This window comes from Muscardinus avellanarius (genome assembly GCF_963383645.1).
Source record: "Muscardinus avellanarius genome assembly, chromosome: 20".
In the NCBI taxonomy this organism is placed as follows: Eukaryota; Metazoa; Chordata; class Mammalia; order Rodentia; family Gliridae; genus Muscardinus; species Muscardinus avellanarius.
This window is the reverse complement of record NC_137806.1, coordinates 32820342-32955039: the sequence shown is the minus strand read 5'-3', so window position 1 is coordinate 32955039 and position 134698 is coordinate 32820342. Positions and strand designations below refer to the sequence as shown.

The following is a 134698-nucleotide window of genomic DNA, read 5'->3' as shown; positions in this document are numbered from 1 at the left end:
GGCTGCGGTTCAATTCCTAGTACAAAACACAAAAGAATGTACTATTAAACCTTCATTTATTTTCTTTTATTTTGAGGGGTATTGGGAGTTGAACCCAGTGACATTTTGCCACTGAGCTACAATGCCAGCCCTCTTTTATTTTGAAACAGGGTCTTGCTTAGTCGTCCAGGCTGGCCTTGGCCCTGCCATCCTCCTGTCTCCGCCTCCCAGGTGCTGGGATGACAGGCGCGTGCCGCCACTCTAGCTTTGAGCTTTCATTTCATTTTAAATGACATTTGCATTTTCAGTGAAAATTAAACTGCTCATTTCATTTTAGTTATGAGATTAGGTCCCATGCTTTCCTGACAGTGTTAAGTTGAAGGACAATAAAGTTCTTTGTCAAAATAATCCTGCAGGAGGCAAACACTGTGAGCGCCCTGTGGGTGCAGCTCGGTGCCCGGGGAATTTCTGAACGGGGCTCAAGGACAAGTCTCTTCAACACCCCAACACTGGGGAGGAGGCTCATGGCTGTGCACCAGAAAGCTGTGAAGCTGAGAACGGGGCCTACATCCTGAGATACACACCCTGCTGGAGCCGCTGGGGTTGCTGACCGGCTGCCTTGGGTACCAGAGCCCAGCAGGGGTCAGCCCCCCTCTGAGTCACAGCACAGAAAGCACTGCAGGGTTCCAAGAGCATCCTGTGATGCCACAAGACCCTCACTCTGACGTTGGCCGAGCCTCTGCTCCGAGTTCCCACCAACTCTGCTAAAAGAATTCCCTTCTGAGATTCTGTGGCAGCCATCCCTCTGAGCCCTGAGCCCAGGAATTATTAGCCTTAGGGCCACGTGCTCATGAGAGGGAAGAGAAATTGAGTCAGAGATCTGAGAAGCTACTTTGCTGAAGGGTGAGGTGGTGGCTGCTGGCTGGAATGACAATAGACACCAAACTGCTGGCAAGGTGGTCCCAGGCCTGGGAAAATGGTCAAAAATAGTTATGCAGAGAGCTGGGTGGCTCTGCCTTGAGACTTCATGATTTCTGCAGCAATCATTGCTCTGGTTGGGATAGGTGGTCGGCTCTACCTGAGGTCTTTAACTGTCCAAAATGGACCGTCCAGGAGGGCTGCAAAGCTCAGCAGCAAAGGGGTGGTGAATCTGCAGCCCAGCAGAACTCAGGTTCTCCTCCAGGGACCCCCTATGCCCATCGAGCCACTGGTGGTCAGAACGCAGGGCTGAAAGAACCTGGCAAGGTTCTAAATCAGAGCAGAGGGTCTGAGCTGGAGGCAGCTGACGGGAGATGCTGGAGGCCCTCACCTGCCCTCAGCCTCAAGACATGGTGCTGGGACCTTGTCTTGGGACTGTCCGTCTCAGGCCCCTGCTGGTGAAAAGAAACGCTGGAGCCTCCGCCCCGTAGAGAGGCAGCGGTCACTAATGATACTCTGCTCTGTTTCCGTGACGCGATGGTCTTATGTCCTCGAGGCAATTCCCAGATCAAGCCCAACAGCATCTCCCTCTGCCTTTCTATTCTTCCTCTCCTCCCTCTGCCCTAACCTTCTGCCTTCTGTATCCTCTCTCTCTCTCTCTCTCTCTCTCTCTCTCTCTCTCTCTCTCTCTCTCTAGATGTGAAATTCTCTAACATACAATTAACCACTTTAAAGTGTACATTCAGCTGCATTGAATACAGCCACAGTGTTGGGCAACCACCACCCGTCGTGTTTCACAACTCCATTGCCCCAGAACACCCAGTACCATCAAGACCTTGCTCCCCTCCCCTCCCCTCCCCCAGCCCTTGGCAACCAGTAATCTGCTTCCTACCTCTGTGCCTTCTGGATATTTCTTAGAAAAGGAATCACTGGACCTGTGGTTCTTTTCGTCTGGCTTTTTTCACTTAGCATAAAGTTTTCAGGGTTCACCCAAATTGTAGCATGTATCAGTCCTTTAATCCTTTTACTGGCTGAATAATATTCTGTCTTGCAGAATAAAACAAATACAGTGTGTTTGTTTTATTTATCTACTTATAAACAAACACGATTTGTTTCTCCCTTCGCCTATGGATAGCAGTGAGGTTGCTTCCCCTCCTCACTATTGTGAATAAAGCTGCTGTAGGCATCGCTGCACAAGTCTCTCTGTGGATGTCTGATTTCAGTTCTCTCTGGTGTGTACTAAGAGGTGGAATTGCTGGGTCACATGGTGATTCTCTGTTTAGCATTTTGAGGGACAGCTGCCTGTCTTTCGTTCCAGCTGCACCGGTAATGCATCTTTTTTTCTTCATCCCAGGACACAAAACAAAATCAACAAAACAGCCTGCTCACCCTAAAACTCAGAGTCTGCCAAGGACATTGGCAGGACCAGTCACTGTTCCATAGCACTGACTCACCGAGTGGCAGTGTTGGAAGGCGAGCTGCTACACACCATGTCCACATCTCCAGGGACAGAGAGCACTGCAGCGCTCCCTTGTGCACACTCGGATCTCTTCCTGCGTCGATCTCTACAGCGGCTACAGTGCCTTCCCCACCTCCCCACACCGTGTCAAGTGCTGATTGTCAGCTCGGTATTTCCTGGCACACACATGCTACACATGCACTGCACATGCACCACACGTGCAAACACATGCTCTCTGCACACACACATGCTACACATGCACTGCACACACAACACAAAAGCGCACACACTATATACACCACACACGCAAACACATGCTCTCTGCACACACACAAGCATGTACTACATATGTACTGCACACATAGTCTATGCTACAAACACATACTGCACACACAGCAATACACTACACACATTGTACACACACTGCAGGTACACTGTACATTACAAACACACACTTCACACACTACGCATACACTATACACACACATAGTACACACACAGTACACGTCACACAAACCACACACAACACATGAACTATACTATGCATACTATGCACATGCCACATATACACTATACACGAACGTGAAACCCTGCACACATACCACGCACACAGTAAACCACACACTACATGTACACTACACACACGCTGCATGCACACTCACAATACACTATGCACAAACCACACACACACACACACACACACACACACACACGAGTGGAGACTTGCCCCACCTCTCTCAAACCCACTTTGTAGCAGCTAACCTCACTGGGCTCTGCCTTATCTAATCTGATAATAACTATTAAGGAAAAGGCCTGGGCAGTGGGTATTTTTTAATCCCTATTTCACGGCTGAAGAAATTGAGATTCTGTGTGGTTCACTTATTTGCTTGAGGTCACAAAACCAGCACTAAGATATGTTGGTGCCCTAATCCTCAGGAACTTAAAATGGGAGCTTACTTAGAAACGGGTCTGTGTGTGTGTGTGTGTGTGTGTGTGTGTGTGTGTGTGTGTGTGTGCAGTACTGGGCACTGAACCCAGGGGCATTCTACCTCTGAGCTACACTCCCAGTCCTATTTTTTTTTAATCTTTATTTTGAAACAGGGTCTCAATAAGTAGCTGAGGCTGGCTTTGAATCTGCGATCTCCTGTCTCAGCCTCCCAAGTACTGGGATTACAAGCATGTGCCACCAGGCCCAGCTTGGAGACGGGGCTCTTACAGAGGAAATAGAGCTCAGATGTGGTCATCAAGAGGGCCCTATCCCCACAAGTGATGTCCTTATAAAGAGGGGACCTGGACACAGAAACGTGAGAGGTGATGTTACTTAAGCGTTGGCAGGGATTGAGTGACACCAACAGCCAAGTGGCCCTAAAGACAGCCAGAGAGTCCAGGGCCCTGGGGACAGACCTGGGACCAGCCAGGTGTCCCTAAAGACAGTCAGGGAGTCCTGGGTGCCGGGGACAGACCTGGGGCCAGCCAAGTGGCCCTAAAGACAGTCAGGGAGTCCTGGGTGCCAGGGACAGACCTGGGGCCAGCCAGGTGGCCCTAAAGACAGTCAGAGAGTCCTGGGCCCCGGGGACAGACCTGGGGCCAGCCAGGTGGCCCTAAAGACAGTCAGAGAGTCCTGGGCCCCGGGAACAGAATTGAGACCAACTCTCCTCAGAAGGAGCCGCCTGCTGATGCCGTGGTCCCCAGACTGCGAGGTAGTCCCTTTCAGTTGTTTAAGCCACCCCACTAACTGATGCACCATCCAACCTGGGTCAAAAAAGCGTGCACAGCCTGGGACCATCTCAGGAAGCCCGAGCGTAGGGGGTGGTAACCACCTGACTATGACCACCCCAGGTCATCTCGTCTCTCTCTCTCTCTCTCTCTCTCTCTCTCTCTCTCTCTCCCTCTCTGTCTCCTCTCTCCTCTTTCCTCCTCCTCCTCTCTCTCCTCCTCCTCTCTCTCCTCCTCCTTCTCCTTCTCCTCTTCCTCCTCCTCCTCCCCTCCTCCTCCTCCTCCTCTTCCTCCTCCTGTGGGGCAGGGAGCATGGTGGGGCCAGGGAACTGTAGAGAAAGTTTTGGGTGGCCACCTATGTGCAGGTCAAACTCACGACCAGGAGGGCTCAAGATCTGGCCACACCCCCGATAACCCGATAAGCATCGGGCGGAGGTGTGCGGAGGCTCTGGGAGTCCTGGCCGCCTCCCATCTTCCCAACACGCCCCGCAGCCTCCCAGGGCCAGGGTCTCCGTTCCTTCTGCTCTGAATTGAGATGCGAGTGCCTTCCTACCTCGAAGCGGGGTGATACAGCAGGTGCTCCTGGGTGGCTAGGATCTCAGGCGTGCACGGCCCAGATTCAGCTGGAGACACTCGCCAGGGACACGAGGCTCAGCACGCTGGGTTCGCGCAACCGCAGCCGCTTGGGTACCAGATGCTGTAGGTTGAAGAAGAGAGGAAAGCACAGCGTTCCTCTAAGCACCAGGGGGTCTGACCTAGCAGGTAGAGGAAAGGCTGGCGCCCAGGCGGACCCCTGCTCCTCTCCAGCCAACGTGCTTCCTCCCTGCGGCCTGCAGTGGACACCAGAGACCTGGGTGGCTTTGCACTGTAAAGCAAGACCGAGACTGACCGACGGCAGCATCCTGCAGGAGCACAGTGCTAACCTGGCTGGGCTCTTCGTGGGAGTGATGACCAGGAAACGGTATCAGGAGCCAGTAAGTTGGCAGTAATGTGGTCAGATAGAAGAAGTTAAAAAAAAATTAGGTAGAGGAGACATAAAAGGAGACAAGGAAATATGATTTTAATTTTAAGTCCTGTATACTTTTACAGTCTGTCTCCGAAGCCAGTCATGCCCAAATTCCTGGGAAATATGTCAATCTTATAATTAACCAGAAATTCACTCACTTATGATAATTACCCTGTGCACTGTTAATTAGCCCCTCAAAAAAATAGTTTGAGGAAAGAGAGATATGTTATTTTGAGAAACCTATCATTTAGAGAACTTTCCAGGGCCATCTTTTTTTTTTTTTTTTTTAACAGTACCGGGGGTGTGGAATCCAGGGGCATTGTACCTCCAAGACACACCCCCAGCCCTATTTTTTTTTTTCATCACAAATAGGACTTTTTATTTGTCACTATTAAAAATCTGGACTTTTAAACAGATTCTTGGACTGGTGGTTCATATCCATCAGCTCGCTCAACTTTAGCGCCTGTCTCATCCCCAGTAGCTTTTCCAGAACTGCTACCTTCACCATGAAGCTCCATTAGTTTTCCCAATTCAAACTTGGGTTTCTTCAGCATTTTTACTTTTCTAACGAAGACGTCATGAAGAGGATAAATAGACTGGCAAGCCTTTTCTATGTCCTTCCCAATGCTATCTGGAATCAACTTATTGACTACTTCTTTTAAGTCATTTGTCTGCACCTCCCGGGTCATGATTTCCATCATCTTCTTCCGGATTTGGCGGACCTGTTGGTGCTGAGCATAAGAGGTCTTCCGTATCTGATTGTTGCGTTTTTTAGTAAAACCAACACAGAAGAGACGCAGCAAATAACCATCGGTAGTCTTGACATCAACATGAGCTTCAATCATAGTCTGCCATTTTTTGACCATGGAACACATCTTGTCCCGTGTAAGATCCATGCCATGGAAGTTAGTCAGGCAGTTTTTACCCTGAACGTCCTCAGTGATTAGCTTGAATTTCCTAAATGCGACTTCATCATTCTGCAGATCAGCAAGGCTCACTTCAAACACACGACCCTTGAGGCCATCAGATGCAATTTTAGTTCCTTGAGTCCTCGTGACTAGTGTTTTCCCAATATTTCTTATATTGAACATGGCCGGGGCTTTCACATCATACCAGTCTTTCTTAGAAAATGGATCAACCACTTTCTTCTTGGCTCCCTTCTTGCCGCCTTTAGTAAGGCGCTTGTTCTTGCCGACCGCCATGGTGCCGCTGGGAGAGCCAAAAGGGCTGTTTTTTTGTTTTAATTTTTGAAACAAGGTCTCACTGAGTTGCCAAGGGCCTCACTAAGTAGCTGAGGCTATCTGTGAACCATGATCCTCTGGCCTCAGCCTCCCGAATGCTAGGATTACAAGTGTGCACCACCATGCCTGGCCTCAGGGCCATCTTTTGATCAGATAATAGAGACCATGATCAGCCCAAAGATCCTAAGAATGGACAGACCACCATGAACTGTCTTGAGACCACCAGAGTGACGTCATCCCTATGGACCTTCCCTGCCTGCCACTCATCAAACTCCCCTCAAGAGGAGCCCGGGCTCCAAAAAGCATCTCCCCTCCCCTCCCTTCCCTTCCCTTTCCTTCCCCTCCTCTTCTGTCTCTCTCTCTCTTTTCTCTGCTGTCTCCTCCTCCTCCTCCTCCTCCTCCTCCTCCTCCTCCTCCTTCTTTTCCTCTCTCTCTCTCTCTCTCTCTCTCTCTCTCTCTCTCTGTATTGGGGGATTAACTCGGGGCATTCTATCTCCAAGCTACACCCACAACCCTATTTTATTTTTTATTTTGAAACAGGGTCTCTCTAAATTTCTGAGGCTGACTTCAAATCTGTGATCTTCCTGTCTCAGCCTTCCAAGTACTGGAACTACAGGCATATTCCACCACTCCAGGGCTCCTTCTTTACAAATACTTACTGAACAACTCTTTCGGGCCAGGTGCCGGGCCCGCTCCTGGGAGGACAGGAGGAACTGGGCATGGCCACCGACCACCAGGGGCTCACAGTGTGGCGTCCTGTGCAGAGCTCTAGGGCACAGCCAAGCTCCAGCCTTGTTCCTTGTGCTTTTGAGGGTGCAGAGCTGTGGGCCCCTCCTCCCAGAGTCCATTCTCCCCTCCATCCCCTCCACAGAGTGGGGAGCCCTTGGGGCGTCCCTGTAATCTCAAGCTCAGAGAGGGCGTGGCACCGCCCTGTGTCCCAGAAAAACCCTGGCTCGTCCGGTTGTCATCGCCACACTGCAACCCAGTGCCATCTGATAAGTACACATTTCAAAACCAGGCTGGTAATTCCTGCCAGAGTGGCCTGCCAACACCGGATGCAGATTGGGCCTGGGCTGATGGCTGGATAAAGGTGTCACGGAGGAAATTCAGAGCTGGGATCTGAGCAGCCACCTGGAATAAGATCACACACATGCGCACGCACACACACACATGCACACACACGCGTGCGCACACGCACACGCAGACACACGCACGCACACACGCGCGCGCGCGTTAACTCACAGGCCTTCTCTCTAGTTTGACGCAATCACTCTTCTGGGCCTTCCGACCAAATTTTTAGAAAGGCTGGCCGTGGGGTGCACACCTGCAACCCCAGTACGTAGGAGGCTGAGACACGAGGATTCCAGGTTTGAGTTCGGCCTCAGCAACTTAGTGAGACCCGGTTTCAAAATAAAAAAGAAAGCCGGGAGTGGTGGTGCACGCTTGTAATCCCCGTGCTTGGGAGGCGGAGACAGGAGGATCGCGCAGGTTCGAAGCCAGCTGCACTGGCTTACGAGACCCTGTTTCCAAATAAAAAAATATAAAAATAGGTCTGGGAGTGTAGCCTGGAGGTAGAAGGGCTTCCAGGAACCCCAGTACCACCAAATAAATAAATAAATAAATAATAAAAATAAATAAAACATAAAAGGACTGGGAGTGTTGATCAGAGGTAGAACGCCCCTGGGGTTTAATTCCCAGTACCACCAAAAAAACAAAACAAAACTAGAAAAGAAAGGAGCTGTCCTGAGTTTAGTGTGTTCAAAAATAAACACGGGCAATTCGAGGGCTTCCCAGAGGAGAGGAGCGGGCAGGGTCAATTCCCCTTCTCACACAGGCCTAAGCCCAGGTGGAATCTGCTAGCACGTCTCCAGCTCCATCTTGAGAGCTGACCAGGGATGGGCAGGTTTGTTGTGTTTAAAAAGTGAAAGCCGCTGGGCCCTTGGTGGTTTAACAAGACTCTGTTTTAAAATAAAAAGGGGGCAGCTGGACCTTGGAGGTAAAATAACTCTGGACTCAATCCCCAGTAAACACACACACACACACACACACACACACACACACACACACACACACACACACCCCACACACACACCCCACAACACACAGAGTGAAGCCACAGATATCATTCTGTCAAAGTTGTTGATAGCCAACTCTACTATCCTTAATACGCAGAACATGTTCTGGTTCTAAGCTGTGGCCATCTTTATAGGGTGGCAAAGAGGATGATGCCAGTTGGGCATGGTGGTGCACGCTTGTAATCCCAGGATTGAGAGACCAAGACTGGAGGATTGCAGGTTCAAGGCCAGCCTCAGCTACTTAGTGAGGTCCTCCGCAACTCAGTGAGACCCTGTTTCAAAATAAAAAATTAGCCGGGTGTGGTGGTGTACGTTTGTAATCTTTGTAATCCCCGTGCTTGGGAGGCGGAGACAGGAGGATCGCGCTGGTTCGAAGCCAGATGCGCTGGCTTAAGAGACCCTGTTTCCAAATAAAAAGTATAAAATAGGTCTGGGAGTGTAGCTCAGAGGTAGAAGGGTTTCCAGGAACCCCAATACCACCAAAAAAATAAATAAATAAATAAATAAATAGCTGGGGGTGGTGGCACACCCTTGTAATCTCAGCATTCGGGAAGCAGAGACTGGAGGATCGCAGTTTGCTGACAGCCTCATAGTGAGGCCCTTCGCAACTCAGTGAGACCCTGTTTCAAGATAAAGAATAAAAAATAGGACTAGGGGTATAGCTTGGAGGTAGAATGTCTCTGGGTTCCATTCCCAGTACCTCAAAATAAATAAATAAATAAATAAATAAATAAATAAATAAATAAGCAAAATAAAAAAATTAAAGATAGGGCTTGGGGGTGTAAGCTCAGAGGTAGAATGCCCCTGGGTTCAATTCTCAGTAGTGAAAAGAAAAAAAAAAAAAAGAGGAGGAGGATGCCAATAACTAAGGGTTCCCAAGGATGCCCCTGGTCCCAGCCTGTGACTCGAGCTTTGCAGGCATTGGCTCACAGAACCCTGATGACCACACTGTGCCGTGGGTGCTGCTAGCATTCCCATTTCACAGGTGGGAACCCTGAGCCTTGGCGAGGTATGGCAGCTCGCCCAAGGTCACGTGTCCCGTACCTGATGGGACTGGGACGTGAACCAGGCCCGCAGGGTGGAGAGCAGGTGGCCGTGGGCTGGAGGGGGTCCCGGTCCCCTCTTGCTACCAGGCTGGCCCCTACCACCCGTCCACAGTACCAGGTCCACAGCCTCTCTGCGCTGCCCAAGCCCACCACACGCGGCAGAGACGCACAGCCCGGACACCGGGAGCCCGGACACGTCCATGCATTTCCTCCTTCTTGGCAACAAAATGTCCTTCTCTCTGGACGTCAGCGGCATTCAGTAGAGACCGCCCCACAGCTCAGCGCCAGGTCCCCTGTCTGTCAGCCTTCCAGGCAAAGCTCTGCAGCCGTCCACTGCGTTTGTCCTTTACCCTGGCCTAACTTCCTGTCACACCCTGCTTGGGTTTGCACATGCTCACGCTGGATATACATGTCCTTAGGCATATGTATATGTACACACGCGTGCCCATGGGCAGCAGCCTTTCTTTCAAATGATTTTTTTTGTGTGTGTGTCGTACTGGGGATGGAACCCAGGGGCATCCTACATCTGAGCTACACCCCCAACCCTATTTTTATTCTTTATTTTGAAACAGGGTCTCACTGAGTTGCAAAGGGCCTCACTCACTAAGTAGCTGAGGCTGGCTTTGAACCAAGATCCTCCTGTTTCAGCCTCCCGAATGCTGGGATTACAAGCGTGCGCCCCCAGGCCCGGCTTCAGTTGACTATTTTAAAGGTCCACTCACATCCTGTTTGTAAATCTCATGTATTGCTTTTGACTGTGTGAAGTATTCTCTCCCTGCCTCTCCCCTGTGCCCCCAACACTCATTCCTCCCGTGTGTGTTTGTGCAAAACACTCGCAAGTGGGTGGTGTGGTCCACTGCCTGCTAACACTCATCAAAATTAGGTTCTTGAAAATGGGAACTTTCTTTCTTTTCTTTTTTGGGAGGAGGGGCATACTGGGAATTGAACCCAGGGTCACTCTACCTCTGAGCTACACCCTCAGCCCTATTTATTTTTATTTTGAAACAGGGTCTCACTAAGTTGAAGAGGGCCTCACTGAGTAGCTGAGGCTGGCTGCAAGCCTTTGATCCTCCCTTCTCAGCCTCCCAAGTACTGGGATTACAAGCATGCGCCCCCATGCCCAGCCTGCAATAGGTTCTTAACAAATACGGAATAGATAAATGTCTGTGCGCCCAGCACTTCGCTCTCCTCTCTAACGAGGAGCACCTTGGCGATTTTTTAACTCCCTGTTACCACAGACACCATCCTGGCCTATTGAATGCTACTCAAACGGGGTACCCGAGACTGGGTAACTTAAAAAGACAGAGATTGCGTTCTTATAGTTGTGGAGGTGGGACGTCTAAGGTTGAGGGGCCACCTCTAGCAAGGGCCATCTTGCTGGCAGAAGACAGAAGACAGAAAGACCTGCCGTCCAGGCTGGGGAAGGGGCCACGCTCACCCGTCCACTGGGACTCACCCCCTTGCTAAGTCACCACCCACTCGGGACCGCCACGCCTTGGCAGCCTCGGTACCTCGTCAAGGCCCCACCTCCAGGTGCTGCTGCCCAGGGTTAAGTGTCCACACCTGGGCTTGGAGGGCACAGCCAAACCCCAGCAAACGCCATGGGGAATGGAGCGGCTGCCAGGGAGTTGTATTAGGCTTGTTCTGCTTCCCTCTGGCCTCCTGCTCCCTTCCTTCCTCTCCCTTTTTCCCTCCCTCTCCTATCCTTTCTTCCATCCCCCCTTCATCTTCCCTTTCCTCCTTTCTACACACACACATATAAATATATACCTCTATTCAGCATTCCCTCAGTTGGAATGCCCCATAGGCGGTGAACAGCCCGTTGGTGTCTTGGAGGCTCCGCCCTCATGACCTAGAGGGAAATTTTCTTGAAAGGCGCCACTGTGGAGACCCCGATCCTTCCCGCAGGCCCTCAGACCATTTCCTTTCTGTTTACTTTGTGCTGACAAGCATGTGTGGAATCTCTGCTCCCTGCAGACCTCCGTGATCAGCAGGGAAGGAGCGTGAGGACCACGGGGGTCTGCAAGCAAGCGGGGAGGAGCAGGCGGAGGTGAAGGGAGAGACAAAGGCCTAGGGAAGCCGCTGGGCGCAGACGGGCACCGTGGCGCGTGCAGCCTGCCCAGAGGTTCGCCCATGTGCTGGGTGTGTGTTTGAAAGGCACAGGGTATTTATAGCCCCTGAGAATCTCCCCAGAATGAAAACTCACATCATGTGCCTCTGAGCGTGTTCTTTCGAGAAGACAGCTCATGCCACGCTTGTACCCAAAGGTCACAATCTGAGCCTGATCACGAGGGGCAAGTTAGACCAAAGCGTGTGCGGACACTCTACCAACGGCCTTCCTCAGAAGTGGAGCCACGTGGACGGCACAGCAAAACCCACCGCCATCCCGGGCCAAGGGGGGCACTGTGAGCAGGCCCCCGGAGCGGCCTGGAGCAAGGATTCCAACGTCTCTACCGTTAGACAGCCGGGTCTCCTAGTGAGATCTGAATTAGTGACATCTACTGAGAAGATAGCACTCAGGCAACAGTTGTTCCCAATGTTGCTTATTAGATTGTAGTATCACTATTAATTACTAATAATTAACCAATCACCCACCAATAATAAACATTCATAAACAAATTAATATCAATTAATATAATTAATTATTAATAATGTTGATGTTTTTATTGGTAGTGTCATGATTAATTAAGATGAATTAATTATGTGAGCTTTCCTGAATAGGGTCACTCCAAGTGGTTGTATTAGAGAAGGCCCTCTTTCTTGGAAGTAAAGTATCAGAAGGCCTGCGAATCAATTCTTAAATGCTTTAGCAAAAATAATAATGATGGTATCTATAGATTGAGACAAAGAAAGCAGATGGGACGCGTATGGACTGTTAGTGAACCGGGAACATCCAGAGTGGATGCAGCTATTTTTGCTTGTTTTTCACGAGGTTAAAGTTTTTTAAACTAAGCTTCAACGGATCTATTCTCACGTCAAAGTTAGAGGTATAGCATGGCGGCAGGCACGGTACAGTAAGAACAGTGCTGGGTATGGTGGTGCACCCTGTAATCCCAGTACTTGGGAGGTTGAGACAGGAGGATCTCGGGTTCAAGGCCAGCCTGGACAACTTAGCAAGACCCTGTTTCAAAAGGAAACGTGAAGAGGGCTGGGGTGTGACCCAGTGACTGAGTGGCTCTGGGTTTAATACCTGGTATTGCAAAAAATAAATAAACAAAAATGAATAAATTAATAAAAGCACACACAGGTGCAAATATGAGCCATCCCTCCCGAAGTCCCTGGTGGCATGTACTGTCACGGCAGGAGGGTTGAGGCGGGGCCTTGGGAGGCCTTGGCATCATGGGTGGGGTCGTGCCTGCTGCCTGGGGGGCTCACACTGCCATGGGGCTGCATTAGTTATGGAGAAAGCGGGTCGTTTCTTCTCTCCCCATGGCACTGGCTTGTTCTTCCGCTTTCTCCCTTGAGTGGAAGCAGCTCGTGGCTGTCACCAGGTATAGCTACCCATTCTTGGACTTTGTAGCCTCTGGAACCATGAGCCCAAATGAGCCCTTATTGTTTATAAATCACCCAGCCTTAGGTATTCTGTTACAGCGACAGAAAACAGACTAAGACAGCAGGTTAGGACTGTGTCTGCCTTCTAGCAGAGGGTTAGAACTACATGTACCTTCTAGAGTGTTCTGAAGCCAAATGAGGTGGATCACGTGAAGGCTTTGAAACAGTGCGTTGTGCAGAACCCACATACTATCACGCAGCATCGTTTGCAACCTGGAGCCCCAACATGTGGTCATTCTTAAACCCCACCCTCTGAGAACCATTGTGCAACAGCAACAACAAAAAAAAAACGAGTACAGAAGTCGAGTTGGGGTTGAAAAGGGGAGTCATTATGAGTGGAATGTACGGAATAGCAGCACGGATGTTTCACGAGGAGACTGGAAACCGCCACAATCTGTTCTGGAGTTCTTCCATTTCTGGGTCCTTTCCTGGATTGTGTAGAACAATTCCATCCCCCAAACATTCATGAACGCAGAAACCCAAAAGCAAAATAGCCCGTACCCGTGTACCGGCCAGAAGCTCCTTGGCAGTGGTACGCGCTTGCCCGCCTGTCTCTCGCTTCATACCATCCGGGGTTCTTCTGGTCCCAGTGCGCCAGAGCTATCACAGCACAGAACAGCGCTGCTCGGCTGGCTCTGATGACGCCCACCCCTCTTCCCGAGAAGCTGCTCTGCTGGGGCAGATCCAGTTCTCATAAGTTCCCGTGACAACCAGCTGGGAGAGGGAACAGGAGCCTGCTATTTAAAGGTGGATAGGCCCAGTGGGCTATCTTTGTTCCTTTAGGGGTAGAAAGGCTAGAGTTGGAGCCAGGCGTGGTGGCACACATCTGTAATCCTAGCACTTAGGAGGCTGAGATAGGAGGATCACAGTTTCGAAGCCAACCTCAGCAACGTAGCGAGGCTTTCAGCAACTTAGTGAGCTGTTTCCAAATAAAAAATAAAATGGAGCTGGGCGTGTAGCTCAGAGGCAAAATGTCCCTGGGTTCCATTCCAGCACCTAGAAGAGAGAGAGAGGGCAGGAGCGGAGAAAGAGAGAGGGAAAAGAGGAGAGAGAGAGAGAGAGAGAGAGAGAGAGAGAGAGAGAGAGAGAGGAAGAAGAAGAAGAAGAAGAAGAAGAAGAAGAAGAGGAAGAAGAAGAAGAGGAAGAAGAGAGGAGGAGGAGGAAGAGGAGGAGGAAGAGGAAGAGGCGGGAGCTGGAGGCCACTGTTGAAGTGATGGTCAACAGGCCAAAGGTGGGAGGTTTAGGTCCAAGAGTCCACGGCAGGAAGGGTGGGCACCCTGGTACAGCAGATACATCCTTGACCCTTGCCCTTGCTGCTCATGAACTGTGACCTCAGCCTTGGCAGATTTTTAAGATGATAAAGTGGACACTCAGCCCGTAAACCACCCCACCGGAGCACAGACCCTGCTGCCTCCCAAAGGCACATGTATGCATTTGGTCGCACACACGGTGACATCTCCCGTGTGCCACTGGACGCGGTGTTAAAGGAGCCTGTTTGGCTGACCGGGCTGAGGCCCCTGGAGGAAGTCACTCAGTTTCAGTGGAAACCAGGCCCTCGCTTTGGTTTCCTCGGGAAATGTCACAGCTACTGCTTCTCTGCCACTCGTGAGCCCGGGCTGTCTAGACCCACACACAGCCTACACCGGCAGCAGCGCCCTGGAGCCAGCCAACTGCATCTTACACCCACGGAGGGCGGAGTCTCCTTGGCCTTTGAAGGTCTCCCCTGGCCTGGGGCTGTCACAGCACTTTCTAAGTCCGCAGTGGTTTGGGGGAGGATGGCTGGGTTTCTAGAGGCTTTGCTGTATTCATTGCACTCATCCTGGGGCGGGACGTACACATTAGGAAACGCTGAGAATGAAGCCGAGGGGGCAGGAGGTGATCCTCTGCGTGGTACTGCTCTGCCAAGGATGGAAAAGAAAGGGGCTGGGGAGAGTCCGGAAGGACGGAAGTGAGTTCAGCCAGCCCCCGGAGCCTCGCGCAACTGCTGTCAGAGCCCTGTTTCCTTTTTGCTGTTTTGTGTCTGTACTTGTAATTATGTGTTTATTTTTTATTTTCGCAGAACATATAAGCAGGTGATAGAAATTCTGGAGAAGACGTCTTTAATCTGCCTTCCGGGGTCTTGCATCTGATGGGTGCTTGAGAAGTAATTTTAGGCAGACTGGCCTGTCTCCTGGGGAAAAGCTTTTCTCAAAGTGGCTGTGTGGCCACTTTAGTGAGCTCTTGGAAAGAGGCCAGTAGCAATGTCTCTCCATCACTTCTCCTGCCCCCTCCTTCCTGCAGCCTCTTTTTTTCCTTCCTTGCAGAGCTGGGGATTAAACTAGGGGCCTTGTGCGTGTAAGGCAAGTGCCCAACCACCCAGACACTCCCTATCCCCTCCGCCCGCCCTGACTTGACGTGCAAGGATGGCCATATGTGCACAGATTTCAAAGTTTATATTAAAAGGCTGCCATTCCTGGGCCCTTGCTACCCCAGGCCCTTCCCACTTTGCCCAGAGGCAAAGGGCCTCCAAGGCTCCCGTGCCGGTTCTTGGGGCTTGCCCACCCCAGCGCTGCCGAGGTCACAGAGCAGAGCGGAGACCCCTGCTCCAGAAGGTTCTCACTCAGAGCATCGTGGAAACCCCCAGAGACCTGGAGACCGGGTCACCAAAGACGGCTGGCAACAGCCTCCGGATTTGCCAAAGGGCTTGGGATACTTTATTCTTATTTTTCCTTTTTGCAGTTGTCTAATTGACATTATTATTGTACTTTTATTGGCTCAGTCTAATTGTACAGCATAGTGAGATTCAAAGCGGTGCACACCCCCTGCACACACTCACACATCACCTAGTACATTGCCCTCTGTGTTCCCGCCCCCCACCCCCAGGGGCTGTGAGCACTTTGGAATGAGACGGGTCTCCTTGCTGCCCAGTGGGACAGACCTTGAGCTGCTCAGACTGGACGACGCGGGTCGGAAATGAGGGTGCCACCGGATGGTCCCGCCACGCCTCTGGGCAGAGAGGGCCTTCCCGGTGCTGCTGAGCCGTTGGCTGCCCGGAGGCTTCCGGCCCCGGAGAGCAAAGGCCAAGAGGCCCCCCCGGGCTCCCCGCACTGCGTCAGCCACACACTTTGTCACCTTCACATGGTACCTTCACCCTCAAACAGGAACTGCTGCAAGACCCCCAACGGCCCCAGAGCACAGACTGCCGGCGATGTGCGAGGTGGCCGAGCTCCCGGGAAGGGGTACCCTTGCATGTAATCCCAGGGCCTCGAGGTCGGCTCGCGCAGGATGCTGGGGCGGGACAGGCGCTGCCCTGCTCTCTCTGGTGTGCTGCCTGTGCGGGTCTGTGAGCTCCTCCCTCCCCTACAAAGGCGGGCAGCCTCGGGAGGATGGCCACCCTCTCCAGCTGTGATGGGGAGCCGGCTACCCATTTTCGAGATTCTGCACTGAGCAGCATAGAGATCCTCCCCCACCTGCCTCAACTAGAAAAGCTTCTAATCCCTAGGGCAATGCATGTCGATCGTAGAACATTCCAGTGGCAGGTGAGGATAGTAGAAGGTGAAGAATCCTAGCCCTTCTCACCTGCTCCAACATTGCCACCCTCCCCCTCCCCAGAACGAACTCCTGTTAAGAATTTCCGGGGCCAGGCATGCCTGGTTGCGCATGCACCTGCAACCTGAGGCAGGAGGATGGCGGGCCGGCCTCCGCAACTTAGTGAAGTCCTCAGCAACTTAGCAAGACTCTGTTCCAAAATTAAAAATAGCAAGGGCATAGCTCAGAGGTAGAATACTCCAGATTCAACCTCTAGTACCAAGAAAAAAAACAAGTTTCTTTCTTGGGTCTCCTCCCAAGCCTTCCCTAAGTGCAAATACACATATGTCTTGGTTGCATAAAAATAGGTAATAGAATAGACACAGGCCTGTGACTTCTTTTTTATGTGTGTGTGGTGCTGGGGTCAAGTCCAGGGGCATTCTACCTCCGAGCTACACCCCCAGCCCTATTTTTCATTCTTTATTTTGAAACAGAGTCTCACTAAGTTGCAGAGGGCCTCACTAAGTAGCCGAGGCTGGCCACGAACCCAAAACCTCCTGCCTCGGCCTCCCAAGTACTGGGATGACAGACGTGCACCACCGAGCCTGGCTAGGTCTGTGACTTCCTACTGAACCCATCTCCAGATCTCAGACATAGCTCCATGACACTCTAGACGACTCAGTGTCCCTTCATTTTTACCGGGTCTCCCATCTCTTATTTGGCAAGTGACGGCGCCAGTGCAATGACCCCGTAGACTGACAGTAGACAACTAAGGCTCGGTGATGGTGCAAAGACAGAATGTGCAGGCCAGAAGCCAACATTCTCTTGGGTCATCTTTAGTCCCCACCCCTTTTTTGATACTGGGAATTGAACCCAGAGATATTCTACCTCTGACCCACACCTCCAGCCCTTTAAAAAATTTTTTTTGAAACAGGGTCTTGCTAAGTTGCTGAGGCTGACCTCAAACTTGCAATTCTCCTATCTCAGCCTCTCAAGTACTAGGATTACAGGTGTGTACCACCATACCCAGCTAAAGACAGCTTTTTCTTTTTTGGGGGGGTGGTACTAGGGGTGGAACCCAGAGGCTTTTTACCTACAAGCTATATTTCCAGACCTATTTTATATTTTATTTGGAAACAGGGTTTCACTAAGTTGCCAAGAGCCTCATTAAGTAGCTGAGGCTGGCTTCGAACCTGTGTGATCCTCCTGTCTCAGACTCCTAAGTACGGGGATTACAAGCGTGCGCCACCACGCCTGGCTCTTAAAGACAGCTATTTTAAAAAGCCCTGAGCCTTTTAAAGGTATCTGTTGGCACAGGCCTGTAATCTCCATATTTGGGAAGCTGAGGCAGAAGGATCATGGGTTCAAGGACAGCTCCAGCATCCTAGGGAGACTTTCAGCAACCTATCAAGACCCTGTTTCTAAATAATAAATAAATAAATAAATAAATAAATAAATAAATAAATAGGGCTGGAGTATAATTCAAAGGTAGAATACTCCTGGGTTCAATCCCCAGTACCATAAAAAGACCCTAAAAACATTTATTAACATTAAACAGGAGATTTGTGGGGAAACGTTGAAAAGCACAACTGTGAACCTGCCTTCCCCAGCATTGACACAGACAGAGGAGACGGAGGACCCAAAGGGAGGAAAAGAAAAACAAAACCCACAGTTATTATCTCCTGTTCGCCGTCCAAACACGTGCGGACTGTTCGGCCTCACCCGCAAGTGGTGCTGCTCACTGGCCGGTGGTGGTTGAAGCGGGGGAGCTTTTGAGTATTCCATTCTTAAGCCCCTATGCTTTCTTTAAAGTCGACATGTCTGGAGTCACTGCACACCGCCACTTGTAACATGTTTATTTCTACTGAGTAGTGACCAAGTTCCCCCTCATTTACTTCACCGTCCTTGTAGCACCCAGTGTTGGCTTTTTTCTATCGAACAAAGTATCAGCCCAAATCTCTTCTCTTAGGAATATGCTCATATTTTATTTATTTACTTGCTTATTTTGTGGAACTGGAGATTGAGCCCAGGAGCATTCTACCTCTGAGCTAAACCCCAAGCCCTTTATACTTACTTACTTACTTAATTAATTTATTTATTTATTGGAAACAGTGTCTCACTAAGTTGCTGAGCTAGTCATGAACCCAAGATCCTCCTGTCTCAGCCTCCCAAGAACCAAGCTCATAGGCATGCGCTGCCTTGCCTGGCTCCTGCTCACATCTAGATACTGCCAAAACATGTGTCAAGGGCCATTGTTTTCTGGGTGTCTCTGTCCCTGGTCTTTTCATTGGAGATGTAGTATCCAAATATCTTGGACTTAAAAGATCAATGTTGACCTTCGATTGAATGCTGGACGCTCCCCAGCACCACATCTATCTGAATTATATTTGAACACACCCTACGCTTTGAGCCAATTTACTCAGAACAATTAAGAGGCGATTATCTGTGCTTTCTACAACCCTGAGCAATCGAGGCCTCGCACGATTTCCCTGCGTGCCCTGGTGGGCCTCCAAGTCAACTGGTCTCCTCGACGCAGCTGGCGTCACCACGTCCCAGCAGCCTCTTTGCCTCTCTTGGCCACTTCTCAACAGCTGGGGTTTTCTTATAGCTTAAGAATTTAGAGTGTTCTGAGGGTTCCCTCGAGGGCGTGCAGGATGGCTCTTCTGTGGTCTCCTGAGATGAGTACCAGCTGGGGCGGGGAGGGGTGACCTGGGCAGCTGCAGAGCATCTCCCTTGAGGTCCGGCGTTATCTGACGGCACAAGCTCCCCAGAGATTCCTCTGCAGCTGCGTCTGTTGTGCACCTTGGTGGGTGTCACACAAAGAGCCAGGGAGCCAGCGTGGCCAGGGTGGCCAGCCCCAAGGCCACCGGGGCCACTGGTTTCTAATCAAGGCGGGGAAAGTTGAACAGTTGGAGGCTGCCTGATTGCCAACAAACTCTTTCCCCTTCAAATTCTTGTTCACCATTAATTGTGATCTTCCACAGTGGTGAAAACTTTGGGAAAACGCCCCAGCTGCCAATGGTTTGTCCTTTCCCAAACCGGTGTTGAAGTTTAATCCCCCTTATGAGGTATTAAGAGAGTAGAAACGTCATCCAATCTTGGTATCTAGAGATGGGCCCTTGGGAGGTCATTAGGATTAACTAGTCATCAGGTGAAGCCCCTATGGTTGAAGGGTGGAGCATTTATAAGAAGCCCTTCCCCCACAGCCTCCAAGAAGTTATTGAGCGGTCTCTGACTGCCCCCATGTGGTCTGTTCTGGAACTTCCCTGGGAAATACCTGGGTGAATTAAACTGAATTGAAGGTGGGGTTGAGCTCAGGCTGTCCTCAGAGCCTGATGGTGCCCACCTGAGCAGCAAGCAATCAGAAAGCCTCTCAGCTGGGCGTGGTGGTGCACGCTTGTAATCCCAGCATTTGGGAGCTGAGACCAGAGGGTCGTGGTTTGCGGACAGCCTCAGCTACTTAGGCCCTTTGCAACACAGTGAGAACCTGTTTCAAAGATAAAAGAATAAAAAATAGGACTTGGGGTGTTATTCGAGGATAGAATGCCCCTGGGTTCCATCCCCAGTACCACAAAAAAAGGAAAAAAGAAAGAAAGAAAGAAAGAAAGAAAGAAAGAAAGAAAGAAAGAAAGACAGTCTCTCAGAAGTGTCCATGTTTCAAGTTCTGTGTCATTGTGAGGAGCCCTGGAGAAGTCCTCTGTTGTAAGGACTTCTGAGGCCTTGGGGTTCAGCTTTCTGGTCCCGTATCCTGGCTAAAGAGGCCCCTCGACTCCTCTTTCCAACCCTCAGTCTGCAGATGTGCTCACTCCAGTAGACCCTAAAAGACTTTGCAAAATCACATTCTCCCGTACTTTTATTTTTGTCTTGGAAATACTTCTCATTATAGGTTTGTGTAGTTACAAAGAGGCCTAATATACGGTATATTGTAGATAACGGTATTTTAACAGCAAAACCATTACAACTCTCTTACAAAAGTTTTCAGCTGAATCCAAATCTGATACCCTTTGTATCTACCATCCTCTGTTTAAAAAAGGACCAGAGCCAGGCAAGGTGCTGCAAGCCTGTAATCCTAGTAATCGAAGGCTGAGACAGGAGGATCACAGGTTCGAGACCCCCTCACCCTAAGGCAATAACTTAGCTGAAACCTCATTTCAAAATAAAAAAGTTAAAAAAAAAAAAAGGCTGTATGTGTAGCTCAGTGGTGAAACGACCCAAGGTCGAATCTCTAGGACCACGAATAAAAGACGAAATAAAAAAACAAGGACGACACTAATGCGTTTCCTTTGTTCTTGCGATCCCATTCTCCATCAGATTTCACTACTACATGATGCATTTTTATCCTTGAAAAGTCTTATTGGTCTCCCCGGACTGACTAACCCAGATTTAAGGGAAAGGATCAGGCCGTGCAGTGAGCTAGGGACCGTGAGGAAGGGCACGGTGAAGGCCAGAGCAGGGCTGGGTACGCCGAGGGGACGCTCCTTACTGTTCTCAATTAATACCAAGGAGATGGAGTCATTCATTACCCTGACTGGGTCAATGCCTATTGCATACTCCTAATGAAATGATACCCCATAAATAGTCATTCTGTGCATCAAGCATTGCTTAAATGTTGAGATGGAAATGCTGTCCACGATTTGACTTACGCTTTTTTTACATGCAAATATAACCCCATACATTTGCATAATAATATATATGTTCTTTTTTTATTTTTATTTTTAATTTTTTTGGTAGTACTGGGGTCCCTGGAAGCCCTTCTACCTCCGGGCTACACTCCCAGACCTATTTTATATTTTTGAAACAGGGTCTCTTACGCCAGCGCGGCTGGCTTCGAACCTGCGCGATCCTCCTGTCTCCGCCTCCCAAGCGCGGGGATTACAAGCGTGCGCCACCACGCCCGGCTAATAATATATATGTTTTAAATTCTCTTGCTTGCTCTGTGAGCCTTCAGGAATGTCTGCTGCTCCCTAGGACGGTGAGGGAAGTGAGGGGTGATAAAGTTAAATGAAAATAAAGAGACGAATCGTCAACATGATCCATATTATTATTATTATTATTTTTTTTTTTTGCGGGTCTGGGGATGGAACCCAGGGGTATTTGACCTCTGAGCTACATCCCCTGCCCTATTTTTTATTCTTTATTTTGAAACCGGGTCTCATTGAGTTGCGGAGGGCCTCACTAAGTAGCTGAGGCTGTCCGCGAACCGTGATCCTTCAGGTCTCAGCCTCCCGAATGCTGGGATGACAAGCGTGCGCCACCGCGCCCGGCTAACATGATCCGTATTATGATGGTGGCTACAGTGCACCAATAAAAAATAAGTAGAGAAGAATCTCCAAGTACGAAACTTTTGTGTGGGAGTAATATGAGTGTTAGAATTGCAGTCTCTTGACGCTTGTGCTTTCCCTTTTCTTTTGGTGGTGCTGGGAATCGAATCCCCCGTGGCTTGTGTTTTAGATGTCATACCCAAGAAGCCACTCCCAAACCCGGTGCCAAGCAGATTTCCCGTGTGCCCACCCCCTGATGGCCAGCGGTGGCCATCGGGAACGAGAATACACACTCCTGATTTTGGGGGAACAGAAATACTTATTGCCTACGCTGGTTCCAGCAAGCCACACCAGTCCCATGGGTGCAGCACGGGACTGGGTGATAAAGCCAGGCACAGCTGGTCATGAACGAGCCTCCCAACAGGACATTTCTTCACTCAAAAAATAAAGAGGGAGATTTTCTTTTTAACAAAAAGAAATCTTTATTATTTTTTTTTGCGCTAATATTTGTACAGCTGTAAACTCAAGGAATCGTCCGATGCTTGTAGAACTCGGGGGATCGGTTAATAAGCACCTTCAATGTTTTCCACAGTTTAAGAATGAACCCTTGAGATCATTCTAGAATGAGCCGAGTAAGTGAATAAAAGTGATAGAAATTATACAGCATCATGATGAACACCTGCTATAGAGAGCTTTGTATGGAATGATAAATAGAAAAGGAAAGTGAGACTAATTTATGGAATTAGGCTACATAGAAGACCCACGTTTTCCCCAAATCTTGTGAATCTTGGGAATATAGTTGCTTCTCAAAACAAACCCCAATTTTTCAAGTCTCTCTCCCAACGAAGGTTCCCAGGTACTGCAGAAACAGGCGAGGACGGAGGACGGGCTGGGGTGGGGGCTGAGCGTACTGGGGCTTGAAGAAAAGAGGGGCTCTCTTCTCCAAGGAGAATATCAGGCCAGTGCTCCACGTCCTCGGGGATACATATTCTTTGGCAAAATGAGCCACTCTCTGGCATTATTTAAGATCGTTATTGCTGTTCCGAGGTCCCCTCCCCTCTCCTTCCTCTCACGTAGTCCCCTCCGCCTCTCCATCACTCTCTGTGCAGCATGCCACCTCGTCTGCTCCACTCCCTTCCCTGCACGTACTGACGCAAACTCCTTATGCCCAACATTCTATCAAAAAGTCCAATGTTTTCGGAATAGGGGAAGCAGTTGGAAAAAAAAGATAACACCAGCTATTCAAAGTGGCCAGGAATTGTTTCTCAAACAAACCGTAGAAATATACACACAAAATGCAGCAACAGCCCCTTGAATTAGACCAATGAGTGGCTAAGGGTCTGGACCATTGGTAGAAATACTCAATTCAGTCTTCTTGGATTGTGTCTTTAACTTGAGAAGACAGCCAGCAAGGGCCACAGAGAAAGGGAGAAACAAAGACATGAGTTCATGGTTGAGAGTAAACTGATTCTCGGAAGCGGAGGCTAGAGGCGAGGGTCTGGATGGGTCACCACCTGGTACCAGCTGGCCTGTGCTCAGATGGGTCTCCATGAGGCTGGACATTGGTGCCAGTGATGGGGCTGAAGACAAGCACAGGACCAGAGAGCGATGCTGAGAGTCAAGTTCTTTGGGCAAAAAGGAATACTTTGGTAGTCTTTGGTACAATTTAAGGCACATCAAAATAATCCCTGACACTCAAACATCTGATTCTACATCTTAAAATCCCTACCACAACCTACTGCTGAAATGTTAATATTTTATCTGGGAGGGGCTGCTCATTAGCCCTAGAACAGGGTGGTCAAATGAGTGTGCTCACCATAAATGGAGTCTTGGGGAGGATGAAGGTGGTAAAAAACAACAACTGGGGAACAGAAAGATGAAGATAGAAGAAGGAATTCAGAGCACCAAGAGGAGAATTATGGGAGGGCTAGCTCCTCCTTCACTGCAACCTTGCCTGGGTGGCAGGCCCTGGCCGGTGGGTCAAGGCGCGGACAGGATGGTGGGTAACTCAGAGTAGAGGCTGAGCTCGTAAGGCCACAGGGAGACACATACTGGGGAAACGTCCACAGGCTTTTCACCTGGGGCTCTATCTTCTTGTCTGATCAGGGTCAGAGTGGGTAGAGACTTCCCATTACAGAAACCCATGGCATGTTTTGGAGAAGAGTGGGGAGACAGTTGTTGGGCTCAGGCTGGGCTAGACCTGGCTAGTGGTCACTTAGTTGAAGGACTGGACCAAGTAGCTTCAAGTAGGGTGTTGCTGTGAGATACTCGGAGAGGGGCCAGGCAGCGCCCCGTCTTCATTTCCGCTCGATGCAGTCCACTCCCAGGGTGTTGTCAGGGCAACGGCAGGTCCTGCTGCCCGGGGTGGCCAAGCAGAGATGGGTGCAGCCGCCATTGTTCACCGAGCAGTAGTTGTGGCCTGGAAAAGGTAGAAATCAGAAATCAACTGAGTAAGAAAGGCAGATTAACCCTCATGGGCTTGCAAGATGCCAAGAAAGCAGAGGTCCCAGAGGTGCAGGGAGCCCTCTGCTGGGCACTCAGCTGAGCTGAGCAATTGCTTGTTTTTGCATCATTAAACCAGACAGCTCAAAACATTGGTTTGGAGGCTTCACTGATTCTCCATTGACCAAAAAATAGATTTGCGGAGTATTCTCCAACCCCAACACAGAGCTGGCGTTTCAGAGCACTCTCCAACTAGCTTACACTCCCAGCTTCACATTGAGGGAGGGAGGAGGGAAGTCAGGAAGGTGGGCTAGGAGACAGGATTTCAAGGGATGCACGGTGCACGCCGGGGGGCGAGGGACACGCCACCTGCACCCACTTGCAGCTCTGCTACTGTGAGTGCCTGATTTTGAGCAAGGTGCTTCTGTTTCTTTCTTTCTTATTTTTGCGTGACGCAAAAGATTGAATTCAAGGACACTCTACCCCTGAGCTACATCTCTCTCCTGACTTTTATTTCCAACACACAGTGTTGCACTGATCTGCCGAGGCTGTCCTCAAACCTGCAACCTTCCTGACTCCGCCTGCCAAGTACTAGGATCATAGGAATGTGCCACCATGCCTAGTTTTGTTATTGTTGGTGTGTGTGTGTGTGTGGGGGGGTACTAGGAATGGAACCCAGTAGCATCCAACCTCTGAGTTATACCCCCAGCCCTATTTTTATTCTTTATTTTGAAACAGGGTCTCACTGAGTTGCAGAGGGCCTCACTAAGTAGCTGAGGCTGGCCGGGAACCTGTAATCCTCCTGTCTCAGCCTCCCACGTACTGGAATTATAGGTATACACCACCATGTCCAGCCAGTCTTGTTTTCTTATTTATAAAATGGGCACAATAATGATATCTACTTTCTAGGGTGGCTATGAGAGTTAAATGTTATTTGGAGTCGATGTATGTCAAGTGCTAAGCTCACAGTGAGCACCACATATGTTTACAATTCTTCTCCTTCTTCTCCTTCTCCCCCCCCTCTTCCTTCATTATTATTATTATTATTATTATTATTATTATTAATTATTATTATTATTATTATTAATTATTGCTGTTGCTTGCTTTTAGGCCAAATGAGTGAACATTCAAAGTAGCAGAGCTGCTAACGTTAAGGTTCCCATTAGGAACCTGAAGACCAAGCACTTTTATACCCAGCCCAAGAATCCGGACATTTTTCTTCATGCCTTCATGTTTTCTGTTTATGTATCTGTCCCACCACTCAATAATAAAGACCCCTGCTGGTGGGGACCCCAGCTCTCCTGCAGTACAATCAAGGTTCTAGCATTTGTACAGGTGGCAGCCAGTGTGCGGGCTGAGCCTCAGGATGCCCCAGCCCCGAGAGTTTTCACACCAGTGGTTACCTTGGGGGCACTGTGACAAGGCGGTGGTGATGCCGTACAGCCGGGTCTGCTTGTGCGGGTGGAAGGTATCTGTCTCTCTGGAGATAGTCACATCCACAGCGACCACAGAGTGCCTAGAGAGCGCCAAGGACAGGAGGTCAGAACCCCGAGGCAACCTGAGCTTCCTGCCACAGGCGGCTTCTTTTGGTTGTTTGTTTTTGTGGGACTGGGGATTGAACCCAGGGGAATTCTACCTCTAAGCTATCCCCTCGGCTCTTTTTATTTTTTTGTTCTGAAATGGTCTCACTAGGTTTCTGAGAGTCTCTCTACATTGCCGAGGCTGTCCTCAAGGCAGGGCAGCCTCTTTTGCAAGTCGGAGGATAAATTAGAAGCCATGAACAGACATGGGGACCTTGCTTCCTGGATCCCTCCCTGTCCTAGGGGGAGGGGTCAAGCCTGCATTTCTTTGGCTTCTTAAAGAAAGGCAAAAATCAGTTAGCTCGCCCGCTCTCTAAATTCCAGGTAGAAAACGGCACCCTCTACAGATGCCCCTGGACAGCTGTCTCTGCGGTTTAGCCCTCCCTTTATAGGAAGGGGCGGCCAAGAGGAGACAGTAGCAATACTGCAGTGTACGAACTCTAACGAGGCTGGGGGGTGAGGTCGGCATGGAGTCCCCCAGCCGAGTGACCCTGGGCCAGCTCCCGAGGAAAGAACAGCCCTGTTCAGGAAGCCCAAGTTTACAGACTTGAAATTGCCTGGGCAGGACGGTCCGATGGTAAATGGCGCCTCGTGCTCTTCTCAGAACCCCGCTCTCCTCCTTCTCCACCCTTCTTCCCATCTCTCAGCCTCCCATTGACAAAGGGGGTGGGGGTGGGGGAAGCTGGTCTCCCCAGCCCCAGGCAGGAGCCGACTCACGTCCTCCAGTCTGTGTAGTAGAGATTCTTCCCGTAGCTCGTCACAGCGAAAGGATACTGGAGCCCCTCGAGAACCCTGCGTCTGCTGGGCTGACCCGGGTTCAGGCATTCCGCCCGATGGGTGCCTGGATGTAGCCAAGACAAGCCGTTCATTGTCCATGCAAGAAGTGGCCCTTTGTGCCCCAAACAAGAGCAAGGGTGGGAGGAACTCAACGTCACAGCGAGAGTCTCGGGAGCACACGGGGCTCGCTCGAATGTGGGCATCGGCTCTCCCTCTGGTCATACTTTTATTACAGTGCCCACTGGTGCTCCTGCGCCCACACCTGGTGCTGCTGGGGACACCTGTCTCCAAGCCCTTCTCGAGGAGGGGTCATGTTGTTTTCCAGGTCCTGCTGCAATCCCTCTTTCCTAAGCCTCTCCACACCTTCCTCCCTAGGCTTGAAGCTGAAGACTGGCTCCCGGCTGGCAGGGGAGCCGGTGCTACCCTGCCTGTGTTCATGGAGGAACACACGCTTCTCTCCCTTACAACTGACCGGGGACTAGTCTCTGGGTCTTTGCACCCCTGCGCAGTGTCTCGAACACAGAAAGACTTTGGGGGACCTTTACACAGACGGATGATGAACATCCCTCCCTGGTCGGCATTCCACACACATCCCAGCCTGAGGGACCCCCAATCTGCCAAGCAGGGTACACGTCAGGGACTGTTTGGGGGCTGCTCATGTTGAATTTTCATGGGCTCAAAGTCCTAAGTCCATGGGACAAAAGAGAGATATGGGACTGTAAGCTGCCCATGCTAAATGAGTGTGGGCTCGTGGGTGCCATTTAACAGGAGTCCAGGGGCCAGCCATCTCTCTCCTAAAGGACCAGATAACAATTATTTTAGCTTCTGTGGGCCAAGAGGCCAAACCAAGTGTGGTACCCAAGTATTCATATAACTACTTAAAATGTAGTTTTTTACCAGGTCAAAACAACCCAGAGCTTCTGGGTTCTACAAACACAGGTAGCAGGTTATGGTGGCAATGAGCCAACTTGTGCCTGAGAAGATGGAGAATTTCTCCCCACCCACCCACGCGGTTCAGCTTCCTGTCACCTGCATCCACCCAGCAGAGCTGGGAAGAGAAGGCGTCGAAAGTCAGGCCATTGGGCAGACCCAGGTCCTCCTGCACAAGAATCCTGCGGTTTGTGCCGTCCATGTAGGAAGTTTCAATTCTGGGGAGATCTCTGTCCCAGTCTGTCCAATAGAGGTTCCTGTTGGAAGAAAAGGAGAGGAAAAAAGAGAAATACTGAAGATGCACGGGGACAGAGCTGATGGAAAACACTTTCAAATAGCCCATGACGCCGGGCGTGGTGGCGCACGCTTGTAATCCCCGCGCTTGGAAGGCTGAGACAGGAGGATCGCGCAGGTTCGAAGCCAGCCGCGCGCGCTGGCTTAGGAGACCCTGTTTCCAAATAAAAAATGTAAAAATAGGTCTGGGAGTGTAGCCCAGAAGTAGAAGGGTTTCCAGGAACCCCAGTACCACCAAAAAAACAAAAACAAAAAACAAACAAAACAAAACAAAACAAAAAACAAATAGCCCATGACCTAGAGACCAGTAGATGAGAAAACAGAATCCAGAGTTGGTAAGAAGCATTTTTTTTTGGGGGGGGCGGCAAGCACATTTAAGTTTGGTTCCTCATTCCAATTTGGTTATTCAGCTACTAATAAAATTTGGTTCCCTTGCACATAACTGACATATCTCAAGAAAGTTATTGATGAAACAGAATACAGCTGGGCGTGGTGGCGCACGCTTGTCATCCTGCTGAGACAGAAGGATCGCAGGTTCATGGACAACCTCAGCTACTTAGTGAGGTCCTCTGCAACTTAGTGAGATCCTGTTTCCAAATTAAAAAATAAAACAGGTTGAGGGTGCAGCTCAGAGGTAGAATGCGCTTGGGTTCATTCTCCAGTATTGCAAAAAAAAAAAAAAAGAGAGAGAGACAGAATGTGGTAACTGGTATAAACACCAGGTTAATACCCTCAGCTACCACCAGCAAAGGCACAGCTGACTCCGGGGACTGGACTGCAGCAAGAAGAGATGCTGGCAGAGGTGGTGGTCAAGGACCCTGCTGTCTGGGAGGCCACAGCACACGGGAGGTGGTATCAAAGGGAAGGATGAAAGGGTGTAGGAGTTGGGGCCCAGTGTAGACTGAAAGACTGTGATCAGATGAGGGAAAGCAGTAAGGGTTGAAGAAGTCCAGGACGGCGTCTCCAGGCCGGGTCTGCCCCAGGAAGGAGCCCCAGGTAGCTTTTACGGGGCTCATGCAACTTGAGCTGACGTTGCATCCACACTTAACCCACAGGGAAGGTCCCGATTTCTGAGCTGCCACCTCGCACAGTCTCTTGGTAAAAGATCTGAAAGCGGAGCACAGCATGGAGCCCACGCCGTAGGCAGCGTGCCGCCGTTCACCATGGGGACCGCAGGTCCCCCACCTCATCTCTTTTGCCCCGTGTTCACGTCAGGAGAGCAACACTATCCTGAGGACCTCACATCTGGGCACACCCAGAGCAGTAGATGTGAACAGAGGCACACACACGTATTGACACAAAAATACCCTCTCACGGAATCCGTCACGATGCCTCGGGGATTCACCAAGCCAGTCTCAATCAGCACCCTGCGCTGCGAGCCGTCCAGTTTCGCGACTTCTATGCGATCCAGGTGGGAATCCGTCCAGAAGATGTTGCGGCCAAGATGGTCAACGGCGATGCCTTCTGGGCTTCCAATATCTAGAACCCAACACAGAGCTCTTCTGATTTTTTTTTTCCCCTAAGCAGGTGAGATTAGATGTTTTCTTTTACAGCACTGGGGATCAAATCCAGAGTCTCAGCCACTGAGCTCTGTCTGCAGCCCGAGATCTGACTACTGACTGCTCTGCGATATTTCACCTGGCATTTAATCCTTGCACTTTGAGAAATCAAATGCTTGTTGCTTATAAGTAACTCTCAAACGGACACATTTAAAGTGACACTCACTAAGTTCTTAGCCACGCACTGTGCCCGCACTGGGACCCGGGACAGTAACAGTGACTAGACTGAGACCTTGCGGGACACATGGAGGGAGGAAGCCTAAACACGTGCCACTTTTAAAGTTGCCCCCTCTCCATGCAGACTGAGTTCTGGTTCTACGGGAACCGGAACCAGTTCCATAGACACTGGACCCTGCCCGCCCAGCCCAGGGAAGGATTCCTACCTACGTGATATGGTTTGGAGATAGAATGGCCCCGGGAAGCGCTCAGGTTTCGATGTGCAAAGGTGATATAATTAAATCCTGAGGGCTCTAATCTCATTAGTGGCTAAACCCATTGACGGACTGATGGGTTTATTGGGTGGTAACTGAGGCAGAGAGGATGTGTCTAGAGGAGATAGACCTCTGGGGCTTGGCCTTGGCGCTAAATATATGTCCACGGGCCTTCTTTGGGCTCTCTCTCAGTTTACCACCACCACGCGTTAAGCTCCACAGACAAGACCCGGCATAACATGGGTTGAAACCTGCAGAACTGCAAGCAAATAAATCTTTCCTGCTCTAAGTTGAGGTCGTCAGGTATTTTGGGTCGCCGTAGTGCAGATGCTGATTGAAATGCTGGGGAGGGGACGTCTCTCAGAGCTGGCCCCTGAAGGACCAGTAGGAGTCTGTCAGGCAAAGATACTGGATAGGGTTTTGGGGTAACAGGGCCAGCACATGGGTATGAAGAAATATCCAACATGGCTTAACATGACCTGATGTAACTGTACAGCTGGAGGCCATGCGAGTGGGTCGACACCAGAGATGAAGACGTTCTGCCCAAGAGCCCAGAGCTCATCTCCCAGGCAAGGGAGAAGCCTGGGAAGGTCTCAGGGTGGCAATGAGACAATAGATCTTCTCCATTAATTACGGTGGAGGGGGTTGTCGGGGGTAACAACAGTATTTCAGGGAAATAATATTTTCAAGGAAGTAGAACTGTTATTACTTTTGTACAAGTAGGAGGGGCACCAGTGATTACAAATAATACCCCCTGCACCCCCCGGGCCACAGCAATGGCATCGAAGCCAGGGGCTGTCCCCGGGCAACAGAACCCAGAACCTTGAATGCTGCCCTTTGCGCTCTCAGCCTCCACCAAACTCTATCTGAAGGTCAAGCTCCTGATGACTCTCTGAGTCATCAGGAGCTTGACCTTTTAAATTTTTTAAAAATTAAATTTTAAAATTTAATTTAAATTTAAAATTAATATTTAAAATTTAAATTTAAAATTTAAAATTTAATTTTATAATTTAAATTTAAAATTTAATTTAAATTTAAAACTAAATTTAAAAATTTTAAAAATCAGGAGCTTGACCATTTTAATTTTTTAAAAATTAAAAATGACTGTAGTTTTTCATCTAGGTAAAACATACCCATGTAAAATGGTCTTGATCTGTTAAACAGAGGCCTTAAAATAATGCACAGAGCCCGTGTCCTAAGTGGGCAACCTTAGTAAAGGGATGGAGTCGAAATCCTGAAGGGGTAGGCTGTGCCAAAGGGGCACATGTTTTATATCAGGAACACGCCAAAAACTGAGGCTGCTTTGTACACGCTCACCCTGGCTCACTGCCCTTCTCTGGTGCAGGCAATCCAAGCAAGTGCCAGGGGCCTGAGGCAGAGAAGAGAACCCGCCCCACCCTCAGCAGGAGCAGGTCCATAAAGGGATGGCATCTCCTGCTCACTTTGTCTAACGATGGTGGTTGGCTCTCCGCCATGCAGGCTGGCTCTCCCAATGGAAGGCTCGCTGATGTCCGTCCAGTAAACCACCTTGTCCACACAGTCGAAGGCCAGTCCAACGATGACTTTGGCCTGGAAGTGAAGACCAACATGAGAAGGGTCCACCCACAAGCATCAGAGTAACAGATGACAGACCTTTGATGTGTCTTCAAGTCTCTTGTCCGTTAAAAAATTATTCTTATTAAACTGCAGGTGTTCTTTTTATATATTTCAGTCAAAACTCCTTCCCCATATGTATATGAATGCATGTATATGTACAAATCCTCCCCTTCCTTCTTTCCTTCCTTCCTCCCATCTCTCTCTCTCTCTCTCTCTCTCTCTCTCTCTCTCTCTCTCTCTGTCTCTCTCTCTGTCTCTCTCTGTCTCTTTATTTTTTTCTTTCTTTTGTGTGATACTGGGGATTGAACCCAGGAGCATTCTACCTCTGAGATATACCCCTATTCCTATTTTTATTTTTTTTTTATTTTAAAATTTTTTTAATTTTTTTTTTTAAATTAAGGATGAGCATGTCACTAAGTTGCTGAGGCTGATCTCAAGCCTGTGATCTTTCTGTCTCAGCTTCCCAAGTAGTAGGATCACAGACGTGCACCATGCCTGGCTACTTTTTCATTTCTTAATGTCTCTCTGTATTGAAGATTGAACCCACTCTACCACTGAGCTACAGCCACAGCATTGGGGGGCGGGGTCCTCATAAGTTGCCCAGGCTGGCTTCAAACTTGAGATTCTTCTGCCTCTCCCTCCAAGTTGCTAGTATTACAAGCACGAGCCATCATGCCCCATAATAGTGTTGTTTTTGAAGAAAAAAATTTTTTTTTAATTTTTATTGTCTGACGTATTATTTTTTTTTCCTCTGTGACTAATGCTTTTTGTACACTTTCTGAGAAATCTGCCTACCTGAAGATCATAAAGAGAAGGAAACAAGAGGTATAAATATTGGAAAGGAAAAAGTAAAATCATCCTACTTTAAGGTAGTGATTGTTTATGTAGAAAGTCCTGGAGGAACTCTTAAAACTATTAAAATGAATAGTTGAACTTTGCAAGCTTATGGGATACAAGGTCAATATAAAATAGTACTCCCATAGCAAAAAATAGAAAATAAACTTTAAAAGCATTATTTATAGAGCCTCAAAAACACCAGCTATTTAAGAATAAAGATTTTTAAATGTGCAAAATTCCATACTGAATACTACAAAAGTTTTATTATGAGACCAGAGAAAATCTTGAAAATCTCGTGACTTTCTCTACAGGAGTCTCTGCAGACCATGGAAATGAAAGACAGTCAAGGTCCTCTGGACATTCTTCCCCTCAGGAGGTCAGATCAAAGGGAGCATGACCCCTACCTCACACCACATACAAAAATTAACAAAAAATGGATCAAAGACATAAACATAAGAGCTAGAAATATAAAATGCTTAGAAGAAAACATAAGGGAAAATCCTCATCACGCTGGACTTGGCAAGGATTTCTTGGATAAAACACCTAAAGCACTGGTAACACACACAAAAAAATGGGCGAACTGGACCACAACAGAATTTCAAATTTCTGTGCATTGTAGGACCCAATGAACAGAGATGAAAAGGCAGTTCACAGAATGGGAGAAAATACTTGCAAACAGTATGTCTTACAAGGGGTTAAAGTCAAGATATAAAGAACTCCTACAACCTGGCAACAAAAAGCTGATTTCAATAATGAAGCTGAGTGTGGTGGCGCATGCCTGTAATCCCAGCCCTTGGAAAGCTGATACAGGAGGGTGGTAAATTCAAGGCCAGCCTCAGACATTTATCGAGGCCCTCATCAACTTAGTGAGACGCTGTTTCAAAATGAAAAAATAAAATCGCACAGGGCTATGGGTATAGCAAATGTTTAAGTGTTTGGTTGACGTATTTAGTTTATATACATAAAATAATGTCAATGTACGCTGAGACTTTGATGAAAGAAAGAACAGGATTCACAGGGAGAGGGAAGTGTAGGCTGATGTCCAGACCTGGGCAGGGGCCATAGCAGCTGCAAAGGTCCAGAGGTGGGAGTGTTCCTGTGTGCGCGCCAGCCGGAGGGCAGAAGGCGCTGTGTGCGGAGGGAGTGGTAGGGAGCATGCAGGAGAAGACATCAGGGCAGACCACCCCTAATGGAGCCAAGTCTGCAACTCACACCCTGCACGCTGAGGCTCTGAGCAGCCTCTACGCCAGGCTCCTTCCTGCCTCAGGCAGACCTGAGGACTCGGTGGAGTGGCTACTGAAAGATGAGTGGCCAGGGACTTCGCAGGAACGCTGAGGCCAAACACAGCAGCCGGGTGTGGACAGGACGCCCCCGCCCCAGGGGTCTCTGCGCGGCTTTTCTGTGTCTGCTCCCTCTCGCCCAAGCCTCACGGGATGCTCGGGAACGTGGTAGCCCCACTGACAGATGGAGGCTCAGGCCCACGTGAAGGGAGCGTCTGGTCCCAGGGCTCGAGCCTGGGGTCCTGGTCTGACTGCACCGCCCGCTTCCCGGGCTCACGGGAAGAGCTGCCACATGTCCGGCAGCTGCACTTACGGGGACGTGGAGCAGCGCCTTGGCTCTGGTCTTCTTCATGGTGTTTCCCTCCAGAGGAAGGTGCTCTATCTTGCCAGTCTGGGCAAAGAGTAAGTGGGTGCCGGGAGGCAGGGGGATCACGGCGGTGGGCAACGAGGGTCCATGGTGAACTGGGGGGGCCACAGTACTCAGACCTAGAGGACAGGAGAGGTCAGTGAGCAAGGCTATCGATAGCACGAGTGCACAGGGGCACACGTGCATATGTGATGAGCAGATGCGCCTACACGCCTGCAGGTGCCCCTGTACACACACCTGGGAGGCACGCACATCCCAGGGCACATCACCTGCCGGCACCAAAAGTCACACAGCCACGCAGTACCCATTTTTCACCCGGAAGCTGCAGAAGCAGCCACCTTGCAGCCAGCCAGAGCGTGTCGGCCAAGAAGGTAAGGCATGCGTTTAGCATCAGGGTCCAGAGGAAGCTGGGTGCGGTGGTACACACCTGTCATCCCAGTACTTGGGAGGCTGAGACTGGAGGATGGCGGGTTTGAGGTCAACCCCCGCAACTTAGTGAAGCCCTCAGCAACCTAGTGAGACCTTGCTTTAAAGTAAAAAAAAGTAAGACAGGGCTGGGTGTGTAGCTCAGAGGTAGAATGCCCCTGGGGTCAAGGCCCGGTGGAAAGGTGGTTTAGCCTCCCTCTAGCACAGGACTGGATTATGGAACTAGGGAGATGAGCCAGACTGAAGAGCAAGGGCTGCGTGTTCTCTCTACTACGTGGGAGCCAGAGAGTAAAACAGAAAGAAGGGAGGGAGGGAGGGAGGGAGAAAGGAAGGAAGGAAGGAAGGACCGACCTTATGAAATTAGGAGAGAGACCAGAAGAGCGGCGTAAGGGGACAGGAGAGAGGAGAAGAGGAGAGAGAAAGGGAGGTTCTGGAAGAACAGATCCCATCATGTGCAGACATAATCACGTCACCGTGAGTCTCACTATCATGGACAGTCACAGTGCACTATAAAAAAAAATTTTTTAATGACTCTCCTGCTCCTGCTGTGGCTGGACACGGGGATTAGAGCAGTGTTCACAGCAGTAGCAGCCTAAAATTGCCCGAGCCCCGTGTGGAGCGTTTAACGCCGCAGGAGCCTACCTGAAGTAGCCTGGCCTGGGATGGGGCAGCCTCAGACCCGGCCCCTCCAGGGCTCTCGGGCCTTTCCCCTTGCCTCCCCCAAGACTGGTAAGGAACAGAAATCCCGCCTCCAATCCGGCCCTGCCTCCTGACTGCCGGCCTCCACCCAGGCTCTCTTGCGGGGACAAGCAGGCTGTGCTGCGGGGCGGGAGCGCTGGCTGGGTGACAAGCCTGAGCCCAGACGCCGTGGCCACCTGCCCCTCCGCTGTGTGCACAGGGCGAGCGTCTTCCTGGCCTCATCTCTGGCTCTCTACGGTGGGAGCTGGACCAGGTTGTTTCTGCAGTTGTTTCTCTTGCCTGTCTTAGTATACCCAATCTGCCAACTCCCTTCATGTGCCCAGAAACTCACCTGTGTATCGACTGAATTACCCCTAAATTCCCCAGCAGCCTCCGCCTGCCCCTGCCAGGAGCTCCTGTGCCCCCCTCCCCACTTCTACCAAGCAGCCAGAGACCGGCTTCACTCAGGGACCTGCTACTCAGGCTCCAGAACCTTGTGGGCTCCTTGGTGCCCCATAACCAATGGGCTCCAGCCTAGTGCCATCCTTCTTTCCTTCCTTTCCTGCTTCCCAGAGCACTGGCCTTGCACCCCAGCTCCCCACGCCGCCCACTCCTGGTCCTGCTCAAACTCACGCTTCACATGGGGTTGCTTCTAGAAGCCCACCCTCCATCAGCCCACCACCCCGCGTGCATCCAGCCTCTTTCCCAGAGGAAAGCGTATAGCCTGCTTTCCTCTGAGGCTCCTCTCCCTGTACTGCTCCTGTCTCTTCCCCGTCCTCTTGGTCCTTGGGGGGCCCTGGCACCAGGACTTTCCTCTGGACATGCTTAGCACCTGCGCCCCATCATGCTGACTGCGTGAGTGAATGAAGCCCATCAAATGAGGAGTCACTCTGGTGTTTCATAGCCACTTTGAGGAAATATCTGGTCTTTGTGAGCGCAGCTGAGGATGGAGAGTCAAACGTCAGCCATATTGGCCTTTGGGAACTTGTGACAGTGATCGGTTTCTCCACTGGTGACAAAGCAGAATCTCAGAGCTGGGGAACAGCCCCAGGATTATTTTGCTAGTCCCTCGTGCTAAGACCGAGGAAGCTGAGGCCAGGAAAGTCATCTGTCCAGAGTCCCTCAGTCCTGCCGCACCTCAGACAGGATCCTGCCCCAGCACGGGGCTTTCCCACTCCTTGGATTCACCATCTGATGGGGCATCTGAAGGCCCACGGGCAAGACTATCAAGAGGAAAGTGTTCAAAGCCGAGGACGGGTCTGTCACGCAAGAAACCAGGTTCTGAGGAAGGGCAGGGCGGGTCCCAGCATCCTCTCTGCAGCTAGTCCAGCCCCAGAGCCGTGGACCCCCTCGGCGTTCACACAGACACACATGTGCACAGAGAAGGGGGCAAGCAAGAGGGCAGAGAAGGCGGCGGGGAGAGGGCGCAGCGAGGGCGCGTGAGCAGGCCCACCAGGCAGGGCTCACAGGCGTCCACTTACATGGGGGTCGCATCCCAGGCCTGGTCCTGGTGCCCTCCAGCTCGCGGCCATCCCGGTCCACGCACCAGCAGTAGCCAGTGCTGCCGTGGCACTGGGCAGGCGCGTAGTGCCCGTGCTCATCACACTCCGGGACAAACAGCCCGGGTGGCCTGGGCCGCTGCGCGCCCGCCACTCCTGCCGCTCCGAGAATGTGCTCTCGCTCCTGCTGGCAGCGCGTCTTTTCCGCCTCTGTCAGAGACAAGCGAAAGGGGAAGGTGGGTGGAGTCTCCGTGATAAATTACCAAGGGGGAGGCTCCTGGTCAAAGAACAAGTCCAGCCCCATTCCCTCTCTCCCTTTGGCCATGCTACGCCTTCCGTCCTATTTGACGTAGCAGCCAGATCTCTTCCCGGCCCCTAGAAACATAAACCCAATACGTTTCTGTTCCCTAAAAATCACCCAGTCTCGTATTCTGCTACCGGAGCAGAAAATGAAGGACAACACACAGACGGGATTTTCAGCTCTGCCCCCAAATGTTCGCTGCGGCTGGACCTGCACAAGGCAGGCGCGGTGACATTCCGCGGCGTGCTGCGGCAGATCCTCCAAGTCTTCCGTCTGTGCTGCCAGCGCGTGCTGGTCGGCTTAACGCGACCGCCCCGGTGATCAGAAGCGGCTAGCGTGCCAGAGAAGTGTTTGTTGAGCCTGGCAGGAAAAACTGTATGCTTTTCTTTTGTCCCAGAGGACAATACAATAAACAAAATAAAGCGTTTGATGTGGCAAGAGCCCAAGAAAAGAAACGAGCCATCTGGTAAGGATAAGAATGTTGGTTTTAGTGCCCTTGGACGTAAAACTTATTCCCTCAAACCTGACAATTCTACAGGGTTTTGTTGGGGGGGCGGGGTCTCCTAAGTTGCCCAGGCTGGCCTCAAACTTGCCATCCTCCTGCCCCAGCCTCCCAAGGAGCTGACATTACAGGTGTGCACCACACACCTGGGGCAACTGTAGTTTTTATACCTCATGAGAATCCTGATGCCCTAAGAGGTGAAGGGAACCCCGGTTCCCCGAGGCTGCAGCACTGGTTTGTGGCTCGATACAGAACCTGGATCTCTGGCTTCTGGTTCAGACCCCCTATTCCTTCTAGCCTTGAATTTCTGCCTCTGTGTCCCTAATGCCCAGGACGCTCACGCACATTAAACCACGATGTCCACGACCACCTACAGAAACGTTCCTGTAATGTACCCGCCAAAACGACCCCAAGACCCACACGTAGATGTTTCTTCTCAACACCTCTCTACGGAACTGCTTTCCCGGCTAGAAGGTAAGACTGCTGTTCTGTGTCCTGTGAACCAAGAGAAGCCTGTAAGAGAGGCAGGGCTATCCCATTTTATGTGGCCATCAAGAGTCTTGTGTTAACGTGGTGCTTGACATACAAAATCTGCAGGGATCAGGAAGTGGCACTTTTGAGGGCTGTGCCTGAAGCCTACAAGGAGGGGGACCTCCATTCTGACTCAGGAAATGGAATTCCTAGCGTTTATGGAAAGCTTCCAACTCACTGGCTTTGCTGGGCGCCTCTCAGCCTGGCCAGCAGACGGTGGAAAGGACCCAAGGGTCCAGCCAGAGTCCCCTTCCCAGCCCCAGCACCCACCCCAGGGGGAGTTTCCCTTCCAGGGCCCGGTGGATGGGGTCGGGACTGCCATGGTCAGGGGGACGCATTTCCTGGTTGGGAAAATGATAACTCAGGCAGGCCTCGCCTTGCCCACCTGGTTTGCTCTGCAGTGGGACCATTATTCAAGTCCTCATGCTTATCTGAGACAGGGCAGGGAGTCTAGGGCAACTTTTCTTGAGATGAGGACAGAGAGAGAGGCAGATAGAGGAGGAAGGCAGGAGAAAGAGCTTCCCGGTGTTGGCGCAAGCATTCCATCCCCTGCCTGACTAAATCGGCTTCTCATGAATGGCGGTTGCAGCCTGACACGCTCAATGGAGTCCGGGGGGTGGGGGGGTGTTGCAGGAAACGTCACGTCTCCCTGGGGAGAGAAGCCAGGGCGTGATAGGGGAGCCACCAGCTCTTAGCATGAACTCGCTGGCTAAGCCGCTATTTATTGGGTCTCTTCCTACACTGAGTCTGAGACCTCTTCTGGGCATCAGCGTTCCCAGAGAACACGCGGGCTCCAAGCACCCATCTGACACACCTCTGGACAGAACAACACAGGTGCAGCGCCTGATGCCCGGGCTCTTTGGGCTTGGAGATTGTGGCTCACGGTTCATCTCACGTCTGCTGAGCCCAGGAGTGCCACATTCCCAAGAACAGGAACTCACAAGGAATGAAGACAAGGCAGAAGGTCTTTATCTTGGTGTCTCCAGGGACTTCCTGTCAACACCGATAATCCTACAACTAGAAGTCTGTGCCTGCAGACTCTTCAAGTCCCAACACAAACCCCGGCCCTTACGAGGCTGGAGGGAAGGACAGTGCCCAGCCAGCGACAACGAACGGGCAGTCAGAGAATGGAAATGACCAGGAGGAAGCAGAAAGGTCAGAGCTGGGAGGAGCAAAGGCTCCTGGTGCGTACGCTGTCTCTCTTGCCACCGCGTGAAATGGCCAAAGGGCACACGGGTGCCTCCCGCCCCCACCCTCCCCTGGAACTCACTACCGTGGGCTGTTCCAATCACTGCGTTCACCGGACTTATCTATTTCATTTGTGTCAGAAGCGCGTCTGGAAGCTGTCACCTGCAGGCTCCTTGTGTACAGCAGCGCCACAGCAAGCCGGAGCCTCTGAGCCCATGGCTGGAGGGGAAGACCCCAGCCTGGTGGGGAGAGCGACTGCCATGGGCTGAGAAGGGAAGAGGAGGAGCTGCCTGGGCTCGGCTGACGGAGCTGCGGCGTCTCCCGTCTGGGTGCGCCACGGGGTTCACACTACAGCAGAGAAAGAGCCGCCCAGGTGATGCTCCCTGGGGAGCCAGGGGATGGGATGCTCTCTTTTTAAGCTTAGAGGAACTTCAAGGAGATGAGGGACTGGAGGAGCCCCACGCTCAGGGGCGATGCGGCCCCCTTAGAAAGGAGGCTCTGAGGGAGGAGGAGGTGGTCAGATGGACCTTGAGAACCGATCCTGAGAAGTGCTCAGGGTTTCTGAGAGGCTGGTTGGGATCTTCTACAGCTCGACCTCACACCCCTGCCTAGCTGCACCACCCCCTTGCTGAGGGCCTAAACTTGCAGGCATATTGAAATACACTGTTGCTGGAAACGGACCTTTCTCAGCTGGGTACGGTGGTGCACACTTGCAATCTAAGTACCTGGGAGGCTGAGACAGGAGGGTCATAGGTTCCAGGACAGCCTCAGCAACTTATCCAGACCCTTAGCAGCTTAGCAGGACCCTGTTTCAAAATTAAAAAAAAAAAAAAAGAGCCAGGTGTGTTGGCGTATACTTGTAATCCCAGCATTTGAGAGGCTGAGACTGGAGGATTGTGGTTTGAAGATAGCCTTAGCTACTTAGTGAGGCCCTTTGCAACTCAGTGAGACCCTGTTTCAAATTAAAGAATAAAAAATAGGGCCAGGCGTGGTTACGCACACTTGTAATCCCCGCGCTTGGGAGGCGGAGACAGGAGGATAGTGCAGGTTTGAAGCCAGCCTCACTGGCTTAAGAGACCCTGTTTCCAAATAAAAATATAAAATAGGTCTGGGAATATAGCCCGGAGGTAGAAGGGTTTCCAGGAACCCCAGTACCACCACCAAAAAAAAAAAAAAAAAAAAAAAAAAAAAATATATATATATATATATATATATATATATATATATATATATATATATATATATATATATATGGCAGGGGCTGTAGCTCGGAGGTTAAATGCCCCTGGGTTCCATCCCCAGACCCACCAAAAATAAATAAATAAATAAATAATGAAAAGGGCTGGGAGTATAGCTCAGAGGTAGAACAGCTCTGGGTTCAATCCTCAGTACCACAAAAAAGAAAAGAAATCATTCAAGTCTCATGGTCCTTAAAAGAAAGAGGATGAATTATGGAATTTCTAGAGCCCCTTCCATCTCTGACTAGGGAATCCCAGTTTTCTCACATCGGTTTGCTTGCAACAGTGAAAACTACAACTCAGGCCGCAGAAGCCGGGCAGACAGAAAAGGAGGGTTGTTCCTTGGTCCTCCTTCCTTTGGGCTGGGCTGTCTACCTACAGCTTTCACCTCTGCCGATGGCCCTGCTCCCTCGCCCTTTCACCCCTCTCTGCAGACACGCGACAGATCGCGGGCAGTGTTTTCTAGGAGCTGGAACATCTGCAGCATGGCTATTTGTCCTGAAAGACCAGGCTTTCGGTCTCTCCCTCAGGGCTTTTAGTTTGTTTGTTCTGGAGATTCAAACCAGGGCCTTGTACCTCCGAACTACACCTCCAGCCCTTCCTATTTTCAAACACGGTCTCGCTAAATTGCTGTAAGTTGTTTGAAGCTGGCCTCAAACCTGTGATCCTCCTGTCTCATCCTCCCAAGTACCGGGGTACTGGGATTACAGGCAGACACCATCACACCTGACCTCGCTCTGGATTTTTCCTGCCCCTTTTGACCCCTACATTACTAATATTGAGCCAGTGATATTCCCTGGGATGCCGCCCAGGCTAAGTTAGAGGCTGGGGTAGCCACCTGCAGGATGGTCCCTCTCCCACCTGGGTAGTCCTCACAGTGTCAGAGAGCTGCTCTGAGTCTACAGCATTGATCGAAGTGGCCGCAGGCCCCTCCGGGTAGATCTGGCGCTCTCCTTGCCCTGGGAGCCATACCACTCCCTCGGTCAGTGCTATACCTCCTTCCTGCTTAAGCAAGAAGCCCCAGAGAAAGTCCTATCCCTGGTGTCATTGTGCCTGAGTCCTCAAGTGGAGAACTCAGGAACTCACAGGGCCAGCATCAGACCAGGTACCAGATAAGTGTTGACTCTTTGGTCCCTGTCCGTCCTTATGCCTGGCATCGGGCATCATAAAGGAGACTGCACAGTATTACCTCGTGATTATGTTTTTTAGTCATGCACCATTTAGAATGATCTGATGAAAGTCTCTGTATTCAGATACCAGCTAAAGAATAACATGTTGGAAACCAAAAGGCTGCCCTGTGCTTGGTCTCATGCTTACGCCCCCAGATTCAAATGCTGAAACCCCAGGTGCTGTGCCAAGAGGCGGCGCCTTGGGAAGTGATTAGCTCGGGAGGGAGCAGCCTCCCTGAATGAGAGCCGTGTCTTGTAAAGGACCCCCAGAGAGACCCCCAGTCAGTCCACCATATGTGGCCATGATGACAAGACACCTGGCTGTCTATGGACCAGAACATCGGCCCTCACCAGACATCGAATTTTCCAGCACATTGCTCTTGGGCTTTTCAACCTTCAGAACTGTCATAAATACCTTTCTGTGGCTTATAAGGCACCCTGTCGGTGGTATTGCTATAGCCAAACAAAGGCAGCCCGTGTACCCATCTTAGATTGCAGTCCCCTCTCTCCACCACAGAGGATGAAGCTGTGCCAGTCCAGTGCATGTGGATGCATCTTAGCTGCTGTCTCCTCCTCCCCCTCCTCCTCCTCCTCCTCTTCCTCCTCCTCCTTCCCCTCCTCCTCCTCTTCCTCCTCCTCCTCTTCCTCTTCCTCTTCCTCTTCCTCCTCCTCTTCCTCCTCCTCCCCCCTCCTCCTCCTCTCCCTCTTTCTTCTTGTGATACTCGGGCTTGAACTCTGGGGGACATTCTACCTCTGAGCTCCACCCTCAACCCCGTTTTATTTCTATTTGGAAATGGGGTCTCGCTAAGTTGATGAGTGTCTCGTCCTTGATGAGACTGTCCTCGGGCCTGCGACGATCCTATCTTGGGGTCACAGGTGTGCCATCACACTCAGTTCCATCTGTCTTCTTAATGTGAAGTTTTCATAGCAGGCTTGTCTTCACAGAGGTTTGTATTTTATACACATGCCATCATACTGTATATATCCTTTAGTGACTTTTTTGGCCAATATTAAGTTTTTGAGATTTACCCAATAACTCTGCTTCATTCATTTTTTACTTTGATGTTATTGCAAAATTACATGAACTGGCCAGGCTTGGTGGCACACACCCTACATGTGGAGGGCTGAAATAGAAGGGTCTGGATTCATGGCCAGCCTCAGCTATTTAGCAAGGCCCTCTGCAACTTAGACCCTGTTTCAAAATAAAGAATAAAAAAATGGGCTGGGGGTGTAGCTTGGAGGTAGAATGCCCCTAGATTCAATCCTCAGCACCACAAAACAAAACAAAGAAATCGCATGAACTGGTCCCAAAGCCATCTGTCCACTCCTCCCGCCGAGAGCCATTTAGATACTTCCTGAGACAAACCACGCTGCAGACCTTCCTATGCGTGCCTGGGGCACATTCTCTCTTGGGCGCTCAACTAGATGTTGAATGTCTTCAGGGAACAGGATTAAATACATACACAACCCTGGCAAGTGGCTCTTATTAATATTATCATGGTCTCACTTCCTATCCCAGCCTGCAGGTCTGGATTCATTTCTGTTTAGCAAACAGAGCTCTAAAGAGAGGTCAAGGAGTCAGGCAAAAAAACAAACCCTAAAAACCTAAAACATCTGCTTCTCTTTGAAGTGCAGATGTGAAGGAAGCTGATGGAAATAGTGGACATCAGTCTGTTTTAATAGCTGCTGGAGCCCTCTGACTCAGATTACCATGAGCACCTCTCCAAGTACCCTACCTCCCCCGACCTGTGGACAGTGCTAGTGTCCTGGCCTGTACGTTCAGGTACCAAATGTCGGCCCTGCCTGGCTCCGTCTAGGCCAGGAGTGGCCAACGTTTTCTGCCATGGGCCAGGGATGGAGCTATTCAGGCTTATTTTTGGCTTGCGGATCTTAGAGCTTCTGTTGTAACTGCTGAATGTCTTCATAAAGCGGTCATACATGATGCCTATGCTCACAGGCATGGCTGTGCTCCAATAAAACTTTATCTATAAAGACAAACAGTGGGCCTCCTTTGGCTCATGGGCCACTTGTCTTCTACGCAAAAGAAAACAATTTAGCCCAGTCATGCATAGTACTTCATGTCAAAATTTAAACTCTACTTTGTTTTTTTTTTGTTTTTGTTTTGTTTTTTTTTTTTTTTTTTTTTGGTGGTACTGGGGTTCCTGAAAGCCCTTCTACCTCCGGGATACACTCCCAGACCTATTTTTATATTTTTATTTAGAAACAGGGTCTCCTAAGCCAGCGCGCGCGGCTGGCTTCGAACCTGCGCGATCCTCCTGTCTCCGCCTTCCAAGCACGGGGATTACAAGCGTGCGCCACCACGCCCGGCTAAACTCTACTTTGGATCAATACCATCCTAAGAAACTAGCCCTGGGAAGGCTGTGGGTAAGCAAAACCCGCTGGTGGGAATGGAAACTGGCGCATTCATTTCTTTCCTCAAGAGCTCTAAAGAATTGTGAGTTTCTCCAGGAGCCATAAACCCCGCCAGGTACTAGAAACAAAAATAAAGAATATAGGCCTCCTGTCTGCCACACATCACAGGCCGTGAAGGTACAGGCATCAGACAGTTATTAACCACCTGAAAAAGTGGCGAGAGGAAACGCCCATGTGTCTCTTATTGAAAACACGTACAGCCTCAGGAATATCTATGACCACCAAGAGCAGCAGTCATTAAAAATAAACAACATGGCAGGAGTCAAATAGATTCTTAACTCCACGTCGGAACCCCACAGGTTAGAAGACTGAATCAAATGTAGATTCCACCTGACTGATCTCTGTTGGAGTCTTAGTTCTAATATTTATTCCCTGTGTGGCCTTGAAAAAGGCCTTCTCTTCCTTGATTTCAGCATCCTCTGTGCAAGTGGAGATAAAGTACCTGAAGAAGACGACCAGGAACACCATGAAATAGTGTAAGTACAGCACTACTTTACTGAGGGGGATAAGATTACTATTTAAATTAATAAATTGGGTAAAGTAGTTTGTTCTTTGCTATATGGGTTTAGGTTCAATCAGTTGAGGCCTGAACACCACCAAAAGGCCAACCCTGCCCCGGAAAAGAGAGCAGTCTTCCTACGTAAAGGCCTCCAAACCGGAACACCAGTGCCCCTGTTTGCAGAGCTGAACTAAAATATCGGCTGCCTCTTCCTGAGAAACAAGCCCGTTGGTCTTAGGCCTGGTGCTAAGCCCTTGCTGCTGGGGTCTCCTACTTACTGAACTGCAGAACTTGGGATCTGTCAGCCTCCGTCATTATGTGAGTCAATTTCTAATAATAAATCTCATGCACACACAAGCATCCACTTAATTCTGTCTCTGGAGAACCCTGCTGCCTATAGCCCAGTTCTTACCTGTACCACTGGCTCAAGTTTCAAGGGTGATCAGCGCTCAGCTGCCAGCGCAGCTCCGGTCCCTATATGGCGCCCCCTGGAGTCGTGCTGTGCAACTGCCTGGCTCTCCACAGAAGCCTGGGCTCCAACCGCCCACCTGCAGGCCTGTCGGGACTCTGCGTGGTACCTCCCCCTTCTCCCCCTGCCTCCACCCCAGGCAGCAGGTCAGCACACACAGAATGACAATGGGCTAAGACCCCAAACGCCCCTCTGCCTCACCTCTAAAGCTGCATCGGAAGCCGTCTCCATGGTAACCCGGTTTGCACTGGCACGCGAAGGAGCCTGGTGTGTTATAGCAAAAGGCGTCAGGATGACATCTGCTGGGCTGGCATTCATCCACATCTGCAAAACAACCCCGGGCCGGGGACCATGAGATTGCTTCTGAAATTTGCGGTTTACACAGTTTAGGCCCCTTGCTCAAATCCAAAGGAACCTCCTTCCGATCTGGGAACCGCAATTTTAAAAACTGCTGAACAGTAATTTCTTCAAGACACTAGCTGCCCAGTTTCTATCTAGTACATTTACGAGGGGGTTTCGCTCGGGAAATAATGTTCTCATGAAATAATCAAGTTTGCAGAAGGGAAAAAGGGAGGATTCACTGATCTCAAAAGAGGATCCTTAGCCAGGCGTGGTGGCGCACACTTGTAATCCCCGCGCTTGGGAGGCTGAGACAGGGGGATCCGGATTCACAGCCAGCCTCAGCTACTTAGTGAGGCCCTTTGCAACTTAATGAGACCCTGTTTCAAAATAAAGAATTAAAAAAAAAAAAACGGGGCTTGGGGTGTAGCTCAGAGGTAGATGCCCCTGGGTTTCATCCCCAGTACTGCAAAAATAAATGAATGAATGAATGAATAAATAAATAAATAAATAAATATGATCAATGTCTGGGACTTTGGAGGCACATCATTAACTGCTAGATAGAGAAGTCTAGAGAAGAGAGAAAAATTCACATGTCCAGTGATAAAGAGACAGTGTTTCAGAAATCACCATTGATCTTAGAAAGTACAAGCTTTATAGAAATACCCTGCAGTATAATGTTAAGCAATTTGGCAAATCAAGAGGCCCAGTGGTATGATTTGGAGATTAAATGTCCCCCAGAGAAGCTCGTGTGGTAGGCAATGCGGCCAGGTTTGGAGGTGGAACATGGCTGAAGGAGGTAGACCCTGGGCATTTGGCCTCGGGGACAGTATCCATCCCTGGCCCCTCCGGCCCACCCCCTCTCTCTTTGCTTCTGGGTCACCATAAAGGGAGAGCTGCTCACCAGTTTCTGCCTTAGAGCTGGCCAATCATGGACTAACCTCTAAAACCAGGAGCCCTCAGTAAACCTTGACTTCTCTTAAGTTTTGCTTATCAGGTATTTTGGTCACAGCAATGAAAAAGCTAACTAAAAAGATTCAGGTATCCTGTCTATGGGTTCTCCTACCTAAAATCACCCTGAAGAGCACCCTGGCTGCCAACAATGGGCTGATTCAAGTGTGAAAGGATTCTGTAGCATCATTTATCCTACCTCTGCAGACTTCATTCAATAAGGGAGCTCTGCTTTTTGCAGAGGTCAGAGCAAGACAATTGAAGAATTATATGTATCTTATTCAATAAAAGGAAGCTGGGCGTGTGGCACATGCTTGTACTCCCAGTACTTGGGAGGCTGAGACAGAAGGATCGCTGGTTCTCAGCCAGTCTCAGCTACTTAGTGAGGCCCTCTCCAATTAGTGAGAAGTTGTTTCAAAGTAAAGAATAAAAAAATAGGGCTGGAGGTATAGCTCCTGAGTTCAATCCCCAGTACAGACAAACAAACAAACAAACAAACAAACAAACAAACAAAGAATAAAAGGATCAAGCTGGGCGTGGTGGTGTACACCTGTAACCCTAGTTTTTGGGAGACTGAGAAAGGAAGATCACAGGTTCAAAGCCAGCCTCAGCAACTTGGCAAGACCCTGTTTCAGAATAGAAAATAAAAAGGGGGGGGGGGTAGCTCAGAGGTAGAATGCCCCTGAGTTCTATTCCCAGTACCAACATAAATAGATGAATAAATTTAAAAACGGATTCACTTTAAGCTCTATGCAAACAAAGCTTGTTTGTCCTTTGGTGAAAGATAAATGGGACCACCAGTTCCCGACAGGTGTCTGAGTGTTGCCTGAATGAACAAGTCGCATAGAAGTAAACAGTCAAGGGAGGCCGTGTGCCTCCTCCACTGAGAATAGCTCTCAAATGAAAATGCACAGGTCCAGCTACCAGAGAGAAATAAGAAGCAGACGGTTTACCCAGCAGAGCTGGGAGAATAATCCTGTCTCCCAGTCCTGGGCGAGGTGGTAATGAGCACTGAGGCACTGAGGTCCAAAAGCACCACGTAGGGAGCCTTGTCAGGTTCCATCGAGGGAAACGTCGCAGGGCCACGCACCTTGGCAGGCTCGGCCGTCCCCAGAGAAGCCAGGCAGGCAGGAGCAGGTGTAGGAGGAGCCTCCTGTGTAGACACACTGGGCGCGCTGGGGGATGTCACAGTCATGAAGGCCAGTCTCGCAGTAGTTGATGGGACGCTGGTCCACAATAGCTTGGGAACAAAAAGTTAACACAGCTGTTAGAAGAAGCCCCCGAGCAGGTGGCCACCCTCCCCAGGCCCCTCCACACTGAGAGCTTGGTCCAGGGGGCTCAGAAAGAGTGGCCAGGACTGGACCCCAGACCTCAGGGACTCTCTTCCAGCTTCACCCCCTCCTGACTCCTGGCTTGCGGCTCGTGGAGAAACCTTCCTAGCCCACGCTTCCGGCCTAGGATGCTGTCAGAGCAGAATTCCAAGGGATGAAATACATACTCGACTATCTATAGGCAAGCCAGTTACTCATTTGAATGTGTGCGGGCAGACCTGCTTCACACAGCAAGCCAGCTCTGCGCAGCGACTGTTAGTGGAGCCCACTAAAGGGGGAGGAGCCAAGCAGGGTGGAATTGCCCACGGTGAGGCTAGGGAAACCTCCTGCGCTGACCCAGCGGATGTGGGGGTCACAGGTGGCTTGCCCTTGTTTTGGCCAATGGCATTTGCTGTTCCATCTTACTCAGAATTAAACATATAGAAAAATGGAGCCCGGTACCTTTATAGGAGGAACCCGCCTGTAATCCCAATACCTGGGAGGCTGAGATGGAAGGCTCAGAGGTTCAAGGCCAGCCTCAGCAACTTAGTGAGGCCCTCTGCAACCTAGTGAGACCCTGTTTCTTATTAAAAAAAAAAAAAAAAAAGAACCTGGCGTGGTGGTGCACACTATAATCCCAGTATTTAGGAGGCTGAGACAAGAGGATCGTAAGTTTGTAGCTAGCCTCAGCTACTTAGTGAGGCCCTCTGTAGCTTAGTGAGACCCTATTTCAAAATAAAGAATAAAAGCCGGGCGTGGTGGCGCACGCTTGTAAACCCCGCGCTTGGGAGGCGGAGACAGGAGGATCGCGCAGGTTCAAAGTCAGCCGCGCTGGTGTAAGAGACCCTGTTTCAAAAATATAAAATAGGTCTGGGAGTGTAGCCCGGAGGTAGAAGGGCTTCCAGGAACCCCAGTACCACCAAAAAGAAAGAAAGAAAGAAAGAAAGAAAGAAAGAAAGAAAGAAAGAAAGAAAGAAAGAAAGAAAGAAAGAAAATAAAAAATAGGGGAGGGGGTGTAGCTTGGAGAATGTACCTGGGTTCAATCCCTAGTACAACAAATAAATAAATAAATAAATAAATAAATAAATAAATAAATAAATAATAGGGCAGAGGGTATAGCTTGGGAGATAGAATGCCCTTGGGTTCAATCTCTAGTACCAAGAAAAAAAAAAAAAAAGAAAGAAAGTAAAGGAAGACTGGAAGTCAGGGGAGAGGTTCAAGACCTGCCCGTGGCGTTCCCAAGTTCTCCTAGGCAGCTCTGGAAGCACCTCCGAGGTCTCCCGGGCCACAGGAAACCAGTGATGGAGTCTAATTACCTCTGATCTTACAAACTAAGCACTAAGGCCCGGGGAAGGCAGCATCTTCCTCAAGCAACAGGCTAAGAGCAGATGTGTGCTCAGCACCTGCTTGCACCCGCTCTGCCCTGGAGTGCGCGTGGACATCAGTAATGGCCAGGTCCAGTCCTCCCTGCCTCCTGCAGGCGTGTCCCAGGGCCTGGGTCTCAGTTCACCCCACCCCTACCCCTGAAGGGTAAGGACTCTACCACCCAATATGGGATGTGATTCTAAAGCCAACTTTAGAATCTCCTTCGCCACAGAAAGCAGAGGAAAGCCAGGTGCACTGGTGCATGCCTGCAGTCCCGGCACTTGGGAGGCCGAGACAGAAAGGTCACAGGTTCGAGTCCAGCTGGTGCAACATAGCAAGCTCGTCAGTGACTTAGTGATATCCTGTTCGAAATTTTCAAATAAAATAGGTCTTGGAGGTGTAGCCCAGGGATAGAAGGCCCTTGGGTTCCATCCCTGGTATCTCAAAAGATAAAAATAAAATAGGGCTGGGGATGTAGCTCAGAGGTAGAATACCCCTAGGTTGAATCCCCAGTACCACAAAAATAGAAAGGAAGAAAAAGAAAAGAAAACAAGCGGAAGAGGGACTCAGGCCAAACACGGAGAAAGTGATGTTCTCTACAGAACAGGGGGAAAAAGTAATTCTGGCAGAATGAGCTGAAATCTCAGTGCGCAGAGGGGCCGGCCTCCCAGCTCACAGATGTTTGGGTCTCACTCAAGACATGAGAACTGCCTGTTCCTTCCGCCTTGCCCCACGACCCTGGCCACTCAGAGCTTGGAGGCAAAGCAAAAGGAAAGTTCTCTGGGCTCAGCAAACGGCCAGCAAGGACAAGGGGCAGCTGGCTGATCCCGCGCAGGAGGGGGCTGCTTTGAGCCCAGCAGACATGTCGAGTTCAGCTGGCCTGTTTAGCACGCTGCCCCGCAGACCTAGAAATCACAAAGTGCTGGGAACCAGCAATTCTATGCACAGCAGTAGGGAAGGGAAAAAAAAAAAGGAAAATTAAAACAGTCCGGCCCTTTGTGATCATCAGTACCAAAATCATCAATCAAGAAGATAATCAGGAGCCGGGCGTGGTGGTGCACGCTTGTAATCCCAGCATTCAGGAGGCTAAGACAGGAGGATTGTGGTTCGTAGCCCACCTCAGCTACTTAGTGATGCCCTTTGCAACTCAGTGAGACCCTGTTTAAAAATAATGAATAAAGAGCCAGGCATGGTGGCGCACGCTTGTAATCCCAGAGCTTGGGAGGCTGAGACAGGAGGATCGCACAGGTTCGAAGCCAGCCTCAGCTACTGAGTGAGGCTCTCAGCAACTTAGTGCGACCCTGTTTCCAAATAAAATATAAGATAGGTCTGGGAGGATAGCCCAGAAGTAGAAAAGCCCCTGGGTTCCACCCCCAGTACCACACACACACACACACACACACACACAAAAAAAAAAAAAAAAAAAAAACCTAAAACATAAAGGTTCATGTAGCTTGGAAGCAGAATGCTACTAAGTTCAGTCCTCAGTACCAAAAAAGAGAAATAATACCATTTTTAGAAGTCTACTGGAAATGACTTAAAGAAGCTGAGCAGGAGCAATTGTAATGCCTGCTTGCAGCCGGCTGGATAATAATATCACTAGTGTAGACAGTGCCAGCCCACTCTGTGCAGTATGGTAGTGTAGACAGTGCCAGCCCACTCTGTGCAATATGGTAGTGTAGACAGTGCCAGCCCACTCTGTGCAAGTAGGCAGAGGGCGGGTCACAGGCTCATTCACCTTTGCAAATTGCCCTTCCGGGCAGGAGAGGGCACATTTCTCGGCCTGGGTTGTCACACGGCACAATTCCTTCCCCACAGGAGTCAGCGTGCACCATGAGCTCGCATTCCAAACCACGAAGCCGGGGGACTTACCCACACACGTGCCCCCGTCTGCGAAGCGGTAGCCCTCCGCGCACTCGCAGCGGAAGGTCCCCGGGAGGTTGTTGCAGACCGCGTGGCTCCCGCACACCGAGGGCTGCTCTCCGCATTCGTTGATATCTGCAGCAAATTGTTTAAAGGCAGACTCTCGTTAACCACTCCAGACTTCACCGAACACGGTAAAACAGAAGGTGTGCTACCCTCAGAGAGGACTGATTCTTTTTCCTATGCCCCAGAAGTAGTGTGAAATGGTGTGCTTCCCACACATAGCTTCAGAGAGCAATTCCCACGTGCTTATCTTGAAAAAGTACACACTTCCTTTGTCCTGGAAGGAGACGCTGAAGCTACCGCTCGTGGAAAGCAGCGTGGCCCATAGAAGAGGCCGAGGCATCTCTGGTTGCCCTGGCTACCCGCGCACTGGTGGCTACGGTGAAGCACAGGGTCCTTCTCGTGCCAACCTCGTGCTCAGAGTGTGCACAGGCCCTCCTGAGTGTGAGCGGGGCTCCCCACTGGCCCAGACCTTAACATGAATCTTCCAGGATCAGGAGACCAAGCTCTCTCCTGTGTCTACCCCCAATGGCCAGTCCAGCCAGGCCCTTTCACCAGGACAAGTGACCTGCTGGCTTCTCGGACAACACTGCTCAAAACAAGCGTGCGTGTGTGTGTGTGTGTGTGTGTGTGTGTGTGTGTGTGTAGGTACTGAGGATTGAGACCAGGGACATTTTACTTCTGAGCTACACCCCCAGTCCTATTTTATTTTATTTTTTATTTTGAGACAGGGTGTCACTAAGTTGCAGAGGGCCTCGCTAAGTAGCTAGGGCTGGAAGTGAACCTGTGATCCTCCTGTCTCAACCTCCCAAACACTGGGATTACAATTGTGCACCACCATGCCTGGCCAGGTCAAGCATTTTACCCTCATCAGCCCCATAGTTTGTCCTGCACCCAGGGAAAATCCCTATTATTATTATTATCGTGTGTGTGTGTGTGTGTGTGTGTGTGTGTGTGAGAGAGAGAGAGAGAGAGAGAGAGAGAGAGAGAGAGAGAGAGAGAGAGAGAGAGAGGTGGATTTATGGCACAGCTGGAAGGTTTTGGGCAGGCAGCTGGAGCTGGGGCAGGGATGGGGCCACAGCAGGGGAGAACCACCTCAGGGCAGCACCTACTGGCTGCTGCTCCAGCAACAGAAGAAAGCAGCAGCCTGCGCCCGCGCCTCTGCTTGGCACCATCTCTTGCAGGATTCTCTCACACAGGGGCTGGATGCCCGTATGGGGTGCAGGGCTCGGCAGTGCAGACCTACTGCCAAACCACACTGCACAGAGCAGAGTTTCCAGCCAAGGAGACAGAGCAAAGTCACCAGGAACACTCCCAAGCCCACTCTTCCCCGAGACTATCCACAGAGAGGGAGTTTTGTGTTTTGAAGAGCTCCTTGGGCAATTGGTCTCTTCCCACGCACTTGACCCACACAACCACAGGCAAACAGGGTCTTGGGGTGGAGGGGCAAGGGCGGGCACCGATGCCCTAGCACAGATGAGACCGTCCAGCTGACATCCTTTCTTTAAAGACAAGACCTTAGCAATTTCCCCACTAATATTTCGTGGCCCTTGAAGTTTGGAAATGTTTCCTAATGTGTGATTTAAATCTTCTCTTCTGTGAATGGGGGGCAGGACCTTAGCCTTTTCTTTAATGGAAACTGACCTGGGAACTATCACCACCACCGTCTCTCCAGGGCAACACAGTACCTGCCTCTAGATGCATATTCTTGTTACTCAACATCTGGCTAACCTCTTCTCTGGAGAGATTTCCCTTCAAATAATTACTCTCTAGCCCAACAGCAAAATCCTGGATTGTTCCTCTTAATTTTTCTCCAAGTGGGTCTGTCTGTCTGTCTGTCTGTCTCTCTCTCTCTCTCTCTCTCTCTCTCTCTCTCTCTCTCTCTGTACTTGAGATTAAATCCAGGGGCATTCTATTTCTGAACTATACAGCCCAGCCTATCTATCTGTCTGTCTATCTATCTATCTATCTATCATCTATCCATCTATCTATGCAATACTGCGAATTGAACCCAGGGGAATTCTACCTTCAAGCTACACTCCCAGCCCTATTTTATTTTGAAAAAGGGTCTCACTAAGTTGCAGAGGGCCTCACTAAATAGCTAATGCTGGCTGTGAACCTGTGCTCCTGTCTCAGCCTCCCAAGTACTGGGATTACAAGCATGTACCACAGCGCCTGACATTTTATATATATATATATACTCTGCTTCTCCAATGTGTCCCTTTTATAAAGGCCAAGCTCCCTAAGGGGAAGAAAAGAACCTTATTATCGATTTACTAAATGCCTTCTGTATCCTCAAAAATCACTGAGTGACAGATTAAGCCAGACAGTTACCACTGACCCCAAACTTTGAGACACCTGGGCACCATTGCGCCCGGCACCACCAGGGAACCAGAACGCCCTGGTTCACCTGGAAATCTCCAAATCACCAGGGAAATGTTGGATCCAAAGTAACCTTGTTTTGAAAGTCACACGAACCCTCTCTATACGGCATCACTAAGGCACGTCCCACCCCCACCCCAGGCACCTCCCAGTTCCAAATGACACAGAAAGCCAATGATCTACTGAATGTAAACTCCTGTCGGAAGCACCGCGTCCCGACGCACTGGCGCTCTCAGGCATGTCCCAGTGGCCCAAGACAATAAGCAGCCTGACGAGGAATGTCCGCACATTCCACTGAGCAAATGTTCTGAAAGAAAGGCTGACAGCCAAAGCAAGCACACAGGCGACGGCCGGTCTTCTGGGTGCTGTGGTTAGGTGCAGAATGTCCGCTGGAGAGCTCATGCTTTAACGTTCAGAGTGGATGTATTTAAGCCATGAGGACTGTCATCTCATCAGGGATACATCCCCTGTAATGGACTTACTGGGTGCTGACCTAGCAGGTGGGATGTGGCTGGAGAGGCTGGGTCCCCGGGGGCGTGGCCTTAGAGACTGCCTTTTTCTCTGGATCCCCTTGCTGGCTGGCTCTCTTGCTTTCGGCCTCCATGATGCGAGAGCAGAGCTGTGCTCTCTTCCTCTCTCTGCTCCCCGCTACAACATCCTGACCTCTGCAGACCTGGCCTCACATGGACTGGACCCTGAAATCTCCAAAACTGTGAGCAAGTAAATCCCCCCTCCTCTGCATTGCGTGGTCAGTTGTTTTGGGTTATAGAGCTGAGAATGTTGACAGGGATGCCAGGCGAGGATGCCTGAGGGCTTCTTAGAATGTCTTCAGCCTGCGGGAAGTATGACTGGCTGTGTCTTCTCAGATGCCGTCCCGCCTCTGGGACAAGCTCAGGTGCTCAGAGGGGAACGGGCCAAAGTGAGACGGCGGCAGCAGCTGGCTGGGGGCTCTCCACACTTATCCATATTCGGGAGGCTTATGAAGTTGAAGGGGGCTGCGCAAAGGCTGAGGAGGGATGGGTAAGTGAGGGAGGCCCAACGTGTGGTGTCCACCTCCATCTTCATGGCCTGGGAGGACTCTGCTCATGCACACGGCATGGTGCTGCTTGGAGCTGTCCTGAGCCAGCTCAGCCATTCAGGTCTACCCTGCTCTTAGCTGAGCATCTCAGCAAACACTTGCCATCCCAGGACTTGGGAGGCAGAGACAAGAGCATTGCGGGTTTGAGGCCAGCCTCAGCAACTTAGCAAGACCCTGCTTCAAAATAAAAAAAATAAATAAAGCCAGGTGTGATGGTGCACACCTGTCATGCCAGTACTTGGGAGGCTGAGACAGGAGAATCATGGGTCCGAGGGCCAGCTTCAGCAACTTAGTGAAACTCTCAGCAACCCAGTGAGAACCTTGTTTCCAAACAAAAGTTAGAAGGGGCTGGAGGAGTAGCTTGGAGGTACAATGCCCCTGAGTTCAATCCTGTGTTTACCACACACTAAGTAAATGGCTGAAGTATAGCTCAGAGGCAGAACAACCCTGGGTTCAATCCTCAGTTAAAAAAAATAAATAAACATGCAGATGAATGGGCACTCTGTCCCCTCTGTGGCAGTGTGTTACCAAAAAGGAGAGTCTGAGAGGCAGTTCTGTCATATAGAAAGTGACCAGCAGGCCGCCAAACAGCCACATGGCCTGCCTCTGTAAGCACAGGTCTCTGCTCTCTGGTATTCCCAGCCATCAGTGAGCACCTTGCAGGGAAGGGTCACTGGAAAGCCACAGCACACACACACCTGCAGCCAGATCTGCTGACCGTGGCCCTAAAGCATCACTCCAAACCCACCCTTTGTCGGTGGAGCTGAATTCCAGAGCTAAGGTGCTGGTCCCAAACCCCAAGGCTGCTGGGCTTGACAGGTTCCTGTTCCCTAGACAAGCAAGGGTGGAGGGAGGTGGAGACGCTCCTCGTCCCATCAGGGAAACCTACTCATAGCAATTCTCATCCTCTGTAAGGAGGGGGTCCTTCACTGCAGATTTCCAAAACACGGGTCCAAGTGCCTGACATTTTGCCCTTGGGGGATGAACTAGAATTTTTTTTTTTTTTTTTTTTTTGGTACTGGGGATTGAACCCAGGGCCATTCTATCTCTGAGCTACATTCATTCCCAGCCCTATTTATTTATTTATTTATTTATTTATCTACCTATCTATCTATCATCTATCTATCTGTATGTTTGTTTATTTATTTATTTATTTATTTATTTATTTATTTATTTAGGTACTGGGATTGAATCCAGGGGTGTTCTACCTCTGAGTCATACCCTCAGCCCTATTTCAAATTTTTAGTTTGGAACAGGTCTCAGTAGGTTGGTGAGAGTCTCACTACGTCGTCGAGGCTGTTCTCAAACCTGTGATCCTCCAGTCTCAGACTCTCAAATACTGAGATTACAAGTGTGTGCCACCATGCCCAACTTTTTAAATTTATTTTGAAACAGGGTCTCACCTAGTTGTGGAGGGCTTCACTAAGTTGTTGAAGCTGAACACAAACCTGCAATCCCCCTGTCTCAGACTCATAAGTACTGGGATTATAAATGCATGCTACCATGCCCAGCTGAATTATAATTTAATAACAAACATATATTAAGCTATCTACATGAACATCTTTGAAGTAAAGTTATAAGTAACAAAATAAATGCTACCAGAAGACAGAGCAATACAGATGTTTGAATGTAACACTTGAGTTCAAACACTCTTTGTTCCTGGCTTAATTTACTGGGCCTCAGATGGCTGAATATATATATATATATATATATATATATATATATATATATATACACACACACACACACATACACATACACATACATATACATATATATATAATGTGTGTATTATGTATGTAAAATATATAAAAATGCATCAGATATAAAATATATAGAAAAACTGGAACTTGTGTGCATAGTAGGTAAGAGTATAAAATGGTATAATCACTAAAGAAAACAGTAAGGTGGTTCCTCAAAAAATAAACAGAATTACAACATGATCCAACAAGCCCACTCTGGAGTCTACACCCCAAAATAAACCCAAAAGCCAGGACTTCAAGACATGTGAACACCAACTCAATGGCAACATTATTTATAGCAGCCAAAAAGGCAGAGGCGACCCATGTGTCCATCAACAAATGAGTGGAAAAAGTGTGGAGTGTAAGTGCAGTGGAATGTGACTCGGCCTTCAAAAGAAGAAATTCTGACACATTTGGTTCCATGGAGGAACCCTATACTATGTGAACTAAGCCTATCACAAAAGGACGAATACTGTATGGTCCCATTTATACAAGGCTCCTAGAATCATAGAATTGAGAGAGACAGAAGGTAGGACAGTGGCCGGGCGTGGTGGCGCACGCTTGTAATCCCCATGCTTGGGAGGCGGAGACAGGAGGATCGCACAGGTTCGAAGCCAGCCTCGCTGGCTTAGGAGACCCTGTTTCCAAATTTTAAAAAAATATAAAAAATAGGTCTGCAAGTATAGCCCGGAGGCAGAAGGGTTTCCAGAAACCCCAGTACCACCTAAAAAAAAGAAAAAATTTCTAAAAAGCCAGGCGTGATAGCACATGCTTATAATCCCAGTACTTGAAGGGCTGAGGCTGGAGGATCACAGGTTTGTGGCCAGCCTCAGCTACTTAGTGAGGCCCTCCACAACTTAGTGAGACCCTGTTTCAAAATAAAGAATAGCTGGGCCTGGTGGCACATGCTTGTAATCCCAGGAGGCTGAGACAGAAGGATCGCAGTTCAGAGACAGCCTCAGCTACTACTTAGTGAGGCTCTTTGCAAGTCAGTGAGACCCTGTTTCCAAATAAAGAATAAAAAATAGGGCTGGCGGCATAGCTCAAAGGCAGAATGCCCCTGGGTTCCATCTCCAGTACTACAAAATAGAAAGAAAGAAAGAAAGAAAGAAAGAAAGAAAGAAAGAAAGAAAGAAAGAAAGAAAGAAAGAAAGAATTAAAAAATAGGGCTGGGGGGTACAGCTCAGAGGTAGAAGGTCCCTCAGTTCAATCCCCAGTACCGCACAATAAGTAATACATCAAACAAGAATGGAAAGAGAATCTCATTTGCGAGCTGCAGTTACAGGAGACAGTGTAAAGCGCTTCCCGCAGGCCACGCGGCTCCATCACCTGCCGAGGCAGCAGCCACCCTGACACTCAGCCTGGACCAGCGTGGCCCCAGGAATCCTGCTCCACCGCGGGGCCTGCGCATCACACAGACGTGCTGCAGGACGTGGCGGTCCTCTGCCTCTCCAAGGAGCGGTGTGGCGTGGCACGGATTTCCACGCCTGAGTCCTACCCTGCTGCCTCGCCACCCTGGCTCTCTGGCCTGGAGAACCTGGGCGCTTCCCGCTGGCCCGACTTCCCAGCCCCCAACAGGACATGCCGAGGCCGTACCGTAGCAGGTGCGCCCGTCTCCACGGAAGCCGATGGAGCACTCGCAGGTGAACTGCGTGCCGGGTCCAGGGCGACAGACGGCGTTGGTGTCGCAGCCGTGGGTGCCGAGGTAACAGGGATTCTGGAGGGCATCGGGGGAACCCTCTGTGAAGACAGACCAGGGCACAGAGTGAGTATTTGCTAATGCCTGTGGGTTTCCTCCTTCCCCAGGCAGCAAGCCACAACTGGTGACAGAGAGGGTACTCCCACCACAGCAGGCAGCAGGTCACCTGGGGCAGGGCCAGCAAACCACGCCCTGCTGGCCCCCTCCCTGTTTGTGCAAATAAAGTTTTATTGGCACCAGACATATCCATTTGCTTGTACTGGGGATTGTGCTGGCCCCCTCCCTGAATGTGCAAATAAAGTTTTATTGGCACCAGACTTATCCATTTTCTTGTGCAAATGGATACCTCTGAGGCTGACCCCCCAGCCATTTTTTATTTACACTGAATACATAGGGTTTTGCAGAGATGCTGAAGCTAGCCTCCAATCCTCCTGTGTCAGCCTCCTAAATACTGACTTAATTGCATATTTCAAAAAATAGCTAGTAGAGAGAATTCTTAATGTCCTCAAAACAAAGAAATGATAAATGTTTAAGGGACAGATCAACTAACCTGAGCTAACCATCCTACACTGTATGGCAGTGTTGAAATTAATGACAGAGTACCCCATAAACACGCACCATTATTAATGTCTCCGCTGGAAATAAAAAATAATAGTTCACAGCAGTCCTGCAGAGCCCCCAGCAGGCTCTAGCTGTGGCTGGGTCAGGCAGCCCACCGGCTTATCATCTGCCTTCCACCCCCATAGATCCTGGCCAGGCCTTGGTTTAGAAGAGCAGAGGCCGATCTGTTTTCCGAGAACCATGCCTGACAAGAGACATTTCAGCCCATTTTCTTTTACAGACCAAGAGTAAGAGACCTAAAACACACGGAAGGGAGCAGGGCTTAGGACACGTGGCGCGCAGCCCGCGCAGGGCCGGCCAGCCCCGCTTACCCCTCACGGGCCCGATGGAGTTGCTGAGGGCGTAGCGCAGGATGCGCTCCTCCTGGTTGTACAGGACGAACACGCTGTCCACCGAGAGCTGCTGCGTTCTGGGCAGGGCCGGCCGCGCGGTGTCATGGACGCACTCCTGGAAGGTGATGGTCTGGCGCCATTGGTAAGTGTAGGTGTGCGAGGGCGCAGCGCCCTCCGAGCCCGGCGGGGTCACGGTGTACTCCCGGGTGGAGGAGGACGTGATCACTGGGGTACAGGAGCGGGCGGAGAGGCAGAGGAGAGATGGTTAGGGATGCAGCGATCCTCCCCAAGGCTCGGAAACCACCAGCGCAGTGCCAGCCCCTGCCCATCGTGGAGACAGCGGGTGGCCCGCGGCACCGGTCAGGAAGACAGTTTATTGGTGCTGAGACTCGGCTACTTCCTACATTTCCTGTCATATCATCGGTAATATCTGCCCTCTTACGATGAAGATGACTTGTGTGTGTGTGGTCCTGGGGAGTGAGCCCAGAGACTTCCTACCTCTGAGCTACACCCCGGCCCTTTTTATTTTTATTTTTTAATTTTTTTTTTTTTTTTTTTTTTTGCAGTAGCGGGGATGGAACCTAGGAGCATTCTACCTCCGAGCTATACCCCCAGCCCTATTTTTTATTCTTTATTTTTAAACAGAGTCTCACTGAATTGCAAAGGGCCTCGCTAAGTAGCTGAGGCTGTCTGCGAACCAACCACGATCCTCCAGTCTCTGCCTCCCGAAAGCTCGGATTACAGATGTGTGCCACCATGCTTATTTTTTTGTTTGTTTTTGAAACAGGGTTTCACTCTGTTGCTGAGAGACTCACTGCATTGCTGAGGCTGTCCTCAACCAGCGAGCCTCGTGTCTCAGCCTCCCGAGTACTAGGATTATAGGCATGTGCCACCACGCTTGGTATGCATTATTAATATTTGTTGGGTTTTGTACCAAGTGGTTTTCCTTAAGCTCCTAGGACTCTCAGAACTAGAGATCCAGGTCTGGGGGAAGGAGAACACACTTACAAGGGGGAACTTCTGCATTCCAGACCACCTGTGAGCTCTGTGCAAGGCCAGCAGCCCTAACCATAGTTTATTTTTCAAAATGGGCTGGGATGCCAGGATTGATGGTACACACTTGTAATCCTAGTACTTGGGAGGCTGAGACAGGAAGATTGTCGTTCGTGGCCAGCCTCAGCAACTTAGTGAGGCCCTCCACAACTTAGTGAGACCATTTCAGAATAAAGAATAAAAAATAAAAAAAAGGACTGGGGATGTAGCTCACAGGTAGACTGCCCCTGGGTTCAATATCCCCAGTACCACAAAAAGAGCCAGGGTGAGGTTTATATTTCTAGAAACAAGCAGACTAATACTATGACTAATAAAGAGCTGCTGATTGGACATTTACGACATGACTGACATGGACATGTGAACTGTTTCTAGAGATTTTCTCTTAGAATTCAGTAAGTAGCAGCTGCTCTGAGCCACCCTAAATCGAGCAGTTATATTCAAAAATGTGATATTAAAAAATGAAACATAAAATGGGTTTTAGCAGTCCACTTTAGACAATTACTCCAGCGCCATTAGCAAAGCTCTGCAGAGAGATAAGTCTTTGCCGCTCACTAGATCTGCTATTTTGCCTACCCATGCAAAAAGATAAATAAATACATACTTAAACCTTGACTTCCTTTTCTTTTAAGTACAAAAGATTCTTTATATTTCTGTGCTGTTTGCAGTTTGCCCCATAACAGAAGCAAGAAAGACAGAATAAATAAGAGTCAGCTGGAGCTGCCCCCCATCCAGTCCCCTTGTGCTGGCTTCCAGAAAGGCCACCTGGCTGAAGACGCCGTGCACCATGGTGGCCCTGGGGCCCCATGCAGAGGACACCGCCGTCAAGCCCAAAGCCCTGACCACTCGCGCAACCTTTCCAAACAGCGATTGAAGAAGAACCTTTTTTAAGAAGTCCCTATTGTTTGACTGAGGACCTCTTTTCTAGGAACTGAGTCTCTGGAAGAAATTTGGCCAAGATTTATGGTCATTTCAGCTCATCAAGACAGGAGAAAACTGAAAATAACCTAAGCTTTAGGCGACCAGGTTAAACCAAGAGCCATGCAGTAGAACCATCAGATTCCTTTACAGTGCCGTCAAGCCGCGCATGGCGGCACTTGGTTTTGTTATTGCGGTACTTGGGAGGCTGAGACAGGAGGCTCCACATGCTTGGCCAGCCTCAGCACTTAGTGAGGCTCTCTGCAACTTAATGAGACCCTGTTTCAAAAAATAAAAAGTAAAAAGTAGGGCTGGAGAGGTAACTTGGAGGTAGACTGCCCCTGGGTTCAATCCCCAGTACTGCAAACAAACAAACACCCAGTGCTTTTAAAGCCAACATAATAAAATGACCGAATATTCAGGACTTGATGATAACTAGAAAGTAAAGCTATAATACTGTAGTCTGACTGCAGTTTAATTTAAATAAAATGGATATGCCCAGCTATAAATTATATAATTTTATTGTATCAATGTTAGATTTCCTGACTTTGATAATTATCATGAGGTCATGTAAGAGACTGTCTTTGTTCTTAGAAAAAAAACATATGATGTACTTAAGGGATGAATTATCATGATATATACAGCTTTCTCTCAAATAACCAGCAAAAAAAAAAAAGCACATGTATACACACACAGCAAAATGTTAAGAATTGATAAAAGCTACGTGCAAACTCTTTGACCAAGTGGAAAATAAATGTCCATTTTTTAAAACTACAAATAGATGTATGTTATGATGACGTTGTGTCATTTTTAATGATGGAATATGCTGGGATATTTGATATAAATAAAGACCCAAAGAAAATACATTTGATAATTATGTCCAGGTGTTATTTTCCAAGTTAAGCTTATAATCTGCTTTGCACTGAATTCTCTACAAAGAGAGTCCCCTATGTCTACAACAGGGGGAGAAATGACTGTAACGAGGGCAGGCCCTGCGCATTCCCCCTCCAAGCGCCAGTCCCCTGCGGGCCCGAGACCACAGAGGCGGGCGGGCCGTCCCTGGGCCCTGGGCGGGGACTCACCGGAGCTGGAGTAGTGGTAGAGCTCCGAGTAGGGCTCGATGCGCACGGTGGAGCCGGACGGGATCTGCGGCAGGCGGCCCTCCAGCTCCGTGTCGATGGTCAGGTGGCCGTGCTCGTCGATCCCGCTGAAGCGCTGCTTGATGACCAGCTTGCCCGGGTGCCCCACGAAGGTCACCTCGGCCTGGCGGGTGAACTCGCCCCCTGGAATGCAAGATGGGCCCTGTCGCGCTGTCATCTGGCAAGTGTGCCCGTCCTAGCTCGGGCACGGTGCCCGGGGCGAGGGCACCTCTGCAGGTGGGCAAGGGGCCACCCGTGTGGCCCAGCCGAGCCATGCATGCAGGAGAGAAGCCGCTTCCCAGGCACAAACTGGCATCTAAGACTTGTTGGCACACGGGTTGGGCCAGAAAAAGTAGGGGACCTGGGGTTGTTGGCAGCAGTGCTCTGTTCTGCCTGGGTGAACTTGAGTAAGTAAGTTGCTTAACGCCTCTGAGCCCCCATTTCCCGGTGATTAAAAGAAATAATAATAAAGGATATGTAATTCCAGTACTTGGGAGGCTGAGACAGGAGGATTGGGGGCTTAGGACTAGCATGTGGTAACTTGGTGAGTGTCTGATTCAAAAATCAAAAATAAAAATAAATTAAAAATACATAAATATAAACTTAAAAAAGGCTGGGAGTGTAGTTTAGAGGCAGAATGGCTCTGGCTTCAATCCATAGTACTATACACATACACAGACAAAATGGGACACATCTATCTTATGGAGATTTATAGGAGAAAAGATACGTTTAAGGCAAAATTGCCAAGTGTTCCATGATGTCAGTTTTGGTGATGGTTTGAAATAGGGACTTCAAGCCGGGCATGGTGGTACACGCTTGTAATCCCAGCACTTGGGAGACTGAGACAGGAGGATCGCAGGTTTGAGGACAGCCTCAACAAAGTAGTGCGACTCTTAGCAACATAGTGACACCCTGCTTCAGACTAAAAAATAAAATAGGGCTGGAGGTATGGCTCAGAAGTAGAACTCCCCTGGGTTCAATCTCCAGTACCAAAAAAAAAAAAAAAGAAGAAGGAGGAGGAGGAGGAGGAGGAGGAGGAGGAGGAGGAGAAAAGAAAAGAAAGAAAAAAGGAAAATAAAATAAATAGGAACTTCTAACTCTCCACCAAGAATTCACTCCTAGATCCACACAGTGGAGGCAGTCCCATAAACAAACCTTTCGGCAGGGCGTGGTGGGAAGTACCAGTAATGTCAGCACTTGAGAGGCTCAGACAGGAGGATCTCGGGTTTGAGACCAGCCTCAGCAACTAAGCAAGACACCATTCCCAAATAAAAAATAAAATAGGGCTGTGGGTGCAGCTCAGAGGGAGAATGCGCCTGGGTTCAATCACTAGGACCACCAAAACAACAAACGCAGAAGAAACATCTCATCAGCTAACTTGACTTCTATGCCCTATTTTCAGGACAGAACTGAGACAGGAGGATCCAGGTTCATGGCCAGCCTTAGCTATTTAGTGATGTACTCTGAAATTTAGTGAGACTCTGTTTCAAAATAAAGAATAAGCCGGGCGTGATGGCACACACTTATAATGCTAGGATGTAATCCTAGCACTTGGGAGGCTGAGACAGGAGGATCGCACAGGTTCGAAGCCAGCCTCAGCTACTGAGTGAGGCTCTCAGCAACTTAGTGAGACCCTGTTTTCAAATAAAATATAAAATAGGTCTGGGAGTATAGCCCGGAGGTAGAAAAGCCCCTGGGTTTCACCCCCAGTACCATTAAAAAAATCTATATATAAAGAATAAAAAATGGGGCTGAGGGTGTAGCTCAGAGGTAGAATGCCCTGGGTTCAATCCCCAGCACCACACACAAAAAAAGAAAAATGCTTAGAAGAAAGTGTCTGGGCACATGAGTCCCCACTGCGCCCACACCAGGGCCTCCCCCAGGGACCCGGCGGTGACCCATTAGATTTAAGGCCGTGTATAAATTACCAGTGATGCTGAACCCATTCCTGAACCCATCCTGCTCCACTGCAAACATCCATCCGATGATGCCTCCGATAGGCGCCAGCGGCAGCAGAGAGTACCCGATGGCCTCGTGGATGGTGCTGATGGCCGTGTAGGAGCGGCCGTGGTTCATCACCACGTAGGAGTGCAGGTCAGTGTTCTCAAAGACCACAGGAACCTGGCTGCTGCCCACAAAGATCCGTCCTTTCACTTTGCCGTTGACGCGCTGCGGGGAGCCTGGGCCAAAAGCAAGGGGAAGGTGTAGAGGGCGGCCGGCAGCCCTCCCCACACCCACCGGGACCTGCACCTACTGGAAATGCAAGCGCAGAGGACACAGCGATGGGACATGGCTTTGGGGCCAGTGAAAGTAACTGTGCCCATGGCTGTGTGCCCGGAGCTGTAGGAATTCCAATGCGGCTGCCTCTCCTCCACGCACCTGCTGATGGGCAGAATTAAAGATGGAGCCACCCGGCATCACTGAGTTAATAAAGAACCTCAAGAGCAAATAATTCCAGGAGACCGATGGCATGTGGTCTGGACGGCAGGTCACCTTCGGACACATGATAGGGACTTTCAAGAGGAGACAAAACTCACCGTTCTCTGGGACAGCATTGAAACTAAGTTCAGTGGCTCAGGGATCTGGGCACTTGGCTGTCTGACCTATAACACACCTGAACATGCATCTTGGTTTAATAAGGTCTCACTCCCCAGGCTCAGGGTGGACAGTCAGATCCCAGGGCCTCCCCTGGCACAAGCCAGGAGAGGTGCAGGCAGAGAGGTCATCATCACAGGTCACACCTGTGACAGGTCCTCTGATCCGGGGCCAGCTTAGTGGACTGGGGCGGGAGATAGGGAATGGATTATTGATTGTTCCACTTAAACAACTGGAAATCATGTGACTAAGACCTGAGAGAGCAAATATGAATTGACCAATAAGGAATCAATACACAGTATACACAGGATGCCACTGGCTTAAAAAATAGTAAGTGTTAACCTACAACTGCGAGGAAAACTGTTAAATTAAGGTGCGATGGTGAATGTTCATTTTCTATCCTGTGTGTCTCTATCATGTTTGAATGCTCACAACTTAAAGATATTTATTGTTGTTTAATGAGGAAAAGAATAAGAACTAAATAAACCAAGTTGCTCTTATATTCAAATTAAGAAAAAAAAACCTGGTGGTCACCATATGACCCGGTCATTCCAATTCCTCCATGTATACATACCCAAGAGAATGGAACACATGTGTGTATCCCAGGTTTGTACACAGATGTACTCAGCATGTACTCAACATTATTCATGATAGTTACAAAGTGAAACAACCCCGATGTCCACAACTGAGGAATGGACGAGCAGAACGCAGCATTTCCACCCAGTGGGATGATTATTTGGCTAAAAAAGGGATGAAATGCAAATGAATGCTACAATATGGATGAATCTTAAAGATATCAGGTCAAGCTAGAGAAACCAGGCAGAAAAGGTCAGACTGTAGGATTCCATTCATACGAAATGTCCAGACTAGGACAAACCCATAAAACCAGAAAGTAGCTTAGTGGTTGACATGACTAGGGGCTCTGGGGACCCCAGAGTGACTGTCAGGGGGAGAGTGTTTCCTTCTGGAGTGATGGAAATGTTCTAGAACTAGACGAAGGGGACAGCTGCACAAGATTGTGAATCTACTAAAACCCACCAAATTGTAAATCCTAAAAAGGTATGTGAGTCGGGCATGGTGACACACACCTGTAATCCCAGCACTTGGGAGGCTGAGACAGGAGAGCCACAGGTTCGGGGGCAGCCTCAGCAAGAAGTGAAACTCTCATCAGCCTAGTGAGACCCCCGTTTCAAAATCAAAATACAATAGGACTGGGGGTGTAGCTTGGAAGCAGAATGTCCCTGGGTTCAATCCCCGACATCACACACACACACACACACACACACACACACACACACACACACTTTTTAGATAGAATTATCTAAAAAAAAAAGGAAAAAAAAAATAACAATAACAAAAATAAAACCCTGAAGGAAGAGGTACATAAAAGGTAAAAGAAAGGTCACTTTGGAAGGGTTTGATGTAGAATCACGTTTTTCTCAGCTACTCATCATGCATTTTATTGACTGTCCCAGATTAGAAATTACTGGAAATGTGCCGGTATTGGGAAATGGCTTCGAAATGTACTTGAAACTGAAAATAGCTTTGGTATTAATGTGTCAGTATTGGGAAATAGCTTCAAAATGTATTTGGAAATAGTTTTGGTATTAATTCCCAAAATACAGAAAGTAGTCAGAGCTTGGGTGTGGGGCAGGCACTCAAGCAGGGAAGGAACCCTGGAGAGTTCCCGGGAAGAACACAGAAGTAGCCCAGGGCCTTTGCATTTTAAAGACAAGTTTACATAGTAAGTAACTTCTAGCAGACAGGCTAGGATGTGGGAGGATGGCACAAGCCTTCAAGAGACCCCTGACTTGGATAGTCAAGTAACACATTTTGGGTCTTAAAGATCTGAGCTCACACCTACAGGAGGAAGACTTTTGGTCAGACAGGATGTAAGACAGTGAGTCCCCACATCAAAAGGCTTGCCCTGGAAAAGGGACAGACCTAGTCAGGCCAGAAAGACGATTGGTTAAGTAAAGATGGGAGATATAACTCTTTATAAAAACTGTTCTATAGCCGGGCGTGGTGGCGCACGCTTGTAATCCCAGCATTCGGGAGGCTGAGACCCGGAGGATCACAGTTCGCGGACAGCCTCAGCTACTTAGTGAGACCCTCTGCAACTCAGTGAGACCCTGTTTCAAAGTAAAGAAAGAAAAATAGGCCAGGGGGTGTAGCTCGGAGGTCGAATGCCCCTGGGTTCCATCCCCAGACCCGCAAAAAAAACCAAAAAATAAAAAACAAAAACTGCTCTATATCCAAAAACTTCAGTAACTTTTTTTCAAGTTACCTCACTGGATCCCTCTCATGCAGTGCTTTCATTTCTGTCCTTTCTGCCTTCGCAATAATAAAGTTGCTTAAGCTCACAGCAGAAGGGTCCGGGCTACTCTTTTCTAAAATAGTTAAGAACAAGAACCCGCAGCGACATCTCACACCGTTACAGTTTTTGGTGCTCAACAACGTGGGACACCGTAACAGGAAATAGAACTTCCCTTCCCCTCTTCCCTTGCTCGTTCTGATCTTCTTCTCTTGCACAAGCCGCGAGTAAATTGTGTTGAATAATCCCACGCAGCGGGGCTCAGACCTCGAGCTCATTTATGTCGCAATGACTTTTTGCTGTTCTTAGTCTGCCCAAGTTGCTACACCAGGCCGCAGGCGAGCCGGAGCATATTTGACACAGTAATCCTGCACACGCATTGCGTTACTGCCCTGGGAATTCTGTGAAGCTAGCAAGCTAATGGTGAAAAAATGCATCTCACGAACTATTGTGGAAACCGGGGGAATGCCAAGTAAAGAAAACCAAACAAACATTTTCCCGTCAAACTTTGAGCTAGTTAAAAAAAAAAAAAATTTTTTTTAAGTAGCAAGAATCCAACAAATATTTAAACCACAGAACTCTTATAGGACATGTATACAGTGTCAAAATGTGTGGCCGAACATTTTTGTGCATCTGAGCTCGCTGCCAAACTCCTCGGCATTCTGAGTTCTGCTACTTGGGGGTGGGGTCTGGGGGCTAAGGAGGTCGCTGCTTAAGAATACGCTTTCAGTGTGGATTTTGGAAGCGTCTCCAGGGTGGGGAGGTATAAAAGCCAAGCCTAAAACATACAATACCCGGGGGTGATGGGATTTGGAAGAGAATAGAAACCACTTTAAAGAAGTTTAAAAAAAATGTCCCCCCAAGTTCAGAATTTTCTCCCATAGCTGGAAGGTGGTATTTTTTTTTTTAACTTACTTTAATTAAGACCCCAAAGGAAACATTTTGCTTTGTTTTGTTTTGTTGTGTTTTGGGCAAATCAAAATAACTGGTTTAACAATCGCTACGGCAGGGAAATCTGAAAAACAGCACATTTCTCCAACTGGGTTTCATTTAGCCAAAGTTTGGAAAGCAAATAAAGCACCCAGGGACTTGATCCACGCATGCGAGGTAGTCTGGTGGACAGGAAGAGACAGGGGCTTGTGTGATGGCTATTTGGTGTTTTTCTTTGAAATTCTAGTTTATGGCCCCTGAGGCCTCTCTCTGAGTGAACTGTGGCTTGCAGGGGAAAGTTTCCTGACACCCGATGTGAGCCTCCAGACTGGTTTGGTCCTTTGGGGGGGCCGAATTCAGAGCCGACTTTAGCCACCACGGAATCCACCAGGGAGTCGGCCCCATGGGGGTGAGTATTTTACGATGTACTGGGCACACCCCAAGCTACTCCACACACTTCAGAGCACAAGGAAAGAGAAACCAGCGGAGGGGTGACTGGGATAAATTCAACCCGCAAACATTAAGCCACCTCCTGTGGCCCTGCTGGGTGGGCTTAATAACCATTAAAAGAGCCCCATCTGTGAGCAGCGCCGTGTGAATCTGGAGCTGAAAAGAGTGAAGGAAACTGGGGGGCAAGAAGCCCCCCTGGGCCAGTAGTTCAACACTGCCCCCTTGGTCACATGCCGGGGTCGGCTGCAAAGACAGGCTCCCAGGGGCAGTGACCCCTGAGATGGAGCAGCAGCCCAGGAAAGAAAGAGACGGCTGTATTAGAAAAATGGACATTCCCCAAGAAAGCCCTGTGAGAGGGTACGAGAGAGAATGGGTGGTAAGGATGAGCCCCTGCTAGAAACCGCACGATCTTAAGGCCCAACAGGCACCAAAACAAACCTCTACTCTCTCCTCCCCGGGAAGCTGAGCACGGAAGCCATTACCTTCAGCTACGCACTGCCGGCCGTTGCCCGTGTAGCCGGCCACGCAGCGGCAGCAGAAGCCGGTGGCGTGGTCTCGGCACTCCGCGTGCACGGAGCACTGGTGCCTGTTGTTGGCGCACGTCTGCCGCGAGTCCGTGTTGTAGCTGAACACTGTTTGGAGAGAACGACACGCCCATCAGTGCTGCACACAGCCCACCCCGGGCCGGCGTCTCGTTCAAGCCCTGCAGGACTTACCTCCGGCTCTAAAGGAACCAAGCTCGCGTAGAGGACTAAAACCCTTACGGGGGTACTTACGGGGGGCGTAGCTCAGGGACAAATGGGTCTAAAAGGAGCTGAAGAACTGCCAAGTGTCAACTAATAAACACCTATAGTCCAGAGAACTCAGCACCACCAAACCCTGCCCCCAGTACCCGTCAATCTTAGGATTAATCTAATCAATCCTGATATATTTTACTATTTGTTTGGGGTAAAATAGATATATCATGAGTTGGGGGTGGGGTGCACACCTATAATTCCAGTATTTGGGAGGTTGAGACAGAAGGATTACAGGTTCAAGGCCAGCCCAGCAACGTAGTGAGGCCCTCAGCAACTCAGCAAGACTCGGTTGCAAGATAAAAAATAAAAAAGAACTGGGGGGGGGTATAGCTCAATGATAGAGCCCCTCTGGATTCAATCCCCAGTACCAAATGTGTGTGTGTATGTGTTGTGTGTGTGTGTTTGTATAACATAGTATATGTTACATATATTACATATAACATATATATTTAACATAAAAATTACCATTTTAACAAGCATAATGTGTGTGTACATATATTTTTAACCTCTCCCCAGGGAATAATAAAGAAGCTCAGATACTCAAGATCTTGTCAGAAATAATCCCTCGGTTATAGCTGTTCTAGAACAGCCTTTGTTCCAAGAATCAAAAAAGAATCTCTTCCTCGTTTAAATTTCTACCTCCCAGCCAGGCGTGGTGGCGCATGCTTGGAATCCCAGCATTCGGGACGCTGAGACTGGAGGATCGCCGTTCGCCGACAGCCTCAGCTACTTAGTGAAGCCCTTTGCAACTCAGTGAAACCCTGTTTAAAAATAATGAATTTTTAAAAAGGGCCGGGGGTGTTACTCGGAGGTAGAATGCCACTGGGTTCCATCCCCAGTGCTGGAAAAAAAAAAATCTACCTCCCAAGTTCATTAGACTCATGAACTAGCCCATTAAATTTAATGGCCCAGAGCAAATTAATCTGGAATGTGTTCAAAAGCAAAAGAGTGGTGACTTTTCAGGGTGGATAACGACCCCACGTGTAACTGGAAGATGAAAGGGCCGCTACGCCAGGTCGCTTCCACGGGAAGGAAGTTTCCGGGGCGTGGAGGGAGCTCGGGGAGCAGAGAACACTTGGCCCTGAACTAAACACGCCAGACGCACGATTGCACAATCCCCGGCTGTGGGCCAGCCCTCGGTGGGTCCGCTTCGGCCTGCGTGCCTCAGGGTGACCGTTCAAGCAACATCAGGAATGTGCTGCTGGCTGGGAGGCTGCCCTTCTACTGCACAAAACGAGATAGAGGGACAGGGAAACAACGGTAACAGACAACAGTCTGAGTTCAAATCCAGGCTTCTCCCCTGACCAAGTAATGAATGGATGCACCCAGTTCTTAGGGCAAGATGGGGGTCTCATTTAAGTGTGATTGGCTTCACTAGGGAGAATCTCAGAGGCACCTAGAAAGGATGGAAACAGATTGTATTCCAACATTCAGCGGCTACAAGAAAATACCAAAACTTCTGGGGAGATTGCTCTGAAATTCACGGCACAGCGCTGCGTGCAGAGACAGGAGGGTGAACCCCAGGAATCCGGGGTGCAGTATGCATGGGCGACCCTGAGACAGGAACCCACATCCTCGTCCCGCCACCAAATGACAACTTCTCCCCCTCCGTGTGTCTCAGATTGGGGGACATAGAACTCAGGAAGCACCACGTGGATTGGGTACTTAATAAGAACAAACATTCCCACGGGGCACGGTCGCACACACCGGTAATACCAGGACTTAGGCGGCTGAGACAGGGGGATCGCAGGTTGGAGGTCAGAGCATGGTAACTGAGCGAGACTCTGCTTAAAAATAAAAAGCGTTAGGGGCATAACTCTGAGGTGGAGCGCCTCTGGGTTCAATCCCCAGCAAGGGGGAAAAAAATCTATCAACCTGAGATACATCAGAGTAAGAAAGGAAGAATTTTAAAAATGATTAAATAATGTGAAATGGAGTAGACTTTCCTGGGGGTTGTAAGCGCACTTCTTAGTAGAAGCAGTAGAGAGTCCTAGGAAATGGGAGCAGCTGGGAGCGTACCCTTCATTTTAACCTTGCTGGATTATGGGAACTTCAAGGAAAAACTTAATGAACACTGTTTACTTGGTACTTTTAAGCCAGGCTCCAATGATTTCTCTTCCAAATGTAGGAAAATCCAGCTAGAGTAGAGATGACTAGTAGATAATCTATAAAAACGAGTTGTTTCTGGGCATGGCACGCTTCTAATCCTAGTACTTGGGAGGCTGAGGTAGGAGGATCACAATTTGCAGCCAGTCTCAGCTACTTAGTGAGGCCCTCCTCAATTTAGTGAGACTCTATTTCAAAATAAAGAGTTAAAAAACAGGGCTGGGGTGTAGCTTGGAGGTAGAATGCCCCTGGGTTCCATCCCCGGTACCACAAAACAACAACAAAACCTAGTAGTTGTTGTTGTTTTTAAGGGGATCTGCTCATTTGATATTTTTTAGTCTTCGCAAGTCAACTCTGAAACTGATGGGACCCAAAAGGGAAAATAATCAGCCATTCTGACGCCAAAGCCGAGAGGAAACACATGTCAAAGATAAGCTGCAGAAGCAGCCAAAGGAACTTTTTAAATGTTTGTTCAGGCAGGCGAGGACATTTCTGATCTCAGAAGTCACAAGTAAGAAACTCTGGCTGTCAAAATAATTTCGAAGCATATTTTCTCTTTAAAATAGACAAAATGGAACCGAATTTATTTATTCATTTATTCATACATTCATTTATTTACTTTGGTGATACTGGAGGTTGAGCTTCCTTTGAGCTACACCCCCGGCCCTTTCTTAGTTTGAAACAGGGTCTCGCCAAGTTACTGAGAGCCTTGCTAAGTGATCCTCCTGTTTCAGCCTTCCAAGTACTGGGATTCTAGGTGCGCACCACCACATCAGGCAGCTAGTGGGATCCTAAGAGGACACACCCCAGTCTCGAATCATGAGGCTACCTCAAAGCCATCAGGGCTGCACGCCAACCCTCTCATCCCTCTGGACCACCACAGAATATACACAACCACCACCCATCCAGCAGTTCTCCCTAGAAACCCAGGTGTCCAAGTGCAACACAAATCTTTTTACCAACTCCTGTTTCTTCCACCTCATCCACATCGATGACCTGGGGGTGCTGCTGGGAAAACCTCTCTACCGGCAGCTGGAAAGACCTGGGCCTTCCTGTGAGGAGCACCGGGGGCCTCTCGGTAGCCTTGCGGCGCGGGGACAAGACGCTGGGCACGTCGTAGGAGTTAGTATTTCCTCTTCTTGACGTCCCGGAAGGGTAGGACGTGGTGCCCACATTCTCCGAGCCCAGATTAGTCGTGCCCAGGTCGTAATCCTCATCCTCCTCGGCATACTCTGACCCCTCGTTGGGTCCGAGGTCCACATCTGCGGGTATCACACCATGGGCTGTGGCAGAACTCCCGATCTCAAATACCCACACGCCTGGGTGCCCGGAATTGCTGCTCCTAGGGCAAGGAAAACATCTTGAAGACAAGCCAGCCACCCTAAGCAGCCCCCGCTAGTCAATGGGAAAGAGCCCCGGTGATTGCCGGGGATAAGGTTCCCATGGCCTGCATCTGCCCGCAGCAGGACCCGGATAGAGGGTGGGAGGGCGGCTGTCTGATCATCCCAGAGCCAGGACAGGGTGACGTGGTGAGACTGCGTGCTCGTGGGCACAGCGCCATTCCCCAGGTACACGGTGGAATGGAGGCGGGGCTGGACCTTCTGAGCTAGGGCGACGGCCTGCCTCCTTCCCTCTGCTCTTCTCTGTCCATGGCACGCTTAGACATAGCAGAATACAGATCACTGGTCTCTGTCCCTGGCTCCTGACACGGGAGCACCTAAACCCCTCCGAATTTCCAACTTGATAAAAGTGTCTTTTTCGTGCACTGCTAATGAGGGGGCCAGAGGCTGGGAGCTCCTAGTTTGCCTGGGATTGGGGACAGGAGGCTAAATAGATACAGTGGAGATGAGCTAGAGGGCTCCTCCCCATGCCCCCACCCCACCCCACCCTCAGGCTGGAAAGTGGTCGGTCACTAAGGTCACCCACTGGCTGAAGCCTTAACCAGCCTTGCCAATGCAAGAAGCCTGTACTAATGTCCCAGGTGACGGGTCTGGAGAGCTGCCAGGTGTGGATACATGGAGGTGCTGGCAGATGGCCAGACAGAGGTGCCCGGCACCCCCCTCCCCAGTCTGTGCTTCTCCACAAGCTAGTCCTGAGCGTGTCCTTTATAATAACCTGCCGATCACGAGTAAACTGCTTTCCTGAAATCCCTGGGCCATTCTACAAATTGCCAGCCTGAGAACAACATCCTACAAGCTGGGGCTTTATAGCAGGGTGGGAGATGCGGGCAGAGCCGCAGGACTTGGTGACTGGCACGTGAACTGGGATGGTTTTGTAGGGCCTGTACCTACGGGGTCTGCATTTACTACAGGAAGGTAGAGCCAGAGTTGAGCTGGAATTATCAGACACTCTATCCGTGTCCACAAAATTGGAGAACTGGTTGGTGTGAGGGAAAACACCATACCTATGGGTCAGAGGCACTGAGTGAAAACATCACAGACCAGTTTATTAAAAACCCCAACTCAGCCGGGCGTGGTGGTGCACGCTTGCAATCAGCTTGGGAGGCTGAGACAGGAGGATCACAGGTTAGCAGACAGCCTCAGCTACTTAGTAAGGCCCTCCACAATTTAGTGAGTCCTTTTTTCAAAATTAAAATAATAAAAAATAGGGCTGGGGGTATAGCCCAGAGGTAGAAGTCCTCTGGGTTCCATTTCCAGTATCACACACAAATAAAAAGCCATCTCTGAGTGAGGACCAGACGTGCATGCCTGTAATCCCAGTTCTTAGGTGGCTGAAACAAGAAGATTGTAGGTTTGAGGCCAGCCTTAGCAACTTAGATCCTATTTAAGAATAAAGAAAAAAGGGCAGGGGGTGTAGCTCAAAGGTAGAATGCCCCTAAGTTTAATCCCTAGTACCAAAGGTAAATCAATAAATAAGAGAAAAAGAAAAAAGAAAAGCTAACTGAAAAATTTAAATCTGTAAGAAACATTTTTAGAGAGTGATCTATAATACCTATTCCATTTTTCTTGGTAAAATAATAATAGTAGCTAGGCATAGTGGTACATGCCTATAATCCCCATACTTGGAAAGCTGAGACAGAAGGATCACAGGTTCTAAGCCAGACTTAGCTATTTAGCAAGACTCTCGGCAACTTAGTGAGACTCTTGTTTCCAAATAAAAATAAAATAGGACTAGGGGTGTTGCTGGGAGATAGAATGCCCCTAGGTTCAATCTCCAGCATCAATAATAATAACAATAGTGTTTGGGGGAGAATCAACCGAGGAACCGTGATAGCATACTCAGCCAAGTTTATGATCGACTCTCTGTCATTGGCAAATACATTATACGCTCCTTCGCTGGTCCACAGTAATCCTATGGAACCTTGACTGAACGCAACCACAGCAGGGACTTGGTTCTTGTCCTTCTTCGAGAATGTTGTATAAAACTGCAGGCCATCTTTGGGATAGAGGAAAATGGCGTAGGAGCTGGACTCCGAGGAGGCCAGGACAGCCTGGAATGTGTTTCTCTGTGGAGATGAATTAAAATTCAGTCACCCAGCAGCAACATCTCCACAGGCCACAAAAAGCACTATTCATCATAAGTTATGGTTACATACAGCATGTCCCCTGAAGAGCTCATGTACTAATGTTCAGAGCCCAGGTATTTAAGTCACGAGGGTTATAATCTCATCAGTGGAGAAAGCCATTGTAATGGACTTACTGGGCGGTCACCTGGGCTTGTCAAATGTGGCTGGAGAGGCTGGGTCCCTGGAGGCGTGGCCTCAAGGATGTGCTTTTGCCCTTGTTGGCTGGCTCTCTTCCTCTGGCCTCCATTATGTGAGAGCAGAACCTTGATCTCTCCCCTCACATAACAGCAAAGTGCATGCTTCCTGCGGTCATGCCCTGAGACCTGCAGACCCCAGCCGCACATGGACTGAACCTGAAATCTCCAAAACTGTGAACAAATCAATTTTCCTTTCTCTAAGTTGTGTGGTGAGTTGTTTTGGATGACGCAGTGAGACTGCTCACCAGACACTAAGCTCTGTATAAAAAGCCCTACAGAGAGATCACAGTATTCTCCCCTTAGTGTAAAGAGACCAGGTGTTCCAACGTGGCTCCACGGAAAATCTCTGAGTATGTCAACTTGAAGTTTCCTAATTAATGAATGTATCTATTCTATATAACTCTACCCTGAAGGGCAAGAACCAAGAACTATACAGATTGTACCTCCAAACGGTGGCCTAAATCACATCCGACTTAGGAAATTCCTACCCACAGACTTTGATCTTACGGTCACTAAGCATACATACATGTGGTCATTAACCACATTCATCATTTAGCAAATACTGGATGAACACAACCAGCAGGTGGTAATAAAAACATGAGTTTTGGAAAAAAACAGACTTTGGTCTGCATCTTTGTTTACTTATCATTGGTCGAGCGGCCACAGGCAGATGTCCGAGCTGAGCCTCAGTGTTTGCACTCAGAAAATGGAGATGCAACCAGCTACTTCATAGAAGTGTTGGAAGGTCACAAATGAGGCCACAGAAGAAAGGCCGGGCACAGAGGATGTGTTCCCTAAACATAAGTATCTTGCTCTCCTAAGACTTTCCTGAATTCTGTGGATATGAAGGGGAAAAGCTTGTGGTCCTCCTGCACTTGATGTAGTCTAGATGGGGCAACTGTCACAGGAACAAGGTAACAAGCCGGGTGCAGTGGTGCAGGCCTGTAATCCCAGAAATTGGGAGGCCGAGACAGGAAGACCGCAAGTTTGAGGCCAGCCTCGGCAACTTAGCAAGAGCTCTGTTTCAAAAAATAAATAGATAAATAAATGGACTGGGGTATAGAATGTTCCTGGATTCAAACCCCAATTTAAAAAAAAAATTGCAAAACCTGGGGACAAATTCTATAGTAGTGATGTATGCAAAGCACTGTAGGAGCCCAAGAAAGAAGTCTCTGGTGCTGAACACGGGAGGGCAGAATGAGTGGGCAGGAGCCTGCCACCTAGAACAGGGTCAGGGAAAGGATCCCCCGAGTAGAAAGGAATGTGCATGCAAGCTACTGTGGGTTTTTTGTTTTTGTTTTCTTTTTATTTGTTTGTTGTTTTTTAGAGGCATGATTAGAGAATTTCAAATAATCTGGCTGGAAGAAGGTATGGACGTATAACAGAGAAGCCCAGGAAACAGGCTCGGGCTCGGCACCAAGGGGTTGGGAGTTTCTCCAAGTATGCTACCCAGACAGAAACCAGATGGCAAAGCAAGACGGGCCATGCGGGCCCATGTCGGACTTTCCCAAAGTGTGGGGTGGGGGGTATCCTATTTGGGAAGTGGGAGATAAAACATGATCAAAAGGTTCGGGGATGCCCCACTAAACGCCCCTCAAACAGGTTTCTTTACAGTACAACTTTTCGGAATGAGACACCAAGGAGGAAATATAACTTTAGCATTTCTCAAACTAATTTAGCCAAGCCGAGACCTTTCCCCAAGGACTCTCTTGTAGGACTGGGGTTCCGGGGTACACACTTTGGGAACTACCAGTCTGGACCATCTCTCATTTGTGTAGAGTGCTTTGTGGCCACCCCATAATCCTACAAAAAAAATATATTTAAATAATGGTAGGGAAAATTTATTTTTCCAAGGAAAAGTTGAAGCCTGGTCCAAAAAGCCACAGTAGGTCTGGTGGCCGTTTCTCAACCTACATAAACACACTTCATCTTTAAGGCCACATCCGGGGTCTCCAGCCTGGCCCTCTGGGCCTTCCCTGATGACCTCATACACAGAGACGCCCACCGGGTACGCGGTCCTCATCCCTCAGTATAATCTCCGCCTTTCACGCTTCCCCCCCTCAGGGTACCTCATTATCAAAACCTCTCATTTCACATCAGTAACTCCTCTATTTACTCCCACTATCTGCCATCCAAGCTAAGAACACCCAAGGGCTGCCATTTTTCAGCCCTGGTTTTGCCAATGGGAATTGGCTGTCTTTATATCTGATCATCACTGGAACACACTTACAGCGCCTTGCAGAAGAGCTTCTAGAAGTTTCAGACCTGCAAGAGCCAGCCTGCCAGATCTTACTTTTGACTTCCCGTCTTCAAGAATAGCAAAGGTATTTCGAACATCAAGGTAGCACAACCAAAGACCAGGAGTATAGACTACTATAAAGTATTTGCGCCTGTACCTGGAGCGGGGCTTACCTGGCCCTCCTGGGCAGGGTTCCTGATGGGCCCGTGGTAGGGGGCCACAGATTCCCACGTGACGACCACCACGCTAATGGGCCGGAAAGAGGCCTCCGGGAACCCTCTCCGGACATACTCTCTCGCCAGCTGAGCGACGGAGGGCGACAGGTCTTCTCGATAATAAACCTTCCCGATGCCATCTGTGGTGTCCAAGTCCGCCAGGAACGGGGCGACGGCGCCAAAGGTAGGTGGGAAGACCCCAGGGCTGGATTCCTCGGCCGGGGGTTCGCTCACGGCAATGACGCCATTTGTGGTGATCTACAGGAAATCAGGTGGTTACAGGGATGCAGAGGAGACTTCCTCCTCAGTGGGAAGAGGCATCCGCCCTCAGGATGCTGCCACGGGGGCCCAGGCGCTGTGAGACGCGGGCGCCTGAGACAGAGGGGAGCCCGCGGGTCACTCCTCACCTACGACTATGCTAAGTGCTGTGCTATCCCTGCTCCCAGAAAGCAAAAGGAAGGGCAACCCCGACGTGCCACGGACAATAACGCACCAAAAGGTAAATCTGCACCGGGTGTGGTGGCCCATGTCTATCATCCCAGTAATTGGGAGGCTGAAACTGGAAGATTGTAGGTTTGAGGCCAGCCTCAGCAATTTAGCAAGGCCTTCAGCCACTTAGTGAGACCTTGCTTCCAAATAAAAATATAAAATAGAGCTGGAGGTGTAGCTTAGAAATAGAGTGCCCCTGGGTTCAATCCCCAGTGACACACATGCACGCACACACACACGCACACACACACACACACACACACACAGAACAAATCTGCATGGAGCACTACAGTATTGCTAATTCTTGTGTCTAGTTTCATGGGTTAGGATGCCAAGGTGGACTGACTAGTGACCACGTTCTGGGCATCTTACTAGCATCTAATCTTCCCAACAACCCCAAAGACCAAGCACTGCTAATATCCAAATTTCCCTGGTGAGGAAATTTAGGTAAACCAGTTAACTTGTCCCAAGTCACAGGTTCTGCGTGGCTCTTCTGAGCTCTCACACAGGGAGCCTGACTCCCTAACCACTGTACCATACAGCCCGCTTGACACCGCAGCCCTCTGCAGGGCGTGCCACTGTGTGACTCAACTACACGTCAAGCTCCTTGGAAAACTGGGGGAGGAGGGGTCAGTGGTGAACGGTCCCATAGTGGCCAGGGCACCAGGGCCTGCAACAGAACCTAGCTTTTGAGGTTGGGCGCCCATATTTCCTTCCTTCCTTTCCTTCCAATTGAACCCAGGATCATTCCAAACTACACTCCCCAGCCCTTTTTTATTTTGAAATAGGGTCTTAGTAGCTGAAGGTCTTGCCACATTGCTGAGGCTGTCCTTGAACCTGAGATCCTCCTGTCTCAGCCTCTCAAGTACTGGGATTATAGATGTGGGCCACAGTGATCGGCTGGACGTCCCCTTATTTCTTGTTGACACAAAATCCCACTCCACCTGCGTCTTTTCTTAAGAATCTACACATTAAGAAAAAAATCTTAGCCAGGCGTGGTGGCGCACGCTTGTAATCCCTGCGCTTGGGAGGCTGAGACAGGAGGATCGCACAGGTTCGAAGCCAGCCTCAGCTACTGAGTGAGGCTCTCAGCAAGTGAGACCTGTTTCCAAATAAAATATAAAATATAAAATAGGTCCGGAAGTATAGCCCAGAGGTAGAAAAGCCCCTGGGTTCCACCCCCAGTACCACCAATAAAAAAAAAAACCTTGACTCTGAAATGGCAGCCCTTGCTTGTTCTCCGTGGATTACAGGCCTTGGCAGCCTCACATCTTGCTTTCAGAGAGGGGGCGGGTGCAAAACCAGAGAAGAACCTAAAGTCAAATTCTTGCAACTGCCAAGAACCTGGGAACAAAGTCTGAGATGGTGGAGCCAATTTGGGGCCAGGTGGGGAAAGAAACCAGAGCTTTGGGCGCTAACTATGGACCCAACAAACCCTGCCCTTTTTTACAAAGAACCTGCCTATCACGTGATGTATCTCCATCACCATCAGGCATTGACAAGACTTTAGAACACACTGCGAGACTGCTGACACAGGAGTCAGGAAGGCCTCCCGCAGCCAATGTCTCCTGGACCCAAATACCCCCCCCCTCCCTCCCCGCACAAACTTCCCAGCTGGGCCAGGAGCGTGGGAAACGGCTCCGGGAGCTGGCTGCGGCCGCTGCTGGAGGAAGAGAACAGCCAGGAGCCACACGGGACAGCCGCTCTTCTGGGGCTGTTCTCCAGTGAAATTACAGTCTGCCCAACAATTGCAAAAACGCTCCTGGTGTCTTTTGTTATTTGGAATCTGTAGACAGGAACGTTACTATGAAAACAGAAAACAAGGAATCCCTAAGGCTGTATATATATATTTTTTCTTTTTGTGCGGTACTAGGGATTGAAGCCAGAGTCATTGTACCTCCAAGCTTCACCTCCAGCCCTTTTTATTGTTTGTTTGTTTGTTTCTGGATGCTGAGAATTGAACCCAGGAATATTTTGCCTCTGAGCTATACCTCCAGCCCTAATTTATTTATTTATTTGTTTGTTTTTTTTTTTTAATTTGGAAGCAGGGTCTCACTAAATTGCTTAGAGCCTCACTAAATTGCTGAGGCTGTCCTTGAACCTGTGATCCTCCTGCTTCAGCCTCTTAGTGAGGCTCTCAGCAACTTAGTGAGACCCTGTTTCCAAATAAAGTATAAAACAGGTCTGGGAGTATAGCCCGGAGGTAGAAAAGCCCCTGGGTTCTACCCCCAGTACCACACACACACACACACACACACACACACAAACAGAAAAGAAAAGAAAAAAGAAACATAAGGAAAAAATCTCCTTTGCAGTGACCTTGGCAATGATAGGGGGGCTTAATGCGAAAACCACAAGAAACAGCCAAAATAAGGAAGCAGGGCCCTCACAGCCTTGAATTCCTTCCTTCTCAGGATTTCCCAGCGTCTCCCTCTGCCCCAGCCTCCCTTGCAGGGATGCTGGAGAGCTCCTTGCATGGGGCAGCTGCCTAATGAGCAGAAGGTTCTGGCAAAAGCAGATTTAGCAATTAAAGTTAATCACATGTTGCAGGGACTTAAGGTGCTTAGCAGCACCCTGGGTCCAGAAAGAAACAATTACTGCACAAAGGGGTGCCCAGCCCGTTGCGGGATTCTCTCCACCACGTCTGTGCTGGCTCCAGCCACTGCGGAGTGACGGGACCAGACTTTGGCTTTGGCGTTAATGTGGGTAAGTAGAGAGCTGGAGTCGATGTATGTGTGTTTGGGAGAGGTTTTAGGTTGCTTAGAGTTTCCCAGGCTCTCGGTGGTGTTGGCCTGCTGAATGGTACCTATGTCCACAGTCCCTTCCCCCGGAAACTCCCCTTTCACAACTTGCGTCTTAGCAAAGGGTCCTTTCTCCCTGTGGGGCCTTCCTGACCTCCCACGCAGCCTCACCCCTGCTCTCTCCGGTCAGACTCCTCTTAGCTTTGCAGTTAGCATCTTGGGTCCCAGGCGCCCAGGCTCCCCAAGGCGCCCAGGCTCCCCCAGGCACCTGCAAGTTCTCCACTAAGGATCACAGGGCAGAACCCTCTGGGGTGAGCACATTCCTGCGTTACGGAGAGGGCTAAACATAGCCACAATCACGTCCCTTTCTTGTCTGCAGCTCAAACTAACCAAATAAGCCCAGGTGAGATTCTTGGCGACTCAGCAGGAAGGAGCGAAAGCTTGTTTCTTGAAAAACGCCTACTTCCGCCATGTCGACCAATGTAAACGTGGCCCTGAAGCCTTGCTCACCATTTCCCGCTGGGAGAAGGTCCCGTTTGCAGAGCTCCAACTTGGGCTCTGTTAGTAGCAGTCTGTCAATGCCCCGTTGGCCTACCCACACACAACGCACAATGGAGCTTTTTACCAGTTGCCCTAGGGCAGAACATGTCAATTATATCACAAAACCCCAGGGTGAAAATGTCGCGCACCACATGCTTAGCAGCTGGAACCACTTAGCCCAATTGTTTAAACCCCACTGACAAGGACCGGCCAGCAGACCAAACCACTTAGAACAGAGGGCGGCTCCCAGGCGCGGGCGCTTCCGGTCATTCCATCTTTGAGACAGCTGGAGTCTCTGGAGTGAGTGGAAGTGCAGATACTCAGTAAACGGACACAAGGTTAGAGTTTTGAAGCCAAATGGCACCCGGGAGAAGAGAAACCTCCATCTCTTTTGGCTTAACTGAGCCCCACGGCAGTGCGCTGGGCAGAGAGAGCGTGCAGGGAGTTTGTGATGGGGAGAAGCCTTCTCCAAAACTTTCGTGGTTGGAGAATACTTGAGGCAGGCAGAAATAAGAAACAATAGGGGTGGTTTGGGAATGCAAATAACTGCCCTGAGAAGACAATGAAACTTGTGGAAAGCTGACTCCCTGGGTGGCAGAAAGAGGGAATATAAGGTACAATGATTTAGAATAAAGAATGGAAAAAGCGGGCGTGGTGGCCCGCGCTTGTAATCTCAGAACTTTGGGAGACTGAGACAGGAGGATCGTAGGAATGAGTCGTGCCTCAGTAACTTAGTGGGATACTCAATGAGTTAATAAGACCCTGTTTCAAAATTTAAAAATAGCCGGGCGTGGTGGCGCACGCTTGGGAGGCAGAGACAGGAGGATCGCGCAGGTCCAAAGCCAGCCGCGCGCTGGCTTAGGAGACCTTGTTTCCAAATAAAAATGTAAAAATAGGTCTGGGAGTGTACAGCCCGGAGGTAGAAGGACTTCCAGGAACCCCAGTACTACACACACACAAAAAATTTAAAAATAATAAAATAGGGCTAGGGGTATAGTTCAGAGGCAGAATTCCCAGTAGCACCAAAAAGAACCAAAAATCAATATACGTTTAGAGGGTATATACTGAGTTAGTGATCCTTTACCATGATATTTTGCAATTTTATTTTTATTTATTTTTGGGGTGTGGTACTGGGGATTGAACTCAGGGATTCTGAGCTAGGCTTCTGGCCCTTTTTACTTTGAAACAGGGTCTCCCTAAGTCGCTAAGGGCTTCACCAAGTTGCTGAGGTTGTCCTCAAACCTGTCATCCTCGTGTCTGAGCCTCCAAAGTACTAGGATTACAGGCAAGCACCACCATGCCCGGCTGCCATTTGCAGTCTTAAAAGTTTAATATAAAAGGCGCTTAACACTACCATTCCTCTTTTCATATATGTGAAACACACTAGGAAATACAAGGCCACATTTATTTCAAGGTTCACACAGCTACCAAGTGTTTTATTAAAACTAAGCTTTGAACGCATGTCTGCGGAATCTGTAAGGAGCGTTCTTTGGGTCTGACGTGGCTGCTTCCTTCAGAAAAAGGAAGGCAAGTCCTGGAGCTTGCACGAGGTGGCTTTGTGACTGTGCAGCTAGGCACAGCTGGAATGCTGGAAAGGCCTAAGAAAAGAAAGTTAAGTCCAGGAAATTGACACAAGCCGGTTGGAGAGTAACTTCAGCCCAGAGCCCAGAGGCAGGCCTGGGGCCTGGTCCATTCAACACACTCTGCGTCTACAGTGCATTTTCACTTATCTCATCTCTTGCTAGGAAAGTAGGTGTGAATAGCTTCTTCAGTCTGCCTTTGAGATAAAAATGAGTTTGACTTAAATCACTTGCCTAAGACCATCTACCAAAAGCAACAACAAAATTCTAAGTCCAGCCCGTGCAGTGGCGCATGCACCTGTAAACCCTGGAGACAGAGGCAGGAGGAGCGCAGGTTTTCAGGCCAGCCTGGGCAACTTAGCAAGACCCTGTCTCAAAATAGACAATCAAAAAGGCGACGGGGACATGGTTTTGCGGTAGAGTGCTCGCCTAGTGTGTGCAAGGCCCTGGATTCAATCTCTGGCACAGGGGGAAAAAAACCAAACACTCAAATTAGCCATGGTTTTCATTTACTCCACAGAGCCACAGAAACAGCTCTGGCTTGAATTAGAAATAGACACAAAAGGATTTCTAAATTAAGCCATGGGGCAACCTACGGGTCATAGAGTAAGCCATCACTTTTAACTGAATCCAGCTGATGAGAGTGTTCGGATCGGTACCCATGTCTTCTGAGGGCAATGTCTACCTGAGATGACCTTCCCACATTTCAAAGTGGTCCTTAAACACAGTGGTACTTGCCTGTAACTCTGGCACATGGGAGGCTGAGATAGGAGGATCCCAAGTACAAGACTAGCCTGAGCCATTTAGCAAGACTCTGTCTCAAAGAAAAAGAAAAAAATAATAATAATAATAAGGGCTAGAGGTGTAGCTCAGCAGTAGAGCACCTCTGGGTCTAATCTCCAGTACGTGTGTATATGTGTGTGTGTGTGTGTGTGTGTGTGTGTGTGTGTGTGTGTGTGTGTGTTTATGTGTGTGTATTGAACCCAGGCGCATTCAATCTTCAAGTTACACCCCCAACTCTATTTTTTGTTAAATTTTTACTTTGAAACAGGGTCTTGCTACACTGATGAGCGTCTACTCCTTGCATTGAGGCTGTCCTTAAACCTGCGATCCTCTTGTCTCAGCCTCCCAAGTCCTGGGATTACAAGCGTGCGCCACCATGCTTGGCAACACACAAACATTTAACTATTACGCCGTAGGAGGGAGCTCAGGGGGAAGGAAAGCTTGCCCAAGCCCCCATCTCTGGAGAGAGGTGGGCTTCTCCTCAGCAACTTGGAAACCAGGACTTTCCTGGGAGCCTAGCATTGCACTAACATTGGAAGTTGTCTGGAAAGAGTTAAGCATTAATGCTTTTCTGTTTCTGTTCTTCCAGAAGAAATCACGTTGTAGTATAACCCAAAAGCCATACATGATGGAAAAAGATCCTCTTTACAGACTGTGCCAGCTAATAAACGCAGAAAGAAAGGAACAGACATACAAATACCAAAAGAAAAGAAACTCTCATTTTGCAACTCTTAATAACCGATCGAGGCAGAGAGCATCAGTAGGAACTGGAACCATGAGGTAAATGTTGGGGTGCAAGAAGAGCTGAGAAGGTCGAGGTACCGCCCGCAGCTTGGTGTTGGGAACAAGGTGTTGCTCAGCATCCGGCTGCCTCTCCAGAGCCCCTCATTCATCTTTTTTTTTTTTTTTTTTTTTTTCGGTCCTGGCTAGAGAAGCAATCAGCAATCACCAGACATCAGCTGCCTCCTGATGCTACACAACCAGAAATACATAGCTTTGTTTATGAAGTACTTGTGTTTAAAAAAAAAATGTATAACCCAGCCAGGCTTGGGTGGCACACATCTGTAATCTCAGTATTTGGGAGACAGGAACAGGAAGATTGCAGGTTCCAGGCCAGTTAGAGACGTAGTAACTCAGCAACTTAGGGAGACCCTTGTTTGAAAATAAAAAGGAGCAATATAGAAGCAAAATGCCCCTGGGTTCAATCTCCTACGAACCCCTCACATTTTTTTAATGTACAACCTACTCAACAATAAAACGGCAAACAACCCAATTGAAAACCAGAGGATTTCAGCAAAGCGTGGTGGTGCACATCTGTAATCCCAGTACTGAGGAGGCTGAGACGGGAGGATCGCAGGTTCAAGGGCAGCCTCAGCAAGTAGGGAGATCTGCATCGACTAGCAAGATGCTGTTTCAAAATAAAAATAGGTCTGGGGATGGAGCTCAGAGGTAGAATGCTTCTTGGTTCAATTTCCAGTACCACAAAAGAAGGAGGAGGGGAGGTAAGAGGAGGAGGAGAAGGGAGAAGAAAAAGAAGAAGGAGGAGGAGGAGGAGGAGGAGGAGGAGGAGGAGGAGGAGGAGGAGGAGGAGGAGGAAGAAAAGAAAAAAAGAAAGAAAAGGATTTGAATAGACATTTCTCCAAAGACAATATACAAATTGCACATGAAAAGATGTTCAACATCATTGGCCATTAGGAAACTACAAATCAAATTAAAACCATGAGATACAATTTCACACTTGCTAGGATGGCTGTGAATCAAAACTAACACACGATGTAGCTGAGGGTGTGGAGACGCTTGTATCCCAGTACTTGGGAGGCTAAGACAGGAGGCTCATGGGCTCACAGCCAGCCTCAGCAACTTAGTGAGGCCCTTGGCAACTTGGTGAGACCCTGCTTCAAAACAGAAAACAAAATAGGGCTGGAGGTGTGGCCCAGAGATATTGCTCCAGGGTTTAATCCTCAGTCCCCCAGGCCCCCTGCACACACATAACTTGTACACGAATGTTCTAGGTAGCATTATTTTAAAAAGTCAAAAAGTAGAAGCAAACTAATTGTCCATTACATTAGAAACGGACAAAGAAAATATGAAATCCATAAGTAGATTATTATTTGGTCATAGAAGAATGGAGATTGAGGCAGGAGGACCACAGGTTCAAGGCCTGCCTGGACACTTAGATCCTGTCTCAAAGTAAAAAATAATAGTGGCGGGGGATGTGGCTCAGTGGTAGAGCACCCCTAGGTTTAATCCCCAGCACTGCAATAAAATAAGACAAGAAAGGGCCTGGTGGTGCACACTTGTAATCCCAGCATTTGGGAGGCAGAGAATGGAGGATCATGGTTCATGGTTCGCGGGCAGTCTCAGCTATTTAGTGAGGCCCTTCAAATTCATTGAGACCCTGTTTCAAAAAATAAAAAGACTAAAAAAAGGGGGGGGGGCTGGGGGTGTAATTCAGAGGTACAATGCCCCTGGGTTCCATTCCCAGTACTGCAACAAAAAAAAAAGGAAAGAAAGAAAAAAAGGAGTTCTGGTATATGCTATGCCATGCATAAATCTTGAAAATAATATGCTAAGTGGAAGAAGCCAACCACTAAAGATTACACAGTCCATTCATACAAAATGTCCAGAACAGGCAAATCCGTAGAGACCGGAGGACTAGAGGCTGCCACGAGCTGGGGAGGGGGAATGGAAAACGCCCGCTAGATAAGGGATTTGCTTTCGGGCTAATAAAAATATTTCAGAATTAGATAGTGGTGATTATTGCACAATTCTCTGAAAACAGTAAAATCACCAATTCGTACACTAAAATGTGAGTTTTACTGTAGGAGACATGTCTCGATAAGGCTGTTATTAAAAAAATATATACCTCGGCCGAGCGTGGTGGCGCACACTTGTAATCCCAGCATTTGGGAGCCTGAGACAGGAGGACTGCGGTTCGTGGACAGCCTCCGCTACTACTTAGTGAGGCCCTCTGCAACCCAGTGAGACCCTGTTTCAAAATAAAGACTAAAAAACAGGGCTGGGAGTGTAGCTCAGAGGTAGAATACCCTGGGTTCCATCCCCAGTACTACAAAAATAAAATAATTAATTTTAAAAAACTCAAGGAGTGAAAATGAGGGGAAGAAAGATGTAAACATATGTATGTCTGAATGCTCGGCTCTAGAGGGAGGATTGTTTTTTAATTTTTTATTGGTACATTATATTCATACATCATATTGGGGTAAAAAACTTGTGTGTACAGACATGTACACATCACTGATTTAGCCCCTACCCGATCCCGCCCCATTCCCTCCCCATCCCTCCTTCTCTTGCTTGGCTTAGTGGTTGACTTCGATATGTTTAAGTACATTGTGTGTTTTAGAGATTTTCCTTCTTCCCCCTTCCTTTCTCCTCCTTTAGGTTGTCTTGTTTGCTCCCCTATAGGATTTCCTTTTTCATCTAGAGTTCCTCCTATGACCCGTTTCTCCCTAGCTCTCACATATTAGGGAAAGCATCTGCTTTCTTATTTTTTTGTGACTGATTAATCTCACTTAGCATAATGTCCTCCAGTTCCATCCATTTCCCTGAAAAGGATGTAATTGAGTTTTTTTTAATGGCTGAATAAAATTCCATGGTGTACATATCCCACGGTTTCGTAATCCATTCATCTGTTGATGGACATCTTGGCTGGTTCCATAGTTTGGCTATGGTGAATTGTGCAGCTATGAACATAGATACACATGCATTAGTTTGGTAGTTTGGTTTCCTATCTTTTGGGTAGATACCCAGCAGTGGTATTGCTGGATCGAATGGTAGGTTTGTTCTAGAGGGAGGATTTTTAAAGCCATGAACAATGATTCATCTCTGGTGCAGGAATTATGGGGGGACGAGATGGCAAGCACATTGCATTTCTCACTATTTTTACAAGGACTTTTAAAACCCATTCCCAAAACTGATTTTCAAATAAGATTATGCCTTTTAAAATAAAATTATTCGGCCGGGCGCGGTGGTGCATGCTTGTAATCCCCGCGCTTGGGAGGCGGAGACAGGAGGATCAGGCTGGTTCGGAGTCAGCCTCGCTGGCTTAAGAGACTCTGTTTCCACATAAAAACATTAAAAAATAGGTCTGGGTGTGTAGCCCATGGGAGTGTATCCCGGAGGTAGAAGGGCTTCCAGGAACTCCGGTACCACCAAAAAAATAAAAAATAAAATAAATAAAATAAAATAAAATTATTCCGTTTAACCTGAATATTTTTGAGGTGTGATTCAGTTATCTGATTATGAGTTAATGCAGGGGTGGACTAATGCCCTAAACTACAGGACAAAGAAACAGTCGAATACAACAGGTGGGACGTTCTCCAGGACCAGAGGCAGCGATTCTTAAATAAGTATAAATATACCAAATATGAAACACAGTCCTTTTCCAAATCGCTAGCTGAATGAGGTTTTAGATATAAGGCAGCTTTGGGAATAGTAGAAAACATTGTACAGTCTGAGCATCCTTTGGTAATAGGGAATCACTACCAATTGTGTGTGATAACAGGACAGTGGTTACACAGAGAAATGTTCTTATTTTTTAGGGACGTGAAGCTGAGCACTAAGGCCAGAGCTCTGGGTCCCTCGGCATTCCCAGCGCCGCACTGCATCTGGCCTGACCCTTTTCTTTCTTCCTTGAGCATTGTGTAATAACTCAGACACGCCAAGTAAGCAAACTAATTAGCACCAAGCATAGCCCAAGGATATCATAATCTTGGACCAAAATAACCAGCTTCTCTTGAGGGTTGCAGAAGTCCAAAACATCTGTGATTGGGCAATGGAGATCTGATGTGCACCTCCTGGTCACAAACTCCCACCTGCGAGAAGATGTCCACTAGTCTGCAACCACCCATCTCCCGTATAAACCAGTCCTCCATCAGCTTCCTCACGGGGTCTGGCAGGATGCTGAACCGCACGCTGAGATCTCCTAGTCCACCACTTCGCAAAGGTCTTTCTCTACCACAACCTTCTTCTAGACAGACTGGATTCTGCCCTGCTACCAGCCGACCGAGCCCTGGCACGGTAACAAAGGGATATAAAATATTTGATGAAAAAAACAGTTTTGATTATAGTTTACTTTGGATACTTCAGTAAAGGGAAATTAATAAAACAAATATGGAAAATCTCCAGGCCTCCCTCCACATTGGAAATTAACATGGAAAATGTTAACAACTGTTAACACAGTAATGGAGAGTGGGTTTGTGGGCGTCCTGATACTACTTTTCTCCCCTCTTTGTGTGTCTTTGAAAACATTTACAAAAAAAAAAAAGAAAATTAGCACGGCGTGGCAGCATACACCTGTAATCCCAATACTTGGGAGGTTGGGACAGGAGAATACCAGGTTTAGTGAAACTCTCGTCAACCTGCCAAGAACCTGTTTCAGAAATAAAAAATAATAGGGCTGCAGGTGCCGCTCAGAGGTAGAATGCTCCAGGGTTCAATCCCAAGTGTTACACACACACAAACAATTTTTTTTTTTTTTTGCCTAAGGGCAAAACAGTTAAGAAATCTGCTAACTGATTAGGGCTGGGGACAAAGGTCCCCCCCCCCAAGTATTGGGGCAGTGGGCAGTGTCTTGAAATAGCACCAAAAAGGCAGAAGTCCTGTCCAATGTCATATTTCACTGTGGCCCCAACACACAGGCCTAGAGGTCTGCACAGGTAAGGAAGGAAAGGAGGGAGGGAGGAAGGAAGGGAGAGAGGGAGGGAGAGGGAAGGGAAGGGAGTACTCAGCGCAGGATGGCACAAAGAGCACTGAACCAGGAGTCAGAGCTGAGTTCACGTTCCAATTGGGACCGGCCATGTGAAGGTTGCCAAGCCCCTCCATCTCCTAATCTAGAGCCGTCACGGCTCCTGCCTGGGCAAGCGAGATGCCATAGCATCAAGGCTTCCTGCTTCCTCTGTCCACATCTCCGTCACCACCTCTCACCTAGAGACTGAGACTGGAGGGTTGCAGGTTCAAGGCCAGTCTCAGTGATTTAGAGAGACTCCCGGCCACCTAGCAACACCCTGGTTCAAAAATAAAAAGATCAAAAGGCCCAGGGAGCCCAGAGGTAGAATGCCCCCAAGTTCGCAGCACCACGAAATAAACAAAAATATAAATAAAATAAAAAATAAAGATGGCTGGGAGTACAATTTAGAGGTAGAATGTCCCCGAGTTCAATCCCCAATACCAATCAATAAATAAAATAATGAAGAGGCCGAGGGTGTAGCTCAGAAGTAGAATGCCCCTGGGTTCAATGACCAGAACCAAAACAAAGAAATAAGGCTCTTATCATCTGACTGCATCTCACACAACACAAAAATAATACCAGCCGGACGTGGTGGTCACACTTGGAACCCCAGCACGTGGGAGGCCGAGACAGAGGATCTCAGGTTCAAGGCCAGCCTCAGCAACTTAGTGAGATCCTGTTTAAAACTAAATAAAATAGGGTTGGGGGTGTAGCTCAGAGGTAGAGTGCCTCTGGGCTCAATCTCCAGTACCACACAATCGTAATCACGATGTGTGTAATTTATGTCACTGTCAACATGATTTACATTATGAGACTATATTGCACCAATAAAAGCATAAAAAATAAAATGATCATCTAAAATTAATAATAATATCAACTAGTGTCCTGGAAAAGTGCGTTTACTAAGCTATGGATCATTCAATCAAAAAATATTAATGATCTAAGATGAAACTGGCCTTGAAAATAACCTTGTCAAACCTCTTCATTTGGTAAACAAAACACTAAATTTACAACGGGCGGAGAGACCAGATGACCGTGACTTCAGCTGTAAGTTGGCCGACATGATAACAAGTTACATTTTAGCCCCTTGGAAATGAAAACTGGATTTGGGATTCTGTGATTCGATGAGGGTCACTTCTAGACAGCTGAGCAACTGTAGGCAAGTTATAAGCAGATGCCTTTTCCTCTGAGTGAGCCCAGCCCCTGGTGAGCAGGGTGCGTAGATTGGGCTTCAGCACCCCTTTCCCTCTGGGCCGGCATCCCTGGACTTGCCGGCCTGCAGAGTCACAGGTGGGGGCCCTGGGCTTGGCCAGTAAATCCACAAACCTCCTGTGTGCCAGTAAGTGTGGCTGTGCTACGGAGGAACAGCTAGCGGCGCGTGTACGTGTGTGTACGTGTGTGAGGGAGCCAGGTGGAAGGAGAGACAGAGAGATGAGTCAGGAGAGAGGTATACAATCATCTTACTCCCGAGGATAACCTCTTATTATTTTCCCAGGACATGAAGGATGTATTTATCTCCACAAACAAACTGAATGTATTAAGTAATAACAATGAAGGCCGGGCGTGGTGGCGCACGCCTGTAATCCCCGCGCTTGGGAGGCGGGGACAGGAGGATCGGGCAGGTTCGAAGCCAGCCTTGCTTGCTTGAGAGACCCTGTTTCCAAATAAAAAGTATAAAATAGGTCTGGGAGTATAGCCCGGAGGTAGATGGGTTTCCAGGAACCCCAGTACCACCAAAAATAAATAAATAAATAAATAAATAAATAAATACAATGAATTCGTGTCTCCATTTGCATAAGTCAAAGACAAATGATGTACTAAAACCATGTTCTTCTGTTGATCTGTACACTCAAAGAGGGCTTGAGATCAGTATGAGATAGTAAACTGAGATGATAAAACTCTAATCAAAGGAAGAAATGAGCAGGGCGTGGTGGTCCCCACCTGTAACCCCAGTACTCGGGAGGCTGAGACTGGAGGATGGCAGGTTTGAGGGCAGCCTCAGCGAGTAGCGAGACTCTTAGCAAACAAGCAAGACCTTGTTTCAAAACAAAAAAGGAAAAAATTTTAAATGGCTGAGGGTGCCAGGCGTGGTGGTGCACGCTTGTAATCCCAGCATTTGGTAGGCTAAGACGGGAGGATCTGGGTTCGTGGACAGCCTCAACCACTTAGTGAGACCCTTTGCAACTCAGTGAGACCCTGTTTCAAAATAAAGAACAAAAAATAGGGCTGGGGGTGTTGCTCAGAGGTAGAATGCCCCGGGTTCCATCCCCAGTACTGAAAAAAAAAAAAAAAAAAAGGCTGAAGGAGTAGCTTGAAGACAGGATGCTCCTAGTTCAATCCCCAGTACCACACATACACACACCAAAAAAATGCTTTTATGTTTGTTTTTTATTAAAAAAAAAAACACCTTATTTTGAAAAATTCTCAATTGGGGAATTCCAGGTTCATTGGCCAAGGAAGTGGACTTCCTTTCCAGGGGGTGGGGGTGGGGGCAAAGAAGAGCTGGTTTTATTGTCACCACGGTGCTGATTTATCATGCAAAACTAGAAGCTCATTCCATAGGGTGGGTCAGACCTTGTCACACAGGACGCCAGCCCTGGCCCTCAGGAGGAAGTCCACCCAAGATGGCACCTGCCCTCCAGCGGGAGGCTTCCCAGAGATGCCCTCGTCCCTCCTCTGAACTTCTACACACTGAGGCTGAGGTGTGCAGTTCCCGTCACAGTAGCAGGTCTTCAGTGTTTGTTCTCAGGACCCTTGACTTCCTTTGGAAGATTCCCCAAGGCTCGTGTTTATATAGATTATTGCAATTAACACTGGAGAAATCAGAGCTAACATCTAGACGTTCACATATAAATCAGGAACTGGTGACAGGTTAAATAACATGATTCCTACTAAAAATAATTACATTTCCAAACCACCGGTTTACATTTCTGCACATCAGATCTGAGGTCTGCCCCCAGGGAAGCCCGCCGGACCCTCACACTGGCTTCCGTGACCATGCAAATACCCTGTGGCCTCTGGGGAGCTCCGCGGCGTGACGGCAGGAGGATATAAAAAGCAAATGTCATCTTAGTATAACTAGGAAAAAGGAGATTCAACCTTGTGAGTTCTTTGCAAAACTCTCCAGGGCACCCAGGGGTCCCAGGACCACACTTTGAGAACTGCTTCCTCAGAGCATCATTGACGCAGGTATCATTTGCCAGGGCTGAAGACACACTCCGCGATTGTCTGCCCACCCCCTCTCCCCTGTGAAGCAGGGTCCCCAGGCTCCCACCGTTTTTCCCTGGTCCAGCTGCTTGCTAGACATCTGCTGGGTACAGGCATCCCCACTCCTGGTCCACAGTCAAACCTGGACTAATGCCTTTTCGTGGGTTGCCCTCCACCCTCTGCCTTCTTCATGCCCCCTACGTGACCTCACGGAAATTCTATTGTAGGTCACCTCCTCAGACCCTCTTTTCTTCTCTTTTCCCTCGTGATGGGACTCATCTCCATGCGCTGGGATAAACCAGAACCTTAAGGCACTGGTCCTGATTTCAAGCTCTCCCTTGTCTGTCTGTCCCCACCATCCTGCAGGCCGCTGCCAGCTTGCCTCGCTAAGGATGGGTGTGCCTGGTGACCAGCTCTGGATTGTTGAAACCCACCAATCACCCACCTCTGGCCCTTTCCTTCCCCTCCACGTAGCATGGAACCCTTTGGCACTTGCTCCTCCCCTCTCCTGTTACCCTACCTGTTACCGTGGATGGGGAAACCTGCCTCTCCGCTCACTCTGGGCTTAGCCCCGTGCCCTGCTTTATACTAGCAGACATGACCCAAACCTTCAGTCTTGCAATACACTCTCCCTCCCGTGCCTCGGACATCCCCACGAGAAGGAAAAGCCCAAGCTGGCCCTTGGATGCAGCACCGTCAGAGTTCTTAGCGGTGCTGGCAGAGTCCAACACAGTAGTCCAGCCAGTAGCCACAGGAGGGTGCTGGGCACTTGGAATGTGGCTAGTCTAATTGAAAGGCTGAAACGTTCATATCGCTTAGTGGCCCTGTGTTCAGAGAGCTCCCTAGGGCTGGTGGCTACCGTATTAGGAAGATCGGCCATGGGGGATGAAAGGCGTGGAGCAGAACCGGATCACCCAATGGCCCAGCCAGCCAAGGCCAGCCTGGAGCAGCCACCACCAGCCGGTCCCAGCTGCTCTGCTATTAGATGAGAAAATTGCATTTGAGTGTGTGGTGGAGCTGCTGGGGATTGAACCCAGAAGCATTCTACCTCTGAGCTACACCCTCAGCCCTACTTTATTTATTTATTTATTTATTTATTTATTTATTTATTTATTTATTTATTTTGGTGGTATTGGACGTGGGACCCAGAGGCTTTCTACCCCCGGGCTATACTCCCAGACCTATTTTATAACTTTATTTGGAAACAGGGTCTCGCTAAGTTGCAGAGAGCCTCACTCAGTAGCTGAGGCTGGCTTCAAACCTGTGCGATCCTCCAGTCTCAGCCTCCCAAGTGCTATTTCTTGTTTTAAAACAAGAACCCCACCGGGCGTGGTGGCGCACGCTTGTAATCCCTGCGCTTGGGAGGCAGAGACAGGAGGATCGCGCAGGTTCGAAGCCAGCCGCGCGCGCTGGCTTAGGAGACCCTGTTTCCAAAATGAAAATGTAAAAATAGGTCTGGGAGTGTAGCCCGGAGGTAGAAGGGCTTCCAGGAACCCCAGTACCAGCAAAAAACAAACAAACAAACAAATAAATAAATAAATATAAAACAAGAACCCCTGTAAATTGTTGAAGTTGACCTGGAACCTACGATTGTCCTGTGTCTCAGCCTCTCAACTAACTACTGGGATTACAGGAATGTGCTACCATGCTGGGCTATACCTTTCAATTTAATGTGGTTAAAAGCAAGCACCATAGTACTCCACAAAAAGTGTTTTTTAAAATATATTTGAGCCAGGCGTGGTGGTGCACGCTTGTAATCCCCGCACTTGGGAGGCAGAGACAGGAGGATCGCGCAGGTTTGAAGCCAGCTGCGCATGCTGGCTTAGGAGACCCTGTTTCCAAATAAAAAAATTTTAAAAAGTAAAAATAGGTCTGGGAGTGTAGCCTGGAGGTAGAAGGGCTTCCAGGAACCCCAGTACCACCAATATATTATATATTATATATTCTCATTTCAACACTTGCAGTTTCTTTTGGTGATCCTGTGGACTTTATTTTATGCATTTTAAAACATTTCAGCAAACCGGATGTGTTGACGCCGTGCCTGTTATCCCAGTACTTGGGAGGCTGAGATAGGAGGACTGCAGGCTCAACACCAGCCTCTGGCAACTTAGCTAAGACCCTCAGCAACTTAGTGAGACCCTGTTTCAAAATAAATTAAATAAAATAGGGCTGGGGGTGTAGGGCTGGGGGTGTAGCTCCGAGGTAGAGATGGCCCTGGGTTCAATGCCCAGTACTACCAAAAAATACAAATAAAATCATTACAGCAAGGGCGAGGGCCCTTAGCGGGTCAGGACAGAGGACCCTTCTCTGAGGACACAGACAAGGTTCAGGACCAGATGGCCCCGGCGGGACAGCGCGCTGCCATTCCGGCTGAACAGGCCGCAGCCGGCGTCCGGAATGCGCACAGCTCTATATGAAACCCACATGGTGCGGGGGCTGGGAGGACCGGCGGGAGGAGGCCAGGCCAAGTGGACAGCGCCCCCAGGGCCCGCGGGGCGCGGAGGGAGGGCCGGGGAGGGAAAGGTCGCCGGCCGCTCCCTTTGGGGCCCCGGGGCCGTGCTAAGGACATCGGATCGCCGGGCGCCCTGGGTCCCAGCGCTGGACTCTGGACTCTGGACCAGGCCCAGCCCGAGCAGAACCGCTGCCAAGACAAACCCGGGTGCGCACGCACGGAGACCGGGGGCTGACCGCGAGCCGCCGGCACCCTCGGGGGCGCCCCAGCTCCGGCCCTCCCCCTGCGGTTCTGTCCCCAAAGCACGGGACAAAGAGAGATGGAGCGACCTCTGGCCGCCCGGGGTTCGCGTCCCGGGTCCGGACAGGGCCATCATGGAGCGGGGCAGACCTGGCCATCCAAACCCTCCTGCTCCTCGGTGGCCAGCGACGGGCGGTGGAGACCCGGGGCGGCCGGGACACGCCGAGCGCGCAGACCCCGCGCCCCCGCGGCCCGGGGTTCGAGTCCCGCCCGCGACGCCCAGTCGGTCCAGCTCGGCGGGCGCCCCGGGCCTTTGGGGGACCCCGACCCGACCCTGCCCGCGCCCACCTCCCCGCCCCAAGACTCACGTAGAGCGAGGTGATGCCCGACCGGTCGTAGAAGTGCAGCGCCTCGTTCAGCTCCAGGGCGGGGGACACGAGGTCGTCGCCGGCCTCCAGCTCCAGGTCGCCCTGCTCGGGGCCGAAGGGGAAGAGCCCATGGCGGCTCAGGCAGCCCCCCAGCCCCGCCAGCAGCAGCTGCAGCAGCAGCGCCCGCGTCCAGGTCCACGCCGCCGACATGGTCCCGAGCTGCGGTCCTGCAAACCCGGAGGCTCGGCCACCCGAGGCTGGAGAAGGAGCAGGAGGAGGTGGCGATGTAACCGGACCCCCTCGGCCGGCCCTCCGCGCCCCCGCCTCCCGGCGCTCCCACCCCGGGGAAGAGGGGAGGGCTGGATGGGGAGGGCCGCCCGGTCCACCCAATGGCCGCGAGGGGGAGGGCGATGGGCCCCGGCGGCCGGTGCTGATACTGGAGGTTCCGAAGCACCACTCCAGGGTCCTCCCGAAACGCCGTCCAGCAGGACCCAGCAAAGCGCACACTGCCCAAGTAGTGGACAGCAGGGCCTTAGGAACGCTCTGGACTCCGGACCGTGCCGCTCGGTGGAGTCCGGAGGTGGGAATGGGAAGGCTGGGTAGGAGCTGGAAATTAGCAAAGAAAAATGAAAAAGGACTGGGTCGGCAGCGTCTGTTTTTCTAACTTTTTTTTTTTTTTTTTTTTTTTTTTTTTTTTTTTTTTTAGTGCATGATCCTGGGCTCCCTAATGTGGAGTTTCCGCCAGAAATAGGGTCCCAGCTCTCCAAGACAACATCTCCAGAATGTAACACGCTTCAGAGTGAGGCTGGCTGCCTCCTGAGTGATAAAAGCCTTAAGGGCTGGAATACTTGGCCGGGGAAAGGAGATGGAGGGCGTCGCTGGGACCATCCCCTGGCAGAGAATTTGGGAGGGGCTGTTCCAAGTCTTGAATAACAAATCTAGGAATTTGAACTCGCCTTGAGACTCTGAAAACTACTGAAAGTTCTGGACCGGGCCAAGATAAGCAATTTCAGCTGGTGTCCCGAATAAGGGTTGATCATTAATTTGGCACTAGGTTGAAAGTAGAGACCGGAAGGTCGCATAGGGCTGTGGGAGGCTCGGGGAGGGCTGAGGAAGGAAGAGCTGGAAGTGATTGTGGGGGCTTGACAATGGAAAAGGACGGGCTGCTGACAAGTCCGAGGTCAGGCGGAGGAGAAAAGAGGTTAGGGTGGGATTTAAGGTTTGCACCTGGAAGACTGGGTAGCCGGCTTTGACGCCAGGGAAAGGGACCCTGGGGTCGCTGGAGTTGGACAGGTGTTTGATATCAGAGGGCTCAACAGGACATCCTGACATTTCCTGCCAGCAGCTAAAATCAAGGGCTTGGAAGTCGGTTAGGACCCCTTCCTCCGGTAAACAGCAAATTCGATATGCTATTTAGAGGGCCGGAGTCCTGACCTAGCCAAAAACACAAAGAAAAAGGCAGAGGAGCCTGTGCCTATGAGCATGAAGGTTGGGACCTATCCGCGACACCTTTTCTTTTAAAGCCTCAGCCATCAGAGAAAACACTTATCACGTGCTGGCCAGGCGCCCTGGAGGGCACAGGAGGGACTGAGAGACCCAGGGAGGTCAAATCATTCTCATGAGGTCATAGAGCTGGGGTCTACAGGTGACCCAAGGTAGCTACAGGAACCTCAAGTTCCTTATTTATGTATGTATTTATTTACAGTGCTGGGGATTGAACCCAGGGCCTCACATATGCTGAGCGCTTTACCAGGGTGCTACATCCCCAGACCCTTGGGAACCCACTTTTTTTTTTCTTTTTTTGCTACTGAGGATTGAACCTAAGGGCATTCGACCTCTGAGCTACACCCCCAGGCCTTATTATTTATTTGGAAACAGGGTGTTGCAAAGTCGCAGAGGTCTTCTATAAGTTGCCGAGGCCCTCGATAAGTTGCTGAGGCTGGCTGCAAACCTGTGATTCTCCTGTCGCAGCCTCCCAAATACTGGGATGATGACACCACCACGCTGGGCTGGGACCCACCTTCAACCGCCACATGAGTGGCCCCCGTGTGGCCCAATCTTCTCCCTCGGTAGTGACCACTGTCCCCGTCTATTTCAGTCCTGCCTTGCTGACCCCTCAGCCCTCCCAGAAGTGCTTCCTGATTATACTTCAAGCCATCTCTGGGGAGAACCCAAGATCAGCCTCTTTTTCCTGCCTTTACACAGACGGTTCTTGTTCACCCCCACCGCACGCTCCTCACATCAGAACTGTCCCTGGGCTGGCATGGTGGGGGCACGCCTGTAACCTCAGTACTTGGAAGGCCGAGACAGGAGGGTCATAGATCCGAGGACAGCCTCAGCCAGTATCAAGACCCTCGGCCGGGCGTGGGGGCGCACGCTTGTAATCCCCGTGCTTGGGAGGCAGAGACAGGAGGATCGCGCAGGTTTGGAGCCGGCCGTGCTGGCTTAAGAGACCCTGTTTCCAAAAATAAAAAAGTATAAAATAGGTCTGGGAGTGTAGCCCAAGGTACAAGGGCTTCCAGGAACCCCAGTATCACCAAAAAAAAAAAAAAAAAAAAATCTCAGCCACCCAGCAAGACCCTGTTTCAAAACAAAACTAAATAAATAAAAATAAAAAGAGGATAGGGGGATAGCTCAGAGGTAGAATGCTCCTGTGTTAGAAAGAAAGAAAGAAAGAAAGAAGGAAAGAAAAGAAAGAAAAGCTTTCTTCTGTGCTTGAACGCTCTCACTCATGAATTCTCTCCCTTTTTGATACTCAGACACGTACTCAAATTTCTACTGGTCCATGAGATTCTCCTCGCAGATGCAGAAGAGACCTGGGCACTTGGGGCTCAGCCCAGCCCCTTTATGAGCTGCAGGAGCCAGGGCAGGTTTCAGGGCCTCCGTGCCCCACCATTTGTGTGGACATTCACACTTACAAATGACGGATTGTGCAGATAAGATAGTGCAACCCCTGGAAGGCTCCCAGCAAGGCACAGAGCACAGATTCAGCCACCCTCCTTATCTCAATGTACTGACTTCAGGATCCTGATTATCTCAACCTCTACTGAGTCTGAACCTTAGGTCAGACCCTGCTCTAGGAATTTAAAAGCCATGACCACTACAGCCAATCCCCTTGCAGTGTACTAGGCGAGCAGAGAAGATAGTAACAACCTATATGCTCTAAAAGATACACAGAGAGCCAGTGCTGTGACTCAGGCTTGTGATCCCAGGACTTGGGAGGCTGAGACAGGAGGATTGCAGGTTCAAGGATAGCCTCAGCAAGGTAGCAGGTCTCTCAGCTATGTGTAGCTTGGAGGTAGAATGCTCCTGGGTTTAATCCCTAGTAACACACACACACACACACACACACACACACACACACACACACACAAATGCAGCCAAGCATAGTATTCTAGTACTCAAGAAGTTGAAACAGGAGGATTGCAGATTTGAGGCCAGCCTCAGCTATTTAGTGAAGCCCTCTGCAATTTAGTGAGACCCTGTTTCAAAATAAAGAATAAAAAAAAAATAGGTCTGGGGGTGTAGGTTGGTGGTAGAATGCCCCTAGGTTCAATATTCAGTACTGAAAAAGAATGAAAGAAACTTTTCCTGCAGCTCCCCTCTGCGCTTGGAATACTCTTAATCATTAATTCTCCCCTTTTTAAAAACAGATCCTGTTTTATTTATTTATTTATTTATTTATTATTTGTGTGTGTGTGTGTGTGTGTGTGTGTGTGTGTGTGTGTGTGGTACTGGAGTTCCTGGAAGCCCTTCTACCTCCGGGCTACACTCCCAGACCTATTTTATATTTTTTATTTGGAAACTGGGTCTCTTAAGCCAGTGCGGCTGGCTTCTAACCTCCGCGATCCTCCTGTCTCCGCCTCCCAAGCGCAGGGATTACAAGCGTGCGCCACCACGCCCGGCACAGACCCTGTTTTAAAACAAAATTTAAAAAAAAGTTTGGGAGCTGGGCGTGGTGGCGTACCTTGTAACCCAGCATTTGGGAGGCTGAGACAGGAGGAGGATCACAGGTTCAAGGCCAGCCTCAGCTACTTAGTGAGGCCCTCTGCAACTTAATGAGACCCTGTTTCAAAATAAAGAATGAAAATAGGACTGGGGGTGTAGCTTGGAGGCAGAATGCCTCTATCTGGGTTTCATCCCTAGAACCGCCAAAAAAAAAAAAAAAGTTTGGGGATGTAGCTGAGAGATAGACGCCCCTGCGTTCAATCCTCAGCACCACCAAAAAAGGGAAGGAAGAGGTACCACCTGTTGGACGATTGCTTGTGCAGGTGTTTTCTACAGCGTTACATTTAATACCGGTAACAACCCCTGGATCGTGGTTTGCAGAGGCCGGGCAACTCACCCCGTCTCCCACAGGGAGTGGAGGGCTGGGATTTAAATCCGGCCGTGGCCCCAGAGCTGAGTCTCCTCCTGCCACACCGTCCTGCCTTTCCACGGCAGACGTGGTTTCTGCTTGGATTTTCCCCGACAAGAAGCTTGCGTAGCTGGGAGGTGGCTGGGCCCAGTGTTACCGCACGTCTTCCTATCTGTGCGTTCTGCGGTTCCCGTGTTTCATGGGGACTGGCTGGCCCGCCCGAGTCTAGCACACACGGCGGACTCGCTGGCAGTTGCTATTTAAGGCACATAGCTCGGCCCTTGTGGGACGTGACACCGATGCTGTATCTCCTGCAGGCGGTGTGGGCTACGTCCCTGTCACTCTCGCCCAATTTAGAGTCCCAAGGCATCAGCGCCTCCTGGCAGGGTACCCGTCACGTCCCGCGGCAGGCCCTTCCTGAGTGCACAGGGCAATGTGGCCTTTCTCTCTTGTCCTGTCGTCTGTCCAGATATAAGCTCTTTAGGGCAAGGAGCGTGTGATCCCTCTATATTCCTGAGCTCATGGAGCCTGGCCCAATGCTGTTTGCACATGGCTAAAGATTAACCATTTAAGAACCAATAAAAAAAGTATTCTTTTATTTTGAAACACCTTGCTAAGTTGTTTTATTTTGACACTATCTTGCTAAGTTGCTGAGAGCCTCACTAAGTTGCCGGGGCTGGCTTTGAACCTGTGATCCACCTGTCTCAGCCTCTCAAATACAGGAACTACAGGTATGGGCCACCATACCCAGCATGTTTTAGTTTTTATTCCTGATTTCTGTAATTTTCAGATTTACATAGGAGATGAAAGAATGACATAAAAATCTTCCTGTATTGATGGTGAGGCCTAAATTTGATATGAATAACATTAAATCGTAAGTAGGATCCCGGGGAGTGGTCCCCCGACTCCATCTTGGTCCTCAGCATCACCAGTCCACCTGCCCTCCCCCGCGCCCCCACACCGTCACACCCCATCAATGAAAATCTGAGCCCATCCAAATATCTTTGTCTCTACATAGAGCAGCTACAGATAATAGAACCTTTCCCCTTAAAATATGCCGCACCCGCCGGTCTGCGGTCTGCGTGGTGACATGCGTTTCAGGAACCCCGGAGGCCACGCGTTCCTGCTGACGGGGTAGTGGCAGGGGTCCAGAGAATTCTCCAGCCAGGAGACCAGAAACTCCCACTCTGTTCAGCCCAAATATGGAGCTCTGCTTTGGCGAGGCACACACTCTTCTGGGTGGCTCGGGAGGTCTGGAGACCGGCGACATCCGCTTCCAGGAGGCAGAGCCTAAATATTTACAGAGGGGAGAGAGGCCGGGCACTGGGTACCCCGCCGAGTGGCTAGCGATGGCCCCTCTCTCCGGGTTTACACTGAGGATGTGTTATGAGAAATGTGTCCCCGTGTGTGGTGTGTGTGTGTGTGTGTATGTGTGTGTGTGTGTGTGTGTAACTGGGGATTGAACTCAGGGCATTCCACCTCTGAGCTGTGCCCCCAGCCCTATTATATTGTCCTTACTATTTTATTTTATTTTATTTAGTGTGTGTAAGTATAGTGCTGGGGATTGAACCCAGGGGCGTTGGACCTCTGAACTACAGCCCCAGTCCTATTTTTTTTAATTTGGACACAGGGTCTCACTAGGTTTCAGAGGCCCTCACTAAGTCGCTGAGGCTGGCCCTAAGTCAGTGATCCTCCTGTCTTAGCCTCCCAAGTACTGGGGTTGCACGTATGTGTCACCATGCCTGACCTATTTTATTTTTTATTTGGAAACAGGATCTCACTAAGTTGCTGAGGGCCTTGTTATTTGCTGAGGCTGGTCTCTAACCTGCAGTCCTCTTGTCTCAGCTTCCCATGTACTGGGATTACAGGTGTGCGCCACTACACCTGGGTTCTGAGAAGCATTTTGAGTTACGTCCTGCTCCTCCAGAAACCCGCCCTTTCCTCTGCCCCATGAATGGGTTCAGCTCCAACCAGCTCTCCTACTTCCTGCCAGGCTAGCGAGCAATCAGACCTCGGGGATGGATTCTTTCCCTTCTAAATTTTTACTATATCATTATTAGTAGTAGTAGTAGCAGTAGTACTAGTAGTAGTAGTTATAGTGCTGGGGATGGAACCCAGAGCTACACTCTGAGTCACACCCCTAGCTTGTTATTTTTTATTTTTTTAAAACAAGGTCTCAGTTGCTGAGGCTGGCCTTGAACCTGCAATCCTCTTTGCTTAGCCTCCCAAGCACTAGGTTTACAGGCACGCACACCCCCTCCAGCTTTTCTTTTTTAAAAATTGAATTTTAAACAAATATCACCACTCTCTGTTAAGTTTATTTTCTAGACTTTTTTTATTATTATTATTATTATTATTATTATTATTATTATTATTATTTGGTGTTACTGGGGTTCCTGGAAGCCCTTCTACCTCTGGGCTACACTCCCAGACCTATTTTTACATTTTATATTTGGAAACAGGGTCTCCTAAGCCAGCGCACGCAGCTGGCTTCGTACCTGCGCGATCCTCCTGTCTCTGCCTCCCAAGCGCGGGGATTACAAGCGCGCGCCACCATGCCCGGCTAGACTTATGTTTTAAGCTTCCCTTTTTAAAAATTTAAAAATAGTACCTGTCCCCCCCCCAAAAAAAAAATTGAAACATAGTGGACCAAAAAGGAAATTTCTCCCCTCCCTTCTCTACATCCCACACCGCGGAGGGAATCTGAGACTCGTTTTAGGTGGACGAACCAACCCTGAGCCAGCTGGGTGCTGGTCCCAGCTCTGCCTCACGCAGGCAAAGTGACTCGGCCGTTACTTGACCTCCGGTGCGTCTGTCTGTCCATCTGTGGAGTGGGCGCCGCCATGGCCCGCAGCCTGGGTGCTGTAGGGGTGACTACGTTGTCGTGTGAAGTCTTTAGAACAGTGCTTGGTTCACAGTAAGCCTCGGGGTGTTTGTTGCCGTTAAAGCCATAATACCAGGCCCGGTGTGGCGGCGCACACCTGTAATCCCAGTATTGGGGAGGCTGAGACAGGAATATCGCAGGTTTGTGGTTAGCCTCAGCTATTCAGCGAGGTCTTCTGCAATTTAGTGAGACCTTATTTCAATATTTGAAAAAAAAAATAAAGGGCTGGGGGTGTGGCTCAGCGGCAGAATGCCCCTAGGTTTAATCCCCAGCACCACAATCAATCAATAAGTAATAAATATGGCCTGGAGTAGAGCTCGATTGTCTGCTCCACCTCCTTGGGCCTGGCTTGCAGGACGGTGGACTGACACAGTCCGTGCCCTTCTGTATTAGGGGCTGTATCGCAGATACTCCTTGACGGGGATACATCCCAACCCACCTATAACTTGAAAATATCATAGTTCAAAAATGCGTGTAGCCGGACATGGTGGCCCACGCTTTTAACCCAGTGGGAGGCTGAGACAGGAGGATCAAAGGTTCAAGGCCGCCCCCAGCAATTTAGCAAGGCCCCCAGCAACTTAGTGAGATCTTGTTTCAAAATAAAAACTGAAATAGGGCTGGGGGTGTAGCTAAGACGCAGAATGCCCCTGGGTTCCAGCCCCAGCACCAATGAACCGACAAACAAAAAAGCACCTAATCCTCTCCACCTACTGGGCATCCCAGCTTGGCCCGGCGTGCTCTGGGGCGCTATCCTTTCTCCCTTGCGGTCCTGGAGCCGCCTGGGAGCCCTGCCCAGCACCGGGAGAGAGCATCGGTCCACGCCACTTGCCCAAATTCAGCATTCAAAGTACAGTGCCACTGAACGCATATTGTCTACACGTCCTCAGGAGATCGGAACTCCTGAGCCAAGCCGGCGTAAGTTGGGACTGCCTGTATTTGTGACAGAGGGCAGGCCTGGGGGGAGAGAGGTAAGGAGAATTAAAATTCAACCATTTCTGCCTAGTAGCAGATTTGATAAATGCTTTTATGTTTTTGTTGTTGTATTGGGAATTGAACCCAGGAATGTTCCACCTTCGACCTCCGAGCTGCACCCCCGGTCCTATTTTACTTTTTTACATCGAAGCAGGGTCTTGCTAAATTGCGGAGGGCCTCTCTAAATTGATGAAACTGGCTGCAAACCTACAATCCTCCTGTCTCGGCCTCCTAAGTGCTTATTACAGGCCTATGCCACCACACCCACAGTGATGAATGCTTTCGTGGAGAAGTTAGAATCTGAGTAATGCTTCATAATTTTTTTTTGTGTGTGTGTGGTGGTACTTGGTATGGAACCCAGGGCCACTCTACCTCTGAGCTACACCCCCAGCCCTTAAAAAAAATTTTTTTCAGTACTGGGAATAGAACCCAGGGACATTCTGCTTCCTCGGTAGAATTCCCCACCTCAGCCCTATTTTTTAGCTCTTCAATTTGAAACAAGTTCTCATTAATTTGCAGGAGGCCTCACTAAGTACTTAGCTAAGGCTGTCTATGAACCCATGATTCTCCTGTCTCAGCCTCCCAAGTACGGAGATTACAGGTGTGCGCCACCACACCTGGCTCTTTTTTTTTTTTTTTTTTGCATGTATTTTTTTATTCGTTTATTTATTTATTTATTTATTTATTTATTTATGGTGGTACTGGGGGTGGAACCCAGAGGCTTTCTACCTCCGGGTTATGCTCCCAGATGTATTTTATATTTTATTTGGAAACAGGATTTCACTAAGTTGCTGAGAGCCTAAGTAGCTGAGGCTGGCTTTGAACCTGTGCGATCCTCCTGTCTCAGCCTCCCAAGCGCGGGGATTACAAGCGTGCGCCACCACGCCCGGCTATTTTTTTTTTTAATTTTGAAACAGGATCTCGCTTATTTGCTGAGGCTGGCCTTGAACCGGTGTTCCTTTGGTCTCAGCCTCCCAAGTACTGATGTTTTTGTTTTTTTATTTCTTATAGGGATTTTCAAAACCCACTGTATGGACGTGCCGTTTATCAACCTCACCCACGTAGTGCAATAGCAGACGCTGCCAGCAGGTGGCGATAGAGCCCACCCTTTCCCCGGAGCCCCAAGCATATTGCGGTTTCAGCGTCACACACCAACCTCGAGAAGTTTCCCGGCTATCACAGACTGCTAGAGCCACCGCAGGAAATCCCGGTAAGACGTTTAGGGGGAAAATCCGCCCCAAGAGTTCTATCTCTGGAAAATATAACCAGCAGCCAGGCTTCCAGGTCTCCAAATAGCTTAGGGACGGCCAGTGGGGCAGGTGGCACAGCTCAGCGTTGAAGAAACGGCCCTGCAAGCGGTGGGGTCCAGCCTCTCCCCACCTGCCACCTCCTACTCACCACTGACCCCACGGAAGCCACGACGGGGCGATCGTGAGGCTCTGGGACAGGAAGGAGACTGAGTCTGGCCCTGGCCTGTTACAAAGGGTGAGTTTGCCTGCAGCAAGCCTCCTTCTCCCGTAATCCCCAAGGCACTGCCCCAGACTTCGACCTGAAACCCGGCCAGGAGGCCAGAGCAAGGGATGCCAACGGCCAGCCAGGTGCTGCCAGCACCTGAAGGCCTGGCCTCCAGCAAGGAAGGGTGGGAGGGTCTTGCTCCAGGCAGGGCTAGGCCGAGGCCCCTTGGCACCGGGAGCTGATTGTGCCGGTACCTGCATCCGGTGACATCCTGTCGGTGGCTTTAACTCGGCCATGGTGAGAATTTTCACACGGGAGAAATCTGCACCTACAAGTCTGGGCTCCCACCCCACGTGGAGAGCCGAATGTTAAACGCTTAGCTGCAGACTCGGGAGCCTGTCCAATAGTACAGGTCACTTAGTGAACATGGGCAGGACCTACCTCGGCCCAGATGGGGAGCTATGGAAGGTGTCCTTGGATTCCAGGTCACAATCGCTTTCCACTTCACCCCCAGACTAACGCCGCCACCCTCCTTCGTGAGAGCAGCTGGGAGCCTCCAGCGAGGGGGCCTGTGCAATTCCTACAGCCAGTCACAATCGATCGGTCCATCGGGCACCAAGATGCACACCTGTGATCCCAGGACCTGGGAGGCTGAGACAGGAGGATCGCAGGTTCCTTGCCAGCCTTAGCAACTTAGACCCTGTCTCTAAATAAAAAATTAAAAAGGGCTGGGGTTGTGGTTCAGAGGTAGAAGGCCCTTGAGTTCAATCCCCAGTACCACACATGCACAAAAAAAAGTCCTGATGGATCTTTACCAAGGCAACAGGGGCTGCTTGCAACACTCAAAATGAAGAGTCTTACCCAATCCCAGGTGTACGTGGGCCAGGTGAGAGAGTGCGTATCTGCTTAAAATTTATTTATTTACTTACTGACTTATTTATTTTAAATGCCCGTGGAGGTCTCCTACTTGCAGGGCGCTGCGCTAGAAGAACTGTCTTAAGAGATGTAAAAGCTCTTTGTCGATTGCAAAACTCAGGCAGCAGACCCTTTGTGAAGACACAGACATCACACAAAGGAAAATCCCCTTGTTGTCCCCCTCAGTCCCGGCATCTCTTCCTTCTGCTTCTCAAGTGTTTCTTCCAGTTTCTCCTCCCCCTGCCTCTCAAACTCATCCCCACCCCTGAGCTACCCCAAGGCCCTCCTGGCTGGTTTCCCTGCCCCTCCCTTGCCCATTTGAGCAGTGAGATACTTTCTTCTCTCTCTCTCTTTCTCTCTCCTTCCTTCCTTTCTTGTGTTTTACTGGGGACACGCCAGGGCATTCTCCCTCTGAGCTCTACCCCAGCCCTTTTCATTTCTTAGTTTGTAAAAGGGTCTCACTAGGTTGCGGAGGTTGTCCTCAAACCTGTAATACTCCTGTCTCAGCCTCCCAAGTACTGTGATTACAAGCATTTGCCCCAACACCCAGCTTCAATGTGATTTTTCCAACAGGAAAATCTGATCCTGCCCTCAAGTCTAAAAGTGTGACCTGAACTAAATTTAAATAAGGCTAAACCAGGTGCAGTGGTGTGTGCCTGTAATCTCAGTACTCGGGAGGCTGAGGCAGAAGGATCTCAGGTTTGAAGCCAGCCTCTAGCAACTCAGTTGAGGGCCTTATACAACTCAGTGAGACTCTGTTTCAAAATATTAAAAGAAGTAAAATAGGCCTGGGGGGTAGCTTCGAGGTCACACACACACACACACACACACACACACACACACACGACTAACCTTCTTAGTTATAAAACGTTTCTTGTAGCCAGGCATGATGATGCACGCTGTAATCCCAGTACTTGGGAGGCTGAGACAGGAGGATCACAGGTTCAAGACCAGCCCGAGCTACTTAGTGATGCCCTCTGCAACTTAGGGAGAACTTGTTTCAAAACAAAGAATAAAAAATAGGACTGGGGATATAACTCAGAGGTAGAATGCCCCTGGTTTCAAACCCCGCAAAAAAAAAAAAATTACTTGTAATGTGTCTCCTAAGAAAACAAAGTCAGTAGCGAATCCTTGCCTGGGGTAGGGAAGCTTGTTACCAAAAACTGGATCACAAACACCTGCTGGTGGCAGAAAGCTGGGCACAAAAGCGCCCCCTCTGGGTGTCTGGGGAGATGCAGACCATGCTGCACCCCCTGTCCTCCTGGGGTGGCCTCCGCCAGCCTCCTGATGCGAGTCCCGGGGAGCTGCCTGGCTCCTGTGTGCACATGTGAGGCCGAGCGGCAGAGCCTTATTGCTGGCAGACATCTTGTCTGCCCCGGGACACTCGGGTCCCACTTTTGTCTAGATGTGCTGCTGGCTGGCCGTGTGGCCTCCTAATGTCCAGCCTCAACTCAACTGGGTCTGCTGGCAGGAGGCCCTGGGAGAGGGCTGGGCAGGGCGGTCTTCCTACAAAGCCAGGGAGCTTCCGCTGAATGGCTGTGTGTGGGTCCCACCAAACTCACCAGCCATTTAGTTGAGGCTGTTAATGAGAGGGCAGAGACCTGGGCTGCTGTCCAGGGCCCCCGAGCTGGTCATTACCAGGGAAGCGGGAAATCCACCAGCTCTGCCCGGGAGGGGCCGCCCATGCCCTACCCGGCTGCCCACAGCTCACCGGTCTCTCAGTCTAATTCATCTCACACGCCTCTCACTTCGTTGAATATTTGCCACCGGATCAGAGGAAGAAAAGTCAAGATTTCCAGACTGATCCAAGAGAAAACCTGACTGGCTCCACATCACACATTCAGCACACGAAGGAGCTGAGACCCAAAGGAGAGAGGACCGAGGACCAGGGGCAGCCTCTCTCCCTGCCGCCGGCAGGTCTTCTCTGCTCCTCCTTTGCTGAACAAAATTACAGCCACCTGCTGGCCCCCTTCTTCCCCATCCGGGAACTCCCTGAGTGCCCTCGTTGCTTCTGGGTCCATTTCACTCTTTCAGCTAGGTAGTGAGTTTCTGTGTGTGGTGGTGGGGGGGGGGGGCTGGGGATTGAACCCAGGATCATCTACCTCCGAGCTACACCCCCTGCCCTATTTTTTATTCTTTATTTTGAAACCAGGTCTCACTGAGTTGCAGAGGGCCTCGCTAAGTAGCTGAGGCTGTCCTGAACCATGATCCTCCGGTCTCAGCCTCCCGAATCCTGAAATTACAAGCATGTGCCACTATGCCTGGCTCGCCAAGCCTGTGACAGGACCATCTCCCATCTCCAAGCCTGCCACAGAGCCCGCCCGGGTGCTGTAGCAGCCCAATGTCCAGCCGGCAGCAGCTGGGCCCTCGACCCCCACAGTCTCCGGGCGCTCGCACAGGTGGCCCCAGCCCTCACTCCTTTACACCTGCTCCTGCAGGGGCGGTGGGGATGGAGACCCAGGCTTGACCTGGAAGGCAGCTCCTTGCCAAAAAGCCATCGCAGAGCAGTCACTTGGAGCGGCCCGCACTGAAGAGGAACCGTATTAGCCGCCGCTGCCCGGGGAGGGAGATCTCCGTCCTCCTGGGGGGCTGAGCAGAGTCCAGTGCCTGGTTATACATTAAAGGACACCAAGCCTGTCTGGGCAGTGGGAGCTCTAACCTGTAAAGTCACCACTGCTGCCAGGCCCTGCTGGGGCCACAGATTCGGGTGTGAACTCCTCCCTCCGCTTGGGATTGCTCCTAGGTTAACAGCAGACCCGATGGCTCAGAGCCAGATACAGGGCTGAGGCCAGCTCAGCTGTGTGGCTTTCGGGGAAGGCCCTCAACCTCTCTGAGCCTTCTCCCCTCTTCCATGAGCCCAAGAGAACAGCGTGATAAGTAAATGCGGACATGTTTAGGGGTAAACAAAATCCCCCATGGGAAAGTGTTTTGACTCGAACCTCTTGACAATAGTTAGGTTGGGTTTGTTATTGGGTTTGAGCCTGTGTGGAGCCCATGACTGCCCTGCTCGCTGGCCCGCTCTGCTCTGAGGCCCCAGGCCACCGCCCGCTTGCCCATCTGCCTCCTTTCTCTTCTTACTCCCTGGCTTCCTGCCCCCCCCCCCTCTTGTCCTGAGTTTCCCAGTCCTGGAGCCGGGAGTTAGGCGCCCTCCAAGCAACGGCCCGTTCCAGCAGGAGCCGAAGGCCTGGTGCCCACCTGTCACCCACCAGTCACCTGTGACGTCGGGTGGCGCTGGGCTCATGGTCAACCCTGTGCAGGGCGGATGCGAGCTGGACCAGAATCTCCAAGGCAAAGAAAAGAGCTACAGACAGGTTCATTTAGGGAGAATGCAGGCTATCTCAAGAGTGAGATAGATAGTGTGTGTGTATGTGTGTGTGTGTGTGTGTGTGTGTGTGTGTGTGTGTGTGTGTTACTGGGGGTTGAACTCAGGGGCAATCTACCTCCAAGCCACATCCCCATCCTTATTTTATTTTTTTTTATTTTGAAACACTAAGTTGTAGAGGGCTTTATTAAGTCAACGAGGCTGGTCTGGAACCTGCGATCCTCCTGTCTCAGCCTCCTGAGTACTGGGGGTACAGGCATGTGCCACCACACCCAGCAAAGTTTTCATATGAGACTCTGTAAGATGAAGAGTGTGCCAGGTGTGTGGGGAGGCATCGGCCCAGCGAGCTCAATGCCTTCGATCTGTACACAGGGCAGGCGGTGATGACGTGGTTCTTGGAATCTTGAGTCTGATGCTATCTGGTCGGTGAATAGTCCTTAGATCCTTTGGGATGACATTATCTAATTGATAGATAACTTTTGGATATAACAGTGTATTTCTCTGGACTTTTTCTATCAATCTAAAATATGTTCTGTAAGCTAAGAAAGTATATAGGCACCAATTAAGCAGACTTGCAGAGCGCTGTGATTTCCTGGGCCCTTTAAGAAGGCAGGCTTGGAGGAAAACTGGTCCTCAGAGTGAAGGAGAGGGAACTCATGGAGATTTTAGATTTAAAGGGACAGTCCAGCTGGGTGTGACAATGCGCACCTGTAATCCCGGTGCTTGGAGGATGAGACAGGAGCTTCACAGGTTCGCAGCCAGCCTCAGCAAGTAGTGAGACTCCCATCAACCTAGTGAGACCTTGTTTCAAAATAAAAATAAAAAGTAGGGATGGGAGTGTAGCTCAAAGGTAGAATGAGCTCCTGAACTCAATCCCCAGTGTAATAAAAAATAAAGCTACAAGCCGGGCGTGGTGGCGCACGCTTGTAATCCCTGCGCTTGGGAGGCTGAGACAGGAGGATCGCACGCGTTCGAAGCCAGCCTCAGCTACTTAGTGAGGCTCTCAGCAACGTAGTGAGACCCTGTTTCCAAATAAAATAGAAAATGGGTCTGGGAGTATAGCCCGGAGGTAGAAAGCCCCTGGGTTCCACCCCCAGTACCACCAAAAAAAAAAAAAAAAAAAAGCTACAACTCCCTTTCCCTTCTGTTTGTATCCTTTCTACTTATTTTATTTCTTCTATTCCATCACATCTACCCCCCAAACATGTGACTTTCTTTCTTTCTTTCTTTCTTTCTTTCTTTCTTTCTTTCTTTCTTTCTTTTGGTACTGGGGACTGAACCCAAGGGCCTTCTACCTCTGAGCTATACTCCCAACCCTATTTTATTTTTTATTTGGAAACAGGGTCTCACTAAGTTGCTGAGAGCCTCACTAAGTAGCTGAGGCTGGCTTTGAACCCGTGCGATCCTCCTGTCTCAGCCTCCCCAGCGCGGGGATTACAAGTGTGCACCACCATGCCCGGCTATCGCCCTTTTCATTTTCTATATTAAAACAGAGTCTCACTAAATTACTCTATGCTGGCCTCGAACCTGAAATCCTCCTGCCTTAGCCTCCAAAGCACTGGGATTGTAGGTTGCACTGCTATACCAGCCCAAGGTAGCTCCTTCCTTCCTTCCTTTTCTTCCTTCTTTTCTCTTCTTTTCTCTTTTTCATGGTTCTAGGTATTTAGCTGAGGGGCATCCTATCACCAAACTGTACTCCCAGCCCTATTTTACTTTTTACTTGGAAACAGGGTCTAGCTAAGTTACTGACAGCCTCACTAAGTTGCTGAGGCTAGCCAGGAACCTGTGGTCCTCCTGTCTCAGCCTCTCAAGAACTGGAATTACAGGTATGTACCACCATGCCCTACTTAGTCAGTTTCTTAAAATGTGTAATTTCTTATTCTAAATAAATATTCACTCAATTTTGAGTTTGGGATTTTGTTTTGCTTTCCTTTTAAAGAGAACTTCTAGATGGGTACCATGGGAGGTGAAGATAGTGCAAAGTCACTTTAGGACCCTGTTTTAAAATAAAAAATAAAACAGGGCTGGGAGTGTAGCTCAGAAGTAGGATGCCGTTGAGTTCAATACCCAGTACCATTAGCCGGGCGTGGTGGGCACGCTTGTAATCCCAGCATTTGTGAGGCCGAGACAGGAGGATTGCGGTTTGAGGACAGCCTCAGCTACTTAGGGAGGCCCTTTGCAACTCAGTGAGACCCTGTTTCAAAATAAAGAATAAAAAATAGGGCTGGGGATGTAGCTTGGAGGTAGAATGCCCCTGGGTTCAGTTGCCCATACCACAAGAAGGAAGGAAGGAAGGAAGGAAGGAAAGAAAGAATCGATCTCCAGAACAACACATCAATAAATAAATTGGGGCTGGGAGTGTAGCTCAGGGGTAGAATGCCCCTGGATTCAATTCCCAGTACTAAAAGAATAGCAACAAAAAAAAAAAAAAAAAGAAAGAAAGAAAAAGAAAGGAAGAAAAGAAAGGAAGGAATAGAAAAGAATATAATTCACGCATGTTTCATAAAAAGTTCAGTTTGTTCTTAAAATAGGAACTCTAAAAACAGCAACAACAAACCTGTCAATTCTGGCCTTTACAGGAGAACGTTAGCTTCTAAAACGCTTCTTGTCACCTTTGTTATTTCACCTACTTCTCGAATCCCAGCATTCCTGAAACCTTGAACACTTAGTACCAAGTTTGAAGATATCAATTTAGACCAAAAAAGCCACAAGAAAGGTCGACTTTGTCCTGGGGCACTAAGCACAAATGTGACAGCCCCTCATGTGCTCCTTCAGTGGCAAACTGAGGGTCCCAGGCGTGCCAATGGCGCGATCCAAGAGGTCACCTGTGTTTCTTAGCCTGGGTTTGCAAGCAGGACACTTCATTGCCTGGAGGAAGCAAAACATCTTCTCTCTCTCTCTCTCTCTCTCTCTCTCTCTCTCTCTCTCTCTCTCTCTCTCTCTCCTTTCGGTACTGAGGATGGAACCCAGGGGCATTCTACCTCTGAGCAACACCCTGGCCCTATTTTCTATTATTTATTTTGAAGCGGGGTCTCACTAAGTTGTGGAGGGCCTCCTAAGTAGCTAAAGGTCTCCATGAACCGCGATCCTCCTGTCTCAGCCTCCCAAATGCTGGGCTTACAAGCGCAGAAGATCTCTTCTGAAAGGCACCAGGCTGGGAGCCACTTGGTACCTTCTCAGGGCTTGGATGTTTACAATGTGCAAAAGGTAATTCTGTAGCTGCTTGTTTGTTTAGCTGTCTCAACTGATAACACATCTATGGCCAGAGTCATACTGCTTGCTAGTGGGATTCCCTGCTGGTAAGTAAATTACGGTTTCTGCTTCCTAAGGGGCCGCCTCTGGTGGCCCATGCTCCTTCCGGTGAGCACTTCTAGGTGGCGCGATGAATTCCTAGACGGATGGGCTGTGGTTGGTGGTGTGCTTCCTAGCCAGAACTCATCCATATAGCCAGAGCCAACAGCTCCGAGCAGCACAGAGCGTTCTCTCCCCCAAGGGGGCTGGCATGCGTTTATGTACTGAACGGAGCTTCGTCCTCCCTGGTATCAGTCAGCTTTTGGTCGCCATGACCAGAACACCTGAGCAGAACAACGTAGGGGGAAAGATTGATTTTTGACTCAAGAATTCAGAGGTTTTAGTCCATGGTGAGCAGGCACCATTGCTCATGGAGCAAGGACGTGATCAAGGAAAGCTGCCCAGCTTGTAGCACCCAGAAAACAGAGAGAGAGAGAGAGAGAGAGAGAGAGAGAGAAGCAAAGATAGAGACAGAGACAGAAGAGGAGAGGAGAGGAGAGAGAAGAGAGGGGGAGAGAGAGAGGAGAGAAGAGAGGAAAGGAGGAAGAGGAGGAGGAGGAGGAGGAGGAGGAGGAGGAGGAAGAGGAAAAGAAGAAGGAAGGAAGGAGCTAGCGATATACCTTTCCAGAGCACACATCTCCCAGTGATGTGCGTCCTCCCATTTGGTCCCGCCTCCCAGTAGTCCATTCAGCTATTGATGGATTAATCCACTAATGAGGTCAGAGCCCTTAGTATCCAACCAAAAAAAGTCCCACCTCTCAACCCTGCTGCCCTAGGGCCCTTGCTCTCAACACATGAGCTTTGGGGCACATTCCCGATATAACCCATAGCGTCACCTTGGGAATCCTTGGGAATCCTCAGCCTGTGAAGTGCACACAGGCAGATGTGTGTTCCTAGGGAGGGAGACCGGCGGGCATGGCATGATCTGGGCTCGGTGGTCAGCGGGTCTGGGGGAGCTTTGCATTGGGTTTCCTGGACACCTGGTGCTTGCTCAAGGTCAAGGGCACAGAGGTTGGCGGGATACCTGGGGTAGCTGGATCTGAGATCAGCCAAGGGGCAAAACAGGAATCCCTGCTTCAGCCTGCTTGCTTCTATCCATTATTTAAAAGAAGGCATAAAAGAATTTATGAGGCTAGATATATATTTTTAAAGCCAGGCATGGTGGTACACACAATAAATAAAGTCAGAAAAGGAGCACCGATTGTTAACCTAGTGTTAGCCAGACCGCCTGCTCGCGCCGTCTTCTTCCTCACCAGTGAGCGTAGGCCCCAGTGCCCAGCGTTGACATCGTCTGACACAGACTCCCAGCCTGAGAGGCAGCTGTGTGAAGGCGCGGTGCTCACAGAACCCGTCCTGCCACCTGGATCCCTCCTCCTCAGCCTCCCAGCTCCCCCAGCAGGCCTGGAGATTTTGTGAGCTTTGTGATGTGTCTTTTTTTTTTTTTTCCAGTATTGGGGGTGGAACCCAGGGGCAGTTTACCCCCGAGCGACACCCCCAGCCCTATTTTTTATTCTTTATTTTGAAACAGAGCCTCACTGAGTTGCAAAGGGCCTCACTAAGTAGCTGAGGCTGGCCACAAATCCCGATCCTCCTGTCTCAGCCGCCTCAATGCTGGGATTCATAATGTGCCTTTTAATGAATTCTTTTTCTGCTTTAATTAACCAAAATCTCATTTCTGTTGCTTACAACCCCAAACTAGAAAATAAAAATAACGGCACCAAGAGTTTAAGACGCCATCAGAGAATGGGGAGGATCTGAGATTCATTCCGGGCCTGGTGGGGGCTGAAGGCAATGAAATTCAGGTGGTGTGAAGACAGCTCAGGCCCTGGGTGAGCCCAGCGGCCCTGGAGCTGAAGGTCGCCCGGGGCCCCCGGATCCCACCGGGATTCATCAATGTTGAGCAACAGGTCGCAGGCAGGCATCAGGAAAGGCTCAAAGGCCCCGCAGGCAGTGTAGGGGCCGTGGTCCATGCTAATGGCTGGAGAGGTCCAGGAGTCAAGAGCAAGGTCTTCAAGTTTAGGGCACAGACTGAAAGCCTGGACCTTCAGTGGCTAAGCAAAGGGAATAGCTTATGTTTTCCAGCCACGGCTGAATCCAAGGCAGGGACCTGTGGGTTCTTCACCTGCCACGTCTGCTCAACGCACAGCTTTCTCTGGTCTCTCTTGTGGTTGGGGATTGAAAGCCAGAGAGGGATTGGGAAGGGGGCAGATGGGACGGACAGCTCAGAGAACACCAAGCTTCCCTGGCGCAGGAAACAGCCTTCTCTCTGCACGATGAGGCTGTTCCTGCCTTGCTTGAAGAACGGCAACGCTCTTGGCTGGGGAAGTCGCTTTTCAAGGGGAAGTGAGGTCCCCTCGCACCTCTTGAATCTCATTGTCTTCAGACACAGACAGAGCCAGATGCCAACATACTCGTGGTATGAAACCAAATGTTAATAGAGATGCACACCCCCACAGTGATCGCAGGAGTTTGAATTTGTTTATGGAGAGGCCAGGCAGAGAAGGGAAAGGGTCGTGGTCCGGGGGAAGGCATCTGGAATGGTTGTTCCTGGGGCTGGACAGGCAGCCGGGGGTGATGGGGTGGCCCACAGAGGCCTAGGACAACGGTTCAGCTCCAGAGATGGGTCTGGAGTGGCCCACTCCCAGGCCGTGGGAGTGGCCTGGAGCCGCCACCCGGAGGCTTTATAGTCTCTCTGGACACCTCCTTTCTACGCATTACAGTCAGGGTGACTGATGTCCCTTTACAAGTCACACCTCGGCGACTCTACATTGTTTCTCTGCCCCCTTTGCTCAGGAGAGGGGTCAAGATGAGCAGGGTTCGTGCCGGCACACCCCATCGGCTAATGTCTACGCAACTACCTAACAACATCCTGCGAGGAGGACCTGCAGAACAGGGACGGTGGTTCTTCTAGATATATAAACATTGCAAGTGCAGTGTGAGGATGAGCTCATGAATCTGCAGGGCCTGTGACCTTGGGGGAGCATTTCTTGGGGCTAGTGGCCTAGGTCAAGGCTGGTCCACCGAGGGGAAGGACGGGTCGGGACCTCCTATACCCACATCCCAAGAGAAAAAGAGGCCGATACCTGGAGGCTTCTGTGAAGCAACATTGTCACACTGCCTCTCGGTCCCCAAATGGGGCAACTTGACAGGGGATTCGTTTTTTTTTTGTTTGTTTGTTTGTTTGGTTTTTTTTTTGGTGTTTTACTGGGGTTCCTGGAAGCCCTTCTACCTCCGGGCTACACTCCCAGACCTATTTTTACATTTTTCTTTGGAAACAGGGTCTCCTAAGCCAGCGCGCGTGGCTGGCTTCGAACCTGCGCGATCCTCCTGTCTCTGCCTCCCAAGCGCGGGGATTACAAGCGTGTGCCACCACGCCCGGCAGGGGATTAGTTTTGAGAAGGGCATGGGGCGGGGGACTTTCATCTGTTTTTGCCGCAATGCAACCTGTCTTGCGGTCCATGGCTCGGTGGGCCACACAGCACTCGAGTGCCAATGAGACTGGAGAGGTAGGTGGAGCCTGCGATAGGCCCCGCCAGGAGAATCCCGGTGCCACCAGGGGCGGGACTGACCCAGTTCCTACTAAGCTGGGCTTCCCCTCCCAAGGCTGACTGGGCTTCTTCCCAGCACCGCCAGCCAAGTCTAAGTGTTCCAAAAGGTGCCAAGGGGCCGGGCGTGGTGGCGCACGCTTGTAATCCCTGCGCTTGGGAGGCGGAGACAGGAGGATCGCGCAGGTTCGAAGCCAGCCACTCTCGCTGGCTTAGGAGACCCTGTTTCCAAATAAAAATGTAAAAATAGGTCTGGGAGTGTATCCCGGAGGTAGACGGGCTTCCAGGAACCCCAGTAAAACACCAAAAAAAAAAAAAGGTGCCAAGGGTAGGGGTGGTTCTAGACCACCACCTGGAAGCAGGTTCTACAGACCTCTTTGACTTGTGGCCCTCAGGGACTTGCCCTCGCTGTGACATACAGTGCTTTTGAACTTGGGTTGGCTTTTGCGCACCAGTGCTATCCTGTCATCCTTAAACCTCCCAAATGTCTTGCTCATAATCGTGGTACCCACACTGCTCTGCTGCTGCCTAAGGACCTCATTGTAAACTAAAGGGAGAAATACTGGTAGAATAATTCCTGTCCAGCAGTGGCAGCTGGCGTTAGGAATGGCAGAATGACCAGATATAGACCCAGCTCTCAGACCCCCTGAAAGGTCATCGTCCTACAGTATACAGACTGTCCTCTGAGATCTTCTACAAGTCCAGATGGGTGCTCTCCGTTTTGTAGTCAGGAGAATGGCGCATCCCACGAGCACGCCCAGTGGCCGCCTTGCACATCTCTTGCTTTTTCTCCCTCACCACCGGGCTCTGCTGGCTTGACGTGTGGGGACCAAGGCGGGATCTTCTACTCTGGGGGTTGAGCATAGTTCCACCGAAACGCAAACCGAAGCCCTGGCTGCCTGAGGCGCCTCAAGCGAGTGGAATTGTTGAAGTGTTGACTGAGAGGATGGTGACCCTTGAAGGGTCAGGGGCCGCTCTCCTTTATACAGAAGCAACTCATGGTGGACAGCTTTTTAATTTAGTCCATGAGATACAGGACAGAGAGACGGATTGTGACAGGATCAAAGAAGAAATGATGAACACCCCAAGCTCCAGAACTTGGAGTTGGACCCCCAAAATGATGAACCTTTTGGGGGGAGGAAGGAACGTGTTTCTCCTTGTCAGTGGTCTTGTACTACACGAGCTGGAGCACCTTTGTTGTGTGTTATCTTTATTTTTAGAGTTGTAAGGATGGTAAGAGGGCATTTGATACCGGGACTGTTGTAGACACTTGGCATTCTTTTTAGCTATTTTGAAGATGTGGTAAAGATTCCTGGTCCCCCCACTCAAAAAATCCCTCCTCCCTTCATCCTTAATAACAGAACTATGACTCTTAGCTGTGCATCAGGCCAGATGGAATAAAACATCCCCCAGTCTTTCTTGCAGTGAGCTTACTGGTAATTACAGTCCGTCATCGAGCTGGTAGTGGATGTACCCTGTTATTTCTGGGAAGGCGCCATAACCAGGAGAGAACTGGGGGCCCTTTGGTCCTCCTCTGTTTTCCTAATGCCAACCTGGGATCCAGGCGAATAGCCCCTCGCATGGGTCATGAGGTGGGCCCGTGAACGGAACCCATGAACGGCGCAGGAGAATTTTCAGAGCTTGGATCTCTGATGGCAAACTATATTCCTTCAATATAATGAGGCCCAGTTGGGTGTTTTTTTCTGATGAGCCAGGGGAAACACTGGCAAAAGGAGCATAGTTTCTATTTCTTTGGGATACAAAAGTTTCCCAAGGAAACTTGCAAGCAAATGGAAGGGACCAACAGTCAGAGCTGCTCAGCGCGGGGCGACCACCTCACCTAATGTAGGCCAAAGTGCAGTGGGCGGTGTGGTCCAGGGGGACTTTTCCCAGGCAATAACACCGTTCTAGGTGGTAGGATGGAGCAGCTCGAGGGAGGCTGGAAAGGGTTGCCTTGGCCTGGGATGTTAACAGAGGCCAACACCATGGCGCCACTTCCTAGGACTAGAAGGGTGCCCTAGGAGAGGGGTTTGCCATTATCCTCGAACCTGGAGAAGCAGGTGAGGGGATTTAAGCACAGGAGCAACACAGGCAGGATTCTCTTCTTCCTCCTCTTTTTATCCCCCCCTCCCCTTTCTGATGGAATCCTGGGGCATTCTACCTCTGAGCTATACCCTCAGCCCTTATTTTTTTTTTTAAATAGTAGTTTCAGCCGGGCGTGGTGGCGCACGCTTGTAATCCCAGGATCCAGGAGGCTGAGACCAGAGGATCGTGGTTCAAGGACAGCCTCAGCTACTTAGTGAGGCCCTCTGTAACTCAGTGAGACCCGGTTTCAAAATAAAGAATAAAAAATAGGACGGGGTGTAGCTCAGAGGTTGAATGCCCCTGGGTTCCATCCCCAGAACCCCCCCCCACACACACAAAAGGTAGTTTCTCTCTAAATTGCTGAGGCTAGCCCCTATGATCCTCTTGTCTCAGCCCCAAATACTGGGATTGCAGGTGCGTGCCACCACGACCGGATGACTGGAGTTTTCTTTAGCTACTCTGCTCAGAACGGACGGGAAGGAGCCCTGTGCAGTGGCCAGATCCGGTCCCCACTGGGCCTTCCTTAGGAAGAACATACACTTAGGCATGAAGTTGAATATTAATTTGAGAAGAGAAATCACAAGAAAATGGCTGAGCCTTAGGGCCAGGCATGGTGGAATAGGACTGTAATCCTGGTACTTTCAAGGCTGAGACGGGGGATTGCAGCAGCTTCTAGGTCAGCCTCAGCAGCTCAGCGAGGCTCTGTTTCAAATAAAAAAGAATAGAAAGGCGCGGGGGTGGTGGCTTGGAGGTAGAATGCCCCAGATTCAGTCCCTAGTACCAAACCAGACACAACAAAACAAAAACAAAGGGAATGCGGGGTTTGGGCCGGGCATGGTGGCGGCAGGGTTGTAATCCCAGTACTCAGGACGCTGAGATAGGAGGATCACAGGTTCCAGGACAGTCTCAGCAAGTAGTGAGACGCTCATCAGAGAGACCCTGTTTCAAAAAAAAAAAAAAAAAAAGGTCTGGGGTGTGGCTCAGAGGTAGAATGCCCCTGAGTTCAATCCCCAGTGACACACACACACACACACACACACACACACACACACACACACAAAGGAAGAAAAAGAGGAGAGAGGATGGATGGATCTTGTCTTGGAGACGCGGCCCCTTCCTTCTGTTCATCTGAACCGGAGCCCGGGGCTGTAAACTGAGTCAAGGTCTCGGTGGGGGCTGACTGCAGCGAGGGGGCCCCGGGCGACCCCGGCTGGGCGAGGCCTGCTGCGTGAGCGCGGGAGGGGCCGCCCCCTTCGCCCCAGCCTGACCTCAGAGGCACAAGCCCTGTCTGGCGCAGTTCTGGATTTAGAAATAAACGTCACTCCAGACGCGGCCAGCTCAGAGCCGCAGAGTCGTAAAGTTTTATTTTTAAAGGAAAAGAAAGAACTCGCAAAGGGTTTGTTTTTAGTGAAATAATGAACTTGTGTGAACAGGCCACCGCGTCTTGGGCGGGAGCAGGGACCCGCCTCCAGCCGTGGGGGGCGGGCGGCGCCGGGGGCGAGCAGCGCGTGCCCGCGATGGGCGGGGTCAGCCGAGCGGGGGCGCGCGGGTCGGTGCCCAGAGTGGGCGGGGCGCAGGTGCGGCTTCCAGGATGCCCGGGATGCGGGACGGGCCGAGCGGTGCGCGGGGGCGCGCAGGGTGGGCGGGAGCGCGTGGCGGGCGCCCAGGTGAACGTACAGACGCGCGCTGCGACGACGGGGGCGCGCTGTGGGGCTGGGGATGCGCGCGATGTGCGTGAGCGCGCGGTGGGCTCCGAGTAAATGCCCCGGGGCGCGCGTTGCGGGACGGGGGCGCGCGCTGCGGGGCCAGGAATGCGCACAGCGGGCGGGGGCGCGCGCGGCGGGGCCGGGGATGCGCACAGTGGGCGGGGGCGCGCGATGGGCGGGGGCGCGGACGCGCGCGCGGCGGGGCCGGGGACGCGCACAGTGGGCGGGGACGCGCGTAGTGGCCGGGGGCGCGCGCGGCGGGGCCGGGGACGCGCACAGTGCCGGGCGCGCGCGGTGGGCGGGGCGGGCGGGCGCGCGCTCCAATGGCCGCCGGCCGGCCGGTCACGTGGCGGCGCGGCCCGCCTTCCCGGCGGCGGGCGCGGGGCGATGCCGACGAGGCCGCGCCGGCCCGATGGCGCCGCGCGGGGACCCGGGCCGCAACGCGTCGCTGCCGCCCACGCTGACGCCCGCCGTGCCGCCCTACGTGAAGCTCGGGCTGACGGCCGTCTACACCGCCTTCTACGCGCTGCTCTTCGCCTTCGTGTACGCGCAGCTGTGGCGGGCGCTGCTGCTGCGCCACCGGCGGCTCAGCTACCGCAGCGTCTTCCTCTTCCTCTGCCTGTGCTGGGCCTCGCTGCGCACCGTGCTCTTCTCCTTCTACTTCAGGGACTTCGTGGCGGCCAACGCGCTCGGCCCGCTGCTCTTCTGGCTGCTCTACTGCTTCCCCGTGTGCCTGCAGTTCTTCACGCTCACGCTCATGAACCTGTACTTCACGCAGGTGGGTGATGGGGGCGGGGCTGCCCGCAGGTGGGTGATGGGGGCGGGGCCGAGCCGCAGGTGGGTGATGGGGGCGGGGCTGACCCCGCAGGTGGGTGATGGGGGCGGGGCCGAGCCGCAGGTGGGTGATGGGGGCCGGGCTGCCCGCAGGTGGGTGATGGGGGCGGGGCCGAGCCGCAGGTGGGTGATGGGGGCGGGGCTGACCCCGCAGGTGGGTGATGGAGGGCAGGGCTGACCCCGCAGGTGGGTGATGGAGGGCAGGGCTGACCCCACAGGTGGGTGATGGGGGCGGGGCCGAGCCCGCAGGTGGGTGATGGCGGGCGGGGCCGAGCCGCAGGTGGGTGATGGGGGCCGGGCTGCTCGCACCCCGCAGGTGGGTGATGGCGGGCGGGGCTGACCCCGCAGGTGGGTGATGGCAGGTGATGGCGGAGGGGCTGAGCCCGCAGGTGGGTGATGGAGGGCAGGGCTGACCCCGCAGGTGGGTGATGGAGGGCAGGGCTGACCCCGCAGGTGGGTGATGGAGGGCAGGGCTGACCCCGCAGGTGGGTGATGCGGGCGGGGCCGAGCCGCAGGTGGGTGATGGCGGCGGGGCTGACCCCGCAGGTGGGTGATGGAGGGCAGGGCTGACCCCGCAGGTGGGTGATGGGGGCGGGGCCGAGCCGCAGGTGGGTGATGGGGGCCGGGCTGCCCGCAGGTGGGTGATGGGGGCGGGGCCGAGCCGCAGGTGGGTGATGGGGGCCGGGCTGCCCGCAGGTGGGTGATGGGGGCGGGGCCGAGCCGCAGGTGGGTGATGGGGGCCGGGCTGCCCGCAGGTGGGTGATGGAGGGCAGGGCTGACCCCGCAGGTGGGTGATGCGGGCGGGGCCGAGCCGCAGGTGGGTGATGGCGGCGGGGCTGACCCCGCAGGTGGGTGATGGAGGGCAGGGCTGACCCCGCAGGTGGGTGATGGGGGCGGGGCCGAGCCGCAGGTGGGTGATGGGGGCCGGGCTGCCCGCAGGTGGGTGATGGGGGCGGGGCCGAGCCGCAGGTGGGTGATGGGGGCCGGGCTGCCCGCAGGTGGGTGATGGAGGGCAGGGCTGACCCCGCAGGTGGGTGATGCGGGCGGGGCCGAGCCGCAGGTGGGTGATGGGGGCGGGGCTGCCCGCAGGTGGGTGATGGGGGCCGGGCTGCCCGCACCCCGCAGGTGGGTGATGGGGGCCGGGCTGCCCGCAGGTGGGTGATGGAGGGTGATGGCGGAGGGGCTGAGCCCGCAGGTGGGTGATGGCGGGCAGGGCTGCCCGCACCCCGCAGGCCGGGCAGGGCGGGTCCCCGCACCTCGGGGCCCCGCACCGACCCGCGAGAGCCGTGCAGGGCGGGCCGGGGTGGACGCGGCGCGTTGAGCCGAGGCTCAGCACCCCGTGAGCTCGGTACCGCATCCCGCCCATGGCCCAGCGGCAGCCTGGGCTCACACCCAGCTCCCCGGGGCTGCGGGCGGGCGCGCAGCCTCATCTGAGTCTGAGCTCATCTTCTGCGGCCCCAAGGGGGAAAAAAAGCCATAAAAGTTTCCCCGGGCTCGTTTGCCAGCCCCCGCCGTGCACTTTATGAGGTCTATCGCTAATAAGCTAATGGGCGGTGGTGGATCCCTTTGGCTTCTTTGCCTGTCGGCTTAATGAAAGCACAGTAATTGGAAAGTACTTTGCACGCACCCTGTAAAATCGCGCACAAAGGTTTAATTGATGATCCAATGGCATCCCCATCACCGACATTGCCACCCAACTCCCATTCGCGTCCCAGGTACCAAAATATCCATTTCACCAGGATCTGCCTGTGGGGAGACTCCACCTGGTCGCGAAGAGTTCCCTCACAGACAGAGGCCCCATGCCAGGAGGCATGTTGTGTGGTTTTTTGTTTTTTGGTTTTTTTGTACCAGGGACTGGATCCACAGGGGCATTCTATCCCTGAGCCATACCCCCTGCCCTTCGTAGTTTTTATCTTGAAACAAGGTCTTGATAAGTTGATGAGGGTCTCACCGTGTTGCTGAAGCTGGCCTTGAACATGTGATCCTCCTGTCTCCGCCTCCTGGGATTACAGCGATTACAGGTTGGACCACCATGCTCAGCTCTCAAATGCCTTCCCCCTCCCCCATGGCACAAAGGGATTGGACTCAGGCATTCTACCTCTGAGCTACACCCCCAACTGTATTTTATTTTTTAAATTTGAAACAAGATCTCCCTAAGTAGCTCTGAGTTTTCCTGAGTTGCTGAGGCTGTCCTCAAACCTGTAATGCTCCTGTCTCAGCCTCCCAAGTGCTAGGATTGCAGGCCTGTGCCACCATGCCCAGCTAGCCTATGCCTTTTTAAACAGCTCTTCGTGTTTCTCAAAAGAAAATGTCATTGACTTTTTTTAAGACAGAAAAATAAATAATCCTGGCATAGTGGGAGACACTGAAAATTCAGAGGAAATACTTTTGTCAAAAAACCAGCAAATGTAATATTTAGTAGATGTTTTACATATATACACAATAGGTCTGCGCTCATAAATTCAATGTGTCAGCAGATTTTCCAGTCCAGAAGTAATGGGCATTGTCTGTCCAAATACTACTTTTAAACTTGCAAACCAGTTCAGGCAGTCAGCTCTGTTGCAGACAGGGCTTTGAAATCGAGTTGAAATGGGGTGGATCAAGCAAGATGCAAGAGTCAGGTAAGCTGGTGTTACTTCAAGACCTGTGACAGCCGTGAAACTGCAGTGAGATCTTTGCCCCTGTCCCTTTGGGAAGAAAAAAAATGCAGGAACCTCCCAGGGCTCTCTGGTAATCACACGCAAATCCTGGATTGAGAGGGGATCAGGGGTTGGGCTGTACATTTTCTGCACCATCTGCTGGTTGGTGAGTAAACGCTGAGCTAAGAGAAAAGGACCAGGCGGACGGAGCCTCTCTGGCCAGAGGCCCGAGCCACGACCCTTGTCTTTATGTCTCCCGTGTGGGCAGGCGCAGAGCAAAGGGCATTTTGCCTGAGGGTCCGACGTGGCTGGCACAACAAGGTGGCACCTTAGTGGTGGCATGTTAGACCCTGGCAGAGCAAAGCCCTTCCTGGCTTCCTGACAAAAACTTGGGCACTTCTGGGGTGGTTAGGAAGGGGCTGGCGTTGACTCTGGCCAGTGCCCGCTGTCTCCCCTGCAGTGTACTCTCTTACACGGGGTCTCAGCCTTTGGCTGTGCCTGAGATGGGAAGCTTTAAGGTTTACGGCTGCCTGAGCTCCCTTTCAAGCCAGGGCAATGCCGTTTTGCTGGGGGAGGGGAACAGCTAACAATTGAGAAGTATGTGGCCTGTGCTGGGCTCTGTTGTGAGCAATTTGTCTTATTTCCCCTTCACAACAACTCTCTGAAACAAGTGCTGATATTGTCCGCCTTACACGGAGGAGGGCATGAGGCTCAGAGAGGTTAAAGGACTCTTTGGAGGGTGGCGGAGCCAGGATTTACACCCACATCTGTGACCTCGGAGTGCAAGGCTTGTCTGTATTTGAAATCTCTCAAATGCAAGACAAGCCCAGACTCTAAGTAGAGCACCTCATTCTGCAGCAGCTAAAAACTGGGAGAGGTACAAAGTCAAGTTAGGGCACAGTTAAGTTGCGCTTCAGTGCAGTTGGGGTGATACGAACTGTACCTACGCACAGCTATGTTCTAATTAATATGTGATAAAACGTATACCTATAGAGCAATACAAAGCATACACACGGCACTGGTCATCTGAGGGAGTGGATTTTGAAGCAGAGGCTTGAGCAGGTCCTGAGTCCTCTGAGAAGCAGGTCCTGGGTCGGGGCTGGGGGGCAAGGGTGCAGCGGAGAAGAGGTTTGGAATTGGAAAAGAGCTGGAAGTGGGGGCCGAGCAGCAGAGGAAGCTTTTTTCTGGGACCACGTCCTTAATCATCTTGTGATTAATCATCTCATGTAACTTCCCAATTACTCAGGAGGAGGGCACTGCCGCCCCATGTCTCAGAGCAATGCGGCCCCTTGCCCACAGTGCCCTGCAGCCCACATGGGCCTCGAGATTGATGGATGTGGAGCGGTCCTGTCCCCCGCACCTGCACCCCCCATGATGCTTTTCAGCTACCTGTCCATATACCACAGAGCGGTCAGCTCGCAGCCCATCCCACCCGCCCACAGGTGCACACCCGAGGGTAATGTGGTCATCAACATCCTCGTTTTGGTTTCTTCCTCAGAAAACTCCCTGTTGTTAATCTCCTCTAAGTCAAACCTCTCTGTCCAGCCCTCATGAACCCAGGCAGATCGTGGGTTTCTAGCCATACTCGGTTATGGCATCTTTGTGTGCTGCGTGACTCTCCCCATCGCTCAGCACAGCGGGCCTGGCCTGCAGCTCGGGGGCTTGCGCTCCTAGCCCACCTGCTCGCCTCCGTCCTCCAGGCGGGCGGCTGTCTCCTGGCTTGGCCTGTGCACCCCGGTCTTGCCCGGCTCTGCCTCTGTGGGTGGCTCTGTGGCTGCCTGTGGCGGGCGTCAACTTCATCCTGGCCCCTCCAATCTCTGTCTTCCATCTCAGCCCTTGACTGTTCCCGTTCCCGTGAAGCTGTGGAGCCTCTGCAGGCCCCTGCGGCTCAGCTGCATGGGGCAATGGGCTGGGTGCCCGCCAGCACCTTCTCCCGGGCTTACTGCTCCGGCCCTGCTCCTCCCTGCCTGCCTCTGGCTAGGTCAAAGCAGGCAGCACCCTCCAAGTTCCTGGTGCCCCCACACCTCCAGGGCCTGTGCTCTGCCGGGACTCTGTCTCCATGCCCCCTTCACTCTGAGGTCTACACCGCAGGGCCAGGCTCCCTCAGTGATGGGGGTGAGCACCGTCCTGCCCACAGGCTGCTGAGAGCCCTGTCCAGCCTCCACTCCCCCGTCCTCAGCTGAGCCTGGCGGCAGGACTGGTTTTGCCCACTCTCAGCAGGCCCTCTCCCTGCAGCGTCTAGCCCCAAGTATTCAAGCTCTCTTTGGGACACGGAGTATTAAGGACCTGTTGTTTCTAGCAGTGGGCCCTAGGGACAACTCTGGGCCACAGCTGAACCCCACACAGCTCCCTGCTGCACGGGGATGTAGTCCTTGGATTCGGGAGCCTGAGCGCAGCGCCATCCACGCCAGGCCGCCTTCCCATGGGGCGTCAGTGTGGGGTGGGGCCCGGCCTCCCTCAGTGCAGCCGTGCCTGGGTCCTGTGACCAGCGCCCGCCAGCGCAGTGGGCAGCTTGAGGAAAGACATGAGGAAGTGAGCCCTCAGTGGGGGAGAGGTGGTGGGACTGGGACACGGCCGCAGGAACTGGGACCTCGCCAGGCCTTAGGGGCCCGCGGGAAGCTGCCCTGGCCAGGGTGCCGTGTCCTAGACTCTGCTGGGGCTTTCCCGTGCCTGGGCCTCCCCTTGATGGGGTGGTTTGGGGATGGTTTGCTAATGTGTGCTCTGTGGACAGTGGAGGTGCGGCTGGAGCTCATGGTGGGGCTGGGTGCTCATCTTGAGCACCTGAGGCTCGTGAGGGCTCCTGGGAGCACATCGTGGGCATGGGGTCAGTAAGGGCCTGTGGATCAGGAGGCAGCTCTGGAATGGAAGAGGCTAGGAGGCTTTGGGTAGCCTCCTGGCTTGTCCCTAGGTTGGGTCCAGGGCCAGAGGCCCAGCGGTCTGGGGCTGCGTCTTTACTGGGGCAGCAGGAACCATAGGCTCCCCCTGGGTTTAGTTAAGTTCCAGGAGGCACTGTCTGGACTGTGTCTTTGCTCTTTTCTTAGTTATAGGACTCATTGTCTAGCTCCCGACAGCCCTGAGTGCAGGCCCCTGCTTAGACACCTGACCCCTGTCCTGAACGTCACACCCAGGGCTGGCGCCGCCCTTTACCAACCCACCGCGCCACCCGAATGCCGTTGGCCACCGAGTTGCAACTCTGGTGTTTGCTAAATGGCCGTGACACCCCTGGGGAGAATGTGGCCAGTCAGCATCTCAACTACTGCTCCTGACACAGGGATCAGGCCCTGAAAGTCCAGCAGCCCAGCTCCTTTTGAGACAAGTCAGCCAAGCTGTAGGAGTCAGGCCACTTGTCTGAAGCCCCTCACCTGGAGGACAAGGTGCCATCTCTGATGGGCCCTGCGCTTCCTCTACAGGCTCCGAGGTCCTCATCCTGCTGACGGGGGTAACCAGAGACAGCTGAAAATCTCAGCCAGGGACCGCGTCTCCACCCCAACCAGGAAGAGGAAGGCAGAGTTTGCCATGCCTCCTGGTGGTCAATTTAGCTAAGATCGTTCCTCAGTTGGGAGGTCGAGACAGGAGGATTCCAGGCCAGCCTCAGCAACTCACAAGATCCACTGCAACTTAGACCCTGTTTCAAAATAAAAAACATAAAAGGGGCTGGGGATATAGCCCGGAGGCAGAAATGTCCCTGAGTTCAGTCCTCCTCCACCCCAGAAAAAAAAAAAAAAGAATTGTTCACCAGTTGCCCATCATGTGCCAGGCCTGAGGCTAGGAGTTGGGAAGAGGGGGGCATCCGGGCCCCTCGGTGACTGAGAAGAAGTGGGGTGTTTAGGAAACTGCCCACGCAGGCGTGGCTGGCCCCTGGTGTCTCACTTCAGAGCTGGGATGAGATTGCAGGGTCCGTGCTGGGCCAGTACCGGCCCTTTACTCTCTCCTCTCCCTGCTCTTCTCCAGCGTCTCAGGACAAAGGCTTGCGGCGGGGCTGGACAGTGGCATCCACTGGGGCCTGCGGAGGCTCCAAACCATGCCACATTTTACTGGTCCTGCTCCCAAGTTTAGAGTCTTAACCTGAGGACAGGTGAAGCCTACTAGGGGGGTTTATGTACGCAGGTTTTACCCTGTGGGTGGGTTTATTTTTTCAAGCTTTGGGCAATGGGGCAACGGGTGGGGAGAGAGAAGTAACGGTGGCGGCCAGTGCCTGCGGAGGATTCCAGACCTGTGAGCTACGTGTCCCTGTTGCGTATCTTTTTTCCTCTCCCTCCACTTAGCCAGGTGACTCCAACACCTTTGGGTGAACAGGAGAGAGGATGCCCTGTGTCAATCCAGTATCTACCAGGTACCCACGAATAGCAGCACGCGGGGCCCATAGCGCCCCGAGGAGCAGGGCCGCCCCTCGGGCTGGTACCATGAACACCTGCCACACAGGGTGGTCAGGAGTCCACTTATTATTTGTGCCCCCATCACTACTGGGGGGGGCACCCCCGGCTCGCCATATAAGCCCTTACACCTTTTCCTCTTTGAAACAGCTTCCTGGAACTCCCAGCAGATCTCTGGTAGCCAAAGGCCATTTGACTTCAGGCCCTTGTTTAATTGAGCAGCACATCCCAGGCATTTTAAATCGATTGACTTGTAGAAAATCTCTTTTGATTGAGTTCTCCTAGGCGTCTTGCGGGTTTCTGGATACCAGCAGATCTTGGCGTCTCCTCTGTTCCTGCGTAGACAGTGTTAGTAGAGATCCATGTGCTTCCAAATCTCCCCTTCCTCGGGGCGGGTCCTCCAGGTGGCCTGGCGTGGGTGGGTGGAGGGGAAGAGGGCCCAGCTGTCCTCACCTGTGCCCCTGGCTGGCCTGGGGGTGAGCACGGCCAGGCCTTGCAGGCCTCGGCTCCACCATCTTGTGCACCGGATAGCTTGCGCGCTTTGGCACCCGCCTGGGCCTTAGTCCCAGGACCTGTCTGTTTGGAAAGAAAGATAACTGGCCTGCAGAGAGGCACACACGTCCTTGCCCTGGGCCGCTTGGGCCGACCTCAAGTGCGGTCCCCTTCATTCTCTAGGGGTCCTGCCGATCTGGATTTCAGGGGCCCTGGCTCTCCCCTCCCCAGCCCTGGGGAATGAAGCGCTGCACACGCGGAACACGGGCGGCCGCAGCTGACTGATGACTGGCGCAGGGAGACCAGGGCCTGGGGTTTGCCCAATTTCCCCCTCTAGCAGGAAGTGGGCAGCATGGAGGGCAGGAGCAGGCGCTCTGCGTGATGGTTCCTCACCTTGACGAGTGGTGGAGTTCCTTTTATGGCCAAAAACATCTGTGGACCCAGCCTAGATGTTGGGTATTTAGTGTCGTGGACCTGGACAGTCCCTGTAGCTGCAAGCAATACCTAGTACTTAACAGGGGACAGCAAGCACTCACATAAGACCCTCAGCGACTTATCAAACCCTGACTCAAAATTAATAGAAAAGGGCTGGGGGTGAAGTTTGGAGGTAGAATGTCCTTGGGTTCAATCCCCAGTAACACACACGAGCGCACACACACAGAAGTGTTAACTCAGTGTAGATTATTAATGAATCACACATACCTGGTCAAAGTATAAGCTTGCCTGGATATAAAAGCACTGAGTTCAGGAAAGTGACTCCTGGTGTTCACCCTGGGAGGATCAGAACTTGGCCAGGCCGGGCTGGGGCGGTTGGGCCCTTTCTACTTGTTAGAAATAAGCCACCACTGTGGTTGTTATTACTGTACTGGAGATTGAACCCTGTGCAGAGAACTAAGGCGAAACAGCGGTGGACCCACCAGTGTTTGTGATGTTATTTCTTTGTGCATATGTGAAATATTTTGTCATGAACCACTTAAGAGGATTGGGGGCATGATTCAGGGTGACCCCTTGTCTAGCATACAGGAGATCCTGGATTTGAGTCCAAGACCAGGAAAAACAGTCTAAACCTACCATCATTTTGTAACATTTTCAAAAGAATTTTCATACCTGCATTTAAAACTGCGTGTGTGTGTGTGTGTGTGTGTGTGTGTGTGCGCGTGCGTATGTGTGTGTGTGTGTTGTGAGAGGGAAAGACTGTTTGTTTTAGTTATTATTGTACTAGAGAACCCAGTTCTCTTGAACCCAGAGGCATGCTACCTCTGAGCTACACTCCCAGACCTATTTTTAAATTTAATTTTGAAGCAGGGTCTCACTAAGTTGCTGAGAGCCCTGCTAAGTTACAAAGGCTGTCCTCAAACCTGGAATCCTCCTGTCTTAGCCTCCCAAGTCCTGGGTTGACAGGTGTGCGCCACCATGCCTGGCTCTGTTTCTTTGGTCTTGGGTCTGCGCATGGTGTCCACAGTTTCCGACCCCTCGGTCTCTCCGGGGTCTTTCCAGGGGCCTCTGGCAGAACCGCAGCACAGGGTTGGGAATGAGGCTTGCAGAGGGTGTGAGGATCCCCAGTGGGTCCTGTGCCTGCGGGACACAGAAGTCCAGCCTCCAAGAAGGTCGAGAAGGTAGCTAGGGGTCTCCAAGCACAGCAGCCACACCCTGCCTCTGGGCCCAGCGCTGTCTGGAAGTACCCGCTTCATCTGGCCGCTACACCCTGCCTCTGGGGACAGCAAGGCTTCTCCTGTTTACTTTCTCTCATACCCACAGAGAGTGGCATGGTGCAGCCCCTCCAGGGACAGCCACCGCGACATCGATGACCCTGGTGATAGCCAGGAAAGAGGCAGATGCCAGCTCACAGTAGCCGGGAACGGGGTGGTGGCGGGAGTTCTGTGGTGGGGAGGAATCTGTGGCGTCAGCGGGGAGGCGGAGTTCAGCGGCCCTTTGCTGGCCTTTCTGCTTCTGGCGAAGCAAATGCGTCACCTGCGAGCTCTGGGCCCCCACGGTGACCGCAGGGGCACCAAGGCCACCCCAGGAGGTGCGTAGGCCAGCTGGCCACCGTGTGGTCCGGCATGCTGTCCCCAGAGATGTCGGGCCGCCCAGTGACATCTGGGTGCTGTGCTAGGTCCTGCTGAAGTCCAGTGGCGGGCTTTAAAAAGCAGAGAATTTGATGTTGCTAAAGCTCAAAGTAATTTGCCTGGGGAGAGGGGATAACAATCTGCAAGAATTTATTCTCTCTCTGTGGTTCTGGGGATTGAACGCAGTGGCATTTTACCTAGGAGCTACACCCCCAGCCTTATTTATTTATTTATTTATTTTGCGGTACTGGGGATGGAACCCAGGGGCATTATACCTGCCAGCTACACCCCAGCACTATTTTTTAGTCTTTTTACTTTTTTTGTGTGTGTGTGGGTCTGGAATCCTGGGTCATTTGACCTCTGAGCCACATCCCCTGCCCTATTTTTATTCTTTATTTTGAAACAGGGTCTCACTAAGTTGCAGAGGGCCTCACTAAGTAGCTGAGGCTGTCCGCAAACTGCGATCCTCGTTTCAGCCTCCCAAATGCTGGGATTACAAGCGTGCACCACCACGCCCGGCATCTTTTTACTTTTGAAACGGTCTCACTGAGTTGCTGAGGCTGGCTGCGAACCTGCGATCCTCCTGTCTCAGCTTCCCAGGTCCTGGGATTACAAGCGTGGGCCACCACCTCCCCCAACCTGCAGTTTCTGAGGAGAGCTCTCCCCAGTCTGCTCTCCCTCCCCATCCCTCTAAGCAAGGGGAGCCCGAAGGCCCTATGTTGGCAGATGGAGGCATCCCGGGAGAGGAGGAAAAGGCAGGACTCTCTTTACTCAGGGCCTCGGTACTCTGTCCCCCATCAAGTCCCCCATGTTTCCCCGCCCCTTGGACGGTGAGTGCCCGCTTCCCTCCTCAGGGCGCCCTCCACCTAGCCCTGCCTCCTGCCCAGCCTTTCTTTCCCTCCTGGGGTCTTGCTGGGGTCTCTGCACCTTAAAAGCAAGGCCCTCGCACCCTTGAGTAACCCCTCTCCCAGGTCACGAGCACATTTTATTTTTGACAAGCCATGATGCTGAGGGTTGACTCACTGCCCGCACACACTTCCTCCTGCCTGCCGGCCGTCCAGGGTCCAACATGCACTTCCCTGAGAGTCACCCGCCCCCCAGACCCAGCGCCAGCTCCGCCCTGAGGGGCCTCCTCTCCCCGTCCTCCACCTAGCAAAAGGTCGCTCCCTGACCTCCTCCTAATCCTTCTTTTTAAACAGTTTTATTGAGGCATAATTCACATCCCATAGGATTCCTGGGTTTAAACCTGCACTGTGCCCCACGTTGCAAAGCCCACGCGATGATTTCAGAGCTTCACCATCACTTCCCCCCAAAGAAACTGGTATAGTTAGTGGTCACTCCCCGTTTCTCCCCCAGCTCCAGACCCAGGCCAGGCAGCCACTGATGGAGTATATATCTGGTGCACGGGGGTGGGGGTACTGTGGATTGAACCCCAGGCATTCTACCTCTGAGCTACACCCCAAGTCCCCCCTTTTTTGGTGGTACTGGGGTTCCTGGAAGCCCTTCTACCTCCAGGCTACACTCTCAGACCTATTTTTATATTTTTGAAACAGGGTCTCTTATGCCAGCGCGGCTGGCTTCGAACCTGCGCGATCCTCCTGTCTCTGCCTCCCAAGCATGGGGATTACAAGCGTGCGCCACCACGCCCGGCGACCCTCAGCCCTTTTTATTTTTTATTTTGAAACAAGTTCTTGCTAGGTTGCTGAGTCTCACTAATTACTAAGGCTGGACTAGAATCTGTGATCCTCCTGTCTTAGCCTCCCTAGTCCTGGGATTACAGGTGTGCACCGCCATGCCAGCTGTGCCTCTGATTTTATTTTATTTTATTTTTTAATTTTTATTTTTTTATTTTTTGGTGGTACTGGGGTTCCTGGAAGCCCTTCTACCTCTGGGCTACACTCCCAGACCTATTTTTATATTTTTATTTAGAAACAGGGTCTCCTAAGCCAGCGCGTGGCTGGCTTCGAACCTGCGCGATCCTCCTGTCTCCGCCTCCCAAGCGCAGGGATTACAAGCGTGCGCCACCACGCCCGGCTGTGCCTCTGATTTTAAATGCACGCCCTTCCTGCCTTCTGTGGCTCCCGGTCCCCACCCCAACCCGTCCTTCTCTCAGTTCACAGTTCTTATTTATGCCTAATGTTCACTTTCTACTGGAGGAAGTCCTCAGTGGCTCTTACCCAGGCCGGCTCCAGCCTGTGTCTCCCTCCTCAGGGCTCCAAGAGTCTCCTCGGGCCACTGCCACACTGCACATGTCCTCAGGCCTCTCCACGGCTAGCCCTCCTCCAGCGGCCTCCCCCATCAAAACCTCAGGCCTCCCATGACTCCATGTGTCCTTGTGCCTCCTCACGCCTCCTCAGACCTCAGGCCTTCTCGTAGCTCCTCACAGCTCCCAACATCCTCACACTCACCTCCTCAGATTCATGTATGCCGGGCGTGGTGGCGCACGCTTGTAATCCCCGCGCTTGGGAGGCAGAGACAGGAGGATCGCGCAGGTTCGGAGCCAGCCGTGCTGGCTTAAGATACCCTGTTTCCAAATAAAAATATAAAAATAGGTCTGGGAGTGTAGCCCGGAGGTGGAAGGGCTTCCAGGAACCCCAGTACCACCAAAAAAAAAAAAAATTCATGCATATGCGTGTGTATGTGCGTATATGCACACGCGTGTGCGTTCATACTACCATGGACTGAACCCAGGCGCATTCCACCTCCTAGCTGCAGTTTCCTTTTTTGTTTTGAAACACAGTCTCACTAGGTGGCTGAGTCTGGCTACATTGCTTGAGGGTGAACTCAGAACTTCAGTCCTCCTTCTCAGCCTCCAAGTCCTGGGGTTACAGACATGGCTACCACTCCCAGCCACTTTTAAAGAGCTTTACTTTACTTTTAGAACTTAAAATTATGTGCACAGCTTTAAAAAGTGTTGCATTTCAAATGTGCTCACAAAACGGGGCATCTGGATTCCAGGGACGGTGCCCGCCCTGGGTGTGAACGGAGGGCCGTCAGGTGACGGTGCCTGCTTGTTGGTGTCAGCACACTGAGCCCTAACTGGCTGTGGTTATTTTTGTCATTGCAGGTGATTTTCAAAGCCAAGTCAAAATACTCTCCAGAATTACTCAAATACCGGTAAGTCCCTGGGGCATTTCTCTCCATGACAGAAGGTCAAAGTGCTCCCACACCAAGCCCGCTCTCCTGTGTGGGGTGTGTACACGTGGCATCTCTGTGGCTCCCCAGAACTGTCCTGTGCACCAGGGCTCTGCCTCCAGGCATCCCACTGTCCCGAGGGTGGCTCACCAAGCTACAACTTACTGGGTCTTGTATTTACCTTTTTCCGAAATAAGTACTGTCATCTCAGTACTTGGGAGGCTGAGCCAGGAGGATCACAGGTTCTGAGCCAGCCTGAGCAATCTAGCAAGACCCTGTTTCAAAATAAAAGATAAGAGCTGGGCATCGTGGTGCACGCCTGTGATCCCAGTACTTGGGAGGCTGAGCCAGGAAGATCATAGGTTTCAGGACAGACTCAGCAAACAGTGAGACTCAACCTAGCGAGACTCTTGTTTCCAAATAAAAATAAAATTGGGCTGGGGGTGTAGCTCAGAGGTAGAAAGCCCCTGGGTTCAATCCCCAATCTCACACACACACACACACACACACACACACTAAAAGAGCTGGGGTGTAGCTTTGAGGTTTAGTCCCCAGCATCTAAATAGAAATAATACTGTTCCTAAGGAGGTTGAATATCCCTCATCTGAAAGCTCCCAAACCCAGCACGCCCTCCACACCAAAACCTCTTGAGCATCGTGACACCACAAATGGGAAATTCCATACTTGACCTTGAGTGACAGGTCACAGTCAAAATGCAGGTGTGCTAAAAATACTGTGACAGGCCAGGCGTGGGGGCACCCGCTTGTCATCCCAGCATCTGGGAGGCTGAGACAGGAGGTTTGTGGTTCGCTAACAGCCTCAGCTACTTAGTGAGGCCCTCTGCAACTCATGAGACCCTGTTTCAAAATAAAGAAGAAAAAATGGGGCTGGGGGTGTAGCTCAGAGGTAGAATGCCCCTGGGTTCCATCCCCAGAACCACAATAAATAAATAAATGAATAAATAAAATTAAATTTAAAAAATAGGGTTGTGGATGTAGCTCGGAAGTAGAATGTCCCTGGGTCCAATCCCCAGTACTGGGGAAAAAAAGAAAAAAAGAAAGAAAGAAAGAGAGAAAGAAAGAAAGAAGGAAAGAAAAAGGAAGGAAAGAAAAAGAATGTTTAGGATGGAGAAAGGACAGATTTTCTTGAAGCAGAAGGAAAAGGCTTCAGTGGGAAAAGCTGCTAACTCAGACCTAGGAATGGAGCTGCACGTCTAACGAAACCCCAAGAGCTATTCACGTTTAGACACATCCTTCCTCTCGCCTCTTGAAATTCCCGTCTCTTAAATGAGAAGCCAGTGGAGGCGCTGCGAGCCACCACTCATCCCAGAGATGCTTCGGTCTGTTGGCTTCGAAGCAGCCTGGCTCCCCTCGCCCAGGCACGCTCACCTGCAGGGGAGCCTGAGCCGCGCATCTAGCACTGCTCGGCACTCATCACAAGCCATTCCTGCAGCAATCCGGTGTTTTTGAAGATA

The 134698-nt window shown here is 50.7% G+C and overlaps 3 protein-coding genes across 3 annotated transcripts in view; 1 reads left to right on the top strand and 2 right to left on the bottom strand.

Moving 5' to 3' along the window:
- Positions 1-5469: 5469 nt before the first annotated feature.
- LOC308277651 (small ribosomal subunit protein eS1) lies at positions 5470-6286 on the bottom strand. The gene has a single exon (XM_080716940.1). It carries the CDS (start codon positions 6278-6280, stop codon positions 5486-5488), a length of 795 nt encoding a protein of 264 aa, XP_080573066.1. The 5' UTR covers positions 6281-6286; the 3' UTR covers positions 5470-5485.
- A 17771-nt stretch (positions 6287-24057) lies between these two features.
- NID1 (nidogen 1) lies at positions 24058-95384 on the bottom strand (the record flags this gene model as incomplete). Its single annotated transcript, XM_080717149.1, has 20 exons — positions 95154-95384; positions 76966-77265; positions 74070-74296; positions 71790-72172; positions 68410-68559; positions 63567-63818; positions 61582-61782; positions 58511-58756; positions 57476-57619; positions 50624-50749; positions 47167-47316; positions 44988-45110; positions 36439-36666; positions 33800-33972; positions 31216-31342; positions 29091-29262; positions 27589-27746; positions 26500-26623; positions 25606-25718; positions 24058-24179 (listed from the first exon to the last, which is right to left on the bottom strand). The coding sequence occupies exons 1-20, from the start codon at positions 95361-95363 to the stop codon at positions 24058-24060; spliced, it is 3729 nt and encodes a 1242-aa protein (XP_080573275.1). The 5' UTR covers positions 95364-95384.
- A 24446-nt stretch (positions 95385-119830) lies between these two features.
- Positions 119831-134698, top strand: part of GPR137B (G protein-coupled receptor 137B) — a gene marked incomplete at both ends in the record, with an annotated part of 22492 nt that continues 7624 nt past the window's right edge. Inside the window, 2 exons of the mRNA XM_080717229.1 lie at positions 119831-120463; positions 133157-133206. Of these exons, the coding sequence (XP_080573355.1) occupies positions 119831-120463; positions 133157-133206 (683 nt within the window). The remainder of the gene's footprint in view (positions 120464-133156; positions 133207-134698) is intronic.

Excerpts from the sequence above, each read along its gene's own strand:
- LOC308277651 (XM_080716940.1), bottom strand. The coding sequence starts at position 6,280 with ATGGCGGTCGGCAAGAACAAGCGCCTTACTAAAGGCGGCAAGAAGGGA.